Below are 144179 nucleotides of genomic sequence, written 5' to 3' on the forward strand. Positions count from 1 at the left end.
GGAAATGAAAACATTCATGTTCTCATTCAAGCCAAATGCAAAACACAAAATTCATAGCTCCTGTCCCCACACACAAAGGCTGTGTGCTTCCTACTATCTGCATGTAATGCTATTTGCCAATATGGTACCTTTAAATCAATTATAGTGAGGTATTTAACATTGCGAAATTTCAGTAACTGTTCTTCAAGATTTTCAAGGCATGTCCTGACAAGATAAATGATTTTCATCAGTAAACACTTCCGGGTTAAGTTGCCGTGGTCGATCTATAGAACTTCTTCTCCCTGACGTTTCGTTCTCAACTACGGAGAACATCTTCCGAGGTGAGTCGATGACTGGCTGCTAGGAGCTGGGGCCGCCGCTTATATGGATATCGTAGGGGACGCCACCACACGTCACGTGGCGTCGATGTGCAGCTATCTCTGGCTATCGTCTGTTCTCTCGATTGCAGGCAATCGATTGTCACGTGATTGATGCAACGTCGACCGCCATATCTTATCCAATTTTAATCCTTCTTCTTTACGATTAAAATTGTATTGATGTTTGTGGATTTCAATTGCCTCTCTATACATACGTGTATAATAGTGCGACGTCCTCGCTAGCACGCTTGTTTCACCAAATTTTATTTCGTGATCTCCATCCTTAAAAACATGTCCCGCTACTGCTCCGTCAACTGTGTATTGATGCTTCTTTTTGTAGTTCCTATGTAAACCCTGCCACAACTACACGGAATTTTATATACCCCTGGGGTGGCTAGGGGGTGACGAGCATCTTTTGTTGATCTTAGGCATTCACTAATTTTCTTAGTAGGTCGAAATGGTCTCTACCTGAAACTTGGCTAGTACTTTCCCAATACGATCCGTGATATTATGGATGAACGGAAGAAATACTTTTCCAGCTGATGGTTGTTGCTGTCTCCTATTTTTAGGCATTTTTCTATTTGGGTGAAGTGCTCGGGTAATCTCGTTTTTCGTATAACCATTTTTCGCAAAGGCCATTCGTAAATGATTTAGTTCTTCTTGTAAGTAGCCTGGTACACAAATATTATTGGCCCTATCCACTAGTGTTTTTATGACCCCCCCTCTTTTGCCTAGAGTGGTGGTTTGAGTTCTTATGGAGGTAGCGATCAGTATGTGTACCTTTCCTGTAGACCTTATGGCCTAAGGTCCCATCCGCCCGTTTGATAACTGATACATCCAAGAAGTTAAGTTGTCCATTCTTCTCCTTCTCCACAGTAAATTTAATCTTTGGGTTGATGCTATTTAAGTGTACCAGGAAATCATTCAAGTCTTCTTCCTCATGATTCCATATTACAAAGGTATCATCCACATACCAATACCACTTCGAGGGGCTTTTTTTGGCCGACTGCAGTGCTTGATGTTCAAAATATTCCATGAATAAATTCTCAATTGCGGGACTTAGGGGGCTTCCCATTACTACCCCATCGATCTGTTCATAAAATTCATCATTGTACTGAAAATAGGTCGAGGATAGACAGTGTTGGAACAAGGCTACTAAATCAGTAGGGAACATATCAGCTATATGGGAGAGAGCTTCATCAACTGGAACCATTGTGAACAAAGACACTATATCAAAACTGACAAGGATGTCATTAGGACCGACAGTATTTTCCCTCAATTTCTCAATGAAGTGTAGAGAGTTTTTAATATGACTCTCAGTTTTGCCTATGTAAGGTTGTAACAAAGAGGCAAGGTGTCTGGCTAGTTCTTGGGTAGGAGCTCCAATTGCGCTGACTATTGGTCTCAAAGGAACATCAGGTTTATGTATCTTTGGTAATCCATATAATCTCGGAGGATAAGCCTCCGTTTTACAAAGATACAGGGCTATTACAAATGATTGAAGCGATTTCATAAATTCACTGCAGCTCCATTCATTGACATATGGTCACGACACACTACAGATACGTAGAAAAACTCATAAAGTTTTGTTCGGCTGAAGCCGCACTTCAGGTTTCTGCCGCCAGAGCGCTCGAGAGCGCAGCGAGACAAAATGGCGACAGGAGCCGAGAAAGCGTATGTCGTGCTTGAAATGCACTCACATCAGTCAGTCATAACAGTGCAACGACACTTCAGGACGAAGTTCAACAAAGATCCACCAACTGCTAACTCCATTCGGCGATGGTATGCGCAGTTTAAAGCTTCTGGATGCCTCTGTAAGGGGAAATCAACGGCCTGCAGTGAGCGAAGAAACAGTTGAACGCGTGCGGGCAAGTTTCACACGTAGCCCGCGGAAGTCGACGAATAAAGCAAGCAGGGAGCTAAACGTACCACAGTCGACGGTTTGGAAAATCTTACGGAAAAGGCTAAAGCAGAAGCCTTACCGTTTACAATTGCTACAAGCCCTGACACCCGATGACAAAGTCAAACGCTTTGAATTTTCGGCGCGGTTGCAACAGCTCATGGAAGAGGATGCGTTCAGTGCGAAACTTGTTTTCAGTGATGAAGCAACATTTTTTCTTAATGGTGAAGTGAACAGACACAATGTGCGAATCTGGGCGGTAGAGAATCCTCACGCATTCGTGCAGCAAATTCGCAATTCACCAGAAGTTAACGTGTTTTCTGCAATCTCACGGTTTAAAGTTTACGGCCCTTTTTTTCTGCGAAAAAAACGTTACAGGACACGTGTATCTGGACATGCTGGAAAATTGGCTCATGCCACAACTGGAGACCGACAGCGCCGACTTCATCTTTCAACAGGATGGTGCTCCGCCGCACTTCCATCACGATGTTCGGCATTTCTTAAACAGGAGATTGGAAAACCGATGGATCGGTCGTGGTGGAGATCATGATCAGCAATTCATGTCATGGCCTCCACGCTCTCCCGACTTAACCCCATGCGATTTCTTTCTGTGGGGTTATGTGAAAGATTCAGTGTTTAAACCTCCTCTACCAAGAAACGTGCCAGAACTGCGAGCTCGCATCAACGATGCTTTCGAACTCATTGATGGGGACATGCTGTGCTGAGTGTGGGAGGAACTTGATTATCGGCTTGATGTCTGCCGAATCACTAAAGGGGCACATGTCGAACATTTGTGAATGCCTAAAAAAACTTTTTGAGTTTTTGTATGTGTGTGCAAAGCATTGTGAAAATATCTCAAATAATAAAGTTATTGTAGAGCTGTGAAATCGCTTCAATCATTTGTAATAACCCTGTACTTTTTAACTTCTGTAGGAATGGAAGACTGTTTTATCAGACGATTGGTGGCATTCAGTACATTCGTTGTGGGATCCTTTTTCAACTTCTTGTATGTGCCGGGTTCCAGGAGATCACTGATCTTCTTGTGATAATCCTCAGTATTCATTAAAACAGTAACATTTCCCTTGTCAGCGGCAACTATAATAACATTCTTGTCTGCATTGATCTCCCGCAATGCCTTCCTTTCCCCTTGAGACAGATTGCTGCTGGGTGGCTTACCTTTGCATAATATCCTGGAGGTTTCCATTCTAATTTCATCAGCAGAATATGATGGTAACTGACGAATTCCTGCCTCTATATTAGCAGTAATGTCCTCCATAGGAATCTTGGATGGAGTTATTGCAAAAACGTCAGGGAGAAGAAGTTCTACAGATCGACCACGGCAACTTAGCCCGGAAGTGTTTGTTGATGAAGACGCTGTCCGTGAAAGCCTACAAGGAATGATAAATGATTTTGTTTATACTTCGGGCTTCAAGCACAAGCCTGACACTACTGTCAGGTTTGATTTCCATAAATTAACGTTTGTGTTCTTCGGCTGTATAACTTAATGTTCGTGTATTCAATACAAATATTTACGACCTCGTTTTCACAGCAGCTTGCTCATGTTCAAATTAGTTGTCATTATATTATGTTGTTTTAGTGCACAAAGGATTTCAAATGTCTGTGGGGATGCAGCCCCCTCAGCTTGTGAGATAACGGGTATTGTAGGGAGTAACAACCTGGGTGAGGTATGCTTGCTATTCTGAAAGGACCTGAATATAATATCTAGGCGCGCAGTCCGGAACCGTGCGACTGCTACGGTCGCAGGTTCGAATCCTGCCTCGGGCATGGATGTGTGTGATGTCCTTAGGTTAGTTAGGTTTAAGTAGTTCTAAGTTCTAGGGGACTGATGACCACAGCAGTTGAGTCCCATAGTGCTCAGAGCCATTTGAACCATTTGAACCTGAATATAATAGCTGCCATTTTCTGTTCAGTTGTTTTAATTTTGTAGACTTGGGATGTGAACGCAACAGAACAAGGTCATCAGCCTGATAGGTTTGTGTATTTGTAACATGTTTGTCATACTTCTCTTTCCTGATCTTGGCTTTATTGCACAACGTAGTGTATGCCTGTCTTACTTTCTCTTCCAAAGGTGTATGTGTTGTGGATGCGGTTAGCTTTGGAATGGGCATAGCCCACTTGTTCTGTTCAGGTTTGTTTAATAATAATTCCTGTGGTGGGTATCCTGTTGAGGCATGAGGCAAATTGTTTACTATCTGCTCAAAGGGTGCTAAAAATTCGATCCACTTTGTGTGTTTGCGAGGTGAATGTATTCTCATAAATTGACCAAACTCTCTAAAAATCCTTTCTACGGGGTTCCCTTCCGGGGGAAATGCTGATATAAGAATATGTTTGATGTTATGTGTGGCAACAAAAGATTTCCATTTTCTTCCCGTAAAATAGGGTGCGTTTTCCGTGATAATGCTGTGGGGCTTGCCAAACCTTGTAAAGTAACTGTTAGTCAAACGTCTAGCAATAGCAGATGCGTTGACAGTGCGGATAGCATACAATTTTAAGTATTTTGAGAAGACATCAAGTACAGCAACGATGTATTTCACACCTCCACGAGCTCTGGGATAAGGTCCGGCGATATCCAACAATACTAACTCCAAAGGTCGGGTTGGTATAATAGGATGTAATTCATTCAAAGATGATCGGTTGGAAAATTTTGCTTTTTGGCAGATGATACATTTACGAACAATTTGCAACACTCTCCGACGCAGATTGGGAAAATAACAGTACTGTACTATTTTATCAGTGCATTTGGTGACTCCGTAGTGTCCCCAAGTTTTGTGTGTGAACAGAATAAAATCGTCAACATGCGCGTCGGGTAGACAGACACACCAATGGTGCGAGTCTGTGGTACGCCTATGAAAAAGTACACTTTTGTGTGTTGTGTAATATTTTTGTAAATGTGGAGAAGGATCTGTACGTAATTTCTTTTTGATATTTGACCACCTGGGGTCGCTGTCCTGAAGTGAAGCAAAGTTCTTGCACATATTGCGGTAGTAAGGGGCGTATGTACCTTCATACATAAGTAAGATGTTAAAGTCTGATGTTTGCTCGGAAAGTTCCGAAAAATCCTGTATGCCTTGGGGCAAATGGGACAGGGCATCGGCTACTACGTTTGATTTACCTTTAATGTAAATAATTTCGAAGCTGTATTCTTGGAGTGAAAGGCACCACCGGGTGAGCCTTGAATGAAGCAGTTTGCATTATAGCAAGAAAGAAAGGGCTTGGTGGTCTGTGTATAAGCGAGTATGTTTACCCCAAAGAAAGTATCGAAACTTACGGAATGCCCAAATAATGGCAAGAGCCTCCCGTTCCGTCACCGAGTACGACCTCTCGCACTCAGTGAGCGTGCGGCTCGCAAAACTTATCGGTTTGATGACAGATCGTCTTGATTCGGATTGAATTTGAAATAGAAAAGCTCCAAGGCCGTATGATGACGAATCCGTGGCTAGGCAAAAATCTGACGTCATGTCAGGGTGGCAGAGGAGGAGTGCGTTCGCCAAAGCATCTTTAATAGCCTGAAAATCAGCTTGGCAAAACTCTGTCCATCTCCAAATTGCGTTCCTTTTCAGTAGAGTTAGCAGGTGAGAGCTGTTCAGAAGCTGTTTTGAAACAAACTTCCGAAAGAAAGAAGATAATCCTAAGAATGCTTTCAACTGTTTGCGGTTTTGTGGAGGAGGGAAATTACGAATAGCACAATCTTCTTAGAATCGGGACGAGTGCCTTCCGGCGAGACAATATGGCCTAAAAACTTGATTTCACGCCTTCCTACTTTGGACTTCGAAAGATTTACTGTGACTCCAGCTTGTGAAAATTTAAATAAAATTTGCTGTAACAGATCAATATGTTCCTCCCACGTATTTGTTGCCACGACAATGTCATCGACGTACGCCGTGACGCGTGACAACAAACACGGGCCGAGAACGGCGTCAAGCACCTCGATGAACACGCCCGCGCTTACGCGCAAACCAAAAGGCAACACACAAAACTGATAACTGCGTCCTTCACAAAGGAAAGCAGTGTATTTACGACTGTCATTGTGAAGGGACACCTGCCAGTACGATAAGCGGAGGTCAATATTAGTTAGGTATTGTACATTATAAAATTTTAGCAACTGTTCGTCCAAGTTGACGGGTCTTGTGTTAACAGGTATAATAATTTTGTTGATTTCACGTGCGTCTAGCACCAATCTGACATTGCCATCTTGCTTGCCTACCGCCAGGATAGGACTGCAATAAGGGGAATGTGATTTTTCTATGACACCCCAGGTCAACATACGCTCGATTTCACGTAAAACTGCAGGTTTCTTCGCCCATGGAATATTATAATGTGTCCTACAATATGTCTTATGTGGCTTAACATCCATTTTGTAGCTATAACCTCTGATTACACCAGGCCTCTCACTGAAAACTTGTGCATAATCACATAATAATTTGTACAATTCTTCTTGCTGTGGTTTCGTTAAGTAGTCAGATTCGACACATTTCTGATACAATAAATCCTGCTCAATCTCCTGATAGTCTGAATCTTCAGGTGTTAAATTACATACACTAACTATGGTAGAATATACCAATTGAAATTGACTTACTTCGTAATGTTTTTGTCGTGGTTCAATCGTCTTATTAAGTTTAATTAGTTGTTCTCCTACAGATAATTGACATATGCCATTACTTAAATCTATGATTGCTTTGTGTTCATTCAAGAAATCCATCCCTAGGATGCAGTGTACGATAAGCTTGTCTACAATCAGAAAATTACACTTGGACTGTGTATTGGAAAATGTGAAGTTAACAAGGGCTTGCATGCGTATGTTCTTAGATTTAGTACCTGTGGCACTAACCACGTGGCAATTCTGTACAGGTAATGTGGGTATGTTTATAATTTGTGTCAATTCCTTATAGAATGCGGTTGACATCACACTTGCTGCAGCACCAGTATCGAATAAAATTTGTACATCATAATCGTTAAACTTAACCCATGCCGTAGCTTGTATGAATTATTTAACACAACTATCTGATTTAATGTTTTTCTCGTCGGTTAATTCCTGTTCTGCTGTCATTTTGTCGTACCTGAGGAAACAAACCGTCTCAGCCGTTGCGCTCTTACAACACCTCACGACCGAAGCACGAGCGCTTAGCTCGGTCGTCGACTGTTTTCCGTCGTCTGCTGTGTTTGGCCGGGTTCATTGACCAGCTCCGCTATGTTTACATTCCGGCCGGTTGGCGCCCACGCGTCAGCTGATGGCGCGCCGTAATTGTTATTGCTACTTCGTGGCGGCGAGTGTATAACTGTACTGGGGAACGGCGGTGGATTCCGTGGAGGGTTATCATTTGTCATGCGTGAATTTTGTGTGTTCCACATATTCTGTCGGTGATTGTTGGGATTGTTATTGTTTTGGTGGTAATTATGTCTGTTATATGTCATGTTCCTGTCAAAGTAGCCCGGGTTGAACCTGTTATTCTCACGTCTCCTATTGCTGTTGTTGTTGTGCTGTCTGTGATTTTCATTTTGCATGTAGTTACCATTTTGATATGGGTGATAATTATTGTTGTTATTATTATTATTCCACGAATTTCTGCGGTTGTTCCTACTGTCATACACGTTTCCATTTGAATATGTTTCGCGCGCAGGCATCGTATTGTGTCGCGGCGCGGACGGATGCTTCCATCAACCACCGTCCTTTGGGGTGGGTGCTGGTTTTGTTTACTAATATGCGTAAAATTTGAATGGCGTGAATCGCCTCTGTAAACTACGTCCATTTGATCTAAGAAGTTTAAAAAACTCTTAATGTCATTCTCCGATACTCCTATTAATCTGTCTCGGTATGGAAATGGTAAGTGGCTCTTTAAAGTGCCAATTATCGCTGGCAAGTCGGCTGGTTTGGACCAGTACAGTGTCTTGTCTAGGTACCTCTCAAAGTATTGTCTTATCGTCTCTTTTTTAGGGTGATAGGTCTCGGGGTTGCACACTTCTCTCCTAAGACTCTGTTGCTCATTCTCGGACCAGAATTCGTCCAAGAAGGCTTGTTCGAACTGTTCAAACGTAAGGCACCGCCGCTTCATAGCGGCACCCCACTTAGCTGCTCGTCCTCTCATGAGATTGGTGACGTATCTGATTTTATCGACTTCTGAGCAACTACGTGGAAAAACACCGTCAAATGATCTAATAAACACAATAGGGTGGACTTTGTGCTTGTCCTCACTGGAAAATGTCTGGAAATACCCATGCCTCACAGACGTGTCATCGGCCATGCCGGTTGGTATAGCACTATTGACGTGGTTTGCGTCACTTGCTACTCTAGGTGTCGTACCGTAATATTGCTCGTTTGGTGGAAAAGAAAACGGCACATTGTAATTTTGACTTGTAATAGGTGATTCCACAATAGGTGTTCTGTCTGTGTCATTAGCCATGGTTTTAGCTGTTTTGTCGTTCCCTGACGATGCATTTGCACCAATCGCCAAACACGGCAAAACATTGTCTCGTAATTTTGTCACTTCATCTTCTATGTGTTTTGTCTCGTCTTTAACATTTGTCTTTGTTTTTGAAAGTATGTCTTGTGTAATTGTTTCAAGTTTTTTGTCCAGATAGTCGTCACACAATTTACATTCATGTACAATTCTTTCAGCCATGTTGGTGTCGTTGTTTAGTGACGCGAGGTCCGCTCGATCTTCTAGTTTTTCTATCTTTTCTTTGAGGTGGGTTTGTTCTAGAACTACAATTGTGAGCTGTTGGGTAATATTTCCCACTTCTTCAGTCAGCTTTTCTTGGGTGGAGCTAGCTGAAGTGTGGGCCTGAGCTAACTCTTCCACACGAGTGTTCACTTCCTGCTGCACATTAACTATTTGAGTTAACTGATTCTCACATCGGGTGATATTGTTTTTTGTTTCATGTGTGAATGTAACCAAAGTTTCTTCCTGTTTAGTGACTCGGTCGGACAATGTCTCAAATCGCTGGCTGAGCTGTAGAGTGGTGTTATTTAATTCTGTCATAGTACGGTTTAATACGTCAAATTTTTCGTCGCTTTTATCTAGCCTTTGTTTAAAGTCCTGACCAAGTACGTCCAGTTTTGCGTCAATTTTCTGACTAACGTCTCTTTTCATGTCTGCAAATAACTCGAATAGCCGGTCCAGTTTGTCAGTCTCCTGTGTCCCATTTGTGTCACATTGCTGAATTTGTCTCATATTCGGTTCTGACATTGATGTTAACAATGGCGCTGACGGTCTAGTCTCGCGTCCATTCCACATTTCGTCATTTAAAGTCGCCATCTGTGTATTATCACAAATGTTGCGAGTTTGAGGCAAAATCATTGCATTGATCTGTGAACTCGTCCATGGAGGGAAACGCGGACTTTCTTGTTGGTTGCACGATGAATCTAGTTCACTTAACTCATCTGCCGAAACTATCTATACCTTACCGCGTTCCATTGTAATAGGATGTATAATCGTAAGTCAAAAATGGAATAATATAAGTCTGACTAATACAGATTTGACTCAAATTTAGGTTGAAATATTTCCTCGTCAATGTAAATGATTGCTCTATTGCAAACAATGGTTGAGAAAGATGCAGCAGGGCGGACAAAATTTTTCGTAACAAATGACTGTTTGGCGGTCAAATTCACGATCTTCATATGCAGCTACAACAATACTACAATTACCACAAACTACAATAGAGATAGATAATTTTGGAAAAATCTAGAAGAAAACTACAGGATGTGTGGAAAGGGAAAAATGGATTCTGCAGTTGGCTATTGAATGCTTGAATGAAACATAATTGTGTGACTCACCATTAAATTTTCTGTCCTGCAGCGGCTGGTCAATCACTTCTGCGTAAATCGTATTCGTCAAAATATGGATTTTCTTAATACATCTCCATCGGATAATCACCAAATGGTCTCACAATAACAGTTTTGCATCAATATATGCCATGAAAAGAAAACAGATTGAATTAGTTACAAAAATTCTTTACAATATTGTGGTAACATTTGCTTAGGTACAATTAAGTTGGTGGTTTCGTTACCCTTTAAACTTCAGGATTTTTGGTTATTCTCTGTTGGGAAAAAATACAAATTAAAGTTTCAAATTTGCTCAAAAACGACACATCCGAAAATTGCGTCCTGTCGCGGGAGCCAGTTGTAGTAGTTAATAAAGACAAAAAAAGAAAAATATTAGAGAAGAAAAGGAAAAGGTTGAAAATGTGGGAAGAAATCGTAAGTGAAAATGGGTTTTTTAAAATCGTTCATGACTGAAAAAGGGAAATAATGAAAAGCAAATCGGACTTCGTATTACAGAAAAGCTATAGTTGGGGTGGTCCTTGTGGCGATTTTGAGCAAAAGTTAAACCAATTTCCACTACAAAACTTACTGAAAAGAAACAGAGAAGAACAAAATGTAACTGACATGGGGAAGTGGCGTAGATAAATCATCCTTTACCAGGTTAACTTGTCTTCTTTCGTGCGGTGTCCAGGTCTTCAAAAATCTCCTTCATTTCTGTGTGAAAAGTCGGCTCCGAAATCTTGCAATAAGTTTCATTGTCCAGGAATTTCTAATGTACACAAAACCGTCTTGATATTAAATGCAATTTATTTTAGTTGCTTCTCTCCATCCTCCGAATTTCATAACAACTTCCACAATGTCTACACATTAATAAGTTTTTTCGTCTTAATCAGATCACGTCTGCCGTAAGTTTCGGTTATCAAGAGACAATTAAGAAACGAATAGAAAACAAAAAAGGAGTTACAATTTTAGTAGTTTCTCTGCCGTCGAGCGCTCATACCGCTGCGACTGGATATTTTTTATATGAGGGAACGAGTGTAGCGCGGCGAAATTCAAAGTCCCCCTACACCATCAAGTAATTTCTTTACAAATTTTATCTCAACAGTGTCAGATATTTCAAAACTGAACTGTTTCTTGCAGAATTGCAAAAAGTCTTTTGAATGTACTTTGTTATCTTCTGGATAAGTTATAATTGGTAAATTTCCCCAGACCCCATAACAACTACTACTAAAACCTTTTTGTAATATACTTTCTTGTATTTCTACAAATTTTCGGTCTACAGTTTTTTTTGACATTAACATTCCTACTACCAATTTCTGTGACATTTTGGTCAGTATAAGTTTTGAAAGTCTCAATTTCGTTTCCAAAAAATCGTATCATCTGGTCAATTTCATTTCTCAATTCAGAAATTTCATCATTTACAAAATCAGCAATATTTTTAAATTTTGACTAATTGTTTGAAATTTCATTAGTTAAATTAGTTTCAAAATCTACAATTATGCCCTCAACAGTATCCACTCGAGTACTAAGTGCTTTATGACTTGACTCAAAAGTAATTTGCCACTTTTCGTAAGTTTGTGCGATCTGCTCCGAATTGGCATCAACTTTTTGTTTTAAATCACTCTCAGCTTTCGAAATTGAACTGTCAATCTGTTGACTCAGATTTCGACGTACAGCTTATAGTTCTGCCTGAGAACTGTCAATTTGTTGGCTCAAATTTTCGACTTCATGCTGCCTGAGAACTTCCGATTCTTGAATTTATTTCTGCCTGGAAATAGTCAATTTTTGAGTATAACTCTGAAAACATATTTTCTAACACTGTTAACATTCTCACACTGTCAGAATTACTTTCCCTAATATCTGATTGTGTTCTCATAGTTACTGAGAAACCACTGTCATTAACACTTAAAACTGAATCATTCACCATGATAAACTAGAAATTTTGGAAAGTAAGTACTTATCTCTGTGTCCGTCGTTTGTCATTAGTGTCCATGTTTTCGAAATTCCTTCAATTCCAACATGGTTCATTAGGTAGTTTCACTCTTCTTGCACTCCCAAAGTAGACGTATTTTCTTCTGGAGAATACACTGGCACATTAAATCCTCTGATTCTCCACCATTTCTAACGTAACTATGCCAGCTCATCAAACCATTTCTAACGCAACCAGATCCAGAAGCACACCATGTTTCACATTTTTGGAGGTTATAACTTTATTACAGGAAGTCTTGGGTCACTACCAGACGTACACCAATTAATCTGTTAGCAATACTTGTTTATTTGTCACAACTTTACAGGCATCGCAACACACCAGCTAGTCCTCCAATCGCTCTCTTCCTCTCCAGGCTTTTTGGACAAGGTGTATTTATACATCTTTTAACAATTAAGTTCTTTGACATTGTTATGTTATTTCATGTTTGGTGTTACAATTGCAATAAGTTGACCCGGCAAAAACTGACATTATGATGTTTTAGTAGAAATTAAAACGAATACAATGATAATGCATATTTTCATAATTAAGAATCTTTTACAAGTGCAATTTTGAAACATACATACAGTTAACAATCAAGTTCTTATTATTCAGTCCAGAACATTCTCGAATATCTGTAATTTAATTAATTGTGCGACTTTATGAAACAATTTTGTGCTGGTAATATTTCTACTAAGGTATGTCTAAATTACAATTCAAACATTCAAAATGATTTTTTACAACATTTGAAGGCAAAAATGTGGAATAATTACGTACAACCTAAAATCTTTAAATTGTGTTCTTCTAACATTATTTATGATACAAATTGTCTTCTGAATCAGGCAATGTTTCCAGTTTAAAGGAATCTTCTCTAGTTTCCGTAATATGTGGACATTGCACTGAATTTCTCTATAGAATGTTCCAGAAACATTAATTACGAGTTTAATTATAGATTTTTAGTTGGTGATTTTCGTAAGAATATATTGTCTTGACTTGCAAAGATACATAAATGTTAAGCTTTTCCAAAATTAATGGTTTACACAGCTAATTTGCGTTATGGTAAATAATGAATTTTATAAATTGAATTATAATTATAAAACTGAATGAAAGCGGTTACTAGCAATTATAAACTATAATATTGATTTCAGAATTTGTTCTTTCCCTAAAAAACATCCCAAAATTCACATCAAATGGGTAATGACTTACCGGTATCCTAACTGTACATCACTTTACCTGACTAAGAACATACAATAATTGATCCTTGACACAGTTTCAGATTTTCGTTACAACTATTTCACAAAGTGCCTTTATACACTACCCACATCTGTCTCAGTGTGTAACACATACTATGAAACCTGCTGTGTCGGGTACTCCATGTGACCGAATACAGCCTGTTTCATGACAGCATGCATTTTAGTATGCTCATCTGTCACTGTTCGAAACTGGAATGTCTTGAGAAAATTTTTCCACACAACCGACATTTCATTTGGCATCCAGCTCCTTCCTCACTTTTCCCTCATACACTTTCACGTTTGGCAGTTTTTGATAGTGGTTGTGATACACTAAAAACTGCAAACTCTGTTTGAAAACCCATTGGTACTGACCAACCTCTGTGTCACCCTCAGTCCATAGACTTCACTGGAGGCAGATGTGGAGAAGCATGTGGTCAGTACACCATTATCATGACTGGAGCTGCTGCTCCTCAGTCAAATAGCTCCTCAATTTACCTCACAAGGGCTGAGTGTACCCCACTTGCCAACAGCACTTGGCACACCAGGTAGCCTAGTACCTGGGTACCCCTCTCAGCCTGAGTCTCTTAGCAGCTGCTACAAATTATGATACCTTATGTATAGGAAAACCTACAGTTGCAGCATTTCTGGCACTCCTCTCAGCTTGCTGCCCCAACTGGCAACTTGAGATGCTTGGGACGTGAACTGGCTCTAGTTGGAAGTAAGGATTTGAAGAAGAAGAAGAAAAAAAAGAACTGTTCTTTCAGTGCCACTATGCACAAAATGTCTTATTTCGACTCATACTAGTTTCAGTAATTAGCATTTATTTTCCAGCCTCCTCATCATTTCACATGAAAGTTTAACCATCTTCTTAATTGCTGTTAGGTATAAAGGTGCAGTTTTGTTTTCTCATTATGATACCTTTTTGGACTCTAGTATTTTTGTTTCATCTCTGTGTATTATTGTAAGAGTGGCAGACAGGTAAAATGCCAGATGTCAGGAGCAAAGGTGTTGTGTTCTACCTATGGTCCATTGTAGGATTTTTATCCATCACTTCTATCACATCTGGTAACGTGAAAAATGCCAAGCTGCACCATGGTTCAGAGTCCACAGTTAACATATAAGTCTCTCTGTAACTGGATGGGTACATCAGTTCAAAAGTAAGAGAAACGCAACTGCATACCATCTGTAACAATACCATACATTGTATTGTATGTTAACCGGGGACCTAGAAACAACAAAGAGGCTCTGCCCCACTGCAGCCGCAGTGGTCCAAAACCCCATAACGACTATTGCAGTCCACTTCACCCCTCTGCCACCCCACACCGAACCCATGGTTATTGTGCAGTTGGCCCCCGGTGGACCCCCCAGGGAATGTCTCACACCAGACGATTGTAACCCCTATGTTTGCGTGGTAGAGTAATGGTGGTGTACGCGTACGTGGAGAACTTGTTTGCGCAGCAATCGCCAACATAGTGTAACTGAGGCAGAATAAGGGGAAAACCAGTCCACATTCGCCGAGGCAGATGGAAAACCACCTAAAAACCATCCACAGACTGGCCGGTTCACCAGACATCGACACAAATCCACTGGGCGGATTGATGCTGGGGACCAGGCACTCCTTCCCGCCCGGAAAGCCATTTGTTAGACCGCATGGCCAACCGAGCAGGCCATATTGTTCATAGTAGAGCACTGAAGTTTTTAAAACTATTTTTATTGTTGATGACAGCTTTACTTCAATTATTCTGTGTATAGCAAAAATTTAATTTTAGCTTGAAATTATATTGTCTGTTTTGCAGTTATTTTATTATAAATCATAGCTATTGCTTTTGAAAGTTTTTTTTTTTTGAACAGTTTCCATGCAGAACCACACAGTCTTATTTTGATTTTTAACAAAGCATAATCATCTAAATTCTTCTGTCAATGATGTCATTTTCTGTAGAATAGCCCATTTTGGAGAATGTGGCATTGGTGTGGTTCACTGTTAAAATAGTCAGCAGATGCTGAATGACTACAGTGACCAGACAAATATTTTTTACAATAAATGAGAACACAAATACAGTAATTGCTGTTAAGAAATGTTTCTGTTACAGACATCTACAATTTTTCTGGCATAATGTGATGTTACTAATTTTATTCCAGGAGATTCCAAAAATGTTAACTTACAAGTCTGACAAAATAGTGATTTGCAGTCATATTGCATACAATTCTCAGAAGCTCTGAAGGGATCCTGTATCCTTTTCCAGCCTCATTCCCTCTCTTCCAAAGAGGGTGTGTAACATCAGTAATTTACACTGCTGCTTTCCAATGTGGGGTTGCTGGACCCCATGGGTCCCCATGTGGCAGATAGGGGAATGCCCTCCAGATATGGAGGGTACCAGGGAAATAAAATACCTGGTGAGGACCAAAACCAACAGGTATGAGGGCCAATGGCTTAGAAGAAAGGCAGAGGAGCCCCCAACCATTAACTGCTGCCTTGCAGTCAGTAGAAGGATCCACAAAGGCTAAGGATGTTCCCCTGTAAATGGAACCAGCTACCCGGCGAGCTGTAAGAGGCAACCCCTCAAATGGTTGAGCGGAAGATTAACAATCTTTCTCTGTAAAAGTCACTTGTTGTGAATGCTAACAAAGGAATAAGCTGGACAAATATTTTGATGATGACCCCAGCAAACAAAAAAAGGATAAGAGATATGTACATAGGAACATGGAATGTGCAGAGCTTATATCAAGATGGAGCCCTACTGCAGCTGCTAACGCAAGTGAACAACTGCAGTATAAAACTATTGGCTCTCCAGTAAATTAGGTGGAAGGGAAGTGACCTAATGGACTCAGGAAATTTCACAATCTACTGTAGTGGAGGAATACCTTTGGTACAGGTTTTGTGGTCACTAAAGAACTGAAACACGCTGAATACACTTTGAACCGATCAATGAATGGATGTCCATATTAAGATCAAGGGGAAAATTTTTCAACATAACAATTATAAATCTACATGCACCCACAGAGGAGGCAGATGAACAACAGAAGGATGAGTTTTATAGCAAGGTAGAGCAGTTGTGTGATCAGGCTCCTAAACATGATGTTAAGATCTTAATAGGAGACTTGAATGCAAAAACAGGAAAAGAAGATGCTTATCAGCCAATTATAGAAAGACATAGCCTCCATGAAATATCAAATGACAATGGAATTATGGTTGTAGATTTTGCTATAAGTAAAAACGTCTGTCAGCAATACATGTTTTCCACACAAAAAGATACAGAAAAAATGTGGATATCACCAGTGGACAAAATAGAAATCAGATAGACCATATATTGATTGACCAGAGGCATGGATGAGACATAATAGATGTTAGGAGTCAACGTGGAGCTGCCTACAATTCAGACCATCATCTAGTGAGAATTAAATACAGGCAAAGACCTCACTATTGAGTAAACAAAAAGACCACAAACAGAAGAGTCTTGACATTAATAACCAAAGTCAGAAGAGATACGGAGAACATATCAGACGAAAAAAGAAGAGGGGATTAAGAACGATACCAGTAAATGAAATGAACATATAGAAATAATGTAGAAACAATGTAAGATTGCAATCCTTGAGGCAGCTGGGGAGGTTTTGGGACATGTACAGACTCAAAGGAAGGCAGATTGTTTTGATGAAGAATATGTGGGAAGAACTGAGGAGCAGGAATGAAATTATTTCAGAGAAGAACTAGAGAAAATCTGAATGAATATAATGAGAACCGCTGTGTAGCTAAGAGGGTCTGCAGAAATAAGAAAAGAGCACTAGAAAAGAAAATATTGTAAGAAATTGAACAGCTATGAGAAGAGAAGCAAATACTTGAAATGTACCAAAAGATTAAAGAAGGAAGTGCTGGATTTCAAGCCAGAACAAATACACTCCTGGAAATTGAAATAAGAACACCGTGAATTCATTGTCCCAGGAAGGGGAATCTTTATTGACACATTCCTGGGGTCAGATACATCACATGATCACACTGACAGACCCACAGGCACATAGACACAGGCAACAGAGCATGCACAATGTCGGCACTAGTACAGTGTATATCCACCTTTCGCAGCAATGCAGGTGCTATTCTCCCATGGAGACGATCGTAGAGATGCTGGATGTAGCCCTGTGGAACGGCTTGCCATGCCATTTCCACCTGGCGCCTCAGTTGGACCAGCGTTCGTGCTGGACGTGCAGACCGCGTGAGACGACGCTTCATCCAGTCCCAAACATGCTCAATGGGGGACAGAGCCAGAGATCTTGCTGGCCAGGGTAGTTGACTTACACCTTCTAGAGCACGTTGGGTGGCACGGGATACATGCGGACGTGCATTGTCCTGATGGAACAGCAAGTTCCCTTGCCGGTCTAGGAATGGTAGAACGATGGGTTCGATGACGGTTTGGATGTACCGTGCACTATTCAGTGTCCCCTCGACGATCACCAGTGGTGTACGGCCAGTGTAGGAGATCTCTCCCCACACCATGATGCCGGGTGTTGGCCCTGTGTGCCTCGGTCGTCTGCAGTCCTGATTGTGGCGCTCACCTGCACGGCGCCAAACACGCATACGACCATCATTGGCACCAAGGCAGAAGCGACTCTCATCGCTGAAGACGACACGTCTCCATTCGTCCCTCCATTCACGCCTGTCGCGACACCACTGGAGGCGGGCTGCACGATGTTGGGGCGTGAGCGGAAGACGGCCTAACGGTGTGCGGAACCGTAGCCCAGCTTCATGGAGACGGTTGCGAATGGTCCTCGCCGATACCCCAGGAGCAACAGTGTCGCTAATTTGCTGGGAAGTGGCGGTGCGGTCCCCTATGGCACTGCGTAGGATCCTACGGTCTTGGCGTGCATCCGTGCGTCGCTGCGGTCCGGTCCCAGGTCGACGGGCACGTGCACCTTCCGCCGACCACTGGCGACAACATCGATGTACTGTGGAGACCTCACGCCCCACGTGTTGAGCAATTCGGCGGTACGTCCACCCGGCCTCCCGCATGCCCACTATACGCCCTCGCTCAAAGTCCGTCAACTGCACATACGGTTCACGTCCACGCTATCGCGGCATGCTACCAGTGTTAAAGACTGCGATGGAGCTCCGTATGCCACGGCAAACTGGCTGACACTGACGGCGGCGGTGCACAAATGCTGCGCATCTAGCGCCATTCGACGGCCAACACCGCGGTTCCTGGTGTGTCCGCTGTGCCGTGCGTGTGATCATTGCTTGTACAGCCCTCTCGCAGTGTCCGGAGCAAGTATGGTGGGTCTGACACACCGGTGTCAATGTGTTCTTTTTTCCATTTCCAGGAGTGTATATGTGGATATAAAGAAGGGGATTTGATAGGGGAGAGTAATAAAGTACTCGACAGATGGGCAGAATATTTCCAAGGGTTACTGAACCTGGAAGTAGAAGGATTAGAACAAGAAAACTGGTGGAAATAACATATTATGGACCAGAGGTTTTAACACCAGAACCCACACTGGAGGAAGCGATACAAGCCATTAAGACCTTAAAAACTAATAGGGCATCTGGAGAAGATCAGATACAGGCAGAACTTTTCAAATATGGTGGGAAAAAAATTGTGGAAAGACACCCCTGTGTACCATATAACATACACAAGCACTTGCAGGTGCAACCAAGAGGAAACCAATTCTTCAAAAATAAACAGAACCTTTTTCTGCAGAGGTCGCCTCAAAGACACAGGGAAGTGGGAGTACACTGCTGGCTTTATAAGGCCAGCGCAGCAGCAGTACAGCCAGTTCCTCGCCGAGCTAGGAACAGCTCCGAAGGACCTCACCGACACTCTTGATGAATAGTCATCTACTTGTTATTTATTTTCTTTGTGTGTATATAGTGATTGTTTGAGAAGTGTAGTTCAGTTTCAATAAACGATATTATACTGAGTGTTCTATAATACTGAGTATTCTTCAGTGGCGACGAGTATAGTGGAATGAACTGACGACCATCATGGTTACGACAGCAGCACCTATGGAATGGAAACAATTCTTTCAAGGACTTCTGCACCAGTTTTTGGAAACTCAGACACAACTGATCACCGAAATCTGAAGCCTCCACCACCCCACAACACCACCGCCCTTCCAAGCATTCGATGATGAAGTTGAAGAATGGGAAACATACGAACAACGTATCCGGCAACACTTCACAATCATCAAGTCACCCAAGAAGACAGGCAGCGCACTTTTTTTCTTGCCATGGAACCAATCGAAGATGTACGTCCTCCTCATGAAACTACAGCCACTGGACCCTGACTCCCTCACCTTCACCGCCATCTGCACCACGTTAAATGCCTACTACAAACGCCAATATCATGTACTCGCAACCCGCGTCAGGTTCTACCAATGCCAGAAGAAACCAGAGCAGACCTATCGCCAGTGGGCCGCCGAGCTGCAAGGTCTCAACAGGAAATGTAAGTTTCACACACATCTTTCCAAGGAATCATACACTGATGACATGGTGCATGACTACTTGATACAGGCAGCGCCAGACGCCGCTTTCCGCCACGATGCCCTCAAGTTAGAAGACCCGTCCCTCGAGAAGGTCATAGAACTAGCCTATAAGTTTGAAATTTCTGCAGCTGCCAATTGTCGACTGGAATCCTGGGCAGATGTAGCAGGAATCCGTGATGACACCACGATGGATGCCGAAGACATCGCAGCAATCCAGGGCTCCACGCCGCCGCAGTCGGAGACCGCCTCCACAACAAGACGCCAAGTTGCACCCTCCCAGCCGAAGTCAGTAGCCACTGGGGCAACAACACAACCAGCAACGTTGTTGTGGTGATCGTCTCCGCCTGCCCTCCTGCCCCACTTGCTATTCAACACATGATAAAGAAAATTGCCCAGAATGTTGGGCGCAATGCACACATTGTGGCAGGGAAGGCCATATAGCGTCCGTTTGCCACGCAAAAACCATCACCTCCAGCAACCGCCAGCCCAGGCCATATCCAGATGGCTTGAACAACACCCCAATGGACGTCAACCAGGTGGACAATTCCTCGACATCAAAAATTTTTATAGATGTCACTATCAATGGCAAGCCTCTGCATCTGCAGGTGGACACTGACACAGCAGTATCCTTGATTAATTACACTTCATATGCCAACATTGGTTCACCACCCCTCTCTCCAGCCCCTAAGTGCCTACTGGCATACAATAAGCAAGAGATAGCTCTCCTAGGACAATTCATGGTTCAAGTCGAGTACAAATCGCTTCACCGTTCATTCACGTTTCTGGTTGTCAACAATTCCTCCACAACAGACTTATTTGGACTGGACACCTTCCACTTATTCGGATATTCCATTGTGGACGATGTTCACCTAGTGTCTCCACACGTTCCTTTTCCTGAAGTTGATGCACTCTGAAATGAATTCCAGGACCTGTTTTCACTGGGCATAGGCTGCGCCAAGGACTTTGAGGCCTCGCTCCAACTCCGTCCTGCCGCCCGGCCCCGCTACTTCTGGGCACACCAGGTACCAGTGGGACTACAACAGCCGCTCAAAGAAGAACTCCAACGTCTTCAAGATGAAGGGTTTCTCCAGCCCATGTGGTTCAGCTTGTGGTCCACGCCTTTAGTCATCGTGCAGAAGACTGGCCACCACCTTCGCCTCTGCAGTGACTTTAAGTCTATGGTCAACCCGCAGCTTCTCGTTGACGACTATCCCCTTCCACAACCAGAAGATCTTTTTCGTAAATTACCAAAATCGACCTAGCAGAAGCATATCTCCCAAATTCCTCTTGATCTTTCCTCCTGACAATACACCGTTATAAACAGTCCTTTTGGCCTCTTCCAACTAAACCGAATGATGTTTGGTTTAGCCAGTGCTACTGCAATCTTTCAAAGATACCTTGAACAACTTCTCACTGATATCCCAGGCTGCATAAATTACTTAGATAACATAGTCATCACGGGGTCCTCCTCTGAAGAGCACATAGCCAACCTCCGCCTCCTCTTCCTCCACCTTCGAACTGCAGGTCTGAAATGTAATATTTCTAAATGTTCATTTTTCCAACAATCTATTTCCTATCTGGGTCACATCATTTTCCAGAAGGGCATTTCTCCATCTTTCTCTTATATTGACGCCATTAACAACCTGCCCCATCCCCGGGACCTTCATCAGTTGAAATCCTTCTTGGGCAAAATTTCGTGTTACAGGAAATTTGTTCCTTCTGCAGCTCAAGTGGCAGCACCCCTGTACCACCTCTGCTGCAAAAATGTCCCATTCTGTTGGACCCCAGTCTGCGAGACCGCCTTCCATACCCTCAAACAGCAGCTCCAATCCACTGCATGTCTCATGTCTTATGATCCAAATCTTCCTTTGCTACTTGCTATGGACACCTCTGAGTATGGTGTGGGAGCCGTCCTGTCTCACAAATTGCCGGATGGCACAGAGTACCCCATAGCATACATCTCAAAAGCTCTCTCCACAGCACAAATCAAATATTCCCAAATCAAGAAAGAAGTATTTGCCATGGTTTCTGCCTGTTTCAAGTTCTATCCCTTTCTCTATGGCAAGTCCTTTCACATCATTACTGACCACAAACCGATCCTCTCTTTATTTTCGCCTTCCACGCGATTACCGACCAAAACATCCCAATGTCTCCAGCGTTGGGCATTGTTCCTATCCCAATTTTGCTACACCATGCATTTCCGTACCACCTCCCAGTACACCATTGCGGATGCCTTATCGTGTCTACCACAAGGTCTGGACCCTGCTTTTGATCAGTTGGACCTCCTCGTTTTTCAGATTGATGATGACGTCCAAGAGGCCCTGAAGGCATTTCCTGTTACAGCTGTCAAAGTAGTTGCAGACACTGCAGAAGATTCCCTCATCCGAGACGTCTGACACCGCATTCTCCATGGTTGGCCATCCTCGCCGCCTCCTCAGGATCAATGCCATCTCCAGTTGTACCATTACATCTGACACCAGCTTTTGGTGGTGGATGGAGTCCTCCTTCGCTTAGATTCAGCAGAACCGAGGGTCATCGTTCCGAGATCCCTGCAGCTGATGATCCTCCACATTCTTCACCAAGGGCATTGGGGGATTGTTTGCACCAAATCCCTCGCAAGAAGGCATGTTTTTTGGATCGGCCTCATGTCTGACATCACAGAGATGGTGCAGCGCTGTACCGTCTGTGCCCAACAATTGCCCCGTCCCCCCCAAAAATTCCTCCCCTGGCCTATGCCGGACAGTCCCTGGGAACGCATCCACCTTGACTTCGCGGGCCCATTTCTGGGCCACCAATGACTCCTAGTCACGGATGCATTTTCCAATTTCCCGTACATCGTTCGGTGTTCAGCAATCACCACGCACGTTACCTTGTCAGCAAAAATATTTTGCTTGGAAGTATTACCAAAAGCCATAGTCACAGACAATGGACCACAATTTTGAAGCCAGGAATTCCTCTCCTTCTGCACTGACAATGACATCCAGCATCTTCTCACCCTGCCCTACCATCCCCAATCCAATGGGGAAGCGGAACACCTGGTCAGAACTTTCAAGACACAAATGCTCAAATATACCAAAGACCACTCCCTTAAAGATGCTCTGACGCTATTCCTCAGTTCCTATCGAGCCACTCTGATAGGGGACAAAAGCCCAGTGGAAACACTCCATGACCGCCAACCCAGGAACCTCCTACATCTTCTATTGCCCCCTCCACGAAGTCAGATTCCTCCTGGACAGTTCCGGTTCTTCCCTGGCTCCTTAGTCTGGACCCGAGGTTTTGGCACTAATGCGGGTTGGCTGCCCACCATCATCCAGAGTTCCCGGGGTTGCCAACTTTTTGATGTCATCTTGGATGGCCACATTGTCCGTCGCCATCAAAATCAATTGCGTCCTCGCTACCCTGAGACACCTACACCACACCATACGATGCGGACCACCGCCACCTCTACAACCCATTCCAGACCACTTACACAGACCCCTTCACTAATGCCATCTACTCGTTGCATGGGTGACATTTCAGGGCATCAGTCGCCACCACCAGCACCACCAACACAGCAGCCACAGCCGATGGACTAGCTGCCCGGCCCCTCTTCGACACCTCCCCAACAGCCGATGGCCACCGAGGAAGACGAATCGATGCAACTGGTCCCACCCATGCCGCCATCTCAACCAGCCCGCAGGTCAGCCTGCATCGCAGGACGTTCAGCACCATATTCTCCAAGAGGCAGCCTCCACAGCCTCCTCCAGGGTGCCACAGCCGCAGATCTCCTCGACGTAGCAGCTATCGATCTTTTGCGCTGCTCCCCCCAGAAGGAAGGTATGTTACGTCTGCCACAGACAACCCCTGCCAGGCATACTACACTCAAGACACCCCTGTGTACCATATAACATACACAAACAGTTGCAGGTGCAACCAAGAGGAAAACAATTCTTCAAAAATAAACAGAACTTGCTAGAGACTAATGCGAAACTTTTTCTGCAGAGGTCGCCTAAAAGACACAGGGAAGTTGGAGTACTCCGCCGACCTCCACCAGCTTTATAGGGCCAGCACAGCAGCAGTACAGCCAGTTCCTCGCTGAGCTAGGACCAGCTACGACGGACCTCACCGACGCTCTTGATGAATAGTCGTCTACTTGTTATTTGTTTTCTTTGTGTGTATATGGTGATTTGTTCGAGAAGTGTAGTTCAGCTTCAATAAATGACATTATACTGAGTGTTCTATAATACTGAGTATTCTGCAAGGAGAGCATACCAATGGAGTGGAAAACAGCTATTATGTGGCCCATACATAAAAAAGGCTATAAATTAAACTGCCAGAATTACCGAGGAATATCCCTGCTAAATACTACATATAAAGTGTTCTCCAAGACCCTAACTAAGAGGCTTACTCCCTACATGGAAGAGAGAATTGGATACTATCAGTGTGGCTTTAGAAGAAATAGGTCAACAACTGACCAAATACTCACATTACGCACACTACTCGGAAACTGTTCTGAACATCAAATAAAGAAATATCAGCTTTATATTGATTTTAAGCAATGGTTCCTGTGTGGCAATGCAGTAACATCAAGATGGACCTATGGCAGCATTAAGAAGCAGCATCCCAGATTACACAAGATGCGTATTATTTATATGGTGGAGGATATCCACAATGTGACATGGTATTATTCTTGTACTTGTGTTAAGCAATGATATACATCCCAAACTTCACCACCCAAAAACATTTTCGCCATGTTATATTACACCCCCCCCCCTCTCTCTCTCTCTCTCTCCCTCTCTCTCTCTCTCTCTCTCTCTCTCTCTCTCTCTCTCTCTCTCTCTCTCTCTCTCTCTGTCTTTTACAGGTATATCTCCCTGTGACTGTAGCAGCTCTGAATGTTTGAGAGGTTAACTTGGACGGGAGTGAATCATTAATTGTGGGAGAACCAACAGAATAAGATCAAATTGTTTCACATATGGTGTCAAAGAATGATGCTGAAAATTAAGTGGATTGATCAAATGAGGATCTCTATAGAACAGATGAGAAACGCAATGTGTAGGAAACACTGTCTAAGAAGGCACAGGATGATAAAACCTGCATTGAGAGTCCAGCAAATAACCTTGATAGTACAAAAGGTAGCCCTAGAGGCCACAAACTGTAGAACCACATAGAAACTGGAATATACAGAACAAGTAATTACAAGGCAAGATGTAAGGGATACTAATGGACAAAGGGATTGCCACAGGGTAGGAAATCATGGCAGACCACATCAAACAGTCAGAAGACTCACTGAAGAAAGTTAGTAGACCAACAAGCATGGGGAGCAAAGAAAGGGATGGGTTGTTGCAACTGTGGTAGAGATACACTTTGAGAAGCATTAAGTTGTGCACCATCACTAAACTGGAGTCTTAGAGGATGAGTCAGAGAGAGAGAACTGTAGGGGAGGTTGGAATACAGTGCTGGGACTGAAGAGGAATTGGATGAAAAATGACAGGAGATGCAAGAGTGAAAGCAAGGGAGTGAGAAGGGGACAACTCAGATGGGGAATAGCAGAGGTTTATACAAGGGTAACTGTGAGAAATGAGAGTACGTTGCTGCAACAGTTACTTCTTACACAGTATGGAGGCTATGAAGAAGCTTTTTAATTCACTGTTATTCTGGTTTTCATTGTTTTCAGAAATCACACAGTCAAGTTTACAATTATCCATTGCTTGATAGTGGCCATTCATTACTACAGACAGTTTTTCAGTTGTTGTACCCACATAGAGTGCTACAAAACAAATGCATCAAAGGCTATATATGAAATGGCTGCTTTTGTTGGTCAGATGTTTGTGTTGGGTTAGATAAAATATACCCGGGTATGGAAGGTAGTAAGTGTGTCAGTTTCATGTGAAGGTCTGGTATTGTCTCTGCCATGTCCATAAGTGAATGTTGCATGAAGTTCAGGTTTGGGAGCCAGTGTGCCTAAGGGATGAACAACAATAATATGTTGTCTAGATGACTGATGAAATATTACATTGGGAGATAAGGTTACAATTTATGAGATCTAATTTTTTGGGTGCAGATGGTCTCTCTCTTTTTAGAGTGTGTTCGGATGAATGTGAAATGAGGTCACTTTGAAATTTGGAAGCGATGAGTGACCTAAATATTTGAATAAACAACACAATCAACAGTACTGGACACATTTTAATTTATTTGAAAAGATAGTCTATTATCTCTGAATTCAAGTTTATCATTACCACATTCAGACACAACACAGAACCTGATCTGTATGAGTCTTTTATATGCACCTTGGGAACAAAATAAAACAAAACAAGCATATCTTTGTGGTCTGGGGCTATTCAAAAAGATATTATCATTGGTTATTGCAAAAGATGCAATTGTGGTGTGTCTAATAGAGATCTAACAGCAAAAGAAAAAAGAAACAGTGGAAGTGCCTACCAACCAAGCTGCAAATTAAACTGAAAAAAAAACTGTCTACTGCATAAAAGCGCTTAGAATTCATGTCTCTGTGAGTTTATTTCAGTAACAATCATATTGGCAATAACACAGATACCACAAAAAATTTCAATTGACTTGATTTCTTTTCGAGCAGTGATTATTTCATCTGATTTACATATCTGCAACATCAGCAAGCTTAATGGAGTAATCATATTTGTGCAAAGATCTGTAATGCTGTTAAGGAATGATTTTGAGGAAATTTATTGATATTATTTCCAGTATACAATGAATTTTTGATGTAATTACATGAGTAATTTTGAAAGGAAGTGATATGTCAAATATACCCTCGTTTTTGTATTTATAATCAGTCTTCAAAAGGTATTCATGAGAATAGTTTTTATACAATGTGATTACTGTAAGCTGAGAAATACTGTATTGAAAGGATCAGTGAAAGAGTGGAATTTTCCTTGTTTTGTTATTATCAAAACTCATTCTCTTGTGATCTTTATCTTAATGTATATTTTATCTTAAAATAACAAACTACTGATACACGGATGCACGTACATACATTTATAAAGAGACAGACAGGCATTAAATTACCTGTGGTAAACTGCTCTCACTCAATAGATTCATACAGTAATTAGTTTCTTATAGACTATGATGCCTCACTTAAAATTAATTTGCCTAGCACATGTGCTTTTGTTATGCATTCACCTAAAACAAGTTCAGGTAAGAGACAAATCAGTCTAAGTGCTCTTAATTTTGTAACAAGTAGGTTAAAACTGGAAAAAATGTACTTCATATCTATTTTGTATATTATTTTCTGTTATCAACATTTTTTGGTTCAGAAGGGAACCTTTAGAATAATATATGTTATCGAGTGAAGCTGTTGTTCTTATTGTTGAAAATTTTGTTTATTGCCCACAACTTTTTCATAATAAATCTTATTTTTATGTTAGGGTGCAGGAAGTTACAAAACAATTGACACACCACTGGGCTCTCTAAGAGGTCAGCAGTTAACCACTACAGCTGGAAACACTGTTTATTTCTTCAGAGGAATTCCATATGCTGAACCTCCAGTTGGGTCTCTGCGTTTTCAGGTGAGAAAAAGACTAGTACTGCAAATGAAAAAATTTATACATTTGTAAATATGTATTTAAAAGTAATGATCAATGATAGAAGCATAAAACTATTTTCAGATTCAGTAGCTGGTATCAAAAGACAAAGCCTCAAGTATATACAACATTTAAAACTGTTACATCAAAAGAACCAAGACTATATATCAAAATTGTTAGTCCTTCTGTTGGAAGTTTTATTTTGCTTATGATCCCAAATATTGTTTCTACTAAGCAAGCATTCAGTTAACAGAAATGCCTTTTTGATAACATCACCATTTAATTTTGCTATTTATTATGTTATTGTCATAATTTCTTTTGCAATTTAGTTTCATTTTTTTCCTTAGTTTACATATACTACTTTTGTTACATTCTGGACTTTCCATTCTTTGATTTTATTCTTCTGTCTTCCTTGCATTTGCATATTGCTGGCATTTGATAGTGACTCAAGTGAATAATATTTAATCCCATACCATGCATAAGTATTGGTAATGGGCTACTTTCATTTATGTGTCATATAATTAGCAGAAGCCAAATAATAAAATGTATGACTGTCTGTGAATCCAATGCTCTCTCTTGTACTTTGTAGGAATAGATTGAAGACATTTGCATTTCATTACTGATATCCTATCTTTGTCATACAGAAAATGCATAATTTTTGTATTTTGTAGTATCCTCAACATAACAGAAGCAGTTCAAAGTAGTTATTTTAAATATTTAACACTTTAAGCTCCAGCCACTTAGAAAGCTTTTGGGCCCAGAAAATCAGCCATTTATGTCATTATTTGAAATTTTACTGGCTGATCTGTGTTGGAGATATCTTAAAGGGCAATTAATACTGACTTGTCCCATATCAGTTTGTATCTATGTACAAAAATAATGAAGAGGATCAATAAGATGATACAATACAATACACATTAAAAAGGCCAAGCTTCAAGTTTTGTTCCTCATCACTATCTTATTTCTGCAGTATATTGCAAATTTTACAATACCGATGAGAGAAAATATAACTATCTTTTTAAAAAATGTGCAAGGTAGGTTTTTGAACAATTTCACACATAATTGGCCTATGCATGGAAAAGTCTGAAACACTCTGGCATGAAGAGAAATATGTTGCAGTTAGGGCAATATCAGCTTGTTTCATAATTTCAATTACATGATTTTGACAGGAATACTATCATACAAACCCACTGCTGATAGTTGCACTAAGAACAAGTTTTGAGCCATTGTTGTGCCTTTTCTATAAGAGTCCTTCATCAATTTCTTCAGACTTTCTCATTCAGATATTTCTCCCTCCAATCCAGAGTCATAAATTGTTTCATCTAGTTTCCAACCCTTTTCAATCTCTTAACAAATGTGACGTATTTGTCACAGAATTACAGAAAATATAAAAAGTTAATGGCTACATGCATGAAGCTCATGACAATGCAAGCGCACAATGGCTCAGTCAGTTGTGACAACAGCTCTTAAACTCGCCACTGTTTCTTTTGAAATAATTGTGTAAACTGACAACAGAGAGCTGCACCAGTCAAGGGACAAGTAGATAGATGTACATACATTGTTCACATATGAAATAAGTCCAGTTTTTGAGCTTAGTTGACTAACTCATCATAAACCATTGCAGCCCAAAATATACTCATGTATGGACCGGTCGCAGCAGTATCATGGCCCAAGTTGTGTGCTGGCTTTGTCATCAAAGTGTTAGAGTGAGGTGCCTACACAGATACCATCATAAAATAATCTTACTGATATCTTGTCTACAACATGGAACTTGTATATACTATCCACAGTAGCTAAAATGATGTGAGAGCAGAAAAGGTTGTGTTTTGTGCTATTGTTTAACACATCCCAGGTACACTTCTTTTAAACATATCCATATGGTCCGTTTCCAGTGCCACAGTAAACAGTAAATGTGGTATCTGTGCATGTTCAGAATCCAGAATAAATTGAGCAGATCTTACATACTGAAGGATATGATTCCAAAAAAAGCAGCAGATATCCAACATTGTCCACAAGAAAATGTATGTTGATGGCAGTAGAATTGTTCTGCAATTTGCCTAAAATGCCAGTTCTCTGAATGTTCTCTTAATGAACTTCAGAATCCTCAAAATAAACAACTACAATGTGTATTAGAGATGAAAAAAGACCCACTGTGACACTTTCTAAGGAAAGAGGTGGAGTGGAAATAGTATTTGGCACAACACGCACATACTAAATAAGAGAATGTCTGAAAACACCTTCAGTGCTTCATTATTATGATGTACATGAAGATGAGAAATTGTCAGTTGATACCAGCAAATGAGTTATAGTAGCTGTCCTATTTTATAGTGAACAACCAGTTGCATATGCTACAAACTCATAGTCACCAGCACAATAGTTCCATACACAAATAGAAAGAGGCCACAGCAGTTAAATTTACTGTCAAAAAATTTCATGAAGATAATTATGGCAAAAAATTGATCACAAAGGACCGGAGTCAATTTTAAAAATAATTATTGAGAGGTGCACCGGCAGGACTAATTATTGAAATTTTGCCATACACTCATAAAGTAATTCATACTAAAGCATCAAAATATACCAATACCTGATATTCTAAGTAGAGTCTGCAAGGAACAAGAAGATAAAGGAGAAATGGAGGAACTGGAAGTACTGATGGTTTTATCTGACAGTGGAGAATTCCTGATTTAAATGAAGGAAGCTACATTAAAGGATACAAATATTAGTTACCTGACCATATGTAATGCAAGGATTTCCAAATACAGTTAAGGAATTTCCACAAGAACTGTCATATTTTTGGACCTTTAAAGAAATGATTAGCTATGCTGAAGGAATTTCCTTCAAAGGACAAAATATAATTATGCCAGCACAATTAACTGGAAGAACACTGAAATCAATCCATGAAAGACACCTTGACATAGAATTTTGTTGCAAGAGAGCTGTAGAATATGTGTACTGGAGAAATTTGAAACAAGACATTAAGAAATACATATCAAGATGTAACATATGTCAACAGCTTTCAAGAAATAAGATAAATGAACCAATTATAGTAAAATCAATACTAAGTGGTGGCTGGAGCAAATGGATGTGAAAGTTAAGGAAATGTGCAAGCTTTCAGAGCCAGTGACTCCTTATTCTTAAAGAAGGGTTGAGGGGAAAGGTAGAGTATTGAGGGTTACAATTCAAGCACAACCTTTATTTTATTTTATTTTTTTCAGTGTGTTCCTTTTTCCCTTTCTCATGGCAACTCTGTGCTATTATCTTTTATTCTGTTGTTGATATGAGGTTGCCAACTGTTATCGTTTCTGGTGCTTGTTTGGAAGTGAATAACTGTTAACTGTAGTTCATAAAATAAATCATTATTATCACTCATAAACTGATAATTCATGTGCCCAAGGAATGCCCACAGCTCTCTAAATTAATCAGGTTATGGGTCCAGAGGTGCATTGATCTACAGGACACATAATTTGCTTATATAGTACAAGGGATGTGATCTCAATATTGATGATGGTTGTTGAGGCAGGGAAATATAAAATTCTGCTGTTTGTGGAATCAGTTTTAGCAACTGGAAATTTCAAAATGAGGTATTATTAAATGAGATCTATCTGTTGGAATTTATTTGAATGAAGTATTCAGAAATTGTCATATTTGAAGATAATTATATGGCAGAAGTTCATGCAAAAGAAGTTGCACAATCGCATCCTCAGGGTCTTTCGTGGTGGAAAGACTGGATAAAATCGTTTCAGTTTTCAAGCTGCATAGGTTCCAATAAAACTCTTGAGCTTTCAACAGCTAGCTTCACTGTCATTGTCAGGAGTAACCGACTGGCACCAATCAGAGGGGGACAAAATGATACGTGCGCAGAAGGCAAATTGAGCAGCTCATAGCTTATTAGAAGATGACGCATAGCAGAAACTTAGTCACAATCTGACACAGGCCATAGTCAGGAAGACAGGAAAGTTTTTAAAGGAATCTGATTTACCAGATGAAGTGGTGAAGAAATTCATGCTTCACACCACGAGACCTTCCAGGCTTTATGCCCCCACACTTGGAAGTGTGGGGCATAGATAAGGAACTTGTTCCTCTTATACCCATTGTTAGTGCAATCAGCTTTCCCACCTGCAGACTGGCAAAACATCTTACAGGATTATTAGAGCTAAAGCTGGATCACTGTGAACACCATGTTGTAAACTCAAAGACATTTGTTGAAATGCTCAAGAAAAGGAAAATAGCTCAGAACAATGTAATGGTTAGTCTGGATGTGGGGTCACTTTTTATGAGGATGCCAGTACAAGACATACTGGATCCTTTGGCTAAACAGTTTCCACTTGGAATTCTCAAGTTGTTATCATGTTCTAGCAACAACGTACTTCTTGTACCATGATGAATATTATGAAATGATGGGTGGCACAGCAATGGGCTCACCACTGTTTCGTGCAGTCGTGAATTTCTTCGTGGAGCTCTTTGAGGAAAAGACTCTGAACTACAGGATGCTGTGTCCATCTTGCATCCTCAGGTACATCGATGGCACCATCCTGATATGGCCTCATGATGAAAATACAATGCAGCAGTTCATGGTCACATGAACATGTCAATCCCAACATTAAATTTACCATCGAGACGGAGAAGGATGGCAAGCTATCATTCTTAGATGTTTTAGTTGAGTGGAAGGCAGGAGGCTGGCTTGGTCATTCAGTGTACAGGAAACTGACACACACTGATTGACATTTAAACACCGATAGTTTTCATCACCCTATACACAAGAAAGCGGTCCTGAACACGTTAATACACAGCGCCAAAGTTATTTATCATGACGACCACCTACAGTCCAAATTGGAGCAACTGGGGCATGTGTTCAGGGAGAATGGCTACAGCAAAAGAGACACTGCAAACACTGTCAGGTGTGACCAAAGAAGGATGCCTTGTGTATCCGCAGAAGAGGTTGAGCTGATGGCTTTTGTACCATACTGTGGGGCAGAGCAGGAAGTTACAAGTTAGGATGTCTATTGCAGAGACATGGACTGAGACCAGTGGTCTGCCGCTCCCCCCCCCCCCCAACCCCCCCCCCCCACCCAAGATATGAGATATGTTGCGTCCTGTTAAAGATGACATAGCTCTTCGTGTATCCAGTAAGTGTTGTCCCTTGTGAGTGCAGCAGCCAGACAATCCCCACAGTGCAGAGCATTTTACCAAGCACAAGAGACATATTAAACAAAGAGAGCTTGACACATCAGCCCTAGCTGAGCATTGCCTCAAAAACAGACACAAAATACAATTTGAGAACACAAGACTCATGACTCATGTGTCAACATACTGAGACTCAGTTATAAAAAAGGTGGCTGAGATTAGAATGAACAGCAACAATTTCAACAGAGACCAGGGCTACACACTGGGTGGAGTGTGGGGGATGTTGAAAGGAAGCAACGGCAGATGCTTAATGTTTATAGGGAGGTGGGAGCAGCAGTTTCAAACATGGCACTGGCCTGTTACACCATCTGATGTCACACGCTCCTGCGGCAGGCCAGAGCTGTTATGAGATGCCCAACTCATCTTTCACACAAATGTCATTTTTGCCCTCTCTGATTGGTGCCAGTGGCCATAATCATATTTATATAAGCATGAAATGGTGCCAGTCCCAGCTGTCCATAGTTTTACTCTTGATAATGGCAGAGCTAGCCACTGAAAGCTCAAGAATTATATTGGAACTGAGACGGCTTGAAAATCAAGATGATTTTATCCAAGACATACAATTAGCGACTTTGAAGAAATGTGACAGCAAATAAAAGTCACAAATTGTACAGAGAATTACAGATACTTATCTGGAGTATGCCAAAGAGAAAGCTACCTCATTTGATATGTGGTCAGTGTTAAGCAATGTTTTCAAGCAAAGGGGAATGGCAAGCCAGTTGTTAATTTGGCGAACTTTAACAATGACGAAATTTGATGCAATAAAAAACTTGATTACTGATTATTTTCTGGAATTTCACACATTGATTTGAGAACTATGATTGTCTGAAGTGAAAGTAGAAGAAACTGAGGTTGTTTGTCATCTATTGTTGACAATGCCACCAGATTATGATAATCTTGTCACAGTACTAGAAAGACTGCGATCAGATACATTAACTCTAGATTTCATCACAAACCAGCTTTTGCATGAAGGGATGAGGAGGAAAGTTGCTATCAGGAAAGAATACATTAAATCATTGACAGTTTTCTTGTCACAGTCAGGACAGAAATTTAAGTCTGGTAAGTATGGTAAAGTATTAAATCAGATAGCAGAGGTACTAATCATTTAGTTTTTCCTTGTTATTATTAGAGTTTGAAAGGATATAAAATGTTAGGCTGTTGAAAGCCAAAGAAAAATGAAGCACAGAAACTGAAAAAACCTCTGCAGGGGCAGCCTCTGATAATCAAGATGGGAAAGAGAATAATTACTGTTTCCTCACAGCTAGTTGTAAAAATTCATCAAAATTTAGTGTAATTAAATGGTGTTTGGATCCTGGAGCTATAAATAATTTAATAAATAATAACATACAATTGAAATGTGTGAAAATGTTTCCATAATCAGTTAAAATCAATGTTGCGAAGTTTGCAGCATTTTATATGAGCTGTGCTAAATGAATTGCTGAAACTGAAGTTATGAGTTATGTAAAATAGCCATAAAATTCTAATTTTGAATATAGATATTTTTTCAGTTTCAGACCTCAACTAGAACCTATTGTCAGTGTGTAAACTATAATTGAAGGGTTCACAGGTAGTTTTTGAGAACTATGTATGAGTCAAACAGGTACACACTAAATTTTATATGCAAGGGACTTCAGCAATAGAGACTATTGAATTATGGTGTGATGCGTTGTCTTATCTGAGTTACGTAAGTATTCATAGGTTACAGATGCAAGTTGATGGAATGAACTTCAAACATGACTAGTCAGTTTATGATTTTTATTATACTTGTATTGAAGGGAAACAGATGTCATATCCCCATAAAACATGAAGAGCAAAAACAACCAGACCGCTAGAACTTATTCATAATGATGTAGATGGATCAGTTACTCCAAACTCATATGAAAATGAAATGTATGTTTTAACTTTTATTGATGATTTTACCCATTTTACTTGTGTCTATCTTCTAGAAACAGAGTCAGAAGTGTTGAAATTTTTTAAAATTCCTGAAGCAATGTCTACATCTAATTTTAATTTGAAAATTAGTTATTTTCGCTGTGGTTATGGGTGAGAGTTTGTCAAATTAGCTGAAGACTTTCTGTAAAGATTTGAGCATTCAATTTGAGTTAACTATCATATATATACCATAGCACAATCGAGTTTCTGAAGATCTAAATAGGACTGTTTTGGATAAAGCATGTTGTATGCCTTTCAAATCAAAACGTGACATGAGTTTTGGACAGAAGCAATGTTGGCCACAGTTTATATTACAAATAGGAGTCCAACTAAAGCCTTGGTGGGAAAACTATAAGCAAAATGAAATTTTCACTGTGCAATGGAGTGTGCGCCGATATGAAACTTTCCTGGCAGATTCTGCAAGGTATGCTGGAGAACTTCTGCAAAGTTTGGAAGGTAGGAGATGAGGTACTGACGGATTTAAAGATGTGGGGAAGGGTCATGAGTTGTGCTTGGGTAGCTCAGTTGGTAGAGCACTTTTCTACGAAAGGCAAAGGTCCTGAGTTTGAGTCTCAGTCCAGCACACAGTTTTAATCTGCCAGGAAAGTTTCACACTACTAGCAGCTTTGTGGTATGGGAGAAAACCCAGCTTGGAGAAGATGAAGGTTTTTAGTTGTATAGCCTACGAAACTTGCAGTTAGAAAGCTTGATTCTCATTTACTTAGATTCTTTTTTATTGGTTGTTGTCCAAATGGTGGCAAGTTTTGGCATTCAGAGCAAAAAAAAGTAATTTTAGGAAATGATGCAATTTTCGATTTAACAAAATTCACTTTCATTCCGACAGTTGGTGAAAAATAGCTTTCAGCAGAAGACAAGAACAGGACAGAAAAATACAAGATATATGAAAATAGGACAGAAGAGTGCAAGACAAATGAAAACAAGAAAGAAGGCAAAAAGATGGAAGATTTGAGAGAACTGGTCAAAATGCTTGAAAAGGTACAAAACCTTTGACAAAGCAACAGGAAATGAAGGATGCTTACATAATTTGATGTTATGCAGTACTGATCTTGCATGCTGAATGATTTGTTGATGATATCCCTGAATGCTACGAAGATACACAGAGGAGACATGATGAACATGAATGGAGGGAAGCACTCAATGAAGAAATAAAGTCATTGGAACTCAATGAGACATGGGAAATAACAGAGCGCTGTCCAGAGAAGAAACTGATTGGTAGCAAATGGGTGCACAAAATTAAATGAAATCTATGTGGAGATACTGAAAGATATAAGGTGAGGCTTGTAGTCAAAGGTTGTATGTGAAAGAAGAATTATGATTATGACAAAACATATGGTCCTGTTGGGTGTTTAGCTACATTGAGTGTCCATCATCACCAAAGATGTTCTGTTAACATGTCAAATGAATGTCAAAAATGTCTTTGTGCGTGGGGAGCTATATGAAGGTACCTGAAAGTGTCACAGGTCAAAAGAATCAAATATTCAAATTTAAAAAAGGTTTTGTATGGATTGAAACAGGCTCCTCATACATGGAATGTAAAATATGATTCTTTTGCCAAAATTATTGGGTTTAGTTCATAGATAATTGTAAACTGTATATTGTATACTATTATATGTATGTGATTTAATAATTTCTGCAAGTAACTTTGGTGACATCAACAAGATTAATAGAACTATGGAAAATCAACTTTTCATGCAAGGCATTGCCAAACTTGAATTGTTTCAAATTCAAATGTTCAAATGTGTGTGAAATCTTATGGGACTTAACTGCTAAGGTCATCAGTCCCTAAGCTTACACACTACTTAACCTAAATTATCCTAAGGACAAACACACACACCCATGCCCGAGGGAGGACTTGAACCTCCGCTGGGACCAGGCGCACAGTCCATGACTGCAGCGCCTTAGACCGCTCGGCTAATCCTGTGTGGCTTGAATTGTTTCTTGGCATTGATATCAAAAGGTCAGACGATGGAATGACTGTGAGGCAATGTATATACTTGCATAAACTACTTAAACATTTTGACATGAATGGTTTTAACCTGGTTAAGACATTAGTAGAGACCAAACCTGGAACGAAAGCAGACCAGAGCTGAATAATGATAAAGATAATATAGGTGAATCTAAAGCATTTCATCAGGTGATAGGTTGTTTGATGTATGGCATGTTACAAAAATACTGGACCTGGGTGTAGCAGTAGATCACTTCAGCAGGTAAAAAAGTAATCCAATGGAAAGCCACTGGAAGGAACTTAAAAGAGTACTAAGGTACATTAAGGAACATTGAACTTTGGTTTGTGCTATGGAAGAGAAAGAGCTGATGTGGATCTCAAGGTCAACTACCCCAGTAAGGATTCTTAAAGAAACCTACCTTGTATTCATTTCCTTGAAAGATGGGAACATCGAAAAATGAAATACATAGATAATAAATACAATTTTGTGAGAAAAGGAATTATTGATGCACGTTATATAAATATGAACAACTGGCTGACTTGATGACTGAACCCCTACCTAGTGTACAGTTTGAAAGGCTGCAAGATCATTTAAATGTTGTCAAGGTGGGTTGTGAGTTGGTGGAATTGAGGACGATTGTTGGGGTTCTAACTCAAAACTTTTAACGAAATTAAGTCTTTCTTTCTTTTTCCTTTTTTTGCTCGTATTGAAAAGTAAATAAAAGTTATCTGCAGTTCTTAAATAAATCATTATTATTACAAGTAGACTGATAATTTGTGTTCCTGAGGAATGCTCAGGAACAAGCAGATATGAAAGTTAAGGAAATGTGCAAGCTTTAGGAGCCAAAGGCTCCTTTTGGCAGAATAGTTGAGGGGGCAGGAAGAGGGATGATGGTAAAGGACTGGTGTGGGTCAGGGGAGACTTACTGGACAGTATGAGAAGAAAGGACTGATTGTTGTGGACTGTACTGGATAACATTGAAAACCTGAAAGCTTAAAAACCTTTAAGTTCACAGGTTTTCAAATCTCATCCAGTGCAGTATTTCAGTTGTATATTCAGTTTGATAATAGGTGATAGAAAATATGTTGTGACACTGTCTGATTTAATAAACTAGTCCAGTGTCATCCATGATTATCTGATAATAATAAATTCTTATGCCTTGTGCCTGCAAATTTTCCAACACTTTCAACTTTCTAGCAGCTACCATGACTTATTTTACAGCTTTTCAAGAGCACTTTGTTTACTTTTGGAGTTTCCATAATTCATCACAGATAACACTTATAGCTGTACACCTCCATCACATTTTCTTTTTTTCCCATAATCTGTATACTGTTTTTGTGTACAACTTTTGTTCACTTAGCCAAAGAAGTTGAGTTTTCTTGAGTTCATTTCATTGTATCTCATTTCAACATTATCTCACATCTTTCTAATTTTACTAATATTTGCTTTGAGTGCACTGATCGTAAGCTGCAAACTAGAAACAAGTTCATTTAGTTTTGATATTTCACCTTCACTTTTACATCCACCGGTTTCTTATCAGCTAAATTTGTCTCTTTTTTTGGGTGATACATTATATACTTTCACATTGGTTCTCAGGTTGGTTCATCTACATCTACATCTACATCTACATCCATACTCCGCAAGCCACCTGTCGGTGTATGGCGGAGGGTACCTTGAGTACCTCTATCGGTTCTCCCTTCTATTCCAGTCTTGTATTGTTCGTGTAATGAAAGATTCTCAGTGTGCCTCTGTGTGGGCTCTAATCTCTATGATTTTATCCTCATGGTCTCTTTGCAAGATATACGTAGGAGGGAGCAATATACTGGTTGACTCCTCGGTGAAGGTATGTTCTCAAAACTTCAACAAAAGCCTGTACCGAGCTACTGAGCATCTCTCTTGCATAGTCTTCCACTGGAGTTTATCTATCATCTCCGTAACACTTTTGTGATTACTAAATGAACCTGTAATGAAGCGTTCTGCTCTCCATTGGATCTTCTCTATCTCTTCCCTCAACCCTATCTGGTACGGATCTCGCACCAGTGAGCAGTATTCAAGCAGTGGGCGAACAAGTGTACTGTAACCTACTTCCTTTGTTTTCAGACTGCATTTCCTTAGAATTCTTCCAATGAATCTCAGTCTGGCATTTTCTTTACCAATGATTAATTTTATATGGTCATTCCATTTTAAATCACTCCTAATGCCTACTCTTAGATAATTTATGGAATTAACTGCGTCCAGTTGCTGACCTGCTATATTGTAGCTAAATGATAAAGGATCTTTCTTTATATGTATTTGCAGCACATAACACTTGCCTATATTGAGATTCAATTGCCATTCCCTGCACCATGCACCAATTCATTGCAGATCCTCCTGCATTTCAGTACAAATTTCCATTGTTACAGCCTCTCAATATACTACAGCATCATCTGCAAAAAGCCTCAGTGAACTTCCGATATTATCCACAGGGTCATTTATATATATTGTGAAGAGCAATGGTCCTACGGCACTCCCCTGCGGCACACCTGAAATCACTCTTATTTCAGAAGACTTCTCTCCATTGAGAATGTCGTGCTGTGTTCTGTTATCTAGGAACTCTTCAATCCAATCACACAATTGGTCTGATAGTCCATATGCTCTTATCTTGTTCATTAAATGACTGTGGGGAACTGTATCAAATGCCATGCGGAAGTCAAGAAACACGGCATCTACCTGGGAACCTGTGTCTATGGCCCTCTGAGTCTCGTGGATGAATAGCACGAGCTGGGTTTCACACGATCGTCCTTTTTGAAACCCATGCTGATTCCTAAATAGCAGATTTCTAGTCTCCAGGAAAGTCATTATACTCAAACGTAATATGTATTCCAAAATTCTACAACTGATAGATGTTAGAGAGTTAGAGATATAGTTCTGCACATCTGTTTCACATCCCTTCTTGAAAATGGGGATGACCTGCGCCCTTTTCCAATCTTTTGGAATGCTACACTTTTCTAGAGACCTACAGTACACCTCTGCAAGAAAGGGGGCACGTTCCTTCACATACTCTGTGTAAAATCGAACTGGTATCCCATCAGGTCCAGCGGCCTTTCCTCTTTGAATGATTTTAATCGTTTTTCTATCCCTCTGTCATCTATTTCAATATCTACCATTTTGTCATCTGTGTGACAATCTAGAGAAAGAACTACAGTGCAGTCTTCCTCTGTGAAACAGCTTTGAAAAAGACATTTAGTATTTTGGCCTTTAGTCTGTCATCCTCTGTTTCAGTACCGTTTTGGTCACAGAGTGTCTGGACATTTTGTTTTGATATAAGACCAAAGTTTCTTAGGATTTTCTGCCAAGTCAGTACATAGAACTTTACTTTCGAATTTGTTGAACGCCTCTCACATAGCCCTCCTCACACTACATTTTGCTTCTTGTAATTTTTGTTTGTCTGTAAGGCTTCGGCTATTGTTATGTTTGTTGAGAACTTTCCTTTGCTTCCGTAGCAGTTTTCTAATTTGGTTGTTGTACCATGGTGGCCCTTTTCCATCTCTTATGATCTTGCTTGGCACATACACATCTAATGCACATTGTACGATGGTTTTGAACTTTGTCTACTGATCCTCAACACTATCTGTACTTGAAATTCCTGTTAATATGATCTATTTCTGTTTAATAACAAGAAGAATTTCCTAAACTTAACTTCCTAAAGTGACGTAGCAATGTCAAGAGTGATATGTTGTGCCATTTCTTTATAGGCTGTGAAAAGATCCAGGATTTAATTTTTAACAGTGGCACACAGGCTAATGACTTTGATCTGTATGTCACCATCACTTGTCCCATGTCTGAACAAATATTGCTGATAAAAATTTGTTTCACTGAGTAGACTCAAAATGACTACCTTTGGATGGAAAAGGGATACACCATCATCTTACAAAGTGTAACCTACTTGTTCTGACCCAACCATAAGGAAATGGAAAGTCTAGAATGGAATAACAGCAATATGAAAAGGATAGATTGCTACTCACCACATAGAGGAGACATTAAGTTGCAGACAGAAAAGTCCTTCTTCCAAAATAGAAAAAACACACATTCACACAAACACAAATCACACAGCCATGGCCACTGTCTTCAGGTGCTTGAACTTCACTCACAATAAAACACAGCAAGGAAGAAAAAGAAAAGGTTGGATACTGAGTAATGTAATGTGTTAGACTATGGAAACAAAGGAAAACAGCAGTGGGCTGTGGGATGGAAGAAAAGCCATTTGGCAAAAGTCAAAAGTGGAAAGTCCAGGATAGAATGAGAGCAATATCAAAAGAATATTCAAATAACTTACAAGAATGCAGCCAGGTGACTTAGCCAACAACTGCCAATATTTTGACAGGACACACCCTGCCATTTTCAAGACATAACTGCAGCAAGAAAGTACTGCGCAAGGGCATTTAAAAGTCCAGCTTTCAGAGAAACTCTGGAGCTTCAAGAGGTTCTCTGAAAACCAATATTTTAAGTTTCCTTGCAGAACACTTTCTTGCTAAAATTTTGCCTTGAAAATGACAATATGTGCTCCTGTCAAAACATTGGTGGTTGCTGACAATGTCATCAACTGGATTCCTGTAAGTTATTTGAACATTCCTGAAATGTTTTGACATGAATGAATGTAACCCAATTAAGAAAAAACTGTATATGTCAGGAGAAACTAAGGTCTCTCATGAAAAGAATAGATTGCTACTAACCACATAAGTCACAGACAGGTACAATGAAGAATACTGCTAACATTTAAGGTTTCAGATAAAAAAGATGAAACAATGGAAACTCTAGGTAGGAAAATCAACAATGTAGGTCCAGGCTGCCTGAGATGGCAGTTGTGTATGTATGAGGTGTGCTTGCTTGTGTGAATGAATGGTGTGCGTATCTCTTTCTTTTTCTGACAAAGGCTATGGCCAAAAGTTAATCTATAAGTGCCCTTTTTAAGTGTCCTGTCTGCAACTTAACATTTAATCTTTATGGCTAGTTGCAGTCTATCTTTTCCTACACTGTAGAACAAAAGAGAACTTATTTGGAAATAGAAAACACACACACACACATTCACACAAGCACAACTCACTCACTCAGCTCTATCAGTATTTCATTCCAATAAAATAAAATATTTATTTAGCACATTGAGCAAACTATTTTAACAAAGCCGGACAAATTGTATTTTTCTGTGTATCTCATTATAGTCTTTTATTCACTGTAACCAACTGTGAAACAGCTTGTTTAGATTTTTGAGTTCTGTGTTAAATTCAGATACATCTTGTCAATTAGATACTTCATGGTTAAATGACAGCTCACTTTCAGTTTTCAACAGACACATCTATATTGTATTTGGGAATACATTTCTTCAGCAACTGTCTAAGCATTCATCTCAGTGAAGACTATTTCACAATTGACTTTACAAATACCAGTGTTTCCCAGAGGTGGCATGTTGAAGAAAGATGTTACATATCAGAAAGTTTTAAAACTGTTACATTTACAAAAGTATCATGAATTTGAATATGGTTTTTTTAAAATGTTACATGATTAGGAAACAAATTAATATTAATTCACGTCTGATTTTCTAATAAAAGTACTATTAAAACAACAACTTGGTTGCAACGCAACCATACATAATAATAATTCATGCAAAGACTTCCTCTCAAAATATAAATGAGCAAACTAATACCATATGGCTTAATAATTACAAAACAAAATGACTGATGCCACATCACAAAACTAAGTGCACTATGATAACTTTATAAGAGGTAGGTGCACTTTGCAGAAACAGCACATAGAGATGGAAGTGCTCATGTATGTGTGTGTGTGTGTGTGTGTGTGTGTGTGCGTGTGTGTGTGTTTTACATACCAATTTATGAGTGTGTGTGGTTTGCATTACTGAATTTATTTGCTTGTGTTTCTGCATCTGATGAAGGACTTTGTCCATTAGTAAAAAGAAGCCTACAGTCTGCTTTCTGTTTTGCTTAGCGGCTATTTAACATGTTTCTAAGTGGTGAATTGCAGTCTGTTCTATTTCATAATGTTATTCCATCCCAGATTTTCTATTACTTGATAATTTGTATTTAGTTTAAGAATAATGTATATATTTTCAAAACCAATACTGAATGACACACTTTTACAGTTAACACTGTGTATGAACCCATATGGTTAAATATGGTGTACTTTGCAGCCACCTGTACCCATATCACCATGGACTGAAAGGAGGGATGCCTTGGCAGCATCAAGTAGTTGCACACAGCTAACTGGTAAAGGAACTATAGAGGGCACTGAAGATTGCCTTTATCTCAACGTGTTCACTCCTGAGGTACTTTCCTACATGTATTTATTTATTTATTTAGATCCTTGTATCTCATCATTATAAAATGATGTAGGATTTGTCATAGATAACAGAACATGTAAGATTCATAATTATATGTTGGCTAATAAGATTTTCTTACATATAACATGAAACTATAGACTTGATAACGGTCATAATATATGAAATTAGAAGAAAAAATAAATACAATTAATTTTTCAAATGAGCACGTTGGGTCACTATGATGAAGGAAATAAACTGCTCTATTTTTCTGGCTGAATTGCTGTATTTTGCATGCTGATGATTCAAATATTCCTTGATACTATAAAAACTCTTACTAATTAACATTTCTTTGGCTATTTTTTGAATATGTGGAATTTTGATATTATTTTAACTTCCTTTGGTAGTTGCTACACATAATTTTTGGCTGATAAGGAGCACCTTTTTGAAACACGATTTTTGTGTGAATTTCTCTTTGAAAAGCGTTTTTATTTCTCTTTTTGTAGTTTTGTATTCATATTTGTCATATGACATATGTAATAAACAAATATATAATGTCTTATAACATGAAACCTTCATTAATATGCTCAGTCAATATTGATATGTACGTGGTACTCTTTTATACATCCCTTCTTCGTATCTGCTATAGTGTCTTGTTACCTGTGTAGTGTCTATACTCTTATATCTGAATAATTTCTTTTTTAATTCAATTGATATGTTCAAACATCATGATTTCCTTCTCTGAAATCACTGATATGTTTCAGTTTGTAGTTATCAAATAGACGAATTTCTTGTGACTTCATAACCTTTCCTGGAGTAATAAGTCTTGAAAGTCTCTTCGGGTTTGCTGCTGGATCCTTGAATCTACTCAATTTGGTATTTTGGCGATCGAACTGGTCACCATCTTCAGGAGAATGCTGCTTCTGCTCATGTGTCCCACTGAGAACTGACGCCAAGCTGGAAATCAACACCCTATACAGGCCACTGTACTGTATATGGCGCATGCACTGCCCATCATGGTTGCCGCCCTCCAAGAATGGGTAGGTTGAGCCCCCTTTAGTGGACCGAGCGAGGTGGCGCAGTGGTTAGCACACTGGACTCGCATTCGGGAGGACGACGGTTCAATCCCGTCTCCAACCATCCTGATTTAGGTTTTCCGTGATTTCCCTAAATCGTTTCAGGCAAATGCCGGGATGGTTCCTTTGAAAGGGCACGGCCGATTTCCTTCCCGATCCTTCCCTAACCCGAGCTTGCGCTCCGTCTCTAACGACCTCGTTGTCAACGGGACGTTAAACAACACTAACCCTATAGTGGAACACTGGCAGCAACAATATATCACACTCAGGATGATTTCTGAACAGTTGGATTACCCACACCGATGAATGTTTGGTTTTGATGTGGGATAGTACAGGATTCCATGTCCTGCTAAGAGGAAACCCATTATCTCAGCAAGTTGAATTATCTGCCAAGCTAATTGCAATTGCCTCTTCATAGAGACTGTTCCAAAAATCAGAAGTGTTGGTAACTATCTCAGTCTCATCAAATTTCATACTGTGTTCCTCATTTAAGCAGTGTTCTGCTATTGGCAATTTTTCCAGCTGTTGTAGCCTCGTATGATGGTAATGTTCCTCACACCTGTCATGAACTATGTGAACCAAATACACTCCTGGAAATGGAAACAAGAACACACTGACACCGGTGTGTCAGACCCACCATACTTGCTCCGGACACTGCGAGAGGGCTGTACAAGCAATGATCACACGCACGGCACAGCGGACACACCAGGAACCGCGGTGTTGGCCGTCGAATGGCGCTAGCTGCGCAGCATTTGTGCACCGCCGCCGTCAGTGTCAGCCAGTTTGCCGTGGCATACGGAGCTCCGTCGCAGTCTTTAACACTGGTAGCATGCCGCGACAGCGTGGACGTGAACCGTATGTGCAGTTGACGGACTTTGAGCGAGGGCGTATAGTGGGCATGCGGGAGGCCGGGTGGACGTACCGCCGAATTGCTCAACACGTGGGGCGTGAGGTCTCCACAGTACATCGATGTTGTCGCCAGTGGTCGGCGGAAGGTGCACGTGCCCGTCGACCTGGGACCGGACCGCAGCGACGCACGGATGCACGCCAAGACCGTAGGATCCTACGCAGTGCCGTAGGGGACCGCACCGCCACTTCCCAGCAAATTAGGGACACTGTTGCTCCTGGGGTATCGGCGAGGACCATTCGCAACCGTCTCCATGAAGCTGGGCTACGGTCCCGCACACCGTTACGCCGTCTTCCGCTCACGCCCCAACATCGTGCAGCCCGCCTCCAGTGGTGTCGCGACACGCGTGAATGGAGGGACGAATGGAGACGTGTCGTCTTCAGCGATGAGAGTCGCTTCTGCCTTGGTGCCAATGATGGTCGTATGCGTGTTTGGCGCCGTGCAGGTGAGCGCCACAATCAGGACTGCATACGACCGAGGCACACAGGGCCAACACCCGGCATCATGGTGTGGGGAGCGATCTCCTACACTGGCCGTACACCACTGGTGATCGTCGAGGGGACACTGAATAGTGCACGGTACATCCAAACCGTCATCGAACCCATCGTTCTACCATTCCTAGACCGGCAAGGGAACTTGCTGTTCCAACAGGACAATGCACGTCCGCATGTATCCCGTGCCACCCAACGTGCTCTAGAAGGTGTAAGTCAACTACCCTGGCCAGCAAGATCTCCGGATCTGTCCCCCATTGAGCATGTTTGGGACTGGATGAAGCGTCGTCTCACGCGGTCTGCACGTCCAGCACGAACGCTGGTCCAACTGAGGCGCCAGGTGGAAATGGCATGGCAAGCCGTTCCACAGGACTACATCCAGCATCTCTACGATCGTCTCCATGGGAGAATAGCAGCCTGCATTGCTGCGAAAGGTGGATATACACTGTACTAGTGCCGACATTGTGCATGCTGTGTTGCCTGTGTCTATGTGCCTGTGGTTCTGTCAGTGTGATTATGTGATGTATCTGACCCCAGGAATGTGTCAATAAAGTTTCCCCTTCCTGGGACAATGAATTCACGGTGTTCTTATTTCAATTTCCAGGAGTGTAGTTAGCCTTCACACATTGACATGGAATTTTGTATACACCATGTTTCCTAAGCCCCAAATTATCTTTCGCAGAGTCGATTAGTGCCTTAATCTTAGAAGGTGTATGGAACACACTCTTAATGTCAAAAGTCCTTAATATTCTTCCAATCTTAAATGAACTCCACAGCACATGGAATAAAGGCCACCAATCTATGTTCCTCTTCATGTACATGTTCTTGGGTTAAGCTGTCTGCATCAGAAATGGCATATGCTCTGCATAACAACGTCCTAAGGATGCCACTGCATTGGTGTGGTGGATGACAACTCGTAGAGTGCAGATACCGATGTGTGTGTGTTACCTTTAGGTTAAATCCTTACTTTTACATTTGAAAAGTTTCAGAACTTGATTCTTTGTTAACTACAATTAGAGACTAAATGTATTCTTCACTCATTCACTGACCTCCTGTACAGGCTGCTGTTCTCTTACCAAACTTTATCCTTATGGAGGTGGTCTCTGAAAATGAATTCAGGCTACTGCAGATAGAAAATAGTTAATGTAACATCTATGTAAAAATCATGTGTAGTTAAAACTTTGCTCACAGTATTGTTTCTACAACTGTCCTCTATGATATGTACATTGATTGTACAGAATGTAGACTCAAAATAAAAGCAAATGGAAACTACACTGATTCAGGTGCGCGTTTGTACTGCAGTATGTATGCACACTATTTACATATATTAAACTGCCATATTTCTCAATTTGATAATTGCTTGAAGATAGGAAGATGTAAAGTTAATAGCTGCATGTTCATGTGTCTAACACGTATCTGTTATGAAGGTGTGAAGGTATCAATATAATTTTATTCAAAAGTAAAAAGAAAATGAAAATCTGTGTTTTTGAGGTGGAGAAAAGATTGCCATTTACTATCTCAGGTGCAATTAATCAAGAATTGACAAATTCATGCATGGGAAAACAGACCATAGAAATTCTAATGGGTCATAGTCAAGAGAAATAAGCCTGAGTGAGCTAGCAGGCTCATAGTGTACATGAAATGTAGTATTGCAGAGGTCACTGACATCCACAGTAGCATGTGATAATTTTTTTACTGAGAGTTTAAAAGAGATAGCACTTGCACATGTAAATAATTTATATCTGCTCAAAGCATGTACAGGTGAGTGTAGCTACTACCAGCATATCACTGATGATGAAATTAGTTAACACTGTCATGGGCAGTGGAAAATGGCTTCCATGCCTGAAGAACTTGTACCACACTGCAGCAATGGGCATTTCTCACTTCTAGAGACTTTGAAAGAGATAGTATTTGCACAATTAAATAAATTTCTGCTGTATTCAAAACTTTTACGCGTGTATACATACTACCTTCATGTCACTGCAAGTGAAATGAATTCAGCTGACCCTACCATGGGCAGCAGGAGACTGGCTTCAGTCACTATAGATCTTGTTAAGTATTGCAGTAAAGAGCATTTCTCACCTAGAGATGGTGCTGTGATCTACTAAATGCTTCTGTAAACTCATTGGTGTCATATTGACTTACCTGTTAAATCACATTTACACAGTGGCAGTATTATGTTCCCTACAAAGAATTTAAGTAAGATAGTGGTGTTTGCCATACACCTACTAATTCAGATGAGACAGAATACTTTTACAAAACTGTTGTCACAATAATTGTCAGAATAACATTTTTTTGTTACATATATCAAAATCTTGGCTACTAATTGTTTACTCAATTACTTTATTTTGGTAAGAAACACCATCCCACTGTATTATTGGTTGCCTCTGCTATTTGAAGATATCCTTGCGAGATTTTATTTTAGGTACTCTGATTGCATGATAACCAGAAAATGCTCTTTGATCATTTATCAAATGGTGTGATTCTGATTCATCTTTGCTGTCAAGACAAAGATTAATCATCCATATAAAAAACTGTCTTATAAGTATCTTTTAAACTGCAGTTACATCTTTATTACATTTACCGATGTTGAATTGTCTGGATTTGATTATTTTTTTAAAAGAATCTTTATTTATTCACCATCGTAAACTTCATACCCTTCAAATTTCCTTTAAAAGTTCTGGACCATTGTTGACTTCATTCAGTTATCTCTGTGATGTCATTTTTGGTCAAAATTCAACAACTTTGGGACAAATTTTGCTGCTACACATAATATGTCAAAAAGGTTCAAAAAATTGCTAGGCATGAGCCAAGGAAGGAATCTGCTGACATCATCAGTAACCTCTCTGATGGATATTCGGCACTTTTCTTCCAAAATAATTTTCTTTAATTCTTCCACATTGTCATCAGTAATTAATGTGCCAGAACATCTAGGGTGGTTATTTTCTTCAACATCTCCTTGAAACTCTTTGAAACATTTACACTGCTCATAAACTCTTGTCTTACTCATAGGAGATTTGCCTAAAGTTGAGCAGTGAAGCACAATGTGCTGAGCAGCATGTTGAGCAGCTGGGTGGTCCAGCTGGCTCTTGGGCACAAGAGAGAATTAAGAGGTTTTTTCCAGGAACTCTCGAAGGAAATATTAAGGGATCCTAAAACTGACAAAAAAGATGAAAAATAAGAGAAGGGTGGATTTTAATTTGAAAATAAAACTTGCCTTTCAGACATGAAATGGATGGATGACAGGTCTGCAAGATTTCTCCTGTTACTGTACAATGTAGTGGAACTTATAGTCAAAAGAAAAAGTAAGGGTGGTTCTCACCAAAAATATTAATTAGTGTTTTGTAATTCAAGTGTGTGCTAAGATCATGCTAGAGGTATACTAGCTGAATGGGCTGCAGTGCTGTGAAAAGCTTCTCTGTTGAGTGGCTGAGTAAGATTTATTTAATTTTTTTGCTATAGCCAATAATTTTATACTTGGAAGACTAACAAGAAACAGGTGTCAAAATCAGCTACCATTTCATGTCTTTGGCAAAGTGATAGCAAGAACTATTTCTTGAAATACAGAGGCTGACAGCCTCTTTTCCTTTTTCTTTGGATAATTAGTGTATGCAAATACTACCCTTTAGTTAGGAATACCTACAACAGGTGTTCAAATTGTTGCATGTACTTATGTGAAAAGCTTACAGTCTGCCTGTATGAAACAAATTATATACCTTTGTGCAGTTACCCATTCTTCACAAATTTTCATGTGGAGCTAGATTTCGAATTTTCAGATAAAAGTCAAGTTTTTGCTTTTGAAATGTGAACTAAACAGCATATGCTAAAATGTGTGAAGAAGTCAGTGATATGTAATACACAATTTAATTCAGAAGTATATGTTGGAGGAGTATTTCCAATCTCCTAGTATAACCAGAGACAAAGGGAAAACAACACTTATTGTTCTACTAGAATTATTTCAGGTAATCCCAGTTAATTTTTTAATGACTTTGTCTTCTAAGTGTCACACAAAGGGGTTAATATAACAGATGAACTGGTTGCAATGCTGATAGACATGACTGATCACATGTAGCTTTGCAGTTCACATTTGCTAATTCAAAATGTTCAGTACAATGTTAAGTTTTAATGACCACGTGTTCTGTTTCCACCTCAGTATGTATAGGCAACACTGTGATTATAAAATTACAAAGAGACAGAATGGTTGGCCAGTACCTCCTCTAGGAGGCAAACTCCAGTATTACAGGCAGACATATTTAATAGAGACAACTGCAATTGGTCTTGTCCCTCCTCATCCACACACTCATTAAAAGGGCATGTGTGGCCTGCCCCTATCTATTACTCATTATTGTAATGCAGCTGGTGAACAATCTAACAGTTCAGAAGGCTCAGGTTAGTGTTTTCACTTTCACTTTTAAAAGTGTAACCAGTGGTACTGGAATTTCACCTCCTGACGATAAGTACATGCCAGCAATTCTGTCTCTTCATAATTTCATAGTTTTCTCAAGTGAATTTCCATTTCTAATCTCCTAGTATAACCAGAGACAAAGGGAAAACAACACTTATTGTTCTACTAGAACAATAAGTGTTGCCTATAGGACAGAGTTTATGCCTAGAGTGTATAAGATAAAGGGTGTGATAAAATTAGCTTCATTTATAGAATTACCCACCCAATTCTCAGAAAAAAATAAACAGACCAGTGTCTAGGTAAATCAACAGTTCTCCTTGGATGCATTTGTCTAGACAGATTACATGACCAAATGTTACAATCTGCATACAATATCTGATATATTTTGCTATTATAGTGCACGTACTTTGAAATAGTTGAAAAGCTCTTATTAAATAAGTATTGGCCTCTAGTTCTCACTTTCTTTCCTGACAGCTACCATCAGATAATGATAACCCCAAACCTGTAATAGTGAATATTCATGGTGGCTGCTTCACTGCAGGATCTGGTGGTTCACGACCATCTGAGTATTTTATTGACAATGGTATTGTATATGTTGCAATCAATTATCGTCTTGGACCATTAGGTAAGCACACTTCCAACATTTTAAAAAACTCACAGATTCTGTAATTCATATGTCACTATCCATGATTTTGTTTCAATATGTTTGCAGATAATGACAACTTAGAATCCACCAATGACATCAATCCATCTATGTAAATGAAATGAAAGGCAAAAAAAATCAGCCTAAAGAACTATCTGAGTCATATTGGATCAAATACTATTATTTTTCTCAGAACAAAAGAGTAAGAGGAACAGAAATGAGCAGTTGTTACGACAGAGCATGATGAGGAAATAAGGAAGTAGTGACTCTTTTGCATTTTGTAAAAAAAATGAGTGCTTATTATTAACTGCAACACAATTGATAATGATTTATTATTTGAATTATAGAATGAAACACTTGCAGAATGAATAGAAAACAAGGAATGTTATGGTAGACCATCATGTTGTTGTTAAGGTTGTAAGGAACTGAACATTATCTCAACTGAAAAATTATGGGCTAAACAATATTGATTGTTACTATCTGACAGGAACCACAATGGTACTATTTTTACTGATAGTAATGTGTAATGAGATTATTGCACATTTTAAATGAAACCTAATCTATGTGAAGATAGCACTCTAGGTTAGTCAACCATTGTAATTGAATGTTTATACAGCTCACCTGATTTAGGAGCTGTAGTGACTAAAAGCTATAGAGAAAACACAAATAATATAACGTTTTCCGATTATACTGTGGTAACCGGGGGATATTTCAACTTCTTTGTTCTAGATTGGCCAACTCACATGATTAAAGCAGGTGCCAGAGACAGGCATTCACAAGTGATTATGCTAAATATGTTACCTGAAGATTACCTGCATGAGATAGAAAATCTACTTGTGAGGGCAATGTCTTACATCTGCTGGTAACTAACACATTCCAACTTTTGGATGAAGTTGTTGCAGGGTATGGAATCACTGTGCATGAGGCTGTTACAGAATCAGTCAGCACATATGTCAGCATTAATGTTAAGAAATGTAGAAAAATATTTTTGCATCACAGCTGTAACAAGATACACAATGCAACAGCAAACATTTTTCTGTGAGGATGAGAATGTGGAAAAGCAATGAATAAATTCAGAAACATTCTATAATATGCTTTACCCATGTTATGGACTAAGTTAGTTTGTTACAAATGGGAAATTCTGCCATTATTTACTAGCTATGTTAGAAAGTTGCTATGAAGACAACATGCAGATGCAAACAATGACAAAGACTTTTTGAGGAAAAATGCAAATAGATTTACAAAGAGCAATGTGAGAAGCACTCAGTGAATCCAAAAGTAAACATTTGTCTTCTAGTCTGATGAAAAATCCTAAAACTTTTGATGTTACATAATGTCAATAAATGACTTGATGTCACCCACAAAGTATCCCAGTAATTATTCTGGTATTGGAACGGAGGGTTGGAAAGAAAAGACTGAATTACTGGATTTAATCTTGCAAAACTGTTTCACTGTGGAAGATCATTCTATGGTGTCTCCTTTCAAATATTGCATGAACGTCAAAATGTTGCATATTGATAAAGTGATAAAGTAAAAGAAAACCATCTACAATCACTTAACAGGAGAAAAGCAACTTTTATTTATTTATTTGTCCATATAAATCTCTTTTTAAGTACATATATTGTACACAGGATATTGGACAGAAAACCTTTTTAGCTATTGGATTTTCAAATGTCAAACATAAATTTTATAAATTTTTATGACAAATTGGATCTATACAGTTAATAATTACAAATTTTTGAAATACTGTATATTTATAACTTATTTCTACAATTAAAGATACAAATTACATTTTTTCTTGCATAAGATACTGTGAGACTGAATAGTAGCAGTTTTTCAGAAGGTAGGATGTCACAGACTTTTTAAAGCTTTGTAGTTCAGTAAGAGATTTTATATGTCTTGGTATTCTGTTGTAAAGTTTTGTTCCTGCATGATATACACCTTTTTGGCATAATGTGGTGTTACAATGATTGACATGTGTGTCACTGTCTGACCTGGTACTGTAATCACGGACACTTTTGTTTTGAGGAAAAAGGTTTTCTTTTCTCAGTATGCTTTTTTTGACATGCGTGACTACTTCCAGTATATAAATGCAGAGAAGGGGTAGGATCTTCAGATCTTTAAAGAAAGGTTTGCATGATTTTCTGCTGCTCACTTGTTTCATTATTCTTATAATTGCCTTTTTTTTCCTGAAAACTGTTATGGGCTGATGTACATTTCCCCAGAAAATGATACCGTACTTCATTTGACCTGATAAGATAGGTGTATGATTCTATATAGGTTAAGACAAAGAACTTGCTCCCCTTCTTGTAACAGTTTAGTATAAGACTCTGAAGTTGTCCATGTGACTGCAGAAAGATACAACTCATTCCCATTTTAAAGAAAGTTTCTAGATCAAGTGCATAACTATTGGTCTATATTTTCGATATCAATTTTTGTAGAATTATGGAATATGTTTTATTTTCATGCATAATTACCTGTTTGAACACCAAAAATCACATCTGTAGTAATCAAAATGGGTTCCATAAACAGTAGTCTTGTGAAACTGTCACAGGGCAGTAGATAAAAACACCCAGGTTTAGGTCACTTTCCTCAAATCCCAGAAGGCCCACTGTCACACACTGATCAAAAGTTGAGCTTATAAAATATCACACCAGCTTTATAACTTGATTGAAAACTCTTCAACACACCATGGCAGGATGAAATTATCAGATGCAAAAGTGAGTTGTGACATATCCCATGGCAGTATTACAGGAACGTTATTGAGTTTATTAGTAAGCACAAGATCATCACAGAAGCGCTTATCAGATTACAGTGACAGACACTAAAACAGAAACATCCTATATCAAGGATAAATCTGTACTGAATTCAAACAGTGTACATTCCAAGAAGAGTTAGGCAATATATAATTTCCTTCATCACACATTTTACAAAATGACAATGATGTAAAACTCAGGGAAATTTGAGTTCATTCAGAGGCTTACTGACAGTCAGTGTTCTTGCGCACCATTCTTAAATGGAAAAGGAAATGACAGAATGGTACCCAAAGAAATTTCTGCCAGTCACTGTGTGGTGGTGTGGACATAGATGGTATAGGGTAAACTACGAAAGATTTGAATCCTGTAGTTCGCTTACCCTCTGTTTCAAAATCGGTCTGTTGACTTCTCATCTTTGTTAAAAAGGAATTTGCATTCTGCTTCAGACTTAAAATATATGTTTTTTATATTTTCAGGATTCATGAGTACTGGTGATTCACTCCTTCCTGGGAATCTTGGTATGAAGGATCAAGTCCTTGCACTTCAGTGGGTACAACAGAATATTGCTGCATTTGGTGGGAATCCCAATGATGTTACTATTTTTGGTCAAAGTGCAGGAGGAGCTTCAGTTCATTATCATCTGTTATCACCACTGTCAAAAGGTATGATTACAAAGACAAAGTATCATAATAGCAGATTTTCAAGAAGACAGAATGGCTGACCAGTATTTACCTTAGGGATGTGAAATTTGAAGTATTGATAAATATGTACAAAAAGAATAATTTTTGAAACTGATAGTTGTTTCCTCAGTTAGGAAAGCAGGATAAACAGAGGAAATTTAGAAAGGAGAAGCAGATGACTCTTACCCATATTAAAATGGACTGACACAGAAAATATAAGGTAACATACACATTCATGACACTTTAAATATTGGTGTCATAGAATGTTTGTAATTGAAAGCTTCAGTTTTCAGCTCTATTCAATATTAGCAACAAATAGAGAGAAAAGGATTATAACATAGTCATTCTTAAACAACCATAAAATTTAATGTTCCATTGTTCATACAATTCAAATAATATTTCATGACATATCACAATTTCTCCACAACATTACGGGTTAAGTGATAGCTACAACTAAATTATACTTATCTGCTTGTTTCATTCCAGTCACTCATTCATTGCAGCTAAGTGTTAACCAGCTTCTTCCATACTTGGCACTCTGCGCTAAATACAAACACAATATGTTGGTCAGGTATATCAAAATCAAAGGAAGACCTTGAATTCATTCGTTTTTCATCACAAATGGTATTGCAAAATTTCTTAGTTGTTGTTGTCTGGGAAGTTGCTATTTCTTAGTAAGTCATGATTCCTGTGGCACTGCAGGAACTGACATTATTTAGTCATCACTGGCCCCCCTTGTAGCATACTTATTAGTGCATTCAACTTTTTGCAACTTGATTTATGTGAAACTGTTTCCAAAATGAATATTAACAAATCAAAAACTAAGATCAGCATGATCAATGACAATTTACAATTAATGTTTTGCTTAGCTATGATAGAAACTGAGGAAAATAGGAAAGTAAGGAGAAATCAGTGGAGAATTACATTTCAAATCAAACTATATAAATAATGTTTATGTATAAATACATATTTGTGATATGAATATAATAGAGGGAAACATTTCACGTGGGAAAAATATATCTAAAAACAAAGATGATGTGACTTACCGAACGAAAATGCTGGCAGGTCGATAGACACACAAACATACACACGAAATTCAAGCTTTCACAACAAACGGTTGCTTCATCAGGAAAGAGGGAAGGAGAGGGAAAGACTGTGTATGTGCGGATGGATATATGTGTGTGTGTGTGTGTGTGTGTGTGAGTGTATACCTGTCCTTTTTTCCCCAAGGTAAGTTTTTCTGCTCCCGGGATTGGAATGACTCCTTACCCTCTCCCTCTCCTTCCCTCTTTCCTGATGAAGCAACCGTTTGTTGCGAAAGCTTGAATTTCGTGTGTATGTTTGTGTTTGTTTGTGTGTCTATCAACCTGCCAGCACTTTCGTTCGGTAAGTCACATCATCTTTGTTTTTAGATAAATACATATTTGTATTTATATTTAAATAAAAATAATAAAATACACACACACACACACACACACACACACACAGAGTCATTGTTAGGGTTTGCACTCCACTGTCTCACTAAGTCTGTTCACATTTGTACTAAATCTGTATCATCGCAAACAGTTATATGTGCAATTGTAAGTGATGTACTATAGCAAAGCACTCTTTAGTTTGCACCCTCTGACAGACTGTATTATCTCACTGCCACATTGAAGGAGAACCATTAGGTCTAGCAGTGAGAGGCAGACAGTGTCAATCAGGTCTATAACCAACACCAACGAAAAATTATCACATCAACTATTAATGAGAATCATTAGGTGCTGTTTGTACTTCAAAGACAATTTATTATTTAAGAACCACTAAATACAGGCAAAATGATCCAGGTTAGGTTGGAAGCCGATAAATTGGTTGTGAGGTGGCAAAGCCAACAAATGTGTCATTACAATCGTGCCAAGGAATAACAGACAGATGTAGAGGTGGGCATGGTCCCCAAAGATAGAAACGTACATGTGCTGATCCATTGTGTCTTCCAGAATGATGAGATCACACATGTGATTACATGAAAACATTCCCCATACCATAATCTTCCATCCTCCTCCCTGGACCCTTCCAAATATTGTTCAGAGTGTTTGTTTTCAGACTTCATACCATATGCACCAATGGCCATCTTTCTGACTGACTTTAAAATGTGACTCATCTGAAATGGCCACATATCACCAACCAGTGGATGTCCAGTTGTGATATTAGTGTACAACTTCCAGCCCTCATCACCAGTGAACAGCAGTAAGCACCGGTGCATGAACTAGGTGCCTGCTGCGAAGGTCCATACACAGCAACATTCATTGATCAGTCATTGAGGAGACATTGTTGGTAGCTGATTGGTTGATCTGAGAGGCCAGTTGCACCTGTCGTCTATAGACTGAGGGGCACCACAGTCGTCTAGGAGCCAATTTTGGATAGCACTATTTCACCACGTACAGTATAATTTAACCACAGCAGCATGTGAACAGTTTACAAACTTAGTCATTTCAGAAATGCCTCCATCCATGGCCTGAAAGCCAAAGATGATGTTGTATGTTAAACAAATCCCTCTATTTCCACTTTATGACAATGACTGCACTGAATGAGATTTTCACTCCGCAGCAGAGTGTGCGCTGATATGAAACTTCCTGGCAAATTAAAACTGTGTGCTGGATCGAGACTCGAACTCAGGACCTTTGCCTTTCATGGGAAAGTGCTCTACCAACTGAGCTACCCAAGTATGACTCATGCCCTGTCCTCACAGCTTCAATTCTGCCAGTACCTCGTCTCCTACCTTTCAAACTTTACAGAAGCTCTCCTGCGAACCTTGCAGAACTAGAATTCCTGAATGAAAGGATATTGCGGAGACATGGCTTAGCCACAGCCTGGGGGATGTTTCCAGAATGAGATTTTCACTGTGCAGTGGAGTTTCGTACACAAGGTACTGGCAGAAGTGAAGCTGTGAGGATGGGGCGTGAGTCATGCTTGAGTAGCTCAGTTGGTAGAGCACTTGCCCGCGAAAGGCAAACGTCCCGAGTTCTAGTCTCGGTCCGGCACACAGTTTTAATCTGCCAGGAAGTTTCAATGAGTGCACTGTTTTTTGCATCCCCACCAACATGTTATATATATCCTCCACTGGTCATGGTGCCACCTTCCATCTGTGAGTGGCTATCACACATTGATATTGAACATAGGTGGTTGCTTCATTAGCGTGACTGGACTGTCTAATTCACTTTTCTCTCTGCCACCTCTCCCTTCACCTATGTCTAGAAAATAAATATCTACAAAGTATAAATAATATACTCATAATATCTCATTACAAATTATATTTGGTGATGATTATTTCTAGTTTGTCTATCCACAGGTCTTTTCCATCGTGGAATAGCGTCAAGTGGAGCAGCCCTTAATCCATGGGCATTTGATAAAAATGCAGCAGATAGAACTTTCCGTTATGTTTCATACTTAGGATATAATGCAGAAAGCACTTCAGATCTTATGGACTTTCTTATGAATGTTGAAGCAACTGAATTGGTAAAAGCAAAGTCCCCAGCTCTGTCGGATGAGGTACGATCCCAGCTGTTTTTTAATGCAAAAATAGATATATTGTCTTGCAGAACGTCCATGACTGATATTATTATTCTAACTAATCTATTGCCAAATAAAACTTTCATCATTCCACAGTTGTCAAAGTAATTTGTCTGGGAATAAAATGGTTGAAACTTTTTCTTGTAATATTTGTAAAATAAGTATTGGTAGCTCAGTTCCAGCTTTATAAAACTCTGTTAGCTGACTAAAGTAAATTACTTCTACGTAATGAAATGAATGTGTGGGAATGCATTTCTAAATTTGGAAAGACTTTGGTGTTTTCTGTTGCCGTAAAAGCAATTGTCATATTTCTCATAGTATTTGCAACATATTAAAGGAGCTCTTTAAGATGAGAAAGATATAAGTTAGCCTGCTTTTGGTTATGTTGATATCTTTAGAACACAAAATCTCAGCTCACTTGCACTTAATTTCACCAGTCATATTGCAATCATCAGTGGAGACTTTCATCATCCAACAATCAACTGGGAAAATGACAGTTTTCTTAGTGGTGTGCATGATAAGACATCCTGTGCAATATTACTAAATCCCTTCTCTGAAAACTGCCTAGAACAGATAATTCAGAATCCTGCTCATGATGAAAATATTTTAGATCTATAGGCAACAAATAGACCTGACCTCTTTGAGGATGTCCACACCAAAAATGGTATAAGTGATGATGAGGTGGATGTGGCAACAATGATTATTGAAGTACAAAGGACAACCAAAACAAGTAGAAAGATATATATGTTCAGGAAGCTAGATTAAAAATCAGCAATGTCATATCTCATTGAGGAACCTGAAACTTTCAGCACAGTACAGTTTAAAAGAATAGTTGACCATGCACTGGACACATATGTACCCAGTAGATCACTCCATAATGAGAGGGACCCTCCATGATATATAATCACTAGTCACTATAAAGAAGCTTCTAAAAAAATTTTTAAAAAAATAGAGATTACTGCATACCAGATGTAAAACAAAGCCTAGGGCTATAGATACAGAGATGCTGAATTGCATGCATTTGGCTCTCAAGAGAGCAGTGTTGAAGCCTTCAGTGACTACCATAACAGAATATTGTCAAATAACCTTTCACAAAACCTTATGATATTCTGGTCACATGTAAGGGCTATTAGTGGAACCAAAGGTAGTGCTCACTGCAGTGTTACGTGGTTTTATGCTTAATTACAGACTTACTATTTTATCAGTTGATTTCTTTTCACCACGTAATGCCCGCTGTTTACGTCCTTCTTTGTTGCTGAGCGATGTATCACTTTTCGTTCTGACGCCACAACTCTTCCTTTCCAATATCTTTACTGCTTTTTATCTATATAAATGATGAACTATTGGTTTTGCCATTTAACAACTTTTTAATAACTGTGGAAGTATTATAGGCATCAGGTCTCACCTAATGTGTCACCCGCCTATACATTTTACATGAACCTTTCAAGACTCGATTGGTCTGTTTTACAAAGAGAAGGCAGAATATCTCTTCCTTTGATGTTGTCCAACAATGACCTAGGAAGCTCGACACCCTCGTGGCCCAGTCTCTTCCATGGCTCGCGGTAGTTTGCAGCCACTTGCCGCTACGTCGAACTTTCATGGTGATCGTTGGGCAACATGTTCCATGTTATCTGCAACATAAATAAACTTTCTTCCCACAGTATTTCTGAAAACCCAAAAACAAACTTAAAGAACATAATAATAATAACTGTTCTTACAATTATTCGTATAAGTCTTGGTTGATTTAATGAGGGGTGGGACAGGCCTAAGCCTTATGACACCACACCACACACTCATGAATGAGACAGGAACTGGTATTGAGGGCACCAAAACAAAAGCTGAAATACTTAATTTCATTTTCAAATGTTCCTTTACAAAGGAAATCCCAGAAGAATTGCCTCAATTTAATCTTCATGCCACTGAAGTTACGAGTGAAATAAGTGTTAGTGCCAGTGATGTTGAGAAACATCTGAAATTGTTAAAACTGAACAAAGCTCCAAAGCCTAATGAAATCCCTGTCAGATTCTATACTGAATTTGTAGCTGAGTTAGCCGTCCTTCTAACTAGAATCTGTCTTAGGTCCCTTGAATGAAAGACTGACAAAACGCACAAAATGTAGTTGAAGTGATCCACAAAACTACCATTCAATATCCATGACATCAATTTGTTGTAGAAACTTGGAACATATTCTAAGCACAAACATAATGAGGTACCTCAGGCAGAACAACCTCCTCCATGCCAGCAAGCATGGATCCTGAAAACATCAATCATGTGGAACGAAACCCGCACTTTTCTCACATGATGTACTAAAACTTTGGATTAAGCCAGTCAGGTGGATGCAGTATTTCTTGATTTCAGAAAAGTATTTGAGTCAATGCCACATCTACACTTATTGTCAAAAGTATGATCATATGGCATATAAGCAAAATTTGTGACTATATTGGGGATTTTTTAGTAGTGAGGGTGCAGCATGTTGTCTTTGTCAAATGTAGAAGTAACTTCAGGTATGCCACAAGGAAATGTGTTGAGACTCTTGCTGTTCATGTTGTACATTAATGACAATGTCAATAGTGACTTTTTGTAGATGACACAGTTATCTGTAGTGAAGTACTATCTGAAAGAAGCTGCATAAATATTTGGTCAGACCTTGATAAGATTTAACTGTGGTATAAAGAGTGCCAAATCACTTTGCTAGCTTGCTTTAAATGTTAATGAATGTAAAATTACACAGTTCACAAAATGAAAAAAATATATTATCCTATTACTATAATACAATCAGTCACAGTTGATATTGGTCAACTCCTGCAAATACCTAGCTGTGAAACTTGCCACAGATATGAAATGGAATGATCACATAGGCTCAGCTGTGGATGAATCAGGTGGTAGACTTTGGTTTATTGGTAGAAAACTTGGAAAATGTGATCAGTCTACAAAAGCAATTGCTTACGAATCACTTGTGCGACCCACTCTGAATATTCCAAGTCTATGGTACCCATACCAAATAGGACTAACAGGGGATGTTGGGCATACACAGAGAAGGGCAGCATGAGTAATCACAGATTTGTGAGTAATCACAGAGCTTCTGAAGAAACCAAACTGGCAGACTCTTGAAAATACACATAAACAATCCCAAGAAAACCTACTTACAAAGTTTCAATAACTGGCTTTAAATTGTGGTTCCAGAAATATATTAGAATCCTCTTCTTCTTGCTGCCATAGGGACTGTGAGTCAAGATTAGATTAATTACAGCACACACAGAGGCATTTAAACAATCATTCTTCCCTCAATCCTTATGTGAATCGAACAGAAAGAAACCCTAATAACTGGTACAGTGGAATATACCATCTGCTGTGCACTTCACAGTGGTTTGCAGAGTATAGGTTTAGATGTAGACGTACAATTTCTGTATTACTGTTGTTACAAAGCTTTAATCAGTGAGAATAAGCAGCATAAAAATATTTATCAATTGGTATATGTCCAAATTTTGATACATGTATCACCCTCTGTGTTACCGTTTGTAGTATCTTGAAGGAGAATGCCATAGCAAGTAGTTTGTGTGTATACACCCAGATCTTCTTATATATAAACATAAAATCATTTTTCTAAAAACAAAGATGATGTGACTTACCAAACGAGAGCGCTGGCAGGTCGATAGACACACAAACAAACACAAACATACACACAAAATTCAAGCTTTCACAACCAACGGTTGCTTCATCAGGAAAGAGGGAAGGAGAAGGAAAGACGAAAGGATGTGGGTTTTAAGGGAGAGGGTAAGGAGTCATTCCAATCCCGGGAGTGGAAAGACTTACCTTAGGGGGAAAAAAGGATAGGTATACACTCGCACACACACCCATATCCAACCACACATACACAGACACAAGCAGACAAGCTTTAGACAACATTTTTCCCAATATATATGAACTGCCATTTTTCCAAATATCATTTATATTCTATATTATTTAGTGCATGGAAAAGCAACTGAAAAATGTAACATGTATGAAACAGAAAAATTAGATAGAAGGTAAACATGAAAATATTAACATATTAAAGCATAGTTATGTCAAATGAACATTAAGAGTAACTACACAATAGCATTTGGAAAGACCTTTATGAAGTCATTTCAGCCTCCTAGAAAATTCCATTTTGAGTATTCACAAATGGCATAGTGTGTTGTTTGCTCCAGTGTGTAACAATGGGATTCAAGGCTGTATACAATCTCCCATTTATAAAATGATGCTTTGCATCATGAATGCCTAGCTCTGCTGCAGTTTAGGTGGTTTGAAATATTTATTGACAAATGCATGCTGTTGGTAGCATTGTTGGCTCCGTTTGATTTGCCAGGCATTTTCCAGCAAATATTGTTCATGTAGTTCTCTAGCACTCTTTTAATTTCAGTGACTATGTCAGTGGGTTAGTGGAAACTGTTGACATATCACACATGCATTTTAGACAAAGCTTGATATGTGGAAGATGAGAAAGAATTTTGTTGATCTGAGACTTTACATTCCTTATTCTACTCCAAGTTCATTATATTTTGTCAGTACCTCACATTTTTTTGTTTCTTTCGCTGCTACTTGTGCTGTTTTCCCTCTTTATCACTTGTCACTTTTCAGTTTTTCAACTCTTTTCCATTACTCTTTACAGCTAAGTTTTCTCTTCTCATGTACGTTTGTCCCATCAGTCCAAAAAGTTTCAAAACTAGAGTAATAAAATGTAGAGAAGAGTTAAGATGGCGGTTTAGTGCTTCAAATGTTCTTCATAGTCTCCCCCTATTTTTGTGAGTTGATATGTATCCTGTAGGTATGCCTGTAAGAGACTTTTGGCTATTCCTCTGAAACCATAAGCTTCGATTTTATCAAGTAGCAGCTCATCAGATACTGTGTCAAGTGCACATGATAATCTGGCAACAAATGTTTCATCTTTTCTTTCTCGTCCATTTTCATAAATGTTGTATGTATTAGTTCACACATGGCAGATGTTGTTGAGAAGCCTTTTTCCTCTGACAAGAAAGCTTTCTAACCTTATTGCAGTAATCTTTTCTAATACTAGGTTGGTAGTTTTCAACTTCATCATACTACCTTTTTGTGCAATGGCTTCACTATTGTATATTTTAATTCAGATGGAAACACTTCATTCAAATTTTCATTGAAGAGGTGGTCCATAACAGGAATGAGTGAATGTTGGTATCTTTTTAAGATAATGAAGGAAGTTTCATCAATCTAGCAGAGATTTTGTTTTCCATTTTATTTATCAGTTATTCTATTTGTTTTCAGTGTTTTCTGCACAATATATATCATTCTGTGTCTCAAACTGCAGTGTGGACTTAAACTTCTCAAAATATTTTTCTTTGTCATCTAATTTTGCTCATCTCATAGGTATGTTGTGAATTGTGCATGTTCAGTAATTCCATTGTCTGGCAAAGATGACCAGAGAGGTGAAGTTTTATTATATAAACTCTGCAATTTTCTAAGTTGATGTAAAAGTGATATATACAGCTATAGGAACTCAAATACATCATGTCATGCATGTGCATACTTCAGATTGAGACTTAAGGCTGTCATTCAACCTAAAGACAAATAAACTGAATGATTGTACTTGATAGGGTCACCCAAGTACCGTGAAAAGTGATTGTGTAATACATAAAATTTTAAGAAAAAATTGGAAAGTAGGAGATGAGATACTGGTAGACATAAAGCTGTGAGAATAATTTGTAAGTTGTATTTGGGTAGCTCAGTTAGGAGAGAACTTGCCCACAAAAGGAAAAGGCTGTAGGTTCAAGTCTCAGTCTGGCATACTGTTTTAATCTGCCAGGAAGTTTCAGTTAATGGTGACACATCCTGTTGACATTTGTTTGTATGTTTTATTTACATTTTATTTGCATGGAGCTGTCACAATGATGGCTCTTGCAAATTTCAGAAATAATAGTATGACAATAATTAAAAACTAAACTAAGCTACACCTGAACAGACCATGAAGGCCAAATGGCACCAACTGGCCACCATGTCATCCTCAGCCCACAAGCATTACTGGATGTGGCTGTGGAGGGGCATGTGGACAACACTCTGCTCTCCTGGCTGTATGTCAGTTTGTGAGATCAGAGCCACTACTTCTAAACTCTAGTAGCTCATCAGTTTGCCTCACAAGGGCTGATTGCACCCCATTTGCCAACAGCACTTGGTAGACCAGATGGTCTCCTTCCAAGTGCTAGCCCAGGTTGACAGCACTTAACTTTGGTGATCTGATGGGAACTGGCATTACCACTGTGGCAAGACCACTGGAATGATAATAATTACACATACAAAATATCTTACAAACTGCAACTGCTGCATCTTGTATCTATTTTATACATTTAACAATAGATGACAGAAAGGCTTTATAGAATTATGTGATCATGATGCACTTAGACATAGAATATTTCTGTCTAGGTCACACTTAATTTCTTATAATTACATGTTTCAGCAGACTGTCAGCATCACAACTGTAGTAAGCCAAAAACGAATAAGCATGGAATACAACTTATTCCATATGTTACTATAAAGGACACAATTTCAGAAACTGATAAAAGACAAATAAAGCAGACAAATATGAAAGATACATATCAATGACTTAAAAAATAAATACAACATATTACATCAAAAAGTACATGTTCACACAGGCATGTATTAGTGGTAACAAATCCACAGGTGAGAAAGTAAATTGTTAATCCATTGCCAAGTGGAACTCTAAACTCAAGAAAAGTGCACTCTAATTTAACAGAAGTATCACAGATTTGAACATAATTAAAATACAAATTACATTAAAAATATGTTTTACCTTTGGGTTTCAATAATGCAATATCATTTGACACATGCTTATGGATTAATGGATAAACACATACATACATAACTGTTGTAAGCTTTACCAAACATGAAGTTACATAAGGATAAGACATTATCAGAAAGAAACTTTCCTAGCAAGTTAAAACTGTATGCCATACAGGAAATGAAAAATGGGACTTTTATCTTTCATAGGAAGTGTTCTATCAACTGAGCTATGCAAGCACAACCGATGTCCCAACCTCACAGCTTTACTTCCACCTCTACCTCAACTCCTGGAAACAAGACATGTCTCCACAATATCACTTTTTCGGTAGTTGAAGTCTCACAAGGTATGCCAAAGAACTTCTGTGAAGTTTGGAAGATAGGAGATGTGATACTGGTAGAGGTAAATCTGTGAGACTGAGTCATGAGTAATGTTTGGATAGCTCAGTTGGTTGAGCAATTGCTCGTGAAAGGCAAAGGTCCCAGGTTTGAATCCCAATCGGGCACACAATTTTAATCTGCCAGAAAAGTTTTAAATCAGCATAAACTCTGCTGCAGAGTGGAAACAAATTAAGGAATTATGAGACAGTTTTATAACAAAATGGCAGAAAACATTAAAATAATATTGGGTGAAGGAAGAATACTAACTGCAGCCCAAACTTTTGGTGGACCTGAATGAAGGAGTGCAACTTGAAGAGCAGTCAGATCTCAAATAAAGGTGCACTAAATAAGATATTTTGCTTTTTAAGGATATATTCAACACAAGATAAAACTAATAAGAAAGACACAAACAAATCACATACAAAATAACATGAAGAAACTATATAAAATATTAAAATGGCATCATTTGGAAAAGTAAGGCCACAGATTGTTGTGAGAAATTGCAGAGCATGAAAATACAGTTAAAAAATCGGTAGCTAAAGGACATTGCAAGCGTAAAGTATAAAAGTCAACCACTGCACAACATTCTTTCAAAGCCATGAGAAAGTAGAGCTTGCAGGTGTTTTGACATCATAACAAGTCATAAAAAATATCAAACAACCAGTTGTTACTAAAATCAGTGTGCTCATTTAACACATTCTGACTGTAAATACTTTAGGAGTACACACCAAAAAACAGAATCATTAACTCATTGACAGGAAAAAAAAGAGAGAGAAAGAGAGGAGGAGAAGAAGAAGAAGAAGAAGAAGAAGAAGAAGAAGACAGAAAGAAAGAAAGCTTACTAACTTCTAGAATAATCCTTCTTTGAGCTAGAGTACAAACATACACAGGCACACCTGTGCCCCTACATGAAACCACTTGGACACACAGTGCCAGGTCTGTCTAGGTTGAAGTGGGGGTTGTGTTGTGTGGTGTCGGTAGTGGGAGAGAGAGGTGGAAGGTAGGGAGAGGGCTTGGGGGTGGGCTGCTAGTGACTCAGAAGGAGGCAGCCACTTTCTGGCTGGGCTGGTTACAGGAACTGAGGACATGTTGCAACAATAACTCCCATCTGCATAGTTGTGAAGCAGCCATTGAAATTGAGCATGATATGCTCATCTGCATTTTGCACCATCAGATGGTCAACTTTGTTCTTGGCTACAGTTTTCTGATGGTCATTCATCCTTGTGGTCAACTAGTTGGTAGTCATTCTGGCATAAAAAGCTGTACAGTGTTTGCAGCAGACTTGGTATACAATATGGCTACTTTCACAGGTGACTCAGCACCTGAAGCAATCATGGAAGCCTGTGGCATGACTAGAGTAGGAGGTGCTAGATGGGTGGATTAGTGAGATCTTACACCTGACTCTTTCACAGGGATATGATCCCTGTGGCAATGGCTTAGGAGTGGTAGTGGCATAGGTATGGACTAAGAATGCTTTGTATATTGGGTGGGCAACAGAGTACCACTTGAGAAGGGGTGGAAATGATCTTGGGTAGGATATCCCTCATAACAGCATGATGGTAGATAATTTAAACTGTCACAAAGGACAGGGTTCACTCGTTTGCAGCTGATTCTTGTGGGTGGTGAGAGGATTGGGAGTGTGTGAGGATGTGGCACAGGAGATCTGTTTGTGGTGGGTTTTAGTCATAGTACATGTCTGTGAAGGCCTTTGTGAGACTGTAAGCATACTAGGCAAATGTGTCACCCATGGGTGGTCAGGATGACTGGGTGGATTTATGATGTTGAATGGATGGCAACTGTTGAAATGTAGGTACTGTTGGTGGCTAGTGGATTTAAAGTGGACAGAGTCATCAGAGGTGGAGGTCAATGTCCAGGAAGGTGCTCTTTGGGTTGAGGAGGACAAGGTGATGCATATGGGAGAGAAGGTGTCGAGGTTGTGAAAGACTGACAATAGGGTGTCTTGGCCCTAAGTGCAGGTCATGAAGATATCATCAGTGAACTTGAAACAGGCTAGGGTTTGTGAGTTTTGGGAGACTAGGAAGCTTTCTTCTAGATGACCCATAAACAGGTTGGCATATGAGGGTGCCATGCAGGCAGAGCAGTTTCAAAAACATTTCTCCATGCAGGGGACAAATCATTTGGCTCCCTTTCCCCCTCCCACCCTCCTTACCCATACAGACCTAAGTTGCTTTTCTGTGGGCTTTTATTAAGACTTTTATGAATAAATCCAAATCTAGTGATTTTTTACAAATAAATTTTACATAGATAAATCTCTGTAACAGAAGTATATTTTCTTTATCTTACTCCAGTGCTAAACACCAAAATACCAACAATTTATTTCTATTTAAGATAATCTCTGAGATTTTGTTAGCTTTATTTTATTTTTTATGGTTTTACTAAGGGAGAAAAAGCTAGACAGTGTAATTTTCTATGTTCAGTTAAATGGTGCTATTGACTAAAATGAGTGAAAAGAATGCAAATATAAAATTTTGTTATTTTATTTTAGTTTATTAATAGAAGTTTTTAACTTTACAATTTCCAAGTTATTTCATTTTCTATCAGAAAAAGTCTGGGAGCAATATGATAAAACATCAATATAACTTTGATGTGTCTAGATCGTCAGTTTGTAAAATACAAGGACCCATCACATTAATGTAACCACTGTCCATGTTTGACATCAACATGTTGTAGTCACTCACAGATGGCAGGTGGCAGCTTTACCAATGGAGGACATATAAAGTTTGTTGGGGTAGATGGAAAACAGTGCAGCTGTCATCGTATTACCTGATGTCTGAAAAGGGCATGACATTGGATTTTGAGGCAAGCATGGAACCATTTCTAAAATGGCTAAGCCTGTAAACACTTCATGTGGCTCTTTGGTTAAAGTACACCATCTATGGCAAGATAGCACTATCCAATACTGGATCAAGGCAACTGTGGTGAACCATGGACCATGGATGACAAGGGTTAGCAATGGCTGCAGAGATGTGTACAGTCAAATAGATTACAACTGTTGAGGAGCTGACTGCCCAGATGAACTGTCAACAGGGTCTCCTCAAGGACCATTCACTTAATCTTGTTGCATATGGGCCTTTGCAGCAGGCACTTGGTTCAAGTACCCAAGCTGACTGCTGTTACTCAGCAACTCAGCAACTCAGTTACTGCAACTTGATGTCCACTGAATGGCAACAGGGGCCCTTTTCAGGTGAATAATGTTTTGTGCTCCATTGGACCACGGCTATTGAATCACCAGAAGGGTCAAGATCAAAGGAAGGAAGTTATGAAGTGGGGCTCTATGGCATCTACCAGCAGCAAAATTCAGTGTGTCTCACAGCTTGCAGCATATGTGCATGGTTCAAAGATCACTGTGATAAACTGACCATACTCCCATGGCCACCAAACTCCACAATCCAGAATCTGTGGGATCACCTTGATCGGGGTGTTCATACCACATATCCTTAGCCAAGAAATTTAGTGCAGATGGTGACACCATCAGGGTCATCATACTCCAAATCCCTTTTGGTGCCTCTGAGAGCCTCAATTACCCTCTTTCTAGATGTTTCACAGTGCTCTGCACTGCAAAAAGTGGTTACTCAGGCTTTTGATAGGCAGTCACACTAATGTTGCTGGACAGTGTACTTTTACTAGTTTCAAATGTATTAGCAATCATCTCAAGATCATTATATGTCATTACTGACTGTAACACATCACATGTTTTAAATTCAAGTACTGCATTATTTTTTAATGATTCAGTGCTTGATTGTACAACATGTGACATGTTACACTCTGTAACATTATTTTGTGATCTGAAGATGATTGCTAGCACAGTGGAAATTGGACATATAATTCTACAAACTCACTATGTAGACAATTAAAGGTTATTAGTGTCAACACAGCATTCATTGCATTACATTTCTTTAATAATACTTTTCCTGTCCTTACCTTTCTGTTTTGGAAACATTTCTTTTTCACTGATCAGGATGCCTCTTCCTTTTCCAGGAGGGACCATCACTCTTGGTCTCGTCATGGTCATTTGCAACTGCTACAGTGCATTTGACTTCTTGCAGTATTCCTACTGTTTCAATTATTCCCACTTCATTTTTACCATCTTTTACATTTAAAACATCCACAAAATAACTTATTTTCTTCAAAACATGTCAACAAATGTCCTACTGATAAGCTGAACTGTCCTTAGCAGTGTCTATTTCGACAATGCATTGGCAGCAAGAGCTTCATTGTTGTGTACGCATTCGCTACAGTGCAGCCAACCTAATTCTGAATAAGAAAAACATCCCTTTGAATTGTAACAAACTGAAAGGTAACTTTGAATGTCTAGATTGGTAAGTCTGATGTCAGTTGGTATTCCTTGCATCTGGACATGGCACGATGACCACCATGCGTATTGAATTTGGTTGGTTTTGCAAACATTGGACTCTTTGCAGGATTTGAACTCAAAGGCAATGTGCAGTTAGAAGCTTTTGCAACTGAATACGATTTTCCACAGCCAATTTCAATGGTTTATTGTGGGTTTGCACCCTGAAACCCATTCCATCGTTCCAGGACTGAAAAAAATTTATATGGTAGTGCACTCCAGTCAAAATTTAAAAAAAAATGCATTTAGCGGCTTTTGAATCTGGCCTGCTTGTGTACAAATTGTTATTTTTGGAACTTCACAGTCATTTGTGAAACTGCTAGGATTGATTTTGCTACTGTCAGTACTGATAAAAATTTAGTCTGTGAACAATATAGTGGTCTAGGAATTTAGAAATGTTTTTGGAACCATTTTATGGGCATACACTGAGTATATCCTATTTACCAGTACAAGCACTATACTGAAAATCATGGAAAATTATGAAAACCTTAATTAAAGGCTTAATCCATTAATGAAGTATGCCAACCCATGTTGTGTATAAAAATTAGGTCAGCAAAAGTGTAATGTCAAAGACAAGAATCTAAAATGCAAAGAGGCACTATCTGTTATGGAAAATGTAACAGTTTTTGTAGTTTACTGTCGATTATATTGTAAGTTAATTAGTTTCACCAAATTTGAACTAATTTTCTGAAAAGCTGGCTGGAATGCCAGTTTTTATAATGTATAGTGTGTGGTGTCACTAAGCCCATAAAGACATATTATCTTACACACTATTAGCTAAGTTTTATGGCAATGAAAAGTTTAATTATTCATATATTTTGGTTAGTATCACTTTCATAAAAAATTACATATATTAGAAGTATTGGCACATTAAAACCAATATTCTGAACACTGAATCTAAGTGAAATGAAGTGTAGAGAGTATTTTGAAACATTTATGTACATACCACGTATAAATTTCATAAGTAACACTATCCAGATAGGATGAAGATCAGAAAAAAATTAGTTATTACCAGAGTTGAAATCATAACAGATGAAGTAATCCCAGTTTGTTATGTCTTAAAGTCTAGTTGGTTTCTGAGACACTGAATATTTAAGTGCATCATCTTTAAGGGTGTTACATTTTCTTGTTGATTTGTCACTTTTCTCAAATTACATTTAATTATGTCACATTGTTACAGTAACTAATTTCACTAACTACCTCTTTAGGACTGTGTTTCAATAATTGGTCACTTATTTCAGAACAGCTCTTCTTCAATTAAACAGGACTCAGACACATCAGAAATACATCCTTGAACTCTTATATGTTGGCTCTTTATTCTAAAAGAAGCCTCTTGGTTGTAGTCTAGGCCAATTGCACCCTCATTCTTTTTAGCTTTGTGGCACAGCTTACTTATTTGGGAGAGAAGCTTGCCTGTCCCTTTGTGCAGTCAATGGCTTTTGTGTTCATTACAATTTATTATACCTGGATTTAGCAAATGTTCATAGTTAAACTTATCACGGCATTTTTTTGCTCTGAATTGTAATGCTGAACTTCTTTGTTTATACATAACCATTGTGGCAAATCATATCACACTGACATGTTTTTGATGATGGTATTTGTATCAAATAGCAGAGGGAGGCACACAAAGAGGATGAGGGAATGTGAGAGGGGAGGAGGTGATAAGACGAGGGGCCAGAAACTATTGGGTGGAGACTGTAGGGGCAGTAGGTTGCCATAGGCTGAGAGGCCAGAATAATTTCTGGAGTGGAGAATGTGTTGTAAGGATAACTCCCACCTGTGCAGTTCATGAAAGTGGAAATCAAGCATATTATGTTCTGCAGCATTTAGTGGCATAGGGTGGTGTACTTTGCTTCTGGCCACAGTTTGGCAGTGGCCATTCATCCTGATGGACAGTTGGTTGGTAGACATACCAATGTAAGAAAAACTTTGCAGCTCGGCTGGTACACAACATGACTGCTTTCAAGGCAGCTCTGCCTTTTAAGTGGTATGATAAGCCTATGAGAAGACTGGAATAGGAAGGGCTGGGAGGATGGATTGGAAAGGTCTGGAACCTAGGACATTGTGGAGGTTGGTTGGGAGATGGAACACCACATTAGCAGGGCTGAGAAGGATCTTGGGTAGGATGTCCTTCATTTTTCAGGGCATGATGATAGCTAATCAAAGCCCCGATAAAGAATTTAGTGCAGATACTTCAATTCAGGGTGGTTTTGGGTGACAAAGGGGGCATTCTTTTGTAGCTGGCTCTTGGAGATGGTGGGAGGTGTAAGGGTGTGTGGGGAAATGGCACATGTCTGTGCATGTCTTTGCATGCCTGTATGCATTTTTACTTATCTTTTTTTGTTATCCAGCTCCTCCCAAGCAACTAACACCTTTATTTCATTTCCTACCCATTTCCTAAGGCATTCCCATTTTCCCAATGCCATCCCTGCCACATTGGACCCCTGCTCTATCTTTGTGCACCAGTTCAGAAAGATATCTCTTTCCTTGGCTAAAATCCAACCCCACATCCTGTTCCTTAAATGCTGCTTAAACCATGGAGTCCGGCCCAATGGCCTAAGCATAAAAATTCCTTTCTCCGGATCAGATTCGTCCTTTCAGAATAGCATTCAGCTTTTCAGAGTCCACCAAACTCTATCCCTTACGTACTGCAAAAACACATTTCCATGGCACAGGTGTCCCAGAACCGCCTCTGCTCCCTCTGCAAGATAATGCTACTCTGCAATCCCTATTCTATACATCACATTTCTGAAATTGATTCCATTGCTCTCCAGCACCTGGAAGAGCTCTCCAGACACCACCTCCATAAGTTACCCAACATGCTGACATCCTACTGCTGCCATGGGGCACCACTATCCAGTCCTTATCCTACACAAAGTGCTTCTCCTCGTCAACCTCTCATAGCACCCAGACCTTTTCAACATGGCACATCCCCCAAGACTCCCTACCATCATTCGAAATCTAGAGTCCAAACAATCTTGGAATATTGTTGTTAATCTTTCCACCAAATTCCTCAGCCCCACAGAAGTTTCAGTCCTATCCAAATGACTCACTTTTAGCACTGCACACATATTTAACCATACTGTACTTGTCAAAGATTTACTCTCCTTCTCATCCCTGTAATGGAAACATTTCTTTGCCACCAATTTCTCCAACCAAATCCAACCTAATTCCAACATTGAACCCAGCCTCTCCCAGATCATGTCACCATCCTCCAAGTGTAATCCTCCCCCACTTCCACCTAACCTGTCCCATACCACTTTCCAGGAATTCCTTGCCTCAAAATTGGCCTCACCATCCTTCCCCAGGAACCTTCCTCAGAACACCAACCTTTCAGCAGAGGAAAGGACAGCCATACACAGTGTGACCTAATAATCCTCCCTACTGACAAAGGCTCCACTACTGTCATGATGCATCACAGTGACTACCAGGCAGAAGGGCTCTGCTAATTGTCTGACCCATCCACCTATAAACTCTTCCTTAGTGATCCCATCCCAGGAGTACAACATAACCTCCAATCTCTGTTTAAAACCCTAGGCCCTTTCCAGAACCTCTCTCCTGACTCCAGTTCCCTCATCGCCCTTGCAACACCCTGCACAAGCACTTTCTACATACTCCCCAAAATTCACAAACCCAACACCTTGGTTGCCCCATTGTAGCTGGTTATTGTGCCCCCATGGAAAAGATTTCAGCCCTCACTGACCAACACCTCCAACCAATTGCCTGTAATCTAGCCTCCCATGTTAAAGATACCAACTACTTCCTTCACTAACTCGCAGCCATCTTGACACCTTTACCTCCTGTTTCCCTATTGGATCACTGTTGATGCCACTTCCATATGCATCAACATCCCACATGCCCATGGTCTTGCCACAACTGAACACTACCTCTTCTAATGTTCTTCAGACTCCAAACCCACTACCTCATCCCTCTTTCACCTAACTCACTTTATCCTAACATATAACTACTTCTCCTTTGAAGGGAAGGTATACAAACAAATGCGTGGCACAGGCTTGGGTACCTGCAAGGCCCTCCTATGCCTACCTGTTTATGTGCCATCTGGAAGAAAATTTCATAGCATCCCAGAACCCCAGACCCTGCCTGGTTCAGGTTCATTGATGATTTCTTCATGATCTGGACTCAAGACTAAGACAGCTTATTCTCATTCCTCCACAACCTACTGATCAATTCACTCGGTCCTTCTCAACCCAGCATGCCAACTCCTTAGATGTTGTTATTGTCCACTCTGATTGTTCCAGCCACACCTCTGACCACATTAAACCCGCAAACCACCAACAATACCAACATTTTGACAGCTGCCAACCTTTCCACTCAAAACATCCCTCCCACACAACCTTGTTATCCAGTGATGGCATACCTGCAGTGACAAGAACTCCCTTTCCAAGTGTACTGTACGTTACACCAAGGCCTTTGCAGACAGGCACTATACTTCACACCTAGTCTGCAAACAGATTTCCTGTGCTATTTCCTTACATGCCCCCAGTCCTCCCACCAATCTCAAGAGTCAGCTACCAAACAATGCCCCCTTTGTCACCCAGTACTGCCCCAGACTGGAACAACTGAACCACATCCTTCATCTGTGCTTTGATTGTCTATCATCATGCCCTGAAATGAGGGACATCCTACCCAAGATCCTCCCCATATCTTCTAAGGTAGTGTTCCATTGCCCATCCAACCTCCACATCATCCTAGTCTGTCCCAATGTCACTCCCAAACTAAATCCTCTGCCCCATGTATGATATCCCTGTGAAAGACCTAGGTGCAAGACCTGCCCAATCCATCCACCCAGTACTTCCCGTTCCAGTCCTGTTACAGGTTTATCTTATGTCATCAAAAGCCAAGCCACCTGTGAAAGCACCCATGTTGTGTACCAGCTCTGCTACAACCATTGCACAGCTTTTTTATTGTGGCCAAGAGCAAAGTAGACCACCCTGTGGCACAACAGGCAGCTCAACACTGGTTTTCTTGACTGTGCAGTTTGGAGTTATCCATACAACAAAGTCTCTGCTCCAGAAATTATTCCAGCCTCAACCTAAAATAATCTACCCTCTCTACACTTTCCACCAAACAGTTTCCACACCCCCTTTCCTATCACCTCCTCCATATTCACATCCCCTCACCCTCTTTGTGTGCCACCCTCTGCTGATACACCCTCCCCTTCCCAGCTACTCTTCGTTTTCACTCCACTTTCCCTACACCCCTTTCCCTACCTCCCTGCTGCACAGCCTCCCGACACTGCACCTGGTGGTAGTTTTGTCATACCTTGTTCATGCTTCATTCTTCTCTTTCGCAACCTACAACCTGCTATCCCTTCCCCTTCCTTGCCCCCTCAAGATTGTTTCTTCCTTTCAATGTGGCAGTGGCACTCTGGTCCAAGCCTCTGGAGATGGCAGTCATGTGTGCAAGAGGTGTGCTTTATTGTGTGAATGAATGTGAGTGTGTTTCTTTTTCTGAAGAAGGCTTTGGCTGAAACCGAAATGTGTAACAGTCTTTTTGTTATTCCTGTCTGCAACTCAGTGAGTCATATTTAAGATGAGCAGCAATCTGTCTGCTTCCTTATATTGTTGATATTCCAACCTGGCGTTTCCATTGTTTGAAAATTTTATGACTCATACAATGAGTACCTGTTGCCCAGTTGTGCATATGGAGAAAATTTTAGTCTCAGCTCAAAGTTTTCAGAAATATGTACTGTATTACAGGACCGTACAGGTTTCATGATGTGCGTGTGGGTGCCACATGTGGAACCAGAAAATGATGGTGCCTTCCTGACTGAGGAACCATGGGTTATTATGTCTGAAGGACGCTATAATCAAGTACCTTATCTAACTGGCATCACAAGTTATGAGCTACTCAGCAGAACACAAGGTATGACCTCAAAATATGCTTATTCCTGTGAAGCTTCTGTGTTGTTTCAATAGCAGTCACCAAAGTGAGAGCAGGTACCAACTAGGTCAGCTAAGAAGAGCATTCATTGATTTGTCTTGTGTAGTGTTTGTAATTTTGTGTGCGTTACTGATGACTGGGTGTAGTAGAGTAATAGTTAGGAGCAACATAGCAGCAGTATTTAGATTGTATCTAGCAACTACCCAACTTACAGTATATTTCTTGTTGCATAGCAGAGCAAAGTTAAAGACCAATAGGGACTGAGCCTGTTGTAAACACAACACAATAATGGGGGAAACTGAGCACTGCCTGGAGACAGTTGGGAGCTGAGTTGAATGTGGTTGACTGACTTCAGGGTGCTTTCCCAATCTGCAGTGATGCTGAGACACCTGCAGCAAAAACTGTGGCAGCTCTTCCCTTGTGGACTCTCATGTCATATCATCCTCTGGCCATCTCACACTCACCTGAGTGTTAACAGCAAACTTCTGGTTGGAAGGTAAATGTGGGTACTGGCGGCAATCTTGCCATGCCTTGTTATAGACCCCACATGCTCCATCAGACAGTGCTATTCTTTCCTCTTCCATGCCCCATCCCAGTGATGTGCCAGCCTTGTGATACATCATGAAGTTTTACATATTGCTGAGAATTTCTCTGAGACAGTACAGGATGCCTTGTATTTTGGGCCTTGGTATGGTCATGTGATATTCCTGAAGGTTCTGGACAAGTGTAGAGAGTGTGTTTGCTGGACATGGAGATGTGAAATGTAAGATGGGTGATGGAGCCCATCAGGAAAATAGCAGGCATGTCAGGAAGGCAAGTGTGCATTGTGGTTGCTGGATGTAGAGAGCATCAGGCAGTGGCTGTTTAATGTACTGGATACAGCCAGTTACAAGTTTGCGAAGTGTGGCCCATATCAGCACAAATGATGCTTCCTCAGTTGCAACAGGGAATGACTAAGTTGGTGAAGGCAGCTAACCTCTCACATTGGGTGAAATCTGAGCGAGCATTTTGCAGCATTGTTCTCAGAATTGATTGCAGTCCTTGGTTTGGAGCTCAACAGAAAGCTTAAACAAATGTTCAGGCAAAACTATGATGCTGTAGGATGCAGATTTCTTGACCTCCAATTTTGGGTATAAAACTGTGGGACAGGCATTTTCCTAAATCGCTTCAGGCAAATGCCAGGATGGTTCTTTCAAATGGCCACAGTGACTTCCTTCCCCAGCCTTCCTTAACCTGAAGGGACTAGACTTCACTGTTTGGTCCCCTGCCCCAAATTAACCAACATGCCTTAAAAGGTTCCAGAAGGAGTTTTACCTTCGACAGGAGTTGGACCAGATTAATTTAGCACATAAGCCACATGTTAAGCACATCAGACCAGAAATGTCTGGGCATTCCTTACCTCAGTGAACAAGCAGCTTCAACCAAGGTGCACATGTCTCTCTCAACTCTTCCATTTTGCTGTGACGTTTACACGAAGGATCTATTTTTTGATGGGTTATGCCATTTTCACTCACAATATACAGTACACTTGGAAAGGGTGTTCTTGTCACTGCAGGTGTACTCCAGGTTTTTTCTTCATCTCCTCCAAGTTCTTATCCACAGTAATCAGGGTGGTGTCATCGACGTATATTATGAACTTGTGAGGCAAGAAAGTAGATAAGTCATTCATGTGCACCAGGAAATTGAAAGGTTCAAGCACAAAAGCTTGAAGCACACCTTTAACAACTGGTGGACCATGTGACTGACATTTATTTACCGTGAGAACCTGAGGTCTGTTAGTCAAGTATGATCTCCACTGTCCAGTTACATTAATGTGGCCACCTGTCAAAAGCCTGAATAACCACCTTTTGCAATTCAGATCACTGTGAAACATGCAGAAAGAGAGTTTGTGAGGTTCTGAAAGATACCAACAGGGATATGGAGCCATGACAACTCCAGTGCTGTGACCATCTGAGCTAGGTTTCTCAGTTGAGGATCCATGGCATGAGCAGCCCGATCGAGGTGGTCTCACAGATTCTCAACTGAGTTTAAATCTGAGCAGTTTTGTGGCCAGAAAAGTAAGGTAAACTAATCCTGGTGTTCTTTGAACCATGCATGTTCAGTGAGAGCTGTATGACATGTTGCATTGTCCTTCCAGTAGATACTATCATGCTGAGGGGGAAAAAATGGTCCAAATGGCTCTAAGCACTATGGGACTTAACATCTGAGGTCATCAGTCCCCTAGACTTAGAACTACTTAAACCTAACTAACCTAAGGACATCACACACATCCATCCCCTATGCAGGATTCGAACCTGCGACTGTAGCAGCAGCGCGATTCCAGACTGAAGCACCTAGAACTGCTCAGAAACAGCAGCTGGCTCATGCTGTGTACATGGTCCCCAAGGGCAGATACTTACTTATGTTGATCCATCGTGCCTTCCAGAAAGGCAACATCACCAAGGGAATTCATGAAAACATTCCCAGACCATAAAACTCCCTCTTCCATCCTAGACCCTTCCAATGATTGTGGCAGAGTATTTGCTTTCAAGCTTTTCATTCGCAATGGAGCATAAAACATGATCATCTGAAAAGGCCATCTTTGCCACTAAGTGTATGTCCAGTTGCAATATTTTCATGCAAATTCCAGCCTTTGTCAGAGATGAACAGCAGTCAGTGAACTAGGCACCTGCTGTGAAGCAACATTCATTGAACAAGAATTGAAGAGATGCTGTTGGTAGACCTTTGGTTCATCTGGACAGTAAGCTGCTCAACAGTTGTACTTCTATTTGCCTGTACATGTCTCTACACTCATCACTGAGCCACATTATCTATGGCCCATGATGCACCACAGCTGCGTTAGTGCCAGTTTTGGATAGCACCATTTTGCCATGTGCAGTACATTTTTATAAAAGTGGCACACAACAAGATTATAAACTTAACCATTTTAGAAATGCTCCTACCCTTGTACAGAAAGCCAGTGATCATGTTCTTTTGGATGTCAGATAAATTGCTTCATTTCTGTGGTATTACAACAATGACAGCACTGTTTTGCAGCCCCCGTCCCTTCTCTCCCCGACACTTTACGTATACCCCACTGCTAGTGCTGCCACCTGCCATCTGTGAGTGGTTATTTCACATTGATGTCAGTCACAGGGGGTGGTCACATTAATGTGACTTGAAAGTGTGTTAGTGCCAGTCCATTATTCTTGGTACTGTAGCACTATAGCTTATATATGAGTATTTTCTGTGGCACAGTGAGATATAGAAGTAAGGCACAAGTGAAGGAATTGTCTGAAAACCATCAAGAATATCTGCAACAAGCATTTGTACTGTATTAACTGTAGACAAACCTACCCTAAAACCAAAGAATGAAGAGGAAATCAAATTGTGATAGTCAAAATAGTTGCAAAAAAGACAGCAGATAACAGCACCCAAATTGATTCCCTGTTCCCTGTCTTCCGAAAATAATTCAGTATAGTTCCACGCCCTTGTCTAATGCACATTGGTTGAATGATTCATCTGATTTATTAATTCATCCATAGAACAATATGCATTGTATGGACATGACCAAGCAATCTGTTGTACAATTTTATTCCATAGTATAATGTACTACCTTGAGATTTGATTGGTTTCTTATGTTTGGATGTAAACAGTGGATTTGGTTCCATGGTCACATGCTGTGCTGTTTGTGGTGTACTGATTAAAATTTTTTCTTATATAAAGTTGTGACAGAGGTATTCACACAGAACTGTCAGATTTTTTTTTATATACTCCCTTTGTCAGAAATGTTCCAGGACAGGACTTTTTGAAAAATAGAAAATTGCACTTACCAAGTCATGACCATAGGTCATATTGAAGTAGTCCCCTCGACTATATACACACAGAGTGTCAGAAAAGTTCCAGGACAGGACTTTTTAAAAAATAGAAAATTGTACTTACCAAGTAATGACCATAGCTGATATTGAAGTAGTCCCCTCGACTATATACACACAGAGTAACCAACATTTTCAGAGGTCTTGGAAGGAAGCTGGAAATTTTTAAACTGTGATGCTTGTAAGCTCATTCATCAGAGCCTATTGGATGTCTGTGATATTTTGATGAAGCTTTCCTTTCAGTCGCCTTTTCACTCATGTAAACAAGGAAACAGTCACAAGAGGTCAGACAAATACTGCAGATGTGTGATGGCAATAACACAGTGTCTGGCCAGATATTCGGTAACAGATAAGCAGTATAGGTTCTTTCACTGTTGTGCAGTTAGCACCAGTCCTCAGAATGCCACAAATGGGGGCAGCAATGTTGAATTACTTCTCACAAATGTTTCAAGATTTGATGTAAAGAGTTTGGTTCAATGTTTGACTTTGAGGAACATACTCATGATGAACCAATCCTTTACTGTCAAAGTATGTTATAAACATTGTCCTTATTCTCACAGGTTGTCATTTGACTTTATTCAAGGCTGGTAATCCAGGACCCTGCCATTCAGCACTTGTTACAGTCATACTGGTAAAAACAACTTTCATCCTCAGCAATATCTTTGACAGAAAAGTGGGATCACATGTGGCTCTATCCAGTAGATCAGCAGAAATTCTTCATTTTACGTCTTTCTGTTTGTCTGTTAGTGTGTGAGGGACAAGTTTCTGTTTCCATAAATCTGTGCATAAAATCTTATGACACACATCGTGATTCAAATTGTGTTCTTCTGATATTGCTCACACAATTTTATGACAGTTTTCTAGGAATAATTGCCTTACATGCTCCATATTTGCATTGGTATGTGCTATAGGTGGGTGACCATTTCTTGGATCACCTTGCACTGAATCTCTGCCTTCGCAAAGCTTTTTGTGCCACTCAAAAACAGGACTTCTTGAAAGTGCCTCTCCTGCTTATGCTTACTTAATCATTGCCCACATTTCACTAGGGGTTTTCCTGAGCTTAACGCAGAACTTAATGTTAACTCTTTGCTCACAATCAGGATATGTTGTGTCACTGTACTAGTGCACCAAGAACCCAAACAGTGTGTTGCTAAGCACAGGCCTGCCACCTAGTGAGTTTGTCCAGAATCGTGGTCAAGGTCATTTCAAGGATGCATGCATACCAGGTAACATAAAAACAATACTCGTTCCTTTTTGTAATACAAATTCAGAAATAAAAAATCTGGTCCTGGAACTCTTCTGACAAAGGGAGTACATTATGTTGTGATGGGTGTACTCACACAGGACTGTCAGAATTTCTAGCTTTATGAATTATTCTTTACAGTGTTCCCTGTTACTGCCATTCATACAAGTCTTTCCTGTATCTTGAAAACAGTTTGTATCTTCACAGCACTTAATCCCCAAAAAATTATCCCATAATTGAGGGTAGAATGGATATATCCAAAGTAGGCTACTTTGAGGAATGAGATACTGCACACTGGTGCAAAGTTTTGCATGCTGAGGATAAAAGGCTCACATGTTCTGTCAATTCCAACTGACAGTCTACATTCCTCTCCAAGAATATGGTATCAGTTACACTATCTAGTACATCATTGTTTACTTTCAGTGTAGTATCATTGGGTTTTTTTAGTCAGAAGTTTATAAAGTTTTTCTTTTTCACATTTAAAGTTACTGTATTGTGCAATGACCAGTTTTGAACATCTCTGAGAGCTCCATTGGATTTTTCTGTTAACTGTATTGAATTTTTGTCTGTAATCACTACAGTATTGTCATCAGCAAACAGCATCTTTTTCTGCATACCTGACACTCTGTGTGAAATTATTTACATATATATAAGGAAGAGATCTGGGTCCAATACACTTCCCTGGGGGACATCTATATTAATATATCTCAGGTCTGATAAGTCTTTCCTTTTCGTCCCATCCGATATGTCTCCCCAGACCCAGAGTCCTGGGTGACCTTCGCAAACTCTACCCCTTTCCCTAAACCTCTCCAGTTCATTTCTCTTCACCCCACTTCCTTCCCCTTCAGCCTTTCTACCAGAAGAAGAAGCCACTGGTTCTGAAAGCTTGCATAAGTAAAAGCCTTTATTTTACATGTGTGTCCTCCTACTGCCGCTTGGTGAGCAGATCTTTAATCTGTCCATTTGTTTTTAATTGGTATTTCCAGGTAAAATAGTGTATGGAATATCAGGCCAGCTTTATGGTTATATTGTAGAGTTTGTTTTGAACAGGACAGATTGTTTCATTCTTACTGGAGAGAAATCTTCAGATGTAGAAGTAGCTTAAGGATGTGCCCCGAAAAAGTTTCATAGGAAGATGGCTGTTTACTATAACTTATTGCATATAAACATGTGGCAAGATCTACTGTAGTTTGATTTGTATTAAAAATATGGAGGTATGCATATGGAATGATTCATATGAAAGGCATATGCCAACCTGAGATTCACTGTAAGGATCCTCAAGAAGTTGCAATCCACTCTCAAAAGAGGCAGCTTACAAAACCCTCAGTAGATTAATACTCAAGTACTGATTATCAGTATTATCAGGTATTATTGACTGGAACATTACAGTGCACTCGAAAAAGAATTGTGTATTTCATCACACATTCATTTAGTAAGTTAAAAAGCACCATGGAAATCCACTAGAAGAAAGGCACTGTGCATCACAGTACAGTTTACCGTTAAAATTCCAAGAGCATATGGTTCTAGACATGTCAACCATTGTACCGATGCCTCCTACATATAGCTTGCAAAGGTTAGAGAAATTTAAGCGAGCTCATCCCATTAGTCATTCTGTCCCCACACTGCTTGCACCTAGAGCTGGAAGGAGGAAAGTAACATTGGTATGTCAACTAACCTCCATCACACATCATAAGTTGACTTCTGCATTATGAATGTAGTTATAGTTGTAGATACAGATGTAGACATAGCCATAAGAATTCCTTCAAGATATTCTTCAGTGGAGTAGGTAGAGCCATTCAACAGAAGTTTCTAAACTTTAATAGTCTTAAAATTCACCAAATTTCCTAGGAGACATTTAACATGCTCCAGCAAGTTATTTAATACATGTGTACCCATGACTCTAACTGCTTCCTATTTTTATGTTCAACTCCTCTTGTGTTTATAGAGGTTTCTTGGGTCCTAGTATGATAATCATGCTTTCCATTATTTTTTATTAAATTAGAAATAATGGAATTGCTTTCTGAAGAGTAGGTATCTGGAGGAGTTTCTAGAAGTAAGATAAGCTATCATTTCTATGATACTTAATTACTTAGTTTGATGTTCCATAGATCAATTGTACAATAAATCATAATAATGTGAAATGGGTCATTTTACATTCACATCAAAAATTACGAGAGCATACGGAAAAGTTATGCCTCCAAATTTTTTATATGAAAACTCTTAAGGCTTTTTAAATAAAATAAAAATTATTACATTGTTTCAGATGTTTCAGCACTCATGTGTGGTCTGGCACTGTTATGCTGAAAGAGATAGTGCTCCATTTGTGGATAAACTCTTCGAATTCAAAACTCAATTACAGCACACTGTTCCACTCATTAGACATTACATGCTGCCATGTTTCATGCTAAAATGAGTCCTCTTGTGGCATAGGGCTGCAAATATGTAGACTGTTAATAACATTTGTTTTATTTAAAAAGCTTTAAGAATTTTCACTTAAAAAATTCTGAAGCATTACTTAACAGCAGGCGCTCTTATTTTGTAAATATGGCTACATGCTGAACATTTAGAATTTTTGTTAAGACAAACAAATATAAGTTGATAATTTCTACCCAACACCTTTCACACATTACAATAATACAAAATATTTTACAGAATAGAAGGAGTTATCAAGGTGAAAAATTTTCAGATTATTTTCAAATTTTACTTTGCTGTCTGTCAGGCATTTTATGTCAAATTTCTGTTTTCTGACAGTGTTATCATTGCAACTTTAGGTTCCCTAAGAAGTGGTTCCTTAACTTATAACTGAACATAAAAACACAGAACAAACTACTTTTATCATTTGTTAAATCATTTATGGCTGTATTTGTGTGTACATATAATGGCTTCTTTAACTGCTGTCAGCTCTAAACACAAATGCGATTGTCACCATTTACATTTTTGAAGTACAAAAAGTTATCCACTGGAACTGGTTAGATATGTATAGCATATCTAAATTATCGTGTCATATAAAAATCTTCACTTAGATATATTACTTGTCAGTGGGACTATATTTTGTTTCATGTCATGTTTAGTACAAGAGTTGCTTTTATTTGTTTTCTATAAACTGCAGAAGTCTTATTGAGATACTCACTACTGCACTAATAAATTAATTTTCTGTTTGCAGCAAATGGAGCATTTGCATCTGAAGATGGTGTAAAAAATCTGAATGATAATTTTGATGCCTATGTTGCTCATGATCTTCGAATCTCAGATAAAGATGAACAATTGGAAGTTTCAGCACAGATTCGACAGTTTTACTTTGGGGACAATGAGATTACACTGAAAGATAATGATACAATTGCAACTGTAAGAGATATTTTTTTATTTATTTTTAATGAAAACACAACTTTCTTGCTTTATGAAGATGTTAATCATGATTGGTGAATGATTACCATCCTAAAATCAACAAGTAAAACAATATATTTCAGACGTACACTGTGCTGTTGAAATCTCCCCATTTATTTATTTTTTCCATTAGCATTTATAGATATGAAAATCTCTGTGTGTGTTACTTCATGACTTTGAAATACCTAGAAAAATTTCATCAAAACTTGAGGCAAATATGATTTATTATGTAGAAAACCCTTTTATGTTATTTTTACTATACAAAAAATGCTGTGGTGGTGGGATGTCCATGCGATCCAGTCCGTAGGTGGCAGTGTGAAGAGGGTGACGTGTAAAAATAATTTTAGAAGAACCATATTAGTGTTGTATGCAAAATTTTCATGGCCACTGGGCTGGCTGACAGCAGTCCCAATGACATAAAGCACTCCGTCATCAGGCCACAAGTGGCCCATCGGGACCATCTGACCGCTGTCATCCTCAGCCGAGGATGCGGATAGGAGGGGCGTGTGGTCAGCATACTGCTCTCCCGGTCGTTACGATGGTTTTCTTTGACTGGAGCCGCTACTATTTGGTTGAGTAGCTCCTCAATTGGCATCGCGAGACTGAGTGCACCCCGAAAAATGGCAACAGCACATGGCGGCCCGGATGGTCACCCATCCAAGTGCCGGCCACGCCCGACAGCGCTTAACTTCGGTGATCTGGCGGGAACTGGTGTATCCACTGCAGCAAGGCCATTGCCCCCAATGACATTTAACTCCTAGAATTGGGGACAACAGTAAGAAGGGGTACATGTAAAGTGCAATTCAAAAACAATAATGGAAATTCCTGGAGCAGTATGTAAAATAAGGAAAAGGCAATCACACACCTACAGCAGATTGATGTGTGAAGCACAAAAAGACATAACAGAAAACAGCATTCACGATAAGTTTCAAGAACTAACTTATTTACTACCAACAGTACGCATACTCATATCCAAACGTGCACTCCCATGACCATGGCAAGATTCCCGTGGCCATGGGAGATGGTGATCAGTTTGACTTTAGGAAAAGTAAAGACACCAGGGAGGCAGTCCTGACATCGTGCTTCATAATAGGAGCAACACTGAAGAAAAATCAAGACACATTAGGATGATTTGCCGAGACCTGGAAAAACTATTTGACAATGTAAAATGGGGCAAAATGTTTCAAATTCTGAGAAAAATAACAATGAGCTATAGGGGAGGTGTGTAACATACAGGGTGACAGTTAGTAAACTATATGAAAAAAAATGTAAATTACTTACAAACTACAGCATGCACATGCTTCATTCAGCATGCAAACATCACTACAGATATTTGGATTTAGGTTATGGCATGTTCAATATGCCTGCCATCATTTCCGACTATGGGGCGAAGAGGAATAGCGAAATTCTGCATGACTCACCAAAATGTCGGAACATCAGTGCTGTCAATGACCTCCTGAATAGCTGTTTTCAGCTCAGAAATGGTATTTGGATTATTACTGTGCACCTTGCCCCATAAAAAGGAGTTGCATGTGTTCAGATCCAGAGAATATAGTGGCTACTGAAGGCCCATGCCAGTGGCCTCTGGGTACCCCAGAGTCAGAATGTGGTCTGCAGACTTCTCCTCCAGGACATCAAACATTCTCCTGCTTCAATGGGGTCGATCTCCATCTTGCATGAACCACATCTTGTTGAAATCGGGGTCATTTTGGGTAATGGGGATGAAATCATCTTCCAAAACCTTCACATACCATTGAGTAGTCACTGTACCATGAAAAAATATCACATCAATTATTCCATGACTGGACATTTCACACCACACAGTCACCTGTTGAGGGTGAAGAGATTTCTCCATCATGAAGTGTGGATTCTCAGTCCCCTAAATGTGCTAAGATTGGTTATTGATGAACCATCAAAATGAAACTGGTCTTCATTGCTAAACCAAACGGTGTGGCACATATTAATCCCCATCATGCCCCATGGCCAACCATGCACATTGAACTTCCTAATGCAAACTGTTCAGAAGTTATGGTGATTTCATTTCATATAGTTCAATAATAGTCACCCTGGACAATAAATACAAGTGCTAAGGGGGGACAGTAAGAGTGGAGGATGACGATGCATCTTACACTCCAACTGTTCAGTCTGTACATTGAAGAACCAATGACTGAAACAAAGCAAAGTTTTAAAAGTGGGATTGAAATTTAGGTTGAAGGATACCAGTGATAAGATTCACTACGACATTGCTGCCCTCAGTGAGAATAAAGAAGAGTTATAGGATCTGTTGAACGGAATGAACAATTTAGTGCGTACAGAATGAGGATTGAGTGTAAACCAAAGAAAGTAAAAAGTAATGAGAAATAGCAGAAATGAGAATAGTGAGAAACTTTTTAACATCAAAATTGATGGTAATGAGGTAAATGAAGTTAAGGAATTCTGCTACTATTGAAGCAAAATAACCTGTGACTGATGAGGCAAGGAATGTATAAAAACCAGACTAGCACAAGTAAAAGGAGAATATCTGGTTGAAATAAGTCTACTAGTATCAAACATGGGTCTTAAATTGGGGAAGAAATTTATGAAAATGTACATTTGGAGTAAAGCATTGTATGGTAGTAAATCATGGACTGTGGGAAACCTGGAAAAGAAGAGAATTGAAATATTTGAATTGTGATACTACAGAAGAATGTTGAAAACTATGGATGGACTGATAAAGTAAGGAATGAGTGAGTTCTTCACAGAATCAGTGAAGAGCATAACATATGGGAAACAGTGACAAGAAAAACAGACAGGGTATTAAGACATGATGGAATAACTCTCATGGTAATAGAAGGAGATGTAGAGGGTAAAACCTGTAGAGAAAAACAGAGATTGAAATACATCCAACAAATAACTGAGGGAATAGGGATCTAGAAAAAACACTGTTGGATTAGGACTCCCTTAACACTGCTAAAAATAGTGGGAGGCTAGGGGTGGGAAATTTTGACTGAACGTAACAAACACATGGTTCATTATTCGGAAAAAAAATACTGTGGGTTTAAGACACTATTAGCATCACAAAGAATTTGGGTGAGATAAATAAAAAAATTGAAATTGAGTTGTATATTTATTCTTGCATCTTAGGAGAAAAATATATTATGTAGAATCAATTTTTATGTTAAATTAGAACTGCAATGGACTTTAAATAGATTTACTTTATAATTTCTATACTAGACTTTCAAAACATAAATTTTTAATAGGTTTTATATTTCCATAACTCGACTGGAAAAACAGATCCCTTATAGGATTACTTTGATGCCCGTCTGTTTGTCTACCTGTCTGTCTAACTGTTAAAAACTACTTTTCCTCAGGAACGGGTAGACATATCAGGTTTCAATTTATGCCACAAACTAAGTTCTAATGTCTCTTAGAAATGTAAATAAATGTTAGATTCTAAGTCAATGCAATCAAAAGATACAGCCAATATCACATATTTTGACACTCAGAAACTCACTCGCCAAAACCCATAAGGTACTTCTCATTGACCTAGAATCATGAAATTTGGCAAGAAGCAAAGTTTCACAGTACAAGGAAGGGAAAAAATCCGAAAACTGCTAATTTGTAAATATATCAGATGAAAAAATATTTTTTTTTTGTCAAACGTTATTCGACTGTGTCTGTCTGTCTGTAAACTCTCCCCCCCACCCCCCCTCTCCCTCCCTCCCTCTTTTTTTTCCTTGTAAAGGTAGACGTATCAAAATAAAATATGTCACATACTGCAGTCTGTGGTTTTTTGGTTGTGTAAAAAGCTTAGGCTTCTAAGTCAATGCAATGATGCAGCCATTTATGTCACATATTTCCATACTTGCTAACACACTCATAAAACCTGTAGGGTACTTCCTGTTGACCTAGAATCATGAAGTTTAGCAGGAAGCAAAGCTTTATGGTGCAAGTAAAGGAAAAAGTCTGACAACAGTTATTTTGTAACTATATCACACAAAAAATATTTCTGTTGTCATTTATAATCAGACTACAAACTTAAAATGAAAACTTTCTCATAAGTCTTGGAATTCCCTTGGACCAATGTCTTGCTGGTATCGAAGTCAGTTAAGAGGCAAAAATTGTCAAGAGTCTCTATTCTCAGGCTTCATGGACTTTCTTTGTGCATAATTATGTTTGCACAGAACCCTCAGAATGCTAGTGCTACTCAAACATTCCCCATTTTTAAATTAGATTAGAGTCAATAAGTAACTGGGCAATATCGGAAGATTACTAGTCACCAAAGAATGGTCACCAAAAAGGGTGAGAAGTTACTCAACAAAGAAATAGTGCCCTTAATTTCAAAAAGTGCAACGAATGGATTGTTAGATATAGTTAGGACATGAAGGTGAAACAATTCTTAACACAAATCAGATGACAGGCAAGAATGACTTTAAACACACAGGGACGAACAGATGAACCAGAAATGTAGTTAATTGTATAAAAAGGAAATCCAAATCAGAAAAATGTTGAACTTGCAAAGAGACATATCTGCTGATATTGATTTGTGAAAAGAGGTCATAGCCCCATTAGATTTCAGATCAATAGGCTCCTTCTTCAGCAAAGTAAGAAGAATTAGTTGTGAGAGATTAGATGTTGGATAAGAGTGAGCTGACCTGATAGGTTAAAAGAGATCTGTCTACTGCAAGAAGGGAACAAGGCAAATATAAAGGATAAGATATCAGTGAGAGTAGAAGGTCAACATCCTGAAGATGACTTAGAATTAGGAGAAGAACCAGGTGATTAGGGTAGGGTGAGTAGCAGCCTGTGCCTGCTGATGATGCTGTATTAAATGACAAATTATCATCATTGAGTGACTATAGAAGAATACAGGATGACTCGAACAGATTTTGTATTTGGTGTGATAGGTGGCAGCTAGCTTCAAAGGTAGAAAAATGTAAATTAACACAGATGAGTAGAGAAAACAATCCTGTTATGTTCAGAATCAGTAGTGTGCTGCTTGACACAGTCACATCAATTAAATATTTGGGCATAATGCTGCAAAGTGGCATGAAAAGAAATGAGCACATATGGACAGCAATTTGGAAAGTAAATGGTTGACTTTGGTTTGGAGAATTTTAAGAAAGTGAAGCTAATCTATTAAGGAGATTATTCTACAGCAGAACACCAGTATGACCCAGTCTTGAGTACTGCAAGTGTTTGGGATCCCTCGCCAGGTCAGATTAAAGGAATACACCAAAGCAATTCAGAAGTGGCTGGCAGATTTGTTACAGTAAGTTTGAATGAGAAGCGAGTATTACAGAGATGCTTTGTGGACTCAAAGAGAATCTCTGGAGGAAAACTCTACTGGGAAAAATTAGAGAACCAACATTTGCGGTTGACTGCAGAATGATTCTACCACTGCTAATGTGTGTTCCATATAAAGACCATGAAGACAGTATAAGAGAAATTAGGCCTGATGTGGAAGCATGTAGACAGTCATTTTCCCCTAGCTTGATTTTTGAGTTAAACAGGAAAGGAAATTACTTGTAGTGGTAAAAGTACCTGTCACCATGCACTCTAACAATATTATGAAAAGGAAAGTTGCTACCACTCAACACATGATGGAGATGCTGAGTTGCAGATAGGCACGACAAAAAGACTGTCACAAATAAAGCTTTTGGCCAGTAAGGCCTTCATCAAAAATAGATCACACACACACACACACACACACACACACACACACACACACGACTGCAGTCTCAGGCAACTGAAACCACACTTCAGTTGCCTGAGACTGCGGTCATGTGTATGAGTTGCATTTGTGTAAGTGTGTGTGTGTGTGTGTGTGTGTCTGTGTGTGTGTGTGTGTCTGTCTGTCATCTATATTTGACAAAGATCTTACTGGCCGAAAGCTTTATTTGTGACAGTCTTTTTGTTGTGCCTGTCTGGGACGAAACATCTCTGGTATATGGTGAGTGGCAACTTTGGTTTTCATAATATTGTTACATTCCATCCTGGATTTTCGACTGTTTGATTGTCACCATACATTGTATCATGGCTTATGGAGGGTGCATGTAGATGTATTTGAATTTCAGTTTGGAGAGGGAGTTAAGCTGTTATAGGAGATTGAGGAGTTCTTCTTCACCATGAGCCTAGGGCATGAAAAGTTCATAACCTGTATTATTCTACAGCATTTAACAGCAGAGCTAGCTAGAGTATTTAGTTCATATATCAACATGGCTGTGACACTACAAGATGTAAACCTTCAAAGAACTGCCCTGCTAGGCAAGAGGTGAGGCTATCCAGTTCTTGAGAGCAAGACGGAATTTATAAACTACATTGAAGCTATTAGATTCAATGAATGTGCATATAGAGATTTAGTACCAAAGTACACTTGTATCAATTTTAAAATTATTGGCAACTTCTGAGGTAAACACATGCCGCAGTAATACAGGCCGCTTCCCTGACACTCTTTCTGGTCTGAATACACAGGCAAAAAGAAAATCAGAGTGGACTGACAAAGGGTAGAAAGCATTCAACTAGCCAAAGACTGCCTCACAAGAGTGATCACTTTGGTCCATGCAGTACTCAATGCACCGCTCACTGTCACAGTTGATGCTGGTGAATCAGCCATCGAAGCAGTCGTACAACAAGTTGTAGCACATGAAGCACAGTTGCTTGGCTTCTTCTCTAAACAAAACTGAATGGCCTCACAGTCAAAATGGTCCATGATTGACCATGAATTACTCACCGTCTATGAAGCAGTCAAACATTTTAGAGAAGATAATGAAGGAAGACATTGTTATTTACATGGACCACAAGCCACTTGCAGATGGCATATGACACCCTTCCAAAGACATTAGTCAACGTCAACTCAACCTTATTGCACAGTGTATGACAAGACATTTGTCATCTACGTGGTGCCAACAATGTAGTCTCCTACTACCTATCATGGATCTATGTTATTTCAGTACAACTAGACTACAACCAACTAGCAGAAGAGCAGAGCCACAATGTGGATATTAAAGACTTACTTAATAGTGATTTCACCAGTCTCCACGTAGAACAGTGGACAGCCCCTTTGACTAATATCCAAATACTATGTGATGTATCTCAGAATAAAATTAGGCCACTAGTACCAACATCTATACCCCACATGACTTCCAGTCAATTAAACAACCTGGTACTCCTGGGGGTTAGACCAACAGCACTGCTCATCACTGAACATTTCATTTGGCTGAATATTAAACATGACTGTTGAGCCTGGACACAAACTTGCCTGGTGAGCCAGTGCAGCAAATTTGGTTATCATACACAATGTCAAATAGGTCACTTTGATATACCATAAGCACATTTTCAAAACAGCATATAGACCTCATAATCCCCCTGCTTGCTGTCAGTTACAGACAGAGACTCTCATTGAGTGGAAGCAGTCCTAAATAAAGATACTACAGAAGAGTCAGTGACTTGTGTTCATGAATGATTGGATACTCAATTTGGCTACCCTAAAATGATAGTGACAGACCAGAAAAGACTATTTCAGTCCATGGTATTTGAGGCTCTCTGCCACCTTGTGGCATTACACATAATTAGATGACCACTTACCACCCTCAGAATGCTGGGCTTGTGGAGCAGTGAGAGAGAACCCTAAAAGCTGCACTCATGTGCCACAGAGGACAGTGGACAGAAGCCTTGCCTTGGGTGCTACTAGGCATTCACATGGCATTCAAGGACAACTTACACAGATCACTAGCAGGAATCTTGTATCGAGAATTACTCACACCTCAGGCAGAATTCTTTCTACCAACTCAGCCCTCTGGCCCAGCAGACTTACCAGCACTGGTCAAGTGAATGGAGAACCACATCAACCACACTTCGGTGCCACTGCCTATGATCCAGCCAGCTTAACAGCCACAATACTCTGGCCAGTGTAGAGTGTTAAAACATGACACCCACACAATGAACATTTTGCTCAATGGGAAAGCAATGACTGGCTCATTAAAACACCTAAAACCTGTGTGGATCCTGTGCAAACACTCAGCAGTGCATTGCAAGGACCCTCAAGAAATGGACAATGACCCGTATGGTCATTTACCCTTGACATGCAGGTCCCTAATTTAAACTCAGAGGAACCAGTCTTCATCAAACTTAACATGAGACACTGATCCAGTGAATGTCCTTGTGAAGCTTGTAAACAGTGATCTGATAGTGGACAAATGCTGTGACTAATAATGGGCCAATAGCCTGAAAACTTACATACACATGTCAGTTACCACAATGACAGCTACTGCACACTGTATCACATAGAGCTTGTATCCTCCTACTGATATTCCATTCCAGCCTTCCCATCCCCTGTCGCCACATATGCCAAACTAATCTCAATAGAACCACCTCCACTGACCTCCTCACCATTTTGTACGATATCATCTACAGGGTGTTACAAAAAGGTATGGCCAAACTTTCAGGAAACATTCCTCACACACAAATAAAGAAAAGATGTTATGCGGACATGTGTCCGGAAACGCTTAATTTCCATGTTAGAGCTCATTTTAGTTTCATCAGTATGTACTGTAATTCCTAGATTCACCGCCACTTGGCCCAATTGAAGGAAGGTAATGTTGACTTCGGTGCTTGTGTTGACATGCGACTCATTTCTATACAGTTCATGCACGATGGAGCTCCTGCACATTTCAGTCGAAGTGTTCATACGCTTCTCAACAACAGATTCGGTGACCGATGGATTGGTAGAGGCGGACCAATTCCATGGCCTCCACGCTCTCCTGACCTCAACTCTCTTGACTTTCATTTATTGGGGCATTTGAAAACTCTTGTCTACGCAACCCCGGTACCAAATGTAGAGACTTTTCGTGCTCGTATTGTGGACAGCTGTGATACAATACGCCATTTCCAGGGCTGCATCAGCGCATCAGGGATTCCATGCGACGGAGGGTGGATGCATGTATCCTCACTAACGGAGGGCATTTTGAACATTTCCTGTAACAAAGTGTTTGAAGTCACGCTGGTACGTTCTGTTGCTGTGTGTTTCCATTCCATGATTAATGTGATTTGAAGAGAAGTAATAAAATGAGTTTGGCCATACCTTTTTGTAACACCCTGTATACAGAACGACTGCTGTGAGCCTATCCATGATGAGAAATGGAAAAACCACTGTGATTTGCAGCCAACCATGTCAGATCAACACTGAGAAATGGTCCAGCAGTGTCCAAATCAACAGCCAGTCACAACATGGCTTATGAAACACTTCTGCACAAGAGCCCTCCCTCCACAGTTGACGAAGCCCACTGACCATTTCTCTGCCAGAGCTCTGCACTGTGGAAACAGGAGGGGGTGCACCTCTGCTAGGACATCAGCATGAGTAACATCTCTAACCAGAGCACATGTGGTGCTGAGTGGAATATCTGGGTGGATTCCAGAGAGCTTAGTTCGCTTAGAACCTTATATTACGTGGATGTGCTGGATGTTGTGTATGGGAATAAAGCACTATTGTCACAACAGTGTGCCACCTCTGTTATCAGTATGACCACTGCACTTAGTCTGCACCATTAGCTGAGTGGTCACCACATCTGACTGCCACACTGTGGGACCAAGTCTGATTCCTAGCTGGGTCATAGTTGTGTTGTCCTCATCATCATTTCATGATTACCAACACGCAAGTTGCCCAGTGTGGCGTCAACAAAAGGACTTGCAACTCAGTGACTGAACTTTCCCAGGACTACAGAACCTCCATCAAACCTGTAATTACAAGAGCAATTGCTCCTCCTATTGCATCTGGGTCACCCCTAATAATGCACTCTCTGTCTTTAGCCAGGCTGATACCTTCTTCACTTGCTATGATTACCTGATATCCATTATCAAAATCCCTTTGTAGTAGTGCTGTCCTCAGTTACCTGCCTAAAACTGGCTTCACAGTAGTTATGACCTTGTAACCTGATTCTAATTTCTCTCCATTTGGCCTACACCGTTCCCTTTACTACTACCTAGTAGCAGAACTCTTTATCTTCCTGCTTCATTTTGTTTACAAACTACCATTAGTTATATGACTATCAGCCCGGTGCACTCTTCTTTCTATTATAGCTAGATGAGTTTCCTCCTCAAATACTTCAGGTAGCAAGCAAAATTATTATCTAATATGATTTCAAATGTGACTACAGATCTCTTTTCATTTTGCTTCTGGCTTGGCATTTATTCGCTGTTTCCACAGTATTTTTCCCCTTAGCTCTATCTAATTCACATTTCTCAAAATCTAATTTAGTCTGAAGGGTACAGATGTTTTCCAATACTCTTCTGTATGCCCTACTGTTCCATGGGAGAAACTCAATCCATTCTCTGTTGAATTCCCCACCACTATCAGTCCAGTGGAAGATCTCCACCCACAACCCTCATATGGCATTATATTGTTCACTACCCTACAGCAATACAGAGACTTGTCACGTATCGTAAAAATTTCAAATCACAAAGAAGATTAAAATACTAAAGGAATATTAGAATTCACATAGTGCTGTCAACTGCAGCACCCAGAGGGTCAATAATGTGCTGAACAGCACTTTCAGGCATGTTTCATTGATATAACAGCAGATTGTTATTATCCCTGCTGTTCTGTTCACTTTTACTTGACATATATACTGTTCGGGTCAATATGACCCGACATATCAAAATGCTTTAGAAACATAAATTTTGGTACAGTTTTAGCTATCGACATTGTTGTTCTATTCCAGTACCTTGTTAGTAATAATAATAATAATAATAATAATAATAATAATGGTAATAATAATAATAATAACAATGCATACAACTTTATTGAGGGATATTTTTCATTTAAATATGCACATAAATTTGAAACAACAGACAGTTTCCATTACAGGCATTCAACTTAGAAAGCACTACAGTTTTTCCATACTTCTATTCTTATTGTTGACAGTTTAGACGTAAGTATTGACATTTTCTAACAACAGACAGTTGTCATTACAGATATTCATCTTAGAGCACACTACAGTACAGAACACACTACAGTTTTTTTATTACATTCCAACATAGAAAGCACTACAACTTTAGAATCCTCTCTTCTTACTGATTGTAGTTTAGGCACAAGTATTCACATAAATTTGAAACAACAGAATTTTCAATACAATCATCTTATAAAATACTACAGTTCTTTTCTTACTGCTTGCACTGTGGACACAAGTAGGTTACATGTTTCTTGCAAATATGTTTACTACATTTTCCACACACCATGTTTGTTTTATTGTCATTACTTGATGGACAGAACTTACAGCGTGCACGTTTTGTAGATTTTCTTGTTGTTACCGATTCTGACACACCACCCACATCATTCGGGTTTTGGATGCTTGTGACCATTCTCAAAGAATCTTCTGTTCTTGGGAAATGCGTTCTTGATGCAATATGTTCTTTTATCAGTGACTTTCCAAGTTCCTCCAAGAATATTCTCCTTCTAGTCAATTTGCTTGCATTCCAATTAGGGTCAACCGAAATCCACAAAACGTATGCATTATAAGCAGAAACATCAAGAATATTGTAGAAAACTATCATTGGCCACCTATTACTTTTTCGTTTGCATGTATATGTACCTAATAACTGATCAAGCGTGTCTACAGCACCTTTGGTTGAATTATAGTCCAAAATCATTTTTGGCTTCTTATCAGCCCTGTCACTGATTTCCGCATCATGGTGGAGAGTGCTCATAAGTACAACATTCTTGTGTCTCTTAGGAATATAATTAACCACAGTAGTGTCATTTGTGAAGTAAAATGAAGAGCTGTGTACCTCCTTGTTGGTCATTTTGTGTGGAAGCTCCGGCTTATTTTTCCGTATAGTTCCCAACATAGTCAATTTCCTTTTCAGAAGCAGCTGCCCCAAATTGTACGACGTAAAAAAGTTGTCACACGTGATATTCTGACCACGTAACTCAGAAGTGAGATCAGATACCACCCTCATTCCCTGATTTCTTTCTGGTGCCGCTCCACTCACCTTTCCTGTATAAATTTGGGCTTTCAGTACGTATGAAGTTTTGCTGTCACACATGGTCCATATTTTGATCCCATATTTTGCCGGTTTACTTGGGATATACTGCTTGAATGGACAGCGACCTCTAAATGCTACTAACTGCTCGTCAACAGTAACATTTTCTCCTGGATTATACAGTTTAGGAAGGACCTCTACCCACTTCTCCCAAATACTACGAATTGCGGCAAGTTTGTCAGTACGTCGTCTTTCCTCTCTAGTAGATTTCTTGTCAAATCGCAGGACACGTGATATCTTACAGAATGTTTCATGAGACATGGTTGCTCGAAATATGTTTCGCCCAGTATCTTTATCCCACAAACTTTTTGTAGACTCCCCATGAGATCGATATACACCCGCTAGGAGTAAGAGTCCTAAGTATGCATGGAAAACAGAACCATCAATATCTGTCCACTGTTCACCATAAACTCGCTGCCCTTCAATATTTGTCATCTCTATTATTTCATTTTGAAGCGCTGTGTGAAATACTGCTTCAAATGAACATTTTACATCAGATATTCTGCTGACTGCATACCTGGTAACTCCTGGGGTACTCTTGATGATGTTCGAAGCTGGTAGGCGACCATGTTGTGCTGGTGGATGCAACTGCCATTCTATATTCCCATTTTTAGAAAGAAAAGTCTCTACACTATTTTGTATGGGCTGTGGACTGTCGTAACTGTCATCGGAACACTCGCTTTCAGATGCATTGCTGATGTGATCTTCAAACTCAGAAAGTGATCCTTCATCTGGTGAGGCATTTACTATTTCTTCCAACTCACGATCATTCAATGGTCTCATCGCCATGGTGTCACAAGTCAAACTGGGCAGAAACAAAGCATTCCAATTATTGAGAACTGCCAATTATTATTTCCTGGGGAAAGCAACAAACAAGCCCATTGTTGTGAACGCATGGAGCTTTAGGTGATTGTTGAGAGTAAGTTGGAATGATGCAGTCACTATTCCCACACAACACAACAAAAATAATTTTCGCCATTTCCAGATTTTAGAAATAAATACGAGTTACACTAAACATATTTGTGTCGGGTCATTATGACCCGAACATTACATATGCAACTATTACAGTTGAAGCCCAAACTTCTTAAACTTTTTTAAAACCTTTTAAAACACATGCTGCTCATCCATTTTCAGACAAAGTCACAAAGTTTCATAAATATATATTGGTATTTACATAATGTAAAATAACGTTCATATTCGTTTCGGGTCATATAGACCCGAACAGAACAGCAGGGTTATAACTGTTATTTTTTACTTTATCAGTCTGTCTAATTTTCAACACCCATCTGTAGAATATCTCAAATGCATCACGTCTCTTCAGTTTTCCCACAGTCCATGATTCACTACAATACATTCTCAGAAATTCCTTCCTCAATTTAAGGTCTATGTTTGGTACATGTCTTCTTTGCCAGGAATTCCCTGTTTGTCTGCTCTAATTTGCTTTTTATATCCTCCTTTCTTCAGGCACCATGGGTTATTTTGCTTACAAGGTAGCAGAATTCCTTAACTTCATCTACTTCATGATCAATTTTTATGTTAAGTTTTTTGCTATTTTCATTACTTTTGTCTTTCTGCAATTTACTCTCAATCCAATCAGAAGATAGTGCAACAGTTATTGTGATGTCTTTTTACTGGGCATCTGTTGGAAATTCAAAAGCTTTTCTGAGTCATGTTGAACCACTCTTGTCATTTCTGTCGGGAAAAATAATTCATTCATCCTAATAAGTGACTTTAATGTGAACTTCTTAACAGATAATAGAAACACAGTAAACCTTGAACATATGATATGATATGCACTTAATATAAGTGGTTGACTCTACAATTTGAGTAACAGACTGTTCCAGTACTTTAATAGATAATACATTCATAGATAAGAACAATGTGAATCAGAATAGGATGCTGCTCATTGCATAGAGGTGGTGTTAAGTGGCAGACAGGCATATTTAAAATTATATTAAATTACATTATATTACAAGGTATACATAAAGTCTGGCAACACTTTCAATTATTTATTGACTAGAACTAAACATTATACAGATGTCACACATATTGCATTTTGAAGAATAACTCTGAAACCTTTTTTTACAAACATTTGATATGCAAACCCATGAGTGACCTGGCATACATCAATACAGTAATCGAATTCTTGCCATGCCTGTCCCAGCATGGCATCGTCGACTGTGGCAGTTGCTTCCCTTATTATCTCCCGGAGCTCTACTACATCACGTAGTAGAGGCAGTATATACACCAGATCTTTAATGTGACCCCAAAGAAAAAAGTCACACAGAATGAGATCTGGTGATTGGGGAGGTCATTTCGTGAAACAGCTGCCCCCTTCTGTAGCACGGCCGATCCATCGATGCAGCAGCTCCGTGTTCAAGAACCCCCAAACTTCTTGATGAAAATGGGTGGAGCCCCATTCTGCTGTAAGATGAATGGACTTTCCACACTGCCATTGGAGCCATTTCAAGTTCACAGGATGCATGATGCACCAATTTCTTTGGACTCCTTGTGAATGTCTCTCATACGCACTCCACATTAACTTCACTCACACTGGGATGTCTGCTTATCTTTGCCTGGCACAAGCAACACATCACATCAGATTTGTTGTGCCAGTGGTAAATGGCCTTCCTTGTTGGTGGCTTCTTACCATACTTGGTTCTAAACATCCATTAAACAGCTGTAGCACACTTGTTTTTGTTGAACTCCAACACACAAAAAGCTTGCTCCGTACCTGAACCTGCCATGTTTGTGACTAGTGCTGATCGATTATCAGCATATTACCAATCTACGCTGTGGCAGTATACATGGGGGGTGGGGGGGGACATTTCAGGGTTTCTCTTCAAAATGACATATGCATGTTATCTGTACAATGTTTAGTTCTTGTGCAATAGATAATTGAAAGTGTTCCTGGACTTCATGTACACCCTGTATATTATTACGTGCAAGCACGTGTGCACACAGAAACACACACACACACACACAAATCTCTCAAAACATTACACCAAACTTGCTTTGATATTAAGTATTTCAAAATGTCTTTTTTTCAGTACCATCTTTGGGCACTTTGGGCCACACTGTGCAGAGATGACAGTGACCATCTGTGTGTGTGTTATGCATGGGTGAATGTGTGTGTGTGTGTGGCGGGGGGGGGGGGGGGGGGGGGGCACAAGCACACATGTGCACCTCTATTCCTAGCACCTAGCACCACATGTGCGCAGATGTGTGTGTAGTAATATTTTTAGTAATATCCGACACACTTCTTTTAAATCTGCCTGTCTGCAACTCAATGTGGTGAGTAGCAAACTATTCTAATTAATATTGTTCAATGGAAATTCTGAGATGGAATAACAACATGAATTAGGATAGATTCTACTCACCACACAGAGGAGGCATTGACAGGCAGACAAGCACATTTAAATTAGCTGGAGCAGGCAGTGGGGATATAGAAGAGATCTGAGGCAGAAAGAAGAAGCAGATGTTAGAAAGGGTTGAGAATCATTTATGAAACTGGAGTGAGAGCAGGGAAGGGCACAGAAGCAGGCTGAGGGTAGGGATTAGCAAAGGTTCAGGCCAGGGGGTTTATGAGAGCAAAAGATATGCTGCAGGGAGAATTCCTGCCTCAGTAACTAAGAAAAGCTAGTCTTGGTGGGGAGAATGCAGACAGCTTTAGCCATGAAGCAGTTGTTTGTGTAAAGTATACCAACCAGCATGGCACACTTAGCAGCTGGGTGGTCCAGCTATCTTTTGGACACAGTTTGATAGCAGCCATTCGGGTGATGTGCACATAGAGTGCTGCACATAGGATGCATTAAAGTTAGTACACCACAGGACTACTTTCTCAGGTGGCCCTGTATTTGATGCGGTAGGAGGGTGAATAGGATAGTTCTTCCATTTAGGTCTTTTACAGAGATATGAACCAGAGGGTAAAGGTTTGTGAGGGGGGGGGGGGTGAAGCAGGGATGGGCAAGAATACTGTATAGGTGGGGTGGGTGGTAGAGTATCTCTGTGAGAGAACAATGCAAAGAATACTACTAATTTCAGGGTATTATGAGCGATAGTCGAAGCCTTGAAAGAGAAAGAGAACCGTTCTTCAAATCTTGGGTGATACTGATACATGAGGGTGGAAGGCGGAGGGGGGGGGCTCCTTTTGTGGCTGGTCAGTGATTATGTGATGGATAGTAGGAGACTTGGGGGACACAAGGACGGAAATCTGTTTCTGTACACCTTATCACTTAATTTGTGAAAGGAGGGCATTAAAAACCTTACAGCTACTGAAGTTGATACCCTTCTGTACTATTCATAGTTTTGTATGATCATAGTGAATGTTCCTTAAAAGTGAAAGTTCCTTAAAAATATTTCTGCATTGGTTCTAGGATGAATTCCTCTCATGATTCTTAGTCTCATTTCTGTGGATATAGTGCTTCTCTCACTAGTAGCTTTATTCCATATTTCTGTGATACCAAACAATGTGTGAACACAGTCTTTTGCAATAATCCAGGGTATAGTTTGACCAGTTTAGTTTGCAGTATAGTACTACCCTATCAATCTTTTAGTCAACCAGTTTTCTCCTATTTATTCATCACTAGAGGTTGTTTGAAACTAAGAAAAGGTTGTTTTACTGTAACTAGCGGGAAGACCATTTATGTATAACATTTCATAATATACATAAAAACCTTATTAACTGACACTTCATGTCCATTGTAAATTTACAATATTCTGCCCAGAGAGACAGATCATTAATAAAAATAATAAAAAATTAAGGCACCCACAACTGAGCCCAGAGGCACGCCACATGTGATGGTAGCTCATTCTAATGATACTGAAAAACTTTAACCACTATCTAAACATGGTAAAATTTCCAGCAAATACCCTGCAAATTGACACCACTGTAACTGTTGCTTATTACTGTTATCTTGATGCCACACACCTCAATTTACTGTTCACCACAGTATTGGTGTGATACTAGAGATATATATAATACATTATTTCCAACAACTTACAGTCATGTTTACACACAACTGGCCAAGTTCCTGCAGGATCACCACCCAACCCCTTACTTGCATGAGCAGTTGCTGCTCCTATTTCATCCATTTACCCCTAGTGTGAATCTGAGCAAGGTGATGCAGTGGTTAGCACACTGGACTCAAATTTGAGAGGACAGTGGTTCAAATCCTCATCCAGCCATCCAGATACAGGTTTTCCATAATTTCCCTAAATTGATTAGGGCAAATACTGGGATGGTTTCTTCAAAAGGGCACAGCTGATTTCCTTCCCCATCCTTGACATAATTCGAATTTTTTCTCCGTCTCTAATGGCCTCAGTGTCGACAGGACATTACACCAAATCTTCCTTCCTTCCTTTCTTCCTAGTACGGAACTCTCTGTCATTAGTGAGGCTGTTACCTGCTTCATTTACTAAGATCATGCTAAAACTGGTGCTTGGCTTCACAGTACTTGAGACACTGTAACCTGATTCAAATTGTCCTGCAGCATACATAACTCTCCTACCTAATGCAAGGCTCTTTGCTCCCTGTTTCATTTTGTTTCTGACTTACTCAATGGCTAGATAAGTATTCTGAAGTACTTCTAGTAACAAGCAAAATTTTCATCTAAAGTAATTTCAGATGTGACTGCAGATCTGTTTCCTTTTTGCACTTTACTTGTTACCATTTCCACAGAATTTTTCCCCTTCAGCCTATCTGATTCACATTTCTCAAAACATCTTATCTCTTCTGTATGGCCTCCTGTTCTACAGGAGAGACTCAGGTCATTCTCTGATCAATTCTCCACCACAGATGGTACATAGCAGAGATGCTACCCATAACCCTGGCATGGATGACCATTCTATAGCAGCAATAACACTTGTTATATATCATAAAATACTTAAAGGAAGCTTAAAATGCACATTCTGCCTTTGTTCATGCATGTCAAAATTAAAAATATATAAGATCACATGAGCCGTAAACATTTTTCATTCCTTTTACCTGATGTTACACAACAATTTCACTAATGTACCTAAGCTTAATTTATATTTATCAAGGCAAAATGTGCATAAAGTAGCTTCTAAACTACCAATTACTTAAATATTGAAGGAGCAAAAATCATAACATTCATATGCACAGTGTTGCCAACTGTTGCACAAAGGGGGCCTTGTTAACAAATTGTACAATGTGATTAAGTGTCAGTTTGAGATGGTGAAACAGTAAACATGGTGTCTCATAATGTTTGGTGGTAAGCTACTCTTATTCCTGGTTTGCACAAATTATTTAACTGGGAGATTGGAGAGTGTTTCAAAAACTGTGATGTTTGCTAATGAGACTAGTATACTAAGAAAGAGTTCAAACACATCCATACAAAATACAGCCAGGAGAAAAATGAAACAGGCTTATGACTGCATCACACCAAACACTTTAACCCTTAATCATACAAAGACTCATATTATGGAATTCCAAATTAATCTAATTGATTTACAGAAACCAGCACATACAGGATGAGCTGGATGAGTCTGCATGAGTGACATTCTTGTGTATCTAGAGAGATAGTAAACTGAAGTATTAACAGCATTTGGATAAGTTAATTGAAGAAGCTTTGTAATGCTTGCTTTACTTTGAAACCTTTCTCATTACACTATTATGAAAATTAAAGTTATTACTCACCCCACAGCAGAGATGCTGAATCGCAGATAGGCATAACAGAATGAACGTCACAAATAAGCTTTCTGCCAGCAAGGCCTTCATCAAAAATAGACAACTGAGCTGCCAGAGACTGCAGTCATGTGTGTGTTAGTCACATCTGTTGCGTGTGTGTGTGTGTGTGTGTGTGTGTGTGTGTGTGAGTGTCATCTATTTTTTACAAAGGCCTTGCTAGCTGAAAGCTTATTTGTGACAGTCTTTTTGTTGTGCCTACCTATGACTCAGTATCTCTATTATATGGTGAGTAGCAACTTTTATTTTCATAATATTATTGCATGTGGTCCTATATGTCTCATTATACTGTTATGCAGGTGTAAGTCCTAGAATACTTTTCACAGTTTCACTCTTAGAGCATAATCTTCCAGGACACTGCAGCTACAGTTAAAAAAGTTTTTATTGCACGGACACATACACTAAGGGCATTGTGTAGAGATGATAACCAAACATCTTGCAGAAGCGTCTTCAGCAACATATGGGTTCTTATATTCATGTGGCAAGTACATAACCTCCTTAACGGGATTTGTCAATAATGTAGGATGATTAAATTAGGGCAAAATGTGCACAATTCACAACTATAATACGAATAATAAAAGCAAGTTAATTCACATAGTCATCTGTATGAGCTAGTTAGCATTAACCATAATTTATTGTTACTATACTTTATAGAAGTAGCCTTCAGTGTTTTCTTCTGCCTGTTGATACTTAGCATGATTCATTCCAAATCCCTAAAGGCTCTCCATCAAGGTGAGATTTATAGAAAAGCATGTGTGAGTGAATTAATGAATGACATGCCACAACTGCATTACTAACATGTCACTGTAGCCATCACTTACATTCATTCATTATGTTCCATAAATCCCTTCATGAAGGAGAGCTTTAGGAATGTGCAATAAGCCAAGCAGAAACTCCTTCTGCAGCCTACTTCTGTTAAGTATACTAACAACAAATTATGACTGTTACTAATGTATTCACACTGACAATTATTACTTCCAAGTTACTTCATTCATGATTCTGTATGTAAGGAGGATATTAGCTACTTTGAGAAAAACCACTGTTCTTCGTGTTCTGCTACTCACATACTGTCTTATCCAAAACTTTTATGTAACTTTACTACTTTCCCTTTTATTTAAGAGGCTGCTTATGTCTTACTAACCTTACCCTCAACAGGCGTTTGTAAATATATCCAAAGTCAAGATCTGTTTAACACAAAATGTTAGAGATTTGCATAATCTGTCTCCCTATGTGTCCAGATATTGTAACAAGTTGTAGAACAATTGGCCAAGATGTGTTCTTTTACTTAATTTTTGAATATCTGTTGATGTTAAACACCTGCTTGATGTCTGCCAACAACCTATTAGATAGGGATGCATTGGTTTTTGTGGGAATTATTTTTGCTCTACGTATTGAGGTTGTGAACTACATAGTTCATCCTAAATTAATTTGTGTTGTTAATCACAAATGCAATTTTGGAGTATATGTATTGGTGCATAAGTGTAAGAACCTCTAGGTCCATGAAGAGGCTTCTGTAAGATGTTTTGTTATCAAATTTACACAATGTTCTTTCTGTACACTTCGGAAGAATTAGGTTTTACTTCCTTTGTTGTACTGCCTCAGAGGATTATGTCATAGGACAGTATTGAGGCAATGGTCACAGTCCGACTCTTCTTCTATAGATAGACCAATATAAAAAAGAATGTTGGAATAACTTGCTAGCAGATAGGAAAGATTTGATTTTTTTCCTTGACTGGAAACCATGGTTGTTTTCCGTTATTGTCTCTTACATTCTGAGTTACAGTAGTGCATCAAAGACTGATCACCCTTTAACAGTTCAGTTGAGAATAATCCATATTGATCCAGTGCTCCTGAAAGATTTTTGCCATATATATACTTACGATTATGAGATAGATGTTGTGGTACCCATTGATCACACACCTCAATATACATCTAAAGCCATCATGAGTGGTAGTGTATACAGATCCATGACACTTTTTGAAACCACTCTTAACGCTGCAACACAATATATTATTAAGCTTACATCACAGATCATAGAAGTCATGTTATTTCATGGCTAGCTATTGTAGTTTAGTGTCTATGACATAATAACTTTGCAGTATACAAATTTTTCCATTCTGTTGCAGCTGGCATCAGATTTAATGTTTGTTGAAGGAATAGACACAGTTGTGCGGAAAATGAGTTTGAGTTCTGCAGAACCAGTTTACTACTATGAATTTTCTTTCAATGGACCACTCAGTACATATCCAGATTTCCCAGGTAAACTGCTATATGTTCCTAAAATTAATAATTACACATAAATTTCCTATGTATTTCATGTACTATTACAATTGTTAATGTACATTATTTATATGTTCTATGTCTTCATATCAAGTGCCACTTCCTCACAACCTTACTGCTAAATATTGTTTCACAGGAGCTTGCCATGGGGATGATGCAAGATACATGTCGAATTATGCAGGCCAAGACCCAAATTCTGCTGCTTACAAAATTGGGCTTCAGATGAATCAAGTGATTGCCAATTTCATCAAATACGGGTAATGCAATGAAATCTTTACAGATATGGAACATCACTCATGCTGAGAGTGTGTGTTCTTTCTTTTAAAAATGAATGAAAGATCAGGAAAATTTTATTACAAGTATGTTTTGTCCATAATTTCTGTTATTTTGTTCTTTCAGTGATCCAACACCAAATACTGATGATGTGGTTACAGTTGACTGGAATACATACAACTCAGATAGCACAAATTACTTGGAATTTGCCTCACCTCTTTACGTCAGCACTGGGCTCAACAAGGAAAGAATGGATTTCTGGCACAGTGTGATGCCCTAATCTGTTGAAAGTATCAAATACGTATTAGAAGAACCAAAATGTATTTAGAAAGAGACTTAAATAAAGCATCTATTTAAAAAAAACTGAACATATTCCTAATTTTATAGTGTTAATGGACTTAAAATCATTGTTACCACCAGTTATTATGTTTGTTCTTTTCCTATGTGACGTAATTTGTTGAACAGATACGTATAAATGATGGAAATCAGTCAGAAATGTTGAACACCTACAAGCATTATAAGAACATAGGCTTCCGTGGCTGGTTTCATAGTGATTAAAATCACTCACAAGCATTATTTGGAAAGTAAGGTGAAAACCACCATAGCTAAACAAATGTTATGCAAAGATTGGAACTTGCATACAACTGACCGCCAGCACACCTTGCTCATCAAATGTGGCCATTTCCATTTTTATTGCTGCAATGTGCTGTTTACAGTATCAGTTGAAAAATTTTAAAAAAATTGAACAGCCCACTGGCTGTGAGATATTGTCAGTGATTCAGTTTTCGACAACAAGGAGTGTTGCAGCAGTGGAAATTTATTGATGGTTAAGTGAAGTGTATGGCCACAATCCAATGAGTGACAGCAAAGTGTATAAGCAGATGAGAGCTTTTAAGGATGGACATGATAATGTTCATGGTGAACTGTGATCAGGCCAATCATCAGTGATGTCAGAAGATTTGGACAAAGCCGTAAATGAAAAAAATTATAAAGACTGGTGATCACAATTTCAATTTTAGCATTGGAACTTCTGATTTAGGGTAGAACGGAATACTGAAGAAAATTTTACTGCGTATGGAAAAGATATTATTAATTATGCCTGTGAGTGGTCTACCAGAAAGAAGCTAATTGTAAGTCCCTAGGAAACAGTATTAATAAACTTCCATATAGATCAAAATAAAAATGCACCACAACTAGTAATATGTGTGGATAATCAACATATCATTGTGATTTATTGGGATCTGCATCAGGAAGATCTGAAATGGATTTCTTCTCTCTACCAAGGCAAGCTCAGAGTCCAGGGGAGGAAGCTGAGCCCATTGACAAGAAACCATTGTTCTATTCATGTGAACAACCCATTTGCCATCAGGAAAAGAAAAAGAAATACCTTCATTCAATTCTTGTTTTGTGCAGCACAGCTGTCACTCCAAACAATAAAGTTTTTCTTCATTGTTATCATGATGTTTAACACTTTCAGAATGCATGATGCGACTTCATTTCCACCCCTACCAGTGATACTCTCATCCCACATACACATGTAAGACTGAAGGGTGTCATCTACAGATACTGTCATGTTGTAACAAGGTAGCTGGTGGCTGTAAAACATCTCAGAGTACGTTAGTGTGGGCACAAACATAATCTGCTGCATATCAATCGACATGCAGCAAATGTAAGTGTCAGGGAACTGAGAAGAACTGATGTCACTCATCAGAGGGCTCTGTGCCATCTCTGCCTTCCTATGGTGAATCTCTAAATGTGCCTGTGACTGCAGTGAACCTGCTTTTGCTTCAATGTTCAGTAGGTCACATGTCTTGCAGGTATCTTTCCTAGGTCTGTGGAAGGAAATTCTTTCAGAAAGACAGTACAATAAAAATTGGAACTTAGGATGCTTTCAGGTAACATTTTCTTTAAAGTGAGAGTACATTCTTGAAATATTCAGGTCAGGACTGAGGAATTTCTTGCTTGCTCTTGCTCGGCTGTAATGACAAACTTCCCAGGGAAAGTAATTTGTGTGCTGCTTCACAAAAATTTTGTCTTCTTCGCTGTATTGGGATTGAGCATGTCTTGTTCTGTGGTCAGTGAATGTTGTCTCTCCAACACTTTTCTTCTTAATAAGTATTTCCAGCTTTTATTTTCCAACAGCAAAAATATTCATAAAAGTGGTTTTGAAAACTGGAACAAGATCCCCTGTACCATCTGGAATAGAATACCGAACTGTTCCCTGTTTGTGACTTTCAATGGGATTATCATAGGTTCCATGCCAATGGCACTGTGCTGGTATGTTCTTTATGTTGTGTTGTCTTGGTTATAGAACTTAAAAAAGAAATCTGTTTTCAATACAGGCGCCAGCTCACTGCACCTTAATCTACATTTGCATAGTACCTAAAGGAAAGAACAACAAAACATTATGTTTTCTGTAGAGGTCACTCAAAATATGTACACTTTCAACAGTAATCATTCCTTATGTAGATTTCTCAGCTAGTGGAGGGCTTACAATCATACCGGTACCTGCAATGAGAGACAGTTTCCTAGCTGGTATATTTTGTGTGTGTGTGTGTGTGTGTTTCATATGCTTAACCTTTCGTCTTTAATTACTTCTGTTCACCTCTGAATGATCCACTACCATTCTTCCTCCATCTCCTACCCATGTGGCTTTCATCTGCCATAACCTAACATATGGACATAAAATACGTACCAAATGATTTAAAGATAACATGTAGATATATAATATTTCATTTATATGACAATGTTGTAAGACTGTATATGACCATAATATTATGTGATGTTTATACACATATCTTATAAGCTAAAGAGCAATGATTCACAACAAAGGACAGAATAGAAGTCTATGCAAAGAAGTCTACACTTATCATGGCAGCAAAGTGAAACAAACACAACTGAATGGCACGTTACACCATTCTTATGAAGTCAGCAGTCAACTTAACACCATTACCATCTAGTGGTGGCAAGTGTAACCACTTGGAATTCTCGGTGGACTTAGCACTTTTCGTATGTAATCCTCAGTATCCTGCACCTTTCAAATCACTTCACATTTTCATGAATTTGGCAATTAGCACATTTCTACAGTTAAGTATCCAAATCTATATTTGTTCATTATGTGGTCCACTTTATTATAAAAATATAAATGACATAAGTTTGCTAGTTGTAAAACCAGCAATTAAAAAGTTTTCCGTCGTACAACATATTTACTGAAAAAATGATTTTTTTGGACAAATAAGACAAATAAAAAATAACTGAAAAATATTTCTCGTCCGTGGGCAGTCGTCGAATACCGGCTCATGCAGTAATGAAGTGTGGGTGAATTTATCTCTTTGAGGAAGCCACTGCTCTACCCACAGCTTTCCTTCACTAATCCAACCGTGCCAGCTCTGAAACATCAAAGAAAATCCTAAGTTTTATGCTTTTGTGATGCAAAGTGGCATCTCGAACAGCCAAGCAGCCAGTGATGAGCATGGGGCACTGCTGTGCCATCGAACGATAAATGTGGAGCCTGCCACCAAGTTCGTCAGCAGTTGAGCCAACCAATAAATTGAACATCCGTGTTGGTGCCACTAGATTGTTTTACGCAAATAGCTTGGGAATCATTGTACACCATTTTATGTCAGAGTGAATATTTAAATCATTGAGCTGTTTTACAATTTTTTGTCTATCAATTTTTTATATTTTGTGTTGGAAAACTTTGAGTTTCTGAATGTGTCTACCACAGAACAGTTCACAGCTTTACTGACCAACTTACAGGTCATAAGCGAAAAAGTCATGAGAATATATTAGATTGCAGATTCCACAGAAAGTCATGATCGAAAAATTCATGAAGAAATAGTCGCAGCACCAGATGCAATTGCAGCTGTGCAAGCAGAATTAACACAAAAAGTAGAAGCTTCATCTGCTAATTTATCAAAGGGGAAAGGCTCTGGTAAAAACTTATCAAATGCAGGGAGTAACATGACAAAAAACTGTATGCTTTCTACAAAAGAAATTCAACGAATGAGGAAAAAAACCAAGTACAAAATTTGATGAATAATAAGCAAATCGATTAGAATAATTCAAAAAGAACCTTGCTGATGCATTCTCTGAACAGCATAATGATAGGAGAATTCCACTGAAGAGAAGTTAACTGTCACATTGTGAAATGTCGACCTAGCAAAAGCTGATGAGGTAAAAGAACTCAGCAGCAAGGTTTCAAAGGCCCAATGACAGGTACAGAGCAAGGTACAAGACAGATTGTGGCTAAAGCTTTAAACTTGCACATTCATGAATAGTTAAGAGAACCTATGGGGCACCGTTGGTGAAGTTGATAATTTGCGAACCAAGCTTGCAAATTTGTATGCTCATGTATATGAGGATATGATGTATAGGTTTTATTTAAGTATTCATAATTAATTGATATATTAATGTGTGTTATTATAACACAAAGATCCAAATATCTCTTGCACATTGTGCAGCTGCAGATGAAAATGGATCAATAAATCAAATCAAATCAAAAAGTGTACAATACAATGTGTAGGTTCCAAGTGAACCAAATGAATACGAGGGAAGAATTAGCCAAGCAAATCCTCATTGTAGTGGAAGGTATTCTCCCACACTGGAAATTCTCTACTTTCAAATCAGCAAAAAAAGTTTCCACCCTGGGTCTTTATAAGATCATTCTGTGATGTACTACCAAATAACTATAATGAAGTTGTCGCTTTTTTATGTAGGCAGTCATATGCAGGGTGAGGAGCAGATGCAGATACCGGTGAAAGGCTGAGAAAGGCTTCTTCATGAAAAACTGGCCCAGGGGCATTCAAACGCCTAATTTATTTGGGATGCTCAATGGCCACTTTCATTTTCCTGACATGTTTTTTCTTGGTTGGGTGGCCCAGACTGGTAGGATTGGCACCCTGCCGCAATACTGTTAAAAGTACACTGACGTAAAAATATTGCAGCGCCAAAGAGGTGTTGTGCGACATAAACAAAAGGTGGTAGGCATTTTTCTACATATGACAAATGATTTGTATTCAAATTTCACATCAGTCACATAAGAGTGGTGCTAGTAGCAGCCATATGAGGATGCAAATCAAGGCTGCTGTAAATACATGCTGTAATGGGAGTGAGCGTTACTTACCTTTGAGATTGGATGTGGTGGGTCGATGTTAATCAAGAATGCTGCAACAGTACCTAATGGCTGCTGCTGTTGAATTGCTCCGTTAGACACCTTTCCCACACGAGCAAACCAGTTGTTTCTTTACCTGTGGTGAAAAGGGTTCTATTCTAATGTTTATAATTGGTGTAAATGACAGAGAATTATGTTGAATAATGTTTATTCAAAAGGACATCTTAAAAATTATTCTTATCAAGTGCAGTAAAGTTACTTTGAGAACATTACAAAATCGTAGCAAAATCAGCAAACTAACTACCGGTAGTTGTCAAAGACTAGTGAAAACTTAGACCATTTCATGACCATAAGACATGAAATATTCACCAGCTCAGACTGTTCAGAGTTCAACATGATGATTCAAAAAGTAACACACATGATACAAAGAACAGTAACTCATACCCTGTCTATCCTCAGTTCTGTAATAGTGGCAGAAAAAGATTTAGAGTCCTATTCTGGAGCACATTCAGACCTGTCAAAATGTATTGTAGTGGCTGTTCACCACCCAGAATCAATCACCTGTATGAAAGCCTTCTTCCAGAACACATCAAGTGTCCAGAATCACTCTTTTGAACTCTTCACTTCAAAAGTCCCATTCTCCACTTGACAACCATAGTGTGCCACTACTGTCTGCTTTTCCACTTGTTGAAGGCCATCCATACCAAAAATACATCATTCTTCCTTGCTAGAGACATGATTTGACTCATCTTGACCACTTTCCTGCTCCAAACGAATATATTACAACAACATTTCTTTTTTTTTTTAAAAAAAAAAAAGAAAGGAATATTATAAACATTCTGTCACACTCAGACCATGTACTATGATCACAAATAAAGGTTTTTTCACAAATAAATGAACTAGTATTATAGCGCCCGTGTGCTCATGATAAATGACAATGAATTGTCGTTAAATTTTATTTAAACAATTATTTATGCCTTCTTGAAAAAAGGCGTCTTTGGTTCTCTTTTCAATTGTTGCATCCGCTAACACAGGCAATTGAACACTTTTAAATTGGCACAGTTTTTAATAGCACTTGCAATCATCATTTAAGTAAATGTAACTGAAAAAATACTAAACTTTTCCTTCAATGTGAGGTACTCATACTGATTCATTAGCTGTGTAAATGTGGAGAATACGATGTTCTGATGAACGTTTACATAATGCAAAAGATATAAAAGACGTCGAAAATCAATAAATAAAATATATACAGATACGTAGCATTCATGGATGATAGCTACAGTGCAGTGCTATCATCTGACAACCGTTTGCTGAAACGGCATGAAGTGATTGAAAGTTGTTAATTCAAAGGTACATTGTATAAATGTTTATCCACTGTGAAATATTAACTTCTGCAGTTTTAAAGATGTGTCATTGGATGTGTCTCATTTATCTGGGATCACTGATGCATTCGGATTTGCTTTAGTACTTGATAAGAAGTATTATAGACCCCAAGAGAGCTACAAGAAGCTACCCTTCAGCTTGTCTGACACCTCGCCATGTCTTGGAGCAAGGTCTCCTTAAATTTACCATTTTTATCCCTTACACAAGCAATATAACCCCCAGAATACTTATAACTTCACATGAAAATATGCCCATTTGCACACTTATATTAAAACACACTTTTTCATACTCATAGCACTTCAACGGAGAGGAGTAATTTCCACAGTAGGAAACTGTTTAAGTCTGTTTGATAGGTTGTTTCTTCTTAATACTTGTCAGAAAAATACTGTTTACAAGAACCCACTCTAATTCACTAATATCTACATTCGATGATATAGTGGAGAACATTATCCTGAACTGGGGAGTAATATATTTCGCCTGCTTTAATGCATTGCTTTTGTGTGATACCTGTATTGTCTTTGTTGAAGTCGGTGTTATGAATCCTCATGTAGTATGCAGGTGGATAGTTAAAATTGAATGTAAATAGAGCATAACTTTAAGCTTTTCTCAGTCTTGGGTGTCTGGGAGGTTGACATTGTATCAAAACGCCACCAAACATCATCAAAATGTCTATTAAAGTACATCCAAACTGCAATAAACTGTTTCTGAGACTACAACATCCATCATCAAAACTTTCAGCTGCTCCACCATTACAAGAACCCCCTCCCCACACAGGTGACAAAACTTTACTCGGGTCTTGGTTAAATCTATGGAAACAACTTCAATCACAGACCTGTACATTCTGCATGATAGGTAAAGGCCCAGTAGTTATTCTGTGAACAGTAAAATATGTATCAGAATTGGATGGTATATAAAGAAATAGCAAGCCACATCCAGTAAGCAGTAAATGTTTGTACACGGGGGTAAATATCGAAAGTATTGAAGAACGTCACAAAATCAGCAAAATTCTGTTACAACCCATTCTTGCTAGACACCTGTATTTATACTTAGAATGTATTGGACATGCATCTGTTCACTGAATAACTGCTTGGAATCTTATCTACTGTGCTACATGTATTGTCCTGTGATTGAAGGACAGTGCATTACACAGACGTGGTTTCAAGACGAAACTGTCATATCCCTTTACGCATGAATAATGCTACCTAATGTGACCACTGCTGTACCAATAGTCTTCCCTTCACCCCCCCCCCCTTCACCACCCATTGCAGTTACGTATTGTATGCATGTTAACTATGTACAAAGAGTTTGGGGTGAGGACATCCAGAGCCAGAGCCATCCACGAAAGTCACTGAACTCGCTGCTACAGGTTTGCAAGCACAAGCATATTTGTAATGACTTTCCAGTATATTCGCATCTTTAGGATCACACTTATACAGAATATTTCAACTTTTAGCAGTTTCCATGATGGATCTGGCTTGTTATAAGTATTTTATTTCAATCAGTGTCACACACAAGTTGGTAATGGAGAAACGGAGAACAATGTCATTGGCTGAACAGAATGACGGAGTGGCTATGGGTAGTCCTTTGTCACCCATAGTCGCCAATTTATTTATGGAGGACTTTGAGGCTATGGCACTGAGGACTTCAGCTTTGCAACCAACGTGCTTCTGGAGATACGTGGACGATACCTTCTTTGTATGGCCGCATGGACGTGATGCTCTTAACAGGTTTTTGGACCGCTTCAACTGTCTTCATCCCCGTATCAAATTTACTATGGAGGATGAAAATGATGGGATGCTTCCATTTTTAGACGTAATGGTTTATAAAAAACCAGATGGAACTTTGGGACACAGTGTTCACTGAAAGCCGACACACACAGATTTGTACCTGCACCCTCAGAGTTGTCATCCACCACACCAACGTAGTGGCGTCCTTAGGACTTTGGTACGGAGAGCATATGCCATTTCCGACGCAGACAGCTTAACCCAAGAACTTGAGCATTTGATGACTGTTTTTAAGGAAAATGGATACACCGAGAAACAGATTCGTCAGGCTATGGAATTTGGACCGTCTCCGGAGGTGTTCGAAGAGGAACATAGATCTGTGGCCTTTCTTCCTTATGCTGGAGGCTTATTGTTTAAGGGGCTCCGGAATGCCCTATACTTGCAATGTTAAAATAACGCTTATAAATTACATCTTTCCTCACAAAGTATTTGAGGTAGGAAGTTGAACTTTTTACAGATTATTTATTGGAATATGGGCTACAACTTAACACAGGGATTTTACAAAATTTTAGTTCAGTTATTAAAGATGTTTTGTTTTTCAATTTTAATGAAAATTCACAACATTTTTTTGCAATATTTTATTTATATATTGAAAAATATACAGTTTTTTGGAAAAAGGCTGTGTTAAATTATGCAGAAGGTACTGTGTAACATTTATTGAAAGTTTGAAACAAATATGTTTGGAAGATCCTTAGAAAACATGTAATTAGTATGAGAAAATAAAAGTTTTGGGAATCAAGCGACAAAGATTGGATTAACTTTTTAGTGCATTCCAGGTCCATAGGATGGATTATCTTCATCCTCTGCAAACTCCTCCTCCAGCTTCCTCTTGTTCCTCCTCCTGTTTACTCTTGCTTGTTTTTCTAGACTCTTTACAGCCCTGTCTGCAGCCCGAAGGTGTTCCTTGTCTAAAGCAACCATCGCTCGTACCATGTTAGAACCTATCTTCATTCCCATATTTCTAAATACCTTTGGCTTTCCAACATTTCTCCTTTTCTTAAAAGCCTTCAGAGGATTTCTAATAACTTTACTTTTACTCATTATTATACTTCAACAAAACAGAGACTCAAGAAACAGAATTAATTACGAATATTTTCGAGATAACGACAGAGTAAATAAACATGAAACAATCGACAATCACACCAGCGATATATATTGAACCATCACAGGTTAGCCACAACACATACTTTATCTCACATCACTAAAATGTACCTGATGAACACGGACGTTAATAATAACACCATTTGACAGCAGTTTAACAGCGCCACAGTGGGTCACGCCCATGTAGAACACATTTCAAAAAAAATTTAAAAATAGTTGTAGTCTTCGGAATTGAATAAATTATATATCTATTAAAAGGTAATAGTCTGCAGATTCAGAAAACGCAAAAAAGTTAAAATTGAACTTTTCATGATTTTGAGCCTTTCCGGAGCCCCTTAAGATTGGACGAATTTTAAGGATTTTTAACATTAAGAGTGCGTTCCGTCCACCCTCTAAGATTAGGGCTCTGCTCGGCTCTGTGAAGGATGATTTGGGACTTAGGAAACCCGGGGTGTACAAAATCCCGTGTCAATGTGGGAAAGTTTACGTTGGCCGTTCTATTCGCACAGTGAATGACAGGTGTGTGGAACATTGCCGTCACACGAGGTTACAACAGCCGGAAAAATCGGCCGTAGCAGAACACTGCCTAAATGAGGGACACAAAATGAAATTTGAGGAAACTGTTGTAATTGCCAACATTTCCGGTTTTTGGAATAGTGTGTATAAAGAGGCGATTGAAATTAGGTTGGCTGATAATTTAATCAACAGGGACAATGGGTTTCCTCTTAGCAAAACGTGGAATCCTGTATTATCTCGCATCAAAACTGAACGTTCTTCGGTGCGGCCTTGATTGCGATATATCGTTGCCAGCAGTGTTTCACTAAGGGCGGCGCCACCTTCCTCTTTTTGGAAGCCAGAAACCGTGATGCGCGGCGCATGCGCCGTGTACTGAACGGTGGCCTATATAGGACGTCGAATTGCAATCTTGCGTCAGTTCTCAGCGGGACTCATCAGCAGAAGCAGTATTTCCTGAAGATGGCGAACAGTTGGATCGCCGAAATATCGAGTCAAGTTGATTTTAGGATCCGGCAGCAAACCCGAAGAGACTTTCAAGACTTATTACACTGGGAAAGCCTACGTAGTCACATAAAGTAAAGTAAGTTTAAGAAAGAGAGAGAAATTACCATAAGGTGATCTGTATATGCATATAACACATGTATTTAGGTCTGCAACCTCTACTCCTGTTAATTGAGTGTCTTCATCTAAAGAATACATTTCACAGGGATAGAAAGTTTCACCTTTGATATCATTTTTTGGGTGTATACAGGTTCCACCATTTTTATAGTTTTTCTAACCTAAAATTTTCCATATACTGATAACTCTGGTTCTTTTACCCAGTGTTCATCAATACACAACAAAAGTAGATCTGATAAGAAATTCATATCACCTGTGAGGATTTCAGTTTCACTTATTTTATTTCGCAGTCTTTGGACATTGTGACAATATACGTTCAGACTTTCACAAATACGATTTCCTGTCTGATGTGTGGAAATAGAAGACGCCAGATGCATGTCTGCTATTTTCTCTTGTGAATTAGGCGGCTTGACCAAAAAAAAAATTGTTTTTGACTGCTTTTTTTGTTCTTGTTGGTCTTCTTGGAACCCTTGAGCTCTTGAAGCTGCTGGTTGCAGCTGTACACTCAGATGGAATGTGGACATCTGACACTGAATGTGATAGTATTAGAATCTGCTGAGGGCTTGTAGGTTTTGCTAGTTGGTATCTCGATTCGATTTTTTTGGTTCTGGAATAGCATTAAGTCCCCAACTGGAGTTTCTTCTGTTTTCCTGAGTGATGATTCTTCATTTTCTGTTCCTCTGATTGAAGTTAGTGGGAGGTTTGGTGACGCTATTTGTTTTTATATTGGCGTAGATGTGCTTTATTTAGGCGTTGTCTCAGCAGTGATGGAGCTATGAGGCTGCGTTGAAGATAAATCTTCTACTGGAGTTGATGTAGTTTCATTACGTAAATCACTGGTTTGGGAGGCCAGTGTAACCATGTCATCGGGCGTTGGTAGGGGAGTATGTAGGAAATTTCGTGCCGCTGCGCTACCGGAAATGAATTTTTCCCCGTCACGGGCCAAGTAATACTGGGGCCCGTGCTCCGCCCAGCCTCGCCAGAAAGTAAGTCCCACTACCTTAACAGCTTCTTTAAGCGGTTGCGTTACTTAAATCAACACGTTTTCAACTCTGGTAAAAGCTACTGATCACAGAGACACACACATTCACAGAGACACAGCGGCGTCGCATATGACCCAGATGGCATCCCATTGTGCCCCAGGGATCTACAACCTCAAGAAGAATCGCACCTCGGCTTTTGGCAAGATCAATGTTTAGTGTTTTTATTCAAGGCCAACACTTTATTTACAATAATACAGAGTTAAGTCACCAACAAATGATACATCTCCACAACAACTAAGTCCTTTACACCAAAAATATACAGCCTCATTATCAACTACCTTCTTGCGACCACGTGTATGTACACTACTGACCATTAAAATTGGTACACCAAGAAGAAATGCAGATGTTAAACGGGTATTGATTGGACAAATATATTATACTAGAACTGACATATGATTACATTTTAAGGAAATTTGGGTTCATAGATCCTGAGGAATTAGTACCCAGAAAACCACCTCTGGCCTTAATACGCCTGGGCATTGAGTCAAACAGAGCTTGGATGGCGTGAACACTTACAGCTGCCCATGCAGCTTCAACACGATACCACAGTTCATCAAGAGTAGTGACTGGAGTATTGTAACGAGCCAGTTGCTCGGACACCATTGACCAGAAGTTTTCAATTGGCGAGAGATCTGGAGAATGTGCTGGCCAGGGCAGCAGTCGGACATTTTCTGTATCCAGAAAGGCCCGTCCAAGATGCGGTCGTGCATTATCCTGCTGAAATGTAGGGTTTCGCTGGGATCGAATGAAGGGTAGAGCCACGGTTCGTAACACATCTGAAATGTAACGTCCACTGTTCAAAGTGCCGTCAATGCGAACAAGAGGTGACCGAGACGTGTATCCAATGGCAACCAATACTATCATGCCGAGTGATAAGCCAGAATGTCGATGACGAATACACGCTTCCAATGTGCGTTCACCGCGATGTCGCCAAACACGGCTGCGACCATCATGATGCTGTAAACAGAACCTGGATTCATCCGAAAGAAATGACGTTTTGCCATCCGTGCACCCAGGTTCGTTGTTGAGTACACCATCGCAGGCACTCCTGTCTGTGATACAGCGTCAAGGGTAACCGCAGCCATGGTCTCCGAGCTGATAGTCCATGCTGTTGCAAACGTCGTCAAACAGTTCGTGCAGATGGTTGTTGTCTTGCAAATGTCCCCATCTTTTGACTCAGGGATCGAAACATGGCTGCACGATCCGTTACAGCCATGAGGATAAGATGCCTGTCATCTCGACTGCTAGTGATACGAGGCCGTTGGGATCCAGCACGGCGTTCCGTATTACCCTCCTGAATCCACCGATTCCATATTTTGCTAACAGTCATTCGATCTCGACCAACGCAAACAGCAATGTCGCGATACGATAAATCGCAATCGCGATAGGCTACAATCCGACCTTTATCAAAGTCGGAAACGTGATGGTACGCATTTCTCCTCCTTACACGAGGTATCACAACAACGTTTCACCAGGCAACGCCGGTCAACTGCTGTTTGTGTATGAGAAATCGGTTGGAAACTTTGCTCAGGTCAGCACGTTGTAGGTGTCGCCACCTGCACCAACCTTGTGTGAATGCTCTGAAAAGCTAATCATTTGCATATCACAGAATCTTCTTCCTGTCGGTTAAATTTCGCGTCTGTAGCACGTCATCTTCGTGGTGTAGCAATTTTAATGGCCGGTAGTGTATAAACACAGCTTGCGCAGGAACTAAATAACAACAACCATCACCTACTGTTTCACTAAAATGAAAATTACGATAGCTAATTACATCTCTACGAGCAAAACTCTCAAGACCACCGTACTCACTTATGCCTGCACGTCTAGCAAACACAACAGTTAACCAATCATTACAGTCACCAGACGGAGTAGCACCAGCCTGACTTACACCAAAATCAAATCTACAAGCTAAAAACACACACGGTCTATCCATAACAGCACGAGAAGCGATGCCTTTAGCTTTAACTTTATTCTTCGCTGTGATAATAGCAGTCTTCGACTCACCGTTGTCTTTAGCCTTACACACAATCGCCCGCGAGCGAGGACGACAATGATAGCGACGCGCCCTGAGCCGTTCAATGCTGTTAACGGTGTACAATTCCAAGTCAGAGTCACGGTAATATCAGCTCCACGAGGCTATTTATAGCCCAGCAACAGCCTTATCAAACGCAGCTTCCTGCCAGTTGCGCAACAGGAAATGAATTTTTTCCGTCACGAACCTAGTAATACTAGGGCTCGTGCCACGTCCCGCCTCGAAAGAAACTTAACAAGGAAACCTCCCCATCGCACCCCCTCAGATTTAGTTATAAGTTGGCACGGTGGATAGGTCTTGAAAAACTGAACACAGATCAATCGAGAAAACAGGAAAAAGTTGTGTGGAACTATGAAAAAAATAAGCAAAATATACGAACTGAGTAGCCCATGGCCAACATAAGCACATAAAGGGTAATGTCAGCTCAGGAGCGCCGTGGTCCCGTGGTTAGCGTGAGCAGCTGGGGAATGAGAGGTCCTTGGTTCAAATCATACTTCGAGTGAAAAGTTTATTTTATTTTATTTATGATTATCACATCCACAAGAAAACCTAAATCGGACAAGAAGAATCTTTTCACCCATTCGCCAATGTACAAGTTAGGTGGGTCGACAACATATTCCTGTCATGTGACGCACATGCCGTCATCAGTGTCGTATAGAATATATCAGACGTGTTTTCCTGTGGAGGAATCGGTTGACCTATGACCTTGCGACCAAATGTTTTCGGTTCCCATTGGAGAGGCACGTCCTTTCGTCTACTAATCGCACGGTTTTGTGGTGCGGTCGCAAAACACAGACACTAAACTTATTACAGTGAACAGAGACGTCAATAAACGAACGGACAGAACATAACTTTGCGAAAATAAAGAAAGTAAACTTTTCACCCGAGGGAGGACCTCCTTCCGCAGCTGCTCACGCTAACCACGGGACCACGGCGCTCCTGAGCTCACACTCTCCTTGATGTTGCGTTTCTGGCGCATGGGCTACTCAGTTCGTATATTTTGCTTATTTTTTTTCATAGTTCCACACAACTTCTTCCTGTTTTCTCGATTGATCTGTGTTCAGTTTTTCAAGGCCTATCCACTGTGCCAACTTATAACTAAATCTGAGGGGGGTGCGATGGGGAGGTTCCCTTGTAAGTCCCACTACCTTAACAGCTTCTTTAGGTGACTCACGGAGACACGCACATTCACAGAGACACACGGAGACGCAGGAGCGCTGGATTTTTTGCTTGGCAAATATTTTCACTAATATGATTGGTGAACAATTCCCTTTTCATATTTTCACTGGACACGAAGCTTACATTGGGAAATGCAGCACTGATTTTTTTTTTAATAGCCCACTTGATTTAGCTACTTCTTTTTTCACACATGAGTGATCGGCTACGTCATATCTATGTGGAATTCCCGTGACAATAATCGTAGAACTACCTGAACGTTTTAAGTATCCTGTTAATTAGCGAGTGGTCTCTTTTGCTTCGTTTCTATAAACGCCATTTGCACCTGTTACTAGCACAATATACTTCTCATTTTGTTCTGATAGGCCTATATTGTTATTTATACCGCTTTTCGTGATTTCACACAAACCTGCAGAAGGTTTCACAAAACTCGTTGCATTAACTAGCTTCTCACACCTTAACGTTTGTACTAATCCATTTCCATGACTATCAGAACAAACTGAGATGCTCTGATTTTTCTACAGACATTTTCCAGTGCATATACCGTAACTGGTTGCAATGTTTACTGTTTTGTTTGTCCGGTCTGATTTAGAAAGCTGCTTTGGGACTCATTTATTCCACTCACTTTTCCTTGAATTTATGTCTGTGTAGGCAGCACTAGACACGCAAAAAACTTCGAAACTATTTCTTACTGGTATGTTGTAAGTGTAGTTTGTAGATATTATCAGATCTTGTCGCACTTGTTCCTCTGATGATTTCGTTGCACTTACTAAACTGTCTTCAAAAAAATTTGACTTTTATTAATTTTTTTATTTTATTATATTTTGCTTCATTTAGCTGTAAACGCTATTTGTCAGTCACTGAATAGCTTACACCTTTCTTTCACATTTCAACTGCCGATTTTCGACCGTTACAATTTAGGCCACAAACACAGGTATTGTTTGGTACAGCAGACTGAGAGAAATACTCGGAATAAAACCATATCTGAAATACAGCACACGTTCTTACGCCTTTTTACGACATCCACAATTGACATTTTATAGACGCGGAATAATCTATGTTTACAGAGTGATTTGTTCCTACCTCGCCACACGCCCACGCCGTCACGTGCAGCCCTTCGAGATGCCCCTTCCTACTGCGAAACGCAGCCGAGGGCTGTAGCATGCTGTTGGCCGTTCTTCTTGCGGAGAGAATTGTCTTTGCTCCATCCGTGCGAATAGTAAAGTATTTTGTTATTGTTCCAGGTGTCGGCATTTCCGAGAAATGTGTTTGATTTCTGCAGACCTGAAGCAGACCTCATCAAAGCAGAGCATCGCATACAGATGGACATCTTTGTACCATCAACGAGGGATTAGAACAGGCCAGGGAAAGCAGGAACACTATCTACAGGAGGATCCAGTTGCAGACCAGAAACAGTATATCATTGTCAAAAAATGGCTCTGAGCACTATGGGACTCAACTGCTGAGGTCATTAGTCCCCTAGAACTTAGAACTAGTTAAACCTAACTAACCTAAGGACATCACAAACATCCATGCCCGAGGCAGGATTCGAACCTGCGACCGTAGCGGTCTTGCGGTTCCAGACTGCAGCGCCTTTAACCGCACGGCCACTTCGGCCGGCTATCATTGTCAGCCCAATACCAGTAACCTGACAAAATTAATTTTGAACAGTCTCGTGTCGTTACGTAAATACGAGTAATGCGGTCGTTCCAATCTATTATGACAGTGGCAAAATGTCGTAGGGTGTAAAAATGCTTTATCTGTTGTAACTAAAGTAAGTGTGTGTACATATGTTCTAGAAAAACCAGTATTGTAACCAGCTGTACGAGTGTTCACCCAGAAGCTGCAAAGACCATCTATACAGCGGTGGCTGACAGCAACTACACGCACCAGAGACCATCCTGGGTGAGCTGGCCGCCATACAATGGAACGACAGCCACAAGAAATTATATATTGATTGTTGAAGAATAATGGTAGCGCCCTGTGTTTGTCTAGATTTATGGTTCAGCTATGGTTTTGTGAAAAGAAGCAGTTAGTCACTGTCGAGGAGCCGAATGGTACGTGAGCTTGCGTCGGTAAGTCGACTGATGTGTTACTGCATGTGGGTCGAGACACGTTTACTTGAATCACTATCGATACGTTGCTATGAGAATTCGGCATCGACTATCCAGACAGCTGGAATTTTGCCGGCCGCGGTCGTCTAGCGGTTCTAGGCGCACAGTCCGGAACCGCGCGACTGCTACGGTCGCAGGTTCAAATCCTGCCTCGGGCATGGATGTGTGTGATGTCCTTAGGTTAGTTAGGTTTAAGTAGTGCTAAGTTCTAGGGGACTGATGACCACAGATGTTAAGTCCCATAGTGCTCAGAGCCATTTGAACAGGTGGAATTTTCCGTCAACTTTTTCGAAAGGTTTCGGAAGCTTGTAATGAAAGGATTTAGGTTAAATGCAAGATCAGTTGAAACAATAACGATACTAGGACACAATCAGTGAAACTGTTTAATGAATTTTATTGGAATGTAGCTCCTCGTAATTTTGTTTTGTACTCGACCTGTGGTCAAGCGATATTTGAGCGACGGGCTTAGTGTAGCGTTTCAGGTACGCTGTATTGGTTAGAAGACTGGTATTCGTGTGTCGTTGATACGACCGTGAAACTTTTAATCTCAGACATTGCATCTGACGAGGTCCTGTTTTATGTCCTGTAATAGTTTATCGCACACGCCAAAGGATTAGTGTGTTGCGCATATTTTGAAGATTTTGAGATAAGCACTCCCTAAGGTAGTTGAGTGTTAACTATTTGTTTAGATGTATGGAGGAAGTGTTACTACGAGGTAGTAATTTCTTGTATACTGTAGGAGCAAACGGATCGAAAGTGAATTGTGATTGCCAGTGTATTTCGCCCGTACTCATTGTAAGTGACGCAATTACAGAGCTTTCCTTGCAATAGCTGAACCATTCAATTTGATTTGTAATGGGTACGCGAGACGCCAACACAACAAGTGCTTGAGTTTTGAAAATCTGATTCTGAGGTGATGGTAGTGCGTAGTTTTTTTTTTTTTTTTTTTTTTTTTGCTGTCACGCATTTATGGTCACTCGCTCACATTAACGTTTACCAATGTAAAGATCTGATGCATTTTGAATGAAGCTTTGACTCATTAAAAATTAAAAGATCCCATATTATCATCTTACTCACTACTCTCAATAAAGTGAAATCAAATTTTGAACTTAAAAGATAATAATAAAGGTTGAAAGTTTAGTGATCTGACATATAACAAGTAGAGCAAACACGCTCAAGTCAGCAACGTGATATAAATAAATGAATGATGAGTCTTCAAAAAGAAAGCAGAGAAATATCATAATATCTTGAACGGTAACATTGGAGTTAAAAAAGACATTGGCAATTACAAACCAATAAACAAAGATTTACTTCCGAAAGAATCCTGATTTAGTACAAAAGACTATATCTAAACTTAATTAGCAGACGTGTCGCTAATCAGACAATGTAAATAACTGTTGTTTATTTCCATAGTAAGCAATATATCTTTGGTCAGAGACGACAACTGACATAAATAATTAACTGCAGAACCATTTACATATTTTGGAATGAGTGAGTGTTGTAATTAAGAAGTAGGATTAATTAACTAAATAATTTAATGCCATGTACAACGTTGTTATTTCTTGAGTAACGACTTAAGTCGTGTCAACATTACGTGGCAGAGTACTACAGACCCTTGTAATTTTCATGGATAGTAAGTGTTGGAAAGCTTACTTGCCAGTTCGATCAGGTACACGAGTGATGAGTGTTTTCTGAATTGGTCATACAGTGTTTTCAAGTACCTATTATCTTCTGTGAGGTTAGATCGATATCTACTGCGCTTCTCCACGAATTATTAGCAATTTATTGCAGCTATCTGAAACCTCTTGTACTGGGTTGCGGTGTCGCCTGAACGTTTTATCAGGGCTAGATGCGTGGACACTCGTAGGTGGCAGTTCCGGAACAATGCACACCGACCAAAGCAGAGCAACTTTAGTGGATGGATCTCTTTGTGTACCATGAGCAACAGGTTAGAGCGGGCTTGGAAAACTAATATCCCTGCCTACGGGTTGGGGAGAGGGGCGGGAGGGAGAGGGAAAGTAGGAGAAGAGGTAAGACTGGTTCTAAGCTCATTAGTCTGTATCTAAGAGCTGAAGACATACACGCTGTTCCAGCGGAAAGTTCTTTTTCGATAGTTGTGTGATATTATTATAGTGTATTGGCTTCCTATAGACCATAGCCGAGATGCACTCGAAGCATAACATCATAGTTGCTGTAGTGTATTTTAATTTTTTCTTAATGTTGCTCGCTTATAAGACGATTAAGTCACTATCCACCTAAGGCACACTGGTAATTCTCACAGGAAAACACATCTATCCATCCCAGAATGTTGCTCGGTATTGATTATCATTGTGTTATTTGGTCCTGCGAGCATCACGTTGGCAGTAGGGCAAAGTTTGTACAGGTGCATTTTGTTAGTGCAGGGTGCCTGCATCAGGGGCAGGTATGCACACAGGGGCAAACCTATTGTTCTCCTTTGATTGACATGTCATTAACCTATTGATCTCCTTTGCCTGACAGCTACTTAACCTATTGAGCTTCTAAAAGGATCCTTCCTTTAGATTGACAGGCACTTAACTTATTGTTCCCTAGCCCCGCCCCCCCCCCCCCCCCCAACTCCCCAACCCTTATGAAACCTCCCCCCTCGCTGCTACAGGTACACCTTCAGGTCTGAGATATTGGAATAGCCCCTCTTACTCTTATCAGTTTGATTGACAACTTAATTAAATTGATCAGTTAACTAACCTCTCCCCCTCTGGCAAAACCCCCTCCCCTCCATTGGAGGAAAAAAGACTCAGTTGATCGGTCATTTGGAGGGAATTCAATTGTAGTGTATGGAATATTGTTTAAACAATTTGGAAACTGTGTGGAATACTGTTTATTTAAACAATTTAGGGGATTCCATGCAATGTATGGAATATAGTTTATTTATTTATTTAAAGAATTTTTCAGGAAATCGTCATCACCACCACCACGCTATCCCCGCTCGCCTCGTCCCCTCCCCCTCTCCTCCTCACCTCCTCTACTTGGAAAGTGGCGGATCTGCGGTGGAGAGGAAGGATCTCATGAACGGAAATTAAAGGGTATATTGCTCTTTTATAAAAAACAAAAAAAATCAGTTTGTGGGGCTTGGATTTCACTTGCTCATCATTCTCTGCCAGTCTTGTGAGAAGTAATTACATCGAACGCATTTCTTTTTTCATTTTGATTGTGCAAGGAATTCCGTCATGAAACACACAACACACGTAATTACACACAGTTAAAAATCTTTCGATCACGAAACACGCACCGCCCGCCATCCCCTGTCCACTGAACCACACAGGACGCTACCGCACACGCTCCCAGGAGTCGGGATGCATCAGCGGCCCCCACGAAGTGATGACGCAATCGTCAGCTGCTGAACCACATGCATGTGTCAGTTCGGGTCCCTCGAGGATGAGGCGACGTCATCCGTTTGATAGACGACACCTGAGAAATACCTGTCGAAATACATGTTCACCTAGGCACTGTTGCTGGTGTGATGACGCAGAGCTGCAAGTCCAGCACTGAGAGAAATGTAACAGGACAGCCCGTCTCTTCCCGGAATTAGTAAAGTGCTGCAGAAATAGTTAACCGTCGCTTTCGTAGCAGCTTTCTGATGTCTCAGCTTGCCTGCATGGAATTTCTTGCCCTAACAGGACCTGTTTGTGGCAATAGCCCAGAATAACACCGAATGCCTTCTTCTTGATGGTCCTAACGAGACACCACGTGTTCGCTTCCTGGAAATAGTGACATCCGGTTTCAACATACGCCTCAGCAATGGTAAACGTTCTCACCGCTAAAAGCCCTCATCTTGTCTGTGCACACTCACGAAGACACCATTAATCATAAAAGCATTCTTGTTGTTTGGAAAGAGAGCACTGTCTAAGCACAGACGGGAAAATCGGAACACTTACCCAAACAGAATTCGAAGCACCATCCTACAGAAGAGGAAAAGGTTGGAATTTTCGGTGTCCTACAGCTACTGGTCTGGAGATGTCCTAATGCCACAGTGGCGGATCAGTGACGGCATCCCCGCCAGAGATGGATGAGCGGCTTCAACCTTTCTTTGAACACTTGCTTTCTCTTGCTTTCTCAGAACTTTCCATAACTACCTTGCCTCCATCTTGTTCAAATCACTTTGGTGTAACTACAATTAAATATTAGAATTGCTGCCGCAGTCTGACACCGAGCAATGTACTGGATACTTAGCCTCTTTACGACCCTGGTTCTGGAACGAATCTTCCACGTAAGAAAACAAAATCTTTCATTCCCCTTATGACAATCGACGTGCTGAATCTATACCTCCTTCACGATAGGGCATACAGTCAGTTTCTCTGGACATGCCTGAACATAAGCCACAGTAACTTTACACTGCAACATATACGCATTTCAGACAAACAGTGCAGTTATCGTTTATGTGTGTACAGCACCTGAAACATGCTAGTTGGGTATATGTGTAGAGACTGCTGGATGGAGTCAAGTGTTAATTTTGTGGTATTTTCAACGAAAGATTCTATGTTCTTGGTTCAATATTCATTGTAGCAAGCGAAGTTCATACCATGAGAGTGAGTTTACACTTATTTAGCTAGAGATGTCATTGATTTTAGTACTATAGCCGCTATTTACGCTGTTGCTGTCACAGCATTCGTTTTAAAAGCAAATACTACACCCTTTACACGATGTGAGGTGATGTCTGTCGGTACAATATGTGTTGTAGCAAGCATAAGAATCACACTTATGGCGAGTAAGTTTAAACTTATACAGCTGTAGTTTCCATTGATTTTTAGTACTGTATCCACTGTTAGCATTGTCACAGTACTCGTTTTAAAAGCATAGGACTGCACCCTGATGTCAGTCGGTACATTATTCGTTGTAGGGAGCATAAGAATCACGCCTGGTGGATACTCAATGCATTTCTTCATGCCGCAAATGAGTGTTTGTGTTTATTGAATCACTTTTTTTAAATATATGATTTGACATTACAGCAGTGGAGCGGTTAAGAACTGCAACACTTCAGGCAGAAATACAGTGTCTTACTCCACGAGGAGCAAGTGACCTGTGTAACATTCATCCATCTTCTGTTCGTTCGCCGCCTGTACAACAGGAAAATCATCCTTCCACAGTGCACGAGAACACACACACACACACACACTCACTCACACAGATTTGAATTATTATCTCAATGTTTTTCCGACATGAATCTGATTTTACTTAGCTGAGGACCACTCAGACAGTACCGACACATCAGAACCTTTGAAAGCATGCTGCAGTTCACCATTCAGTTCTTATTCCATGATGGATAGTTATATGTATTGCTATTGTTCCAGGAGGGTCAGTCTTTCCAAAAAATACGTTCAATGGATTGCAGGACACGTCCTCTTTTGAGTCTTTTGTCCATTTGTGACTGATTTTTGCATACTGCCAGCAGATGAACCTCTTTCTGTACAATCAGTGACAAGATAGAACAGGCATGGAAAACTGGTATCCTTGCTTGGTGGCAGAGAGAGGGAGGGAGTGCAGAAGTAGGAGGGGAGGCAAGACTGGTTGTAAGCTGCTTATTCTGTATCCAGGCATCGAGGCATGTGCAGCTGCCGCCTTCTGTCGAGACCCTCTCGGGTCGGTTTTTGCTGTAGTTGTGTCAGTGCAATGATTTTTCTCAGTTCCCAGTGTGTGTGTTGCATTATGATCCATTGTAAGAGTGGTGGTTTCTTCATGACAATTAAGATGTGTGATCAGAGCAATGAATCATTTGCCATCAGTTGTGGTAGCGTATATTGGCCTTTCAACATCAGTGATAGTTTGCTGCCTTGTCCCTTCTTACCGTATGCGTGTGTGTGTGTGTGTGTGTGTGTGTGTGTGTGTGTGTGTGTGTGTGTGTGTGTGTGTGTGCATGTCCTAGTTCCTCATCAGCTATTTCATTTGTAGATCGGTAGGAGGCTACTCTTCCTGCATTTCAGTGATAGTTTGCTGTCCTGTCCCTTCTTACCATGTATCTGCGCACAAGTTCTTCAGCAGCTGTACACTTGTAGATCGGTCGGATGTAGTTCTTCCGGCAGTGGCTGCACCTTCCAATTTCGAGTGGTATTGTGGACTACGCACACTGCAAGGTGGACACATACACACACGGGATCGGAAAGGAGAACAAAACCCGTTTAAAGCCCCCATACACCAAGGGGAGCACCTCTGGTTCATTCAGTCTGGGGTGGTGGAACAGGATGAAACTGTCTCCTGGACTGTGGATACACCAGCCGCTTTTTTTTTTCTTTTTAAGGAAACATGAACAGTTCCAGCACAGCCAGAATTTCTATGAGTTGCGAAAGGCATTCTCAGTCCATTCAGTCCATCTTGCTGCATCACCAGTATTTGCTGAAACGTATTCCCCTTATGCTAATGCATTGTTACTTCCTTCCATTCCTCGTGTAGGAGACTATGGACGCTATGTACGCTTACAGATAATACACTTATTAAACTGCTCTCTGTCCAACACCAACTTATCGTCAATTGAACACATTTCCTGCCCAAAATAAATACAGCATTTTCCTCTTCAGTCCGTTTCCCGCCATTTCACTAGCAGATGAGGGTAGACAGCCCTACGACAATCCGATATATCCTTTCTCTCCAGTAGTGCAGCACATACTGAGTCTTTTCTCCGCCAATTCATAAGCGGGGAAGGAGAAGGGAGGAGCCCTGTCTCCTCTTCTACAATGTAATTGACATTGATTTTAATTTCGTGTCATGAGGTCCTACCGACCTACCACCATCACACGACCAGTGCTTAATGTATACAGTTACGTTGCGATTCAATAAACGTCTACTATTTTAAATGCTGTGCCAACTTGTTCCAGTGACAAAAAAAATCCCTGGAATGCGCCAGAACATCTTTAAAGCCGAAATTAAGTCCTGCACACGACTGGAAACTGCTGGAACTCAACTGTGTCACGCCCTGGACATTGTGCAACAAGTGCAGAGTGAAATAGGTAGAGCTCCAGGTCATGTGGCTGACAAAGTAAACAACGAATTGCAAAGTGTTCTCCAGCGGAATCATGGTTCAAATGGCTCCAAGCACTATGGGACTTAACACATGAGGTCATCAGTCCCCTAGAACTTAGAACTCATACCCCAGGCAGGATTCGAACCTGCGACCGTAGCAGTCGCGCGGTTCCGGACTGAAGCGCGTAGAACCGCTCGGCCACCGCGGCCGGCCAGAGGAATCATGGATATTCTACAATGTGCACAATTAGTGACAGTCTTTCTGGGAATGACAGGACATTTGAAGACAATGAACCAAAGCTGGCCTGTAGTGACCTCACCGCCTTCAGATACACTCCTGTGGCGTCCTGTGATGTGGAGATAAGCTTTTCCAGGTGCAAAACTATCCTCAGTGACAACAGAAGATTTTCGAAAATGGAAAACTTTCAAAAAATGTTCAAATGTGTGTGAAATCTTATGGGACTTAACTGCTAAGGTCATCAGTCCCTAAGCTTGCACACTACTTAACCTAAATTACCCTAAGGACAAACACACACACCCATGCCCGAGGGAGGACTCGAACCACCGCCGGGACCAGCCGCACAGTCCATGACTGCAGTGCCTAGACTGCTCGGCTAATCCCGCACGGCATGGTAAACTTTAAAATGCACTTTATGATCCAGTGCAAGTATGCAACTACGCATAAACTCAAGACTGATGGGACGTGTTAGCTAATTTGGAATACTTTGAACCAGTGGTGCAGTAACAAAAACATGGTTTTAGTTTAGGTTTATTGTTTGGATAGCTGTTATTGGTTTCAGTGTTCTTCGTGTTTTTTCAGATGTTTCAAAGTCATATTTATATTACTGTTAGGTCATCACGGCTCTAATATTTCGCTGTTTTTTTACGTCATTAAAATCGGGGCCTACATGAAGAGAGAGAGAGAGAATGAGTGAGTGAGAACAGCGTTTTGGGGTGGGGGGCAATGTTGAAGTCGGCACTGATTGGCTCAGAGTACACAACATCTTGCTTTCACGTGTTCTGCGTTTGCTGTGGCAGAAGTAGGCTATAATGCACAATGGCCAGTGCTACAGGACGATTTTAACGCTCCCACTGCCTATATACCGTGGCAAAATTATTTGTAAGTAGAAATACGTTGGTGCACTTCTGCATCTCCTTTTTCGGTTCATTTTACATAACGTAAAAAAAATAAGATAATTGTGTCGTTAGTCGAATTTCCAACGATGAGGGGGGGGGGGGTGGAGAAGGCGCCCACAAGCTTTCGGGGAAGGGAAAGAAAGGAAAAAATGGAATGTAGTCAGGTGGCCTTCTTTCAAGAAAATGATTTAAAAGTCGTTATTATGCAGGTCCATAACAGGGTCAGAATGGGAACTTTATCATGGATGCTTACAAATTGCCATTCGCTTCCAAAATATAAAAAATACACAGTACCTTCAGACATAGCCTCCCGTCCCTACGAACTGTTGTATGGGCATGGTAGATCGTAAAAATTGTAGTAAAGGTGGCTTCATGAGATTAGTATTTCCTATACCTGAATAAAGATTCAAACAGTGGGCAGTTAAAGTAAACCCAAAAGATGGTAATCGTAAAGGCGGTTTGTGGAAACAGACAAATTATTCATTTCTGTGTGAAATACGCATTTTGTGCTGAGATATACGTCTGGATTTTCCGGTTTTGTTTTCGTTTTAAGGGTTTCCAGCGGCTTCCTGACCTTGTTTTCGTTACTGGAAAAGTTCAACTGAACGGAAAAAAATACGTGAACCATGGACCTTGCCGTTGGTGGGGAGGCTTGCGTGCCTCCGCGATACAGATAGCCGTACCGTAGGTGCAACCGCAACGGAGGGGCATCGGTTGAGAGGCCAGACAAACGCGTGGTTCCTGAAGAGGGGCAGCAGCATTTTCGGTAGTTGCAGGGGCAACAGTCTGGATGATTGACTGATCTGTCCTTGTAACACTAACCAAAACGGCCTTGCTGTGCTGGTACTGCGTACGGTTGAAAGCAAGGGGAAAGTACAGCCGTAATTTTTCCCGAGGGCATGCAGCTTTACTGTATGGTTAACGATGATGGCGTACTCTTGGGTAAAATATTCCGGAGGTAAAGTAGTCCCCCATTCGGATCTCCGGGCGGGGACTACTCAAGAGGATGTCGTTATCAGGAGAAAGAAAACTGGCGTTCTACGGATAGGAGCGGGGAATGTCAGATCCCTTAATCGGGCAGGTAGGTTAGAAAATTTAGAAAGGGAAATGGATAGGTTAAAGTTAGATATAGTGGGAATTAGTGAAGTTCGGTGGCAGGAGGAACAAGACTTTTGGTCAGGCGAATACAGGGTTATAAATACAAAGTCAAATAGGGGTAATGCAGGAGTAGGTTTAATAATGAATAAAAAAATAGGAATGCCGGTAAGCTACTACAAACAGCATAGTAAACGCATTATTGTGGCCAAGATAGACACGAATCCCACGCCTACTACAGTAGTACAAGTTTATATGCCAACTAGCTCTGCAGATGACGAAGAAATTGAAGAAATGTATGATATAAAAGAAATTATTCAGGTAGTGAAGGGAGACGAAAATTTAATAGTCATGGGTGACTGGAATTCGGTAGTAGCAAAAGGGAGAGAAGGAAACGTAGTAGGTGAATATGGATTGGGGCTAAGAAATGAAAGAGGAAGCCGCCTGGTAGAATTTTGCACAGAGCACAAATTAATCATAGCTAACACTTGGTTCCAGAACATAAAAGAAGGTTGTATACATGGAAGAAGCCTGGAGATACTGACAGATTTCAGATAGATTATATAATGGTAAGACAGAGATTTAGGAACCAGGTTTTAAATTGTAAGACATTTCCAGGGGCAGATGTGGACTCTGACCACAATCTATTGGTTATGAACTGTAGATTAAAACTGAAGAAACTGCAAAAAGGTGGGAATTTAAGGAGATGGGACCTGGATAAACTGACTAAACCAGAGGTTGTACAGAGTTTCAGGGACAGCGTAAGGGAACAAATGGCAGGAATGGGGGAAAGAAATACAGTAGAAGAAGAATGGGTAGCTTTGAGGGATGAAGTAGTGAAGGTAGCAGAGGATCAAGTAGATAAAAAGACGATGGCTAGTAGAAATCCTTGGATAACAGAAGAAATATTGAATTTAATTGATGAAAGGAGAAAATATAAAATGCAGTAAATGAAGCAGGCAAAAAGGAATACAAACTTCTCAAAAATGAGATCGACAGGAAGTGCAAAATGACTAAGCAGGGATGGCTAGAGGATAAATGTAAGGATGTGGAGGCTTATCTCACGAGGGGTAAGATAGATACTGCCTGCAGGAAAATTAAAGAGACCTTTAGACAAAAGAGAACCACTTGTATGAATATCAAGAGCTCAGATGGAAACCCAGTTCTAAACAAAGAAGGAAAAGCAGAAAGGTGGAAGGAGTATATAGAGGGTCTATACAAGGGCGATGTACTTGAGGACAATATTATGGAAATGGAAGAGGATGTAGATGAAGATGAAATGGGAGATATGATACTGCGGTAAGACTTTGACAGAGCACTGAAAGACCTGAGTAGAAACAAGGCCCCGGGAGTAGACAACATTCCATTAGAACTACTGACGGCCTCGGGAGAGCCAGTCCTGACAAAACTCTACCATCTGGTGAGCAAGATGTATGAGACAGGCGAAATACCCTCAGACTTCAAGAAGAATATTATAATTCCAATCCCAAAGGAAGCAGGTGTTGACAGACGTGAAAATTACCGAACTATCAGTTTAATAAGTCACGTCTGCAAAATACTAACGCGAATTCTTTACAGACGAATGGAAAAACTAGTAGAAGCCGACCTAGGGAAAGATCAGTTTGGATTCCGTAGAAATATTGGAACACGTGAGGCAATACTGACCCTACGGCTTATCTTAGAAGCTAGATTAAGGAAAGGCAAACCTACGTTTCTAGCATTTGTAGACTTAGAGAAAGCTTTTGACAATGTTGACTGGAATACTCTCTTTCAAATTCTGAAGGTGGCAGGGGTAAAATATAGGGAGCGAAAGGCTATTTACAATTTGTACAGAAACCAAATGACAGTTATAAGAGTGAGCGGCATGAAAGGGAAGCAGTGGTTGGGAAGGGAGTGAGACAGGGCTGTAGCCTCTCCCCGATGTTATTCAATCTGTATATTAAGCAAGCAGTGAAGGAAACAAAAGAAAATTTCGGAGTAGGTATTAAAATCCATGGAGAAGAAATAAAAACTTTGAGGTTCGCCGATGACATTGTAATTCTGTCAGAGACAGCAAAGGCCTTGGAAGAGCAGTTGAACGGAAAGGACAGTATCTTGAAAGGAGGGTATAAGATGAACATCAACAAAAGCAAAACGAGGATAATGGAATGTGGTGGAATTAAGTCGGTTGATGCTGAGGGAATTAGATTAGGAAATGAGACACTTGAAGTAGTAAAGGAGTTTTGCTATTTGAGGAGCAAAATAACTGACGATGGTCGAAGTAGAGAGGATATAAAATGTAGACTGGCAATGGCAAGGAAAGCGTTTCTGAAGAAGAGAAATTTGTTAACATCGAGTATAGATTTAAGTGTGAGGAAGTCGTTTCTGTAAGTATTTGTATGGAGTGTAGCCATGTATGCAAGTGAAACATGGACGATAAATAGTTTAGACAAGAAGAGAATAGAAGCTTTCGAAATGTGGTGCTACAGAAGAATGCTGAAGATTAGATGGGTAGATCACATAACGAATGAGGAGGTGTTGAACAGGACTGGGGAGAAGAGAAGTTTGTGGCACAACTTGACTAGAAGAAGGGATAGGTTGGTAGGACATGTTCTGAGGCATCAAGGGATCACCAATTTAGTATTGGAGGGCAGCGTGGATGGTAAAAATCGCAGAGGGAGACCAAGAGATGAATACACCAAGCAGATTCAGAAGGATTTGGGTTGCAATAGGTACTGGCAGATGAAGAAGCTTGCGCAGGATATAGTAGCATGGAGAGCTGCATCAAACCAGTCTCAGGACTGAAGACCACAACAACAACAACTAAATCTTAGTTGAAATTCACTAAACGAGGATTGGTGCCTAGGTAGTTTTGTCTGGATTAAAAAACCAGCGTCATACACACTTAGACGCTCCCCTGTACACATATTTTCAACGTCTCTATTGCGAATAATGAGACGCCGCCGACAATTGATGATCGCAGGCAGCGCGAGGCCGCCCCCACCGCCCGGCAGTTGTGCGCTCTGCGCAGGCAAATGAGTTGTGCAAGTGTACGTTTCGATGCAAACGTCGGGGCAGACTCAATATCTCGATTCTGCCGTTCCCCGATTTAAGTAAGTTGACATCACACATATTGGTTAGGATTTTTTAACTCGTAATGGTTTCCTTTGTATCGGTCAACTTATCGTCGACAGACTGTGTATCCGGAAAAATAATCCGATATGGCACAAATATCCGGGGTTGCCAAAGTCTTTGTTCGGGGTAGTCAGTTTATGTCATCACTTGCCCGTATCTAACTAATATCTACTAGTTCCAAGACTACTCAGTGTTGTAGTGTACAGTTTTATGCTGCTAACGCAGTGACGAATAGAAGAGCCATGTTTTTACTATTAAACAGGTGTAATGGGGTGGTAGCCTCTAGTTGCCCTAAAAACATTGAAATTATTCATTTAGTGTATTAAAATACGGGCTAGGATGTATATTTAATGCGGTATGTTTCTGTAGCATCTGTGTTGGTGAAGAAGCAGTATGTATCTGACTACATCTCTAGGTATCTGGCATACAGATCTTGATCAGTTCATTCGTTGATTTCTTCAGTTACCGCTAACTTTACTCTCATAGTGTAGGCTAGACCGTCAGTGAGAGAGGACCTGCGTTCCTGTTGCAAATAAAGGCTAGTAAACAGTTCGTTTGCGAATTGTATTTACGAGTTTCCAACAGGAGCGACCTACTTTCAGAAATCTGTGTGGGTATTAGTTTAGTTTTATTTTAATTTCCTGCGTATTTGTGTGCTTACTAGGCACAATCTTTCCATTTAATAGCAATGTAGCGTAAAGCACCCCTGCTTGTATCGACGCTTGATCGACTATCGTATCATACAGGTTGTTGATTGTTTGTGGTTGTTGATTGTTTGTTCTGGTTAGATCAGATCAGTGCCGGTTAGACCATCAGTGAGAGACAACCTGCGTCCCTGCTGCTGATAAAACACGATTACACCGTTCGTTTGCGAATTATATTTCGAGTACTGTGAGCTGACACAGCTTAAAAGAAGCGACTTACTTTACATTTCGCCAGCGTTCTTTAGCTTCAACTCATACTATTCGTGCGTGTCTGAGTATTTATCAGTCTGTTTTTGGTACGGATAGGAACTATGAGTGCTGTGTTCAGATGAGAGCCGAGTTGGTGACTCCTCGCTCACAGCTCCAGTCATGAAGCTTGAGGCTGTTGCCAATGAGCATCACCACAGGGGGTCAAATAGAGTGATCCTAGGGACCCATGCATCCACCGATCGGTCCACTACTGTGACCACACCTGGAACTGCCTGCACAGAGGATGATTGCTCACCCATGGTCGAAAAATTGGAAATTTGTGGTAAAGGTCTTATGGGACCAAACTGCTGAGGTCATCGGTCCCTAAGCCTTTCTTTCTTTTGCTTGCGCCTTGTCCCACAGGGTAGGCATGGTTAATCGGATGTGGCAATGTTAGTTGAAGGGGTGGCTGGATGCCCTTCCTGCCGCCACCCCGTACCCCCTGGGAAGGAATTAATGTACGTCTGCGACTAGTGTAAGCCATGGAATAGTGCGGAAGTCTTCACATGTCTGCAAGCCATGTAACTGAGGCGGGACGTGGGGACCAACCCTGTATTCACCTAGGGGGATGTGGAAAACCGATCGGTCCATAAGCCTACACACTACTTAATCTAACTTAAACTATCTTACGCTATGGACAACAAACACACCCATGCCCCAGGGAGGACTTGAACCTCCGACGGGGGGAGCCGCACAAACCATGACAAGGCACCTCAGACAACACGGGTACCCTGCGTGACTCACCCACAGTCGAGTGGGAGGTTGTTCCAAGGTGTGGCCAGTTGACAGACACTTCTCGAGGGGCCTGTGGGAGGGCTCCACGGTTCATGTGACAATCAGGTTTCAAGCATTGTCTTGACTGATGAACTCCCAGAGCCAGGTGAAGTCGCTCGGCCTGCTCCAGAGGAATCCCCTTGGCCTGCAAGGTCTGGGCATTTAGAGAGAGTGGGATTACTGGTAGTTGGAAGCTCCAGTATTATGTATGTGATGAGGCCCCTTATAGATATGGCTACAAAGTAGGGGACAGAATCCATTATGCATTCTGTGTGTGTATTGGGAGGAGTCATTCCAGATGTGGACTGGATGCTTCTGAAACCCATGAAGAACAAAGGTTGCAGCCAACTGCAGATGGTGACTTATACTGTTACCAACGATGTGTATCGAGCAACTACCTAAAGGAGGAAAGACTGCCAGTCCTGCTTGCGAGATGAAGGCGAAGCTCACCATCTGTAGTATCATCCATAGAACCGACTGTGATCCTTTGGTACAGAGCCGAATGGAGGATCTGAATCAAAGGCTCAGACAGTTCTGCAGCCGTGTAGATTGCAGATTCCTCGACTTGCGCCATAGGGTGGCGGGTTTACAGGTTCCACTAAATGGGTGAGGAGTCCACTACTTGCAGGAAGCGGCTACATGAGTAGCAGGGACTGTGTGGAAGGGACTGGGTTGTTTTTCTTTTTCTAAGTTAGAAGGTCTCATAAACGTGCAGAAAGGGCTTCAGTTTCAAAGGGTGCAGGATGAACACAGGAAGAGGGTAGACACAGGAACGATCAATATTGTAGTTGTAAACTGTCGTAGCTATGTTGGAAAAGAGCCAGAGCTCCAAGCGCTAATAGGAAGAACTGAATCTCAAATCGTTACAGGTATGGAAAGCTGGCTAAAGCCGGAAATAAGTTCAGCCAAAACTTTAACAAAGGACGTAACCGTGTTCAGAAAGGATAGATTAAATGCAGCTAGTGGTGAGGTACTGGCAGGGTAGGATTTGGCAAGGGCGAAGAAGAAGCAGTTGAAACTCTCGCAGCGCACTTGAGGGCATTATCTTGCTGAAATGTCGGTAGCAGTTTACCTGGTAGTGAAATTGAAGTAGATAGTTCCTGCGAGTTAGTATGGATAACCGGAATAAATTAATAACTGGTTTCTTTTACCCATCCCCTGATTAACACGATACAGTTACTGAACAGCTTAAACGAAACTTGAGTATTATTTAAAACAGATACCTCAATCATACATTTATAGTTGCTGGTGACTACAGTCTACCCTCAATGTGTTGGCGAAAATACATATTTAACGTCGATGATAGGTAGGCCTACAAAACGTCGTCCGAAATCGTGCTCGATCATTTCATAGAAAATTATTTTGAACAGCTAGTTCAGGAGCCCACTCGAAGTGTAAACGGTTGCGAAAACATATTTGGCCTCTTAGTAACAAACGATCCTGACCAAATAAGGAGCATCACGGCAGATACAGGGATTAGCGACCACAAGGCTGTTGTAGCTAGACGGAATACTGTAATACACAAATCCACCAAAAATAAATGCAAAATACATCTATTTGAAAAAGCAGATAAAACTTCGTGTGACACCTTCCTAAGAGACAGTCTCCACTCCTTCAATCTGATTATGTAAGCGTAGACCAGATGTATTTTAAATTTCAAGAAATAGTATCGACGGCATTTAAGAGATATATACCAGATAAATTAATAAGAAATGGTACTGATATCTCATGGTGCATATAACAGATCAGAACACTACTGCAGAAATAACGAAAACAGCATGCCAAGTTTAAAAGAACGCAAAATCCCTAAGATGGCGAAGTTTAACAGAGGCTCGAAATTTAGCACGAACCTCAATGCAAGATGCTTTTAATACACTCCTGGAAATGGAAAAAAGAACACATTGACACCGGTGTGTCAGACCCACCATACTTGCTCCGGACACTGCGAGAGGGCTGTACAAGCAATGATCACACGCACGGCACAGCGGACACACCAGGAACCGCGGTGTTGGCCGTCGAATGGCGCTAGCTGCGCAGCATTTGTGCACCGCCGCCGTCAGTGTCAGCCAGTTTGCCGTGGCATACGGAGCTCCATCGCAGTCTTTAACACTGGTAGCATGCCGCGACAGCGTGGACGTGAACCGTATGTGCAGTTGACGGACTTTGAGCGAGGGCGTATAGTGGGCATGCGGGAGGCCGGGTGGACGTACCGCCGAATTGCTCAACACGTGGGGCGTGAGGTCTCCACAGTACATCGATGTTGTCGCCACTGGTCGGCGGAAGGTGCACGTGCCCGTCGACCTGGGACCGGACCGCAGCGACGCATGGATGCACGCCAAGACCGTAGGATCCTACGCAGTGCCGTAGGGGACCGCACCGCCACTTCCCAGCAAATTAGGGACACTGTTGCTCCTGAGGTATCGGCGAGGACCATTCGCAACCGTCTCCATGAAGCTGGGCTACGGTCCCGCACACCGTCAGGCCGTCTTCCGCTCACGCCCCAACATCGTGCAGCCCGCCTCCAGTGGTGTCGCGACAGGCGTGAATGGAGGGACGAATGGAGACGTGTCGTCTTCAGCGATGAGAGTCGCTTCTGCCTTGGTGCCAATGATGGTCGTATGCGTGTTTGGCGCCGTGCAGGTGAGCGCCACAATCAGGACTGCATACGACCGAGGCACACAGGGCCAACACCCGGCATCATGGTGTGGGGAGCGATCTCCTACACTGGCCGTACACCACTGGTGATCGTCGATGGGACACTGAATAGTGCACGGTACATCCAAACCGTCATCGAACCCATCGTTCTACCATTCCTAGACCGGCAAGGGAACTTGCTGTTCCATGTATCCCGTGCCACCCAACGTGCTCTAGAAGGTGTAAGTCAAATACCATGGCCAGCAAGATCTCCGGATCTGTCCCCCATTGAGCATGTTTGGGACTGGATGAAGCGTCGTCTCACGCGGTCTGCACGTCCAGCACGAACGCTGGTCCAACTGAGGCGCCAGGTGGAAATGGCATGACAAGCCGTTCCACAGGACTACATCCAGCATCTCTACGGTCGTCTCCATGGGAGAATAGCAGCCTGCATTGCTGCGAAAGGTGGATATACACTGTACTAGTGCCGACATTGTGCATGCTCTGTTGCCTGTGTCTATGTGCCTGTGGTTCTGTCAGTGTGATCATGTGATGTATCTGACCCCAGGAATGTGTCAATAAAGTTTCCCCTTCCTGGGACAATGAATTCACGGTGTTCTTATTTCAATTTCCAGGAGTGTAGTTTCCGCAATGAAACTCTGTCTCGAAATCCGTAGAAAACGCAGACATGCTGGTCATATGTAAAGTACACGAGTGGAAAGACGCTGTCCATACCTTCACTGTACGATGACAGTGGTGATGTTATCAATGACAGTGCCAGTAAAACAGAGTCATTAAACATGGTTTTCCGAAATTCCTTCGCAAGAGAAGACGAAGAAAATATTCCAGGATTCGAATCAAGAATAACAGCCAACATAGCTTCGAAGAAGACATCCTCAGTGTAGCTAAACAGTTTAAAACACTTAAGAATAGCAAGGCTTCCAGTCCAAATTGTATACCAGTCAGGGTTCTTTCAGAGTATGCTGATCCAATAGCTCCATAGTTAGCAATCATACACAGCCACTCGCTCGTAGAACGATCGGTTCCCAGAGACTGGAAAGTAGCACAAGTCACACCAATACCCAAGAAAAGAAATGGGATTAATCCACTGAATAGCAGACCCATAACACTAACGTCTATTGGCAGTACGATTTTGGAACATATACTGTGCTCGAACATTATGAATCACCTCGAAGAAAACGATTTATTCTACATCTACATCTACATCTATACTCCGCGAGCCACCTTACGGTGTGTGGCGGAGGGTACTTATTGTACCACTATCTGATCCCCCCTTCCCTGTTCCATTCACGAATTGTGCGTGGGAAGAACGACTGCTTGTAAGTCTCCGTATTTGCTCTAATTTCTCGGATCTTTTCGTTGTGATCATTACGCGAGATATATGTGGGCGGTAGTAATATGTTGCCCATCTCTTCCCGGAATGTGCTCTCTCGTAATTTCGATAATAAACCTCTCCGTATTGCGTAACGCCTTTCTTGAAGTGTCCGCCACTGGAGCTTGTTCAGCATCTCCGTAACGCTCTCGCGCTGACTAAATGTCCCCATGACGAATCGCGCTGCTTTTCGCTGGATCATGTCTATCTCTTCTATTAATCCAACCTGGTAAGGGTCCCATACTGATGAGCAATACTCAAGAATCGGACGAACAAGCGTTTTGTAAGCTACTTCTTTCGTCGATGAGTCACATTTTCTTAGAATTCTTCCTATGAATCTCAACCTGGCGCCTGCTTTTCCCACTATTTGTTTTATGTGATCATTCCACTTCAGATCGCTCCGGATAGTAACTCCTAAGTATTTTACGGTCGTTACCGCTTCCAATGATTTACCACCTATGGCATAATCGTACTGGAATGGATTTCTGCCCCTGTGTATGCGCATTATATTACATTTATCTACGTTTAGGGAAAGCTGCCAGCTGTCGCACCATTCATTAATCCTCTGCAGGTCTTCCTGGAGTACGTACGAGTCTTCTGATGTTGCTACTTTCTTGTAGACAACCGTGTCATCTGCAAATAGCCTCACGGAGCTACCGATGTTGTCAACTAAGTCATTTATTATTGACCAACATCCGACACGGAATCCAAAAAAACAGTTTTTTTGAAACTCAACTAGATCTTTCTTCTCACGAAGTAATGAGTGTTATCGACTGGGGACGTCATATTGCTTCCATAAAGAGAAAGAGCTTCACAAACTGAGCAAGTCTGTAACACGTTGGTCTAACTCTCGTCCTTATGCAAGCAGTTATTCGGCTTGGTATTGATTGATAGAGTTGTGATATCCACCTGAGGGGTATCGTGCCAAATCCTGTCCAACAGGTGCGTTAGATAGTCAAAATTCAGAGGTGGTTGAGGGATCCTGCCTATAATGCAGCAAAAGCTATCAACTGGACAGAGACCTGGCGACTTTGTTGGCTAAGGTAGGGTTTGGCAAGGACGAAGAAGAAGCAGTTGAAACTGTCGCAGTGCACTTGAGGGCACTATCTTGCTGAAATGTAAGCCCAGGATATCTTGCCATGAGGGGCAAAAAAACAGAGCGTAGAATGTTGTCGGCATACTGTTGTGCCATAAGGGTACCGCGGATGTCAACCAAAGGGATCCTGATGCAAAATGAAAAAGCACCCCAGACTATCACTTCTGGTTGTCGGGCCCTATAGCAGGCTACACGTCAGGATAATATCCCAACGAGGCGTCTCCAGACATGTCTCAAGTCTGGAATCTCATTGACTGGAGCAGAACTATCTTCATTGATGATAACTGCTTCGAACTGAGCGCCAATGACCAACGAAGACCTGTTTGGAGACGCACTAGACGGTAGTGGGATACCAACCTGACTGTTGCCCTCTACACAGCCCAACAGCCAGGAACGATGGCCTGGTGTACCCTTCCATTTCGTATCAAGACCCCCTTTAATTGTTATCTGTGGCACCCTTACAGCACAGCAGTATGTCGATGGTATTCTACATGCTATTTTTTGTGCTTCGTGGCAAACCGCCCTGGGCTTACTTCCAGCAAGGTAATACCCTGCCACACAAGGTGAGTGTTTCTAGTGCTGGTCTCTGTGCTTGCTCATTACTACCTAGGCCAGCAAGGTCGCTGTATTTCACCCACTTTGAGGAAGTTTGGAGCATTATGGGCAAGGCCCTCTAATCAGCTCGCGAATTTTACAATTTAATGCACCATTTGGACAGAATTTGGCATTATAACCTTCAGGAGAACATCCAACAACACTGTCAGTCACTGCTGAGCCGAATAACTGCTTGCATAAGAGCAAAAGGTGGACCAACGTGTTATTGACTTGCTCAATTTGTCAAGCTTTTTCTCTTGAATAAATCATCCATTTCTTCTGAAATTGTAATAATTTGTTTGTTTGTACATGTACATCACATCCAGCGATTTCCGTCACAGTCGAATAAATCCTTCGTGGTGCCTCGTTTTTTTCTTATCTTTTTTTGTCTTACAGATTGGGAACAATGAAACTGGTCCTTAAAATATTTACAACATTGACCACTGTTAATCAACATCACAGAAGGTGCTGGAAATGGCCACATCAGTGAGTGATGTCTATACAGTCCTCAGCTCAAATTATCACACTGTAAGATTTGCAGAGCATCTCTGCCTGAGGGATAGCAGCAATAGTATTTCCAGAGTTTTGCTGTAGCTCTTTCAGTGGGCAAGGATTTCACAGTACACCTGACCCTTCAGTTTGCCTCACAGGTAAAATCCCCAGAGAGAAAGATCACTCAATCAAAGTGGCTGGGAGATTGCATGCCTCTAATGATTGTCCTCTTCTCACCTAACACCATATGCACTGTTGCTCAGTATTGGAACAAAGGTCTTATGAGTCCACTCTGCATTGTTGCCAGATGTATCCAAGATGGCGGCGATGACTTCATCCAAGATGGCGGCGTGTAAAGTTGAGCACAGTGCATGACTTCATAAAAGATGGCGGCATGTAGACTTCGTAACAGTGCATGATGTCATCTAAGATGGGGCCATGATGTTATTCAAGATGGCGGATTTTGGCGGAAAGTTTTAGTTGTGGCAGGAAAGTGCTACACCCCCCTTCTCTCACCCAGAAAAATTGCGGGAAATCTAAATTCTAACAGAATAATGCATCACACCACAGTTATCTATTATAACCTAAGAAAATCACACGAAGGTAGGACAATTGGGCTACCTCCACTAACCGAAGTCACCCAACCATCACATCTTCCTAGGAAGAAGCTAAGAAAATTGCCTGAAGATAGGTCACCTGGCCTACCTCTACTTACATAAGTCATCCGACTGCCACCTCTTCCTAGGGATTCGTGGGAAATGGAATCAGGTTCCACTGGGCTGCTGGAGAGAGCAAGAAGTGTGCTTTATTTATTTTCGAACAATTTATTTAGGGATGGAGTATATTTATCACAGTGATACAGAACACACGATCTGACATGCCAAACAGCATACAGACCTGCAAACTACTCCCAAATAACTCATGTATAATGCTCTACACACTTGCCTCCTAATTGTAAACTGACAAAATAAAGCATTGCACAGCCTACAGACATGCAAACCACTCATAAATAATGCAATGCATTTACATCCAGAGAGCCAAAAATGTCTAAATTGTCAAAATAGTAACCCATCTAAAAGACTCTGCAAACGTACTTGCTAATTGTCAACTATCAAAATAATCACCAGTCTTTATTTAAACAATTATAGACAGCACCACCATCCAGTGTGTTCGCCAGGAGGTCTGGACTCCAACTGACTTAGTGTACACAACCACCAGCAGAGGGCGCTGTCGTCTGTGACGTCATCTGATGATGCAGTTACCGTTATTCAATATGGCGGCATACATTGTGTTTACCATGAGGCCTAGTACATATTGCTAGCACCAGAGAGCGCTACGGTCAACTTGAAATGAATTTTTTCGAATGCCACACCCACCTGTACTTGGAAAGAAATAGTTAAGGTCTCCACCACGATCCTCAACCGACTGCCACGTCCCCTTACCAACCCACGTTGTCGGGCTAACCTACGCTAATGTGTACTAATGTATACTAATGTGCAGAAACGTGTACTAACCTGCACAGCGCATGATGTCATCCAAGATGGTGGGGGGAAATGGTGGGAAAACAACTCTGCCTATAATGGACAAAAATTTTTATTTTGCAAGCAATGTCTCCACCACAAGATCTAGACTCCATCTAACCTAGTACACATTACAGCCACCAGAGGGTGCTGCCATCCCTCGTGTGATATAATCCAAGATGGTGGTCTGTAGGGGGAAAATGGCGCGAAACTGACCCAGCCTGCGCTGGGCTGCTGGGCAGAGTAAGGAAGGAGTGTACTGTATTTCTTTTCTAACAAATTAGTTAGGGATGGTGTATATTTGCACACAGATACAAGACACATGCTCTGACATGCCTGGGATCACCCCACACAGCCCACAGACCTGTAAACCACTCCTAAATAACACTTTCCAGACACGCAAACAACTCCTAATTTACCGAAATAATTTCAGTACAGACATGCAGACTCCTCCTATATAATGTACACAGTAATGTGTAGACACGCTCGGTACTCACAAACTGTCCGAATAATGCACAGCACAGCTTACATACCTGCTCACAAAATAATGTAACAGACACACAATCAACACGCGCAGACACCATCCGCTACCGCCTCTCCAGTAGAGCGCACTGGAGGTTAGGGCAACCCCAGCAAAGTGACGCTGCCGTCAGCTGTCAATCTACACACAGATGCCCTCAGGCATGAGGTGGCGACATCCCGTTCATACTTGACACCAAAGAAATTCCTATCCAAATACGTGGTCACCTAGGTACTGATGTCGGTGCGACTGGCCAGGAAGACGTGTGCAGTCAGAGTCGTGAGCCGCCACTGGACGCAGGTGAAAGCTGCATCTATTTTCAGGAATACAGCCACTGTTATACTGATGTCACAGAACTTCAAGACACAGACCCCAGCACTTGTCTTTACTGTTGATGACACAGTAGCTATAAACCTTCGCAAACATATCTAACAATGTTCTCTATCTTATACTCATTTCACATAACTATGTAAAAAAAAAAATGAGAACTTAGTCAACCTTGCGGAAATTTACACTGTCCCAGAAATAGTTAGCGCTCGTTTTCTTTGTGTCTCAGCTTGTATGCACGAAAATTCTTGCCCTAACAGAATGTTTTTTTCGAAAATAACGCAGGATAATGTCGAATGCAGTCCTC

The 144179-nt window shown here is 40.3% G+C and overlaps 1 protein-coding gene, 1 long non-coding RNA gene and 1 pseudogene across 2 annotated transcripts; 1 reads left to right on the top strand and 2 right to left on the bottom strand.

Annotated features, from left to right (window-relative positions):
- Positions 1 to 26693: 26693 nt before the first annotated feature.
- Positions 26694 to 104716, top strand: LOC126236712 (esterase FE4-like). Its single transcript, XM_049946233.1, has 11 exons — positions 26694 to 26851; positions 27082 to 27222; positions 42502 to 42636; positions 49981 to 50131; positions 53382 to 53567; positions 56914 to 57113; positions 74412 to 74577; positions 82856 to 83037; positions 103927 to 104059; positions 104217 to 104337; positions 104480 to 104716. Exons 1-11 carry the CDS (start codon positions 26780 to 26782, stop codon positions 104631 to 104633), a joined length of 1641 nt encoding a protein of 546 aa, XP_049802190.1. The 5' UTR covers positions 26694 to 26779; the 3' UTR covers positions 104634 to 104716.
- LOC126237810 (5S ribosomal RNA) lies at positions 83698 to 83815 on the bottom strand (annotated as a pseudogene).
- Positions 104717 to 107553: 2837 nt separating the features above from the next.
- LOC126234523 (uncharacterized) lies at positions 107554 to 118002 on the bottom strand. The gene is made up of 3 exons (XR_007544744.1): positions 117916 to 118002; positions 109479 to 109602; positions 107554 to 107742 (listed from the first exon to the last, which is right to left on the bottom strand). It is a non-coding gene; the product is annotated as an uncharacterized LOC126234523 (long non-coding RNA).
- Between the last annotated feature and the right edge of the window lie 26177 nt (positions 118003 to 144179).

Source organism: Schistocerca nitens, chromosome 2 (genome assembly GCF_023898315.1).
Source record: "Schistocerca nitens isolate TAMUIC-IGC-003100 chromosome 2, iqSchNite1.1, whole genome shotgun sequence".
Taxonomy (NCBI): Eukaryota; Metazoa; Arthropoda; class Insecta; order Orthoptera; family Acrididae; genus Schistocerca; species Schistocerca nitens.

What these genes read in the sequence shown, in the direction of transcription:
- LOC126236712 (XM_049946233.1), top strand. Translation starts at nt 26,780, where the DNA reads ATGATGCCTCACTTAAAATTAATTTGCCTAGCACATGTGCTTTTGTTA. An exon ending in TTATCGTCTTGGACCATTAG is followed by an intron (nt 50,132 to 53,381) that starts GTAAGCACACTT and finishes TTATATTTTCAG; the next exon opens with GATTCATGAGTACTGGTGAT. An exon ending in GTTATCACCACTGTCAAAAG is followed by an intron (nt 53,568 to 56,913) that starts GTATGATTACAA and finishes GTCTATCCACAG; the next exon opens with GTCTTTTCCATCGTGGAATA.